Below are 144,179 nucleotides of genomic sequence, written 5' to 3'. Positions count from 1 at the left end.
TTGGAGGTATTTACGATTCTGAGTTGAAAAGGTCCCCAGACTTTGTCTCAGAAATCTGGTCACCTTACGTCACAGGAACTTCAAACTAAATCATTAGTATTGCACTCCTAAACTTTGTGTTAATGGCATCAATGTATTAGACTGATTTGGCTATGATTCCTCTGAAAAATAAACCTGTCACAGAGCTTTCCTCACGTAGAGACGGTTGCTAGGTGATAGCAACAAATACAGCATGGTCGGTCCCCGCACGTAGCTGCTCGTTCTATTCGCGTTGGAAAATATTTTTCTTCTTAATTTGCATGTGCCATTCTGGGGCTTTTTTATTCTATTATAGGCTACTTATTTTTGTAAAGAGAGATCTGGGGCTATTCATAAAACATTCGGGGCTGTAGCCCCGGCAAAATCGGCTGACACCGCCTCTGTGCCTCTCCAAACAAATCAAAAAAAGATTGCATTTTAGTGACCATCAACGTGATCTAAGCTTAGGCCATGGGCCCTTTAGAGGCCCTGGGCAACGGACCAGTTGTTCATATAGATAGATAGATAGATACTTTATTCATCCCGAGGGAAATTTTAGGCATCCAGTAACTTAGACAACCATAACACAACAAACACTCATACACACATCTCACAAACATAAAACTCACTCACAGAAATTTAAAGAGTTAACAATTTGTGAAGTGATTACAAAGGTCTGCTATGGACTGACCATGTGATGAAATGACCATGATAAGGTGCTATGGTAGAGTGTGTGCAATGGTGGTAGTGCAAAAGTGAACAGTGCAATAGCTTATTATTAAATCTGAACTATGACTATGAAAAGACAAGAATGTAAACATAATAGAATTGCTTGACAAACAAGAAAAGACATGATAAACCTTACAATATATAACAGGGAATAAGTTATAAGATGTAGATGTTATGACCACAGTCCAGATTGTGTAGGAGGGCTAATACAGCCTATAAGACAGTCAGGTGTATAGCAGGCAAAGTGATATAATGGTGGTAAGGGCTGAGAGAGACAGGCTCATGCTGAAAAGTTCATTTCTCCCCTCCCCCTTTGTGTGGTATTGAAGTGTTGGATGGCCCTGGGGACAAAGGACCTCCTCAACCTCTGTTGAGCATGACAGTGACAGAAGTCTGCCACTGAACTTGCTCCTCTGTTTAATGAATGTGCTGTGTAGTAGGTGGCGGTCGTTGTCCATGATCGGCAGCATCCTACTCATGGTCTGTTTCTCTGCAGTTGCTGTGAGTGACTCCAGCTCAGTGCCAACAACAGAGCCAGCTTTCCTTACCAGCCTGTTCAGTCACCCAGTGTCTCTCTTCTTAATGCTGCCTCCCCAGCACATCACAGCATAAAACAGGACACTGGCAATGACTGACTGGTAAAGCATCCAAAGGAGCTTACTGCAGACATTGAATGATTGCAGCCTCCTCAGGAAGTAAAGGAAGTAAAGCCAACTCTGCCCCTTCCGGTACAGCATTCGTTTTAGCAGACCAGTCCAGTTTATTATATGGGTAATTTGGCCCAGGGTGTGTCCCGTTCTTCCTGTTGGGAAATCAGCCTGTAACATCTAAGGCAGCTGAGGAAGTTTGGAGCCTCCCCAGCCATTTTAAGATGTTTTTACTCTGCCACTGTGGAGAGTATCCTGATGCAGAGTATGGCAGCGTGGTATGGCAACAGCTGTGAGAAGGACAGGAAGGCCCTCCAAAGAGTGATCCGTGCTGCTGAGCGTTGTTGCGGTTCAGCTCTCCCATCTTTGGACGAACTCCATTATATTTATGAGTAGGGGTAGTCTGGGTGGTATATTTTTATTTCTTAGCTTCTTATTTATTCATGTTTCTAACTTTACTTTTATTCTATAACTTAATTATGCTATTAATTATGTGATGGCACAGTTGGAGTGGAGTCAGGAATTCATTTCACTGCTTGTTGTAAGTGTATGACTATGCATGTGACAAATAAACTTGAAACTTGAAGTCACGATGTGAAGACAAACTTATTCACAGTCTACAGTAGACGTTGAGCCATGAAATCAGAGGGATTAGTGACTTGGTTTAATTTGAGTAAAACCTGAATTCGATTGAGCAGGTTCCTCTCAGCTTTCTGGTCTTTAATGACCTCTGAACTGAGAGCTTCAGGTACTTAGTTTGACCAGTTTGTGACAAATGACAGATGTCAATGCCTTCCAAAATGCTTTAAAGGTCCAGTGTGTAACGTGTTTAGTTGTTCATTATCAAAATCTGTGTTGCCCGTTCACAAACTTTTCAACAACTCCTTATTCATGAATATTTACCACCACCATCAATTCCAAGTATTCCTTTTGGCTTGAAATTTTATATTTGCATTCGCATGAACCGGGGTAGACGCTCCATATTCATGCTCCATCTTGAAATATGTTAGCCGATAAGGGACATACAGGACATACTGCTCCGCCTTTCGTGTTTTCTCTGTCACATGATAAACTCACAGGTGCTGCTTATGCTGCTAATGGGTATCGTAGCTTCCTGGTCACGGCAAGTTTGAAGAAGGAAACATGGAGGACCACACGTATTCAAAATCCAAATTTCAGGAACAGGAGTCTTCTTCTTCACCCAGAAAAAGAAAAAGGATATTGAAAAGAGCAAGAGAGCGGCTTTTTGAAGCGTGAAGGCTACCCTAGCTGTAATACGTACTTTGAACTGCGTGGCGCGAGAGAGTTGATTGCGATACATGATCTCAACGCTAGATGGGAAAAATTCCTACACGTTGGACCTTTAATGCAAAGCAGTCGGTTGTTTTTTTTTCGAACATTCTTTTCAGTGTGACCATTTTCAAAAGCCTTTTTAAATTTATTTTTTTTATTTTATATTTAGTTTTCAGCTCCTACTACGTGAGCCCCCGTCTCTGTGCGTAACGTAGAGATTTTCCTGCGTGACACTACAACATGTAACGGTCAACAGCCAATCATAAACATTATTAGATCTTGGTAGAAGCATGCTGCATGCCTATTGGCTCACTGACGCTGAAAGATTTACTCCTAAGGTATTGAAATTGGGTATTAAATGACGATGATTTTCGATACTCAATACTTTAGAGGCAATTCGGTCGTTGCCTTTCTTTTAATGATGTCTTCTTTATATCCTACAAGTGCAAATGCAGTACTGTACTTACAAACCATGTTGTTGAAACAAGTAAACTCATCATCCTCACCCTTTAACTGATCTGTTATAAATTTAGCTTGTCTTTTTATCTGCAGCTTTATGTACATAGGTATTCATACTAAGTACACCTTGTACAGCTGTTTCACAGGGAGCTATAGGAACACATATTTACCTAACATTTTCACAGTGCCAGGCCTTCTTAATTTGATTGTAAGTCATGGGCAAATGCTGAACATCTTACAGAGCCAAGTCGGGCTGTAGAAGTGGATGGCCTCTCTTTCTCGTACTCCTAATCCCCAGTGTTGCTCTGTTAAAGAAATAAGGTGTAAGTGTTATCGCGGTACACTATCAGTCATTTTTAAAGGTGTTAATCTCAATAGGCCTCTGTATCTTCCGTTGTGGCAGCTGACAGTGTGACCTCATCATCTTCTTGTAAGTAAATGTAAAAAGTTAATTTAAAACATTTTGTGTTCTAGTTCCTCATCCATTATGAACCAGCTGAGATGAAGATAAGTGCCCGCTATAGAAAATCAGTGTGTCAAGTTGTGTCTATGATGATAGGTGGGATAGTGAGCTAGCAGTGTTTTCCCTAGGTTTGTAAAAGACTTAGTAGGGGTCCTCGCTCCATATTTTCAACATTGAAAACAGTATAAAAATATCATATCATCATGAAGACTATTAATGAACTCTGTTGTGCGGGGCCAGGCGGGTATGTATGGTCCGAATCAGTATTAGAAGAAGTATTCAGATCTTTTACTCCAGAAGAAGTAACAATACTTCATCGTAAAAATACTCTGAGTAAAGTCCTGCATTCCAAATCGTATAGTCAAACAATTGAAGTGTCAGCATCAAAATGTACTTAAAGTACTAAAAGTATAAGTACTCGTTATGCAGAATAATATACATTACATTACTAAATTATGATTAGTGATGCATTCATGTGTTGTAGCTGGTAAAGATGGGACTTCATAATTATGTTATGTACTGCTCCTGGGTAGCTTAAACTATATAAATACATCGTTAATTATTTGATTATATGTTGTATGAATCTAAATCTGCAAAGTAACTAGAGCTGTCAAATAAAGTGGAGTGGAGTACAATATTTGCCTCTGAGATGTAGTAAACAGAAATGTAGAGTATCTCTGAAGCCGGCAGGTGGCAGTCGCGCTTGTTCCTTGCTGTGTTACTACCAGAGAACAGTCAATCCAGTAGTCCCGGAAGTATGGGTACGTAGCATTCAAAATAAAAGACCCCAAATTTGTATTTGCTTAAATTGGTTTAAAATGTGTTTTGTCACACCCGCTAAAAGATCAGATTAATTGGTGATATAATAAAGCTGAGAGTTCCATTATATGTCTATGTTTTATACTGTAGGGTATAGGTTGCATAACAACAGCAGCATACAAGTGGTTTACAGGCAATTTAGGTACTGTGTGATTTTTTATTGCTACTCCTGCAGGTGTGTGTCAAATCAACCAGTACACACTCTCTCAGCGCGTTAACATTTAGACCCAAGTAAATGTCACTTTTGTGCAACCATATTGAACTGAATTCCACAATGTATAGTCCCAGGCACGCAAAATAGGTTGTATTTATCTTTTTTTGGTATAACGGTATAAAGTCTGAGATGCATACCAGCCACATGTAGCAAGGTATTAAGACCATCACAGAAGAGGGTATAAAGATCTGCATCAATACTTCCAAACAAAATGTGGAACTTTTTTTCCCACACACCAGGAAAGCCCATCACTAAAGTTGCACCAAAAACAGATCAACAATTTCTTGGCTGGGTGCAGACTTGCTGGAGTTTCCTCTGGTTGCCTGGCAGTCAGGACAAGACTCCAATAAGTCACTGCTCCCTGCTTGATACTAAAAGCATAGGATAGCCCCAAACACAAAAAAACAAACAAAAGAACTCTTTTTAGACTTTAGATAACACTGGACCACAAACCATTATGCCCTTGTTAATGGAGACGAGGTGGAAAATGTCCATGTAGTTTAAAGTTCCTCAGTGCTCTCATTAGATTTCACATGGGCGGATTCATGAACTTCTATGTGGTATTTTAACACAGCTGCCTTGCAGCAAAGACTTCACTTCCTCAGAAGAATGAATGCAGGCTCCCTCGACAGCTCCTTTTACTAGTGTGCCGCTGAAAACTGAATGGTTCAAAACAACATGGTACTCATATTGCACCAGTGTGATCAAGACCACTCAACCACAACTTAAAACATTAGAGGACATCAACAGCAACCATTGCTCCTGGAAAACTCTCAAGGTTCCAACTTATTCCAGCAATTGCATGTTTGTTCCTCTGCCCTCTGCAGCAATACACAATGTTTTAAACAAGCTCTCACAGTCCTTGCACATCTATTGTTTGTAATTGTTATTTCACTTAATTAGTATATAAAATATAAGCTTCTCTGTCTGTGTGGGGAATGCCTCTTCCTCCTTGGCCCCCAGCACTGCGTGGGTATTATATGTAAATGTGATAAATGATGTTGTTGTATTCTGTTGACCTTTTAGTCTGCCTATAGTTGCAAAGCACTACACACAGTCAGCTAACATTGTTTTAAATGTGCTAGAAATACATTTCACTTGACTTATTTTCTTATTGTATATAAAAGTTCACAATTATCAATAGCTTGGTTAAAAAAATCCAGTCACAAGCTGTTTAAACTCAATCCATTTCAAGTAAAAAGTATGTTTTTCAGACGCTTTTATTCTGAAAACAGCCTTCCCGGAAGTCCTGGTCATGTTATTGCAGCGGATCAGAGCACAGCTGCTTTGGGTAGAACAGCCTGGTCTTAGGTCTCAAATACTGTATGTTAGCCTGACAGCTCAACGTTTCCTCCCTGTCTCTCGTCTCTCTAGCCTCATCTCTCTGCGGCTGGCGTTGCTTCTCTTCGGCGGGTGTCTCGTGCCGTTTGTGTGCTCACGAGAAGATGGTTTTGTCAACATCACAACAAATGGCCATGGCTTTCACGGCTGTGCTTTTCACGTTCGTCGTCCTGCCCAGGATGTTTGGCGTCGGCGGCGGGACCGGGGCGAAGGAAACTAGATTTGACCCTCGCTACACCAGAAAAGGTAGGACAGCTCCCTGTTGTCGCAGAAGGAGAGGACACAGCGAGGCTCCTGTGGACTTATTGCTATAGTGATTTAGCCTCGAGCGCACTAGGCTCTCCACTTTATAGCATTAGCTATTGCGTGCACTGACAAGGTTTTCCAAAATAAAGGTCATGCCAGAAGACTACATGCAGATTGTATTGGTCAAAACTGAAGGGATTTTGTACCACACCTCAACGTGTGATTGTGCACTGATATTCAGCGCCATAGAGTCCAATAAAGTAATTTAACGGCACAGTGTTTTTGTAAAGTGAAGTTTGTGTCCACACACATTCCCATCTGTGTCCATTATCGATATTGTGATATGTGACTAGATATCGCCTTAAATTTTTGGATATCGTATCGTAAATGGCTTAAGTGTTGTCTTTTCCTGATTTTAAAAGCTGCATTTCAGTAAAGTGATGTCATTTTCTGAACCCACCACACTGTTACAGCTGTTCTATTATTTGCCTTTACCCATTTAGTCATTATATCCACATTACTTTTGATTATTTATCACAAATCTCATTGTGTAAATATTTTGTGAAAGCAGAAATTGTCAACCCTACAATATCGATATCAAAGTATTTGGTAAAAAAAATCGTGATATTTGATTTTCTCCATATCGCCCAGCTGTAGTGTCCATAAGGTGTAAATCAGCATCAAGATGAGATGATTTTATCTTGGTTTGGACTGCTTTCACAATACTGACAGCTAACCAGAGGATGCATGCTTAACGTTTTGTATATTTTTATCTCGATACTCATGCTTGTTGATAACAATGCACCTTTTTGTAAGACAAAACAAGAATCTTTAAGTCATCTTTTTTATGGTTGTTAATTCTGTATTACATGTAAGGACTTTGACAATTTTATAATTTCTAAAACTACACACGCAATCACAGTTGAAGTTGCCATCACCTACTTTGAATGTGAAGATAGGAACTTGTGTACTATTGTAAATCTTTTTTATTTTATTAGGCAAGTTCCATATTCACAAAGCTAAATGTTCTAAGTCAATCCCATGTTTTAAATGTTCTTAATTGAAATGGATATGTACTTTGAGTCTCTTAAATTGGTAACGAATAAGGGGCATTCCAATAACTAATATCTACTCTGAATTATTAACTTAAGGAACACCTGCTGTCACCACTTTTAGAAGTGTTTTGTAAAGCTGACATTGAGTTCAGAGTTTAAAATCCTCCTCCATTCGAAAATGTGTTTAGTCCATTGTTCCGTCACCTGGAGCTTCACTTTGCGGAGTGATGTATGTGCAGAGTTTGATACTAGAAGTCTGTTTCCACATGAATCTGCTGTTTCTCTGAGCTCCCCTTAAATCTCAATTAAACACATTTACAACCAGCAGGATATAGTGACGTACTTCTGCTACTTGGGCGGAGTGATTTGCTCGCAGCACCTGAGAAGCCCTGTGGTGAGGAGCAGAGAGCTGGAGTTCTGCGAGCAAATCACTCCGCCTAAGTAGCCGAAGTAGCAGTGCTTCGCCTTTCTGAGAATATAGTTCCCAGTTTGTTTACGGTTAGAAGATGGCTGTGTCTCATGTGACCTTGTTATTTCTACACCCTGTGACTATACAAATCACAACATGTAAACAGGAACATGTTGGTGTTATTTTGTCACTTATTGGGAGCAGTAGGCTAGATGGAGCCGGTTACCTCCAGGATCTGTGCTAAGCTAGGCTAGCGGTGGGTGCGTCAGACAGAGTTACAACACGCACAGAGATGAGAAGGGTATGTATGGACTTATCTAACTCTGGGGGATACGGTGAATAAGACAGTCCCAATAAGTCGGCGTGTTCCTTTAAACCCCATTTAGAAAAGAAATCTCCTGAAAACAAGCCTGACTTACTGAAGTAAGCCTGGTTTAAATGTGTATGCTGTTTAATGAAACAACACACACACACACACACACACACACACACACACACACACACACACTGTCAGACCTAATTTCTTCCACAGAAGCCTCACCATCTGTCCCCCTTTTTGTCCTCCGGTTGTATGTGTAGCAGCAGGTCTGGGCCCGGGCGCAGCGAGAGGTCAGCCCATCGCCAACGCCCCCGGTACACCTCAGACCCCCGAGAACATGCTGCAGATGAAGAAGCTGATGGAGCAGGAGCTGAAGAGTGACAAGTTCAAAACCAACAGCAACAAGGGCTACGTGTTCACACTGATGCCTCTCTACGCCATCGGAGTTGGAGTGTTTGCAGCCTACAAGTTTCTGAAGGTAAGTAAAGACACCTGCAACTAGGGCTGGTTGTTAAGTTTGATCATTTTTAGGCACCGACCCAATTGCCCCCCTTAGATTCAGGTATCTGAAAATGCCTCGTCATTCAATACCAAATTTCAATACCTAAGGATAAATCCCATCACAGTCAGTGAGCCAATAAGCACGCAGCATGCTTCTACCAAGATCTAATAATGTCTGTGATTGGCTGTCTAACGTTACACGTTGTAAAGACACGCAGGAAAAACTCTGTTACACACAGAGACGGGGGCTCACGCATAGTAGGAGATAAAAAATAAAAAGATTTTTGCCGTAGTGTAATTTCCTTTTGTTAAAATTAATTTTATAAAATTAGTATTAAAAAAAAAAAAAAAAAAAAAAAAAAGAGTATTGTTCAGGAAGCGGTATTGAAGTCACGGTATTGGTATCGGTACCTGATTACCAGCCCTACCTGCAACACCAAATGCCACTGAGATTATTTCAAATCAAAAACAAAATCTGTATCGCATCATTCTTCTTTTCAACTTGCAGATCAAGTCTACAGATGACCAGGCACAGAAGGACAAATTTGCAAAAGGAGCCAAAAAATCAGTGGAAGCAGGTGTGTATTGTCTGCACTGGGGTTTCTGTTTGCATACCTTTGTTTTCTTTGGTCAAACATATATTTAGTTACCGTAAGTGAGCGGTGAATAACTCCGAGATAAGGTTTCCATTTTCTTGTGTGTATGCGTTTGTTTTTGTGCAGAGAACCAGTTGAACGAGCTGGAGCAAAGGCTAGCGCAGACAGAGAGGATGCTCAACTCCATCCTCACACAGCTGGACCCGCTCACTAACTGGTAAAGGGATGATCAGTGTTGGTTTCGATGCGCGTTGGTCTCCACCACGCCTTGTGCTCCGTTGTGGTTCTGAAACATGATCCCCACTTTACGTCCCCGTCCATTTCCTTTTAGCAGGCCTGCATTGTAAAGGAGGCCACTGGCACGCTTGAGAAATGATATTTTCTACTGTTTTCAGTGTTTGAGACGGTAGAAAAGTTGTCACTCTTTAAAAGTCTGAGTGTAGAAGAAATGGAGCATTGCACAGAATAGACAGATAAATAGTAGGCCAACACGGACTAAAGGGAATAAAAACGTCCGTGCTAAATAAAAGGGGGACGTAATTTAATGTCGGCTACTGGCGTACAACCACATTGCGCATTGTAAAGTTATTTTATGAATGAAATAGACATATTACATACCTGAGGGCCAGTTCGGGGACGTTTTTGAATCATTTACAATCCCGTAATTGTCTCCATCTGTTGAAAGCCCGACCGAGTGTGACTCGGGTTATCGCCTGTTGTCTTTCACTTTCCCTTTTAGCTTTTTAGTTGTTCTTCGTTTAATTTCCTTCTATGCTGTGATGGACCTGCCCCAATATCAGCCATAACCACAGCCGATAACTTCTAAAATAACATTAAAATACAATTAGGCCTATATAAAGAAATCTCCTGCTACCTTTTACCTGGCTGGATACAATAACACAGGCTTTTCCGTTGTTACGCCAAAATCTGTGACACATCAGAATGTGTGACTGCAGCTCAGTCTACCTACCTTTTTTATAAAGCACTTCCAATTGCCTATCGCTGAAATGGGCTATATATAAATCAACTTGTAACCCCCTATATTTAAAAAAAGAAAAGAAAAAGCAAAACGACGGCAAGATAACCTCGTTGTATGTCCGAACAGCGCATAACACAGACTACCGCGGCAAGCCTAGGGCTCCTGTGTCTCAAGAATGATATTCATTAAATGAGCTTGTTAATTTGATAAGATCATTACTTGGCATCAGATGGAAATGTTTGCAATGATGCAATGTTTTACTACATGCTCAGAGCAGCTCCTCTGAGATACATTTTGTTTTGTTTTCACTCCTGGTTTCTCTTCAGTGTGAAGTCGGTGGCCCAGGATCAAAAGAACGAGATCATGTCTCAACTCCAGACCATCCGGCACCTGATGAAGAAGAGAGGAATGGACTGTCCCCCCCTCAACATCAACGGTGGGCTGATCAACTCTCTTTGACTCGGTGTCGCAGGACTTTAGGAATTAGGACTCTGTTACTTGCCAGTAATCCGGTGGGACTAGTGAGCTCAGGCATCCATGATTTTGAAAAACAAATATATAAAAAATATAAACATTTTATTTACTGATATTGACACAAGGTGGGGATTACTATATGCATTTTAAACGGGGCTCATTTCACCAAAAAAAAGCAACTTTATACACTCATTACTACTTTTTAAAAGTGCCAACCAAATGTAAATGCCCCCAATTTATTAGACAGTGATTCTGAAAAGTTGCCCCCCCCCCCCCCCCCAAACATTTTTTTAAATTTCCTACACTGGTCAAAATGTTAGCATGTGTAATGCAGTATGTTAACTGATGGTGCATTTTTCCAAAAGACCCAAAGCAGCAAACTGCAGGCTAGATAGACTTTTCAAAATACAGCCGTGCATGCAAACTGTGTTGGTGTGCCATCAGCTGTGTGTGTTTTGTGGTGATAAACCAAAATTCAAATTCAAATTGAGCAGCCACATTGAGACACATCTCTTAAGAAAAAAAAAAAAAAGAAAAAATAAGTGCTTTGCATCTGATTTTACATTTACAAATGTGGTCGAAGTCTAATTTGCACAAAGATCAGAAAAAAAACCTTGTAGCAGTGTCTGATGACTGGTTGCATGCACGTTCTCATTCACTTTCTTTTTCTGACATTCTGGGTGATATTAATTAAATATAATATTTCTACACTTTCTATCTCAATATTGATGAACATAATAATGTGACAATATTATACAGCAGGGAGGGATATTGATACTTGCAAAAGACAGTAATTCAAAAGGGATTTTTGAAGCAGATGCAATAAAAAACATAAGACAAAGATATACTGTATGTTATAGCTTATATATGAAAAACGTTATTGAACATAGTTTTTTTTAAAGAACCGGCTATGCTGCACATTTTACACTTGCAATATGAACATGTCAGTGCTCTCTGGTGGACAAACCACAGTATGTGATGGTAACGCAGTTTCTAAATGACTGCCGCCACATCTTTGGCATTTCTGTGCAACTATTTCTTGTTACTAATAAGACAGGCATACCAATAGGGCTGAACGATTAATTGCATTTGCGATAATATCGCGATATGTTAAAACGCGATTTCCTAATCGCAAAGGCTGCGATTTGGTCACATGACTCGCGAGAGCAAATCAGTCTGCACTCCGCAGAGAAAGCATCAACTTAGCACGCTAACGCTACGTCGTACCTTGAGCTGATTTCTGTCATTCAAACAACTCTGAGTTGTAGTTTAAAACTTTTACAGCCATTTTAATAAAATGAAGGGTTTTATTCTGGTTCGAGTCCATACGTGCAGTTAATGGATACAGGAACGCAGAACTGAAGGCTCGGTTGGCAACTAGCTCCGGTTAGCGGTTAGCTCCGTTATAAAGATATGGAGTGGAGGAGCTGCCACTGAGAGGGGTAACAACCAGACTCTGATAAATGACGTTCGGGGAGCTTTCACAGCAGCGTGGCCGCGGAGTTTCAACGGTTTTATTAGTACAGTTAATCCCACGGCAAGAACACCAGCAACTAGCAGACGCAACGATAGCCTCTCTGCAATCGGCAGCACGCAACTTCACGAGGGGGAGGGGCTGGAGGCAGCTCCTCTCTGTGCACTGTAAAAAAAAATACACTGTTGTGTGTGTGTGTATATACTATATTTTTACTTTTTTAACTGTCTAGTGTGTAATTGTGTGTTGTTCATACTATAAAATGATTTATTGTTTGTCTTTGTTGAATAATACAAAAGACAAAGAGCTTAAAAAATAATCGAATCGAAATCGCAATATTTGGGAAAAAAATCGCAATTAGATTATTTTCAAAAATCGTTCAGCCCTACATACCAATCTGTTTGTGATACGCTTATATCAGCTGATTAAAAATCAGACGGGCGCTACTATTGTAGATACAACTTCTATTATACCAACAAGCTTTAGTTTGTTCGTATGACGTGTGCTGCGGTGCTTTTTTTTGCGGTTTCCTATCAGAATCTGCAGCTTTTCACTGCAACAAACACACCAGCTGCTAATTTTACTATCACACCTTCAGCCTCACAGCCAACTGCTGCTGAGTTTCAAAACCAACCATTAGAAACAGGCCTCCATTCCCCGGATCTATAAGTACATCTTACCATGTTTTAGTAAGAAGCCTCTCCTGTTTTAATTGGCTGTCAATTTGGTTTAATACAAGCTCCACATTTCCTCCATGTTTTCCTGTTGATACATTTAGTATTATGTACACAATGTTCCACTGCACTGATTTAATCATTACAGTAACCGAGTCCTCCCACTCCCACTCTGCTGCTTTGAGTTAATTTGAACAGAAATGCGGTGTCTTTCCATTTCCTGATTATTTCCTGTTTCTTCCATGTTGCCATTTTCCACTGCCATTAAGCTACCTCAATTAAACTTAACCCTGCCTGCATGATGTTTCACATTAGAAGCTGTCTAGCAGTTCATAGGACATTAGTCTCCCATTGCCAGCTCTATCTCCACAGCGCTGTGGAGTAAGGTCCAGCTACACCACACATATACAATCTGGGATAGGAGGAAAAAAACTCTGAGTTGTTTGCTTTTCTTTAAACCAATCACAATGCTCATGGGCGGCGCTAAGCTCCGGACGCAGCGACGGTGGCTCTGCTAAATAGTTTCAGGAAGGAACTTGTTTTGGTGGATCATTCGACGCCACAAAAAAAAGCCACATAAAATATTAAGTGAAGTTAACTATTCACACAATACAGTAATGTGAGCTATTTAAATTAGCTGATACATGGTTAAAACTCATTAGCTCTTACCAGTGTATGGCTGTGTGTACTTCGTCCACAGCAATCCCACCAATCTATCCCAAAACGTCCCAGTTAGAGAGGAAATACCATAAATATATTCTTTGTTAATCTTTTTTTCTTTTTTTTTTTTTTTTTTTTAAAGATTCTTTTTTGAGGCATTTTCCCTTTTATTGATAGTGGATAGACTGGAAAGGGGGGGAGAGATGGGGGATGACACACAGCAAAGGGCAGCGGGTCAGACTCGAACCTGCACCGCTGCAGGACTCAGCCAACATGGGGCGAACGCTCTTACTGGGTGAGCTAGAGGCCGCCCCATTCTTTGTTAATCTTTAAAATTATTCCCTGAAAGAACCAAGCAGGCCTGACTTGTTGCACGACCCAAATGTTCTTCCAAACGTGCCATTCACAGCGTGTAGTTTGATAGCTCAGATAGCTCACATGTTGTTGTTCCCCGTATTCCCATATTGAAGGGATTTTGAGAACGCCAACACACAGAGAGTGGAAGGTGAGGGGCAAAGCCTGACATCCGGCATGTGGATGTCAGGCTTTATCCTGGAAATGTACTTCCGTCGATCCAGACTAATAGGACACAGAATGCCCACGCCATTCCTGGTTTCCCCAAGGAAATGTTAAGTTGTATTGACGGTAACTGAAAGCTACAGTCGGTAACTTTGAGCAAATGTGACAAAAAGTTATTTCACTATATCCTGACAGTACTACATGAATCAGATCAATCTGTGAAAAGATCAAACTGTCAAACTAGGCAGGGCTCAAGGCTTGACATTAACTTTTTGTGGCACTTGTCCTTTGGACAAGTACATTTACGTTTCACATGTCCATGCACAAAAGTCACTTGTCCGGGTAAAGATTTATCATTTTATACTTTTTTTTGTGTGGATTTTGCCACTAAATGTTAGTGATAACTTTTTTTTTTCTCTCTACTATTTCACTTTCTGCCCGGCAGAGGCAGATTTACCAAGGGATCCTTTAAAAGGTGTAGCTACTTTACAGTTGAATATTAGCTGATTAAAAATGTACGTTTATACTGCGGCCGATTATTACTTGGACCGACTCCTGATTGGCCAATCAAAGCATTCTGAGTTGGACGCTGGTTCGACGGATTGCGGGGAAAAAAATGTATTCGTTTCAAATTGGTAAAATAAAATTAGTAAAACAGACGTAATGAGTGGCACTTAACGTGAAGTAACATGGCATTTTATTTTGTTTGAGTTTTAACTTACTAACTAAAAAATCCACTTGTCCCAGACAAGCGGACAAGCCATAATGTCGAGCCCTGAGGGCTGATCAAATATTAATCAAGATTCTGTGACTGCATCATTTATTTCTGTACTCCGATGTTTTCCGAAACATATTTTAGTTAGTGTTTAGCTGTAAAATGAGAATGTTTGCTTCAGCAGGTTGGCCGGTGGGCGGTGCTTTGTCATTTAACAGCTAAACATGTAGTTTGACATTTTAATTGCAGTTCACGAGTGACACTGTGTTAGAGACTCCTCTTCTCTGATTGGTTGTTAATCTTTGGCCCTGGTGGAAACTTTGAAACGCCATCAGGAGCACTAGGAGCAGATTATCTGTCTAATATTAGACAACATATTTTTTTTTTTTTTTTTTTACAAACGTTGGCTACTGACCCTTTAACAGCAGCGGAAAAACAGCAGAATAGAAGTGACTGAAAAGACTTGGTGAACGTTATTTCTGATAATAAAAGAGAATCCCATAGCAGAAGAGTATATCTTTATACCGTTGTGCTGACAGAATTAGTGATGTGGAAATTTATCATGTGAACTGTTATAAAGTGAACGACATATTCTGTTGATAATCAATAAGTGCGTAAATTCTCTAGTAAAAGCCGTTTTTTAGATACAGAAGAATCCCAGTCTCAAAGAATAGCCGGATACGGAAATGTAAGATAGAGGACGGCCAATTACTTCATGTCCTATGGTCCTGTGATAAGGTCCAGGATTTTTGGACCGGGATACATGATAAACTATGTCTGACTGCAGGGACCCAGGTTCTATTCAGCCCAAGATTATTTGTTCTGGGAGATGGGTCAATCCTAAACGGGATGGATAAACACATAAGAAGCTGGGTCCAGACTAGTTTGATAATAGCCAGACTGATTATTTTAAGAGGATGGAAGAATGAAGGTGTGCCGTCAATCCAGAAGTGGGCTTGTGAGATGGCTAGGGTGGCGCCGTTTGAAAACAAATGTCATATAAACGGTTTGCCAGATTGGATGTGTAAACTAGAAAATGGGTAAAGTACCTGAACTTTCTGGAGGGCTCATAGGAAGCTTTGTGCTGGGGAGAGACGTGAGAGGCTCATGGTGTTGTCATTTATGCATATGTTTATGGCTCATTGTCTATTTTGTTACTATTTTGTTGAATGGTCTTAAATATTGTGGTTACTGTGTCATCTTCATGTTGCAAGTCGTATGTTTTCGGACACAAACAAATTAAGGCCAGACGCTACAAAAGCCAGGCATCAAAAACTCTTGAGGATGGTTAGAATGACATGTACTCTATCACTTGTCTTCCAGAGGCATCCTGCGAGCGTAACCTCGAGGACCTCATAGAGAAACTCGAAGCCAACGACACCTCGGCAGCGGACGCTTCCCTGGTGGACAAGCAGGCCTCTCCAGGCGCAGCAGAGGCGTCAGAAAAAGTCTACCAGAAGCATTTGGAAGCTAAAGATGAAGCCGCAACGGAAGGTGAAGAGATGAAGCAGCTCATACCAGAGGAATCAGACGGGGGAACAGAGGGAGAAGGGAACGCGGGGGAAGCGGAGGAGGAGGACGGCAAAGAAGAAGAGGAAGAAGGGTTGGAGGGCTCTGAGCTCATGCCTTCACTAGAGGACTCGTATAAGACCAACATTGAGGTCGGAGCTGAACAGCGCGCGCCCGGCCTCAGGCGACGCAACAGGCCGGACTAAACTCACCGCAGGACTTCTGCACTTTACAGAAATGTGACAGATTATTATTATTATTATTAATATTTATTACCCGAAAAGGCTGTCTACATATTCACCAAAAACATATATTGTACTCATAAGAAACTATAACCTCCTAAGGAAAGTTCTCACAGCAAACACATACGTAGGGCTCTGTTTTCCTGTTGCACTCACAAGGACGGCGTATTCATGTGCTTCTGCTATTATTGCTCATATAGGTGCAGTGTGCTGTGTGCAAAAGGGTTAGGTGAAGTGGATTGGGTGATTATTCGTCCTCTCAGTCAGTCACATTACTTGTCTCATACCTTTTTTTTTTTTTTTTTTTTTTTTTAACAGCTGTGCTAATCACATTGGCGCATGAAAAGAACGACTCACTAAGCAGCAAATATGGCGCATTACAAATCTGCATCAGAAGTAAGCTGATCTGCCTTCTAAAGCTTAATGTACATTTGTGGTGAAGTATAAAAAACTTCCTTAGGGTCCACCACAAGCCTCCAGAGCAGTTCCAGTGCTCTGTGGTAGATTCTCCGAGTGTGTAGAACTCTACTGGAGAAATCAACAGCGTTCTTTAAAAGGATATTCTCATTTGGTGTTTTGATGATGGCGCAGGAGAACGCTGTCTAACAGTCACTCCAAAACCTCCCATAGAAGGCCATTAGTGATGGGGCGTTGAAGCACTGAGGCTTTTAAGCCAACCGCGGTTGAAAGTTCTCACCATAAACTCACTATGTAGAAAATGTCTCCCTAGGCTCCTCTATAGCTCAGCCGTGAACATTTCAAACATTTACGTACTGGGGAAAACAAGATCTTCCCCATCTCAATAGCTAACACATCACCAATACTCCTCAAACCATTCAGTGAGCTTTTGTTCCCTGTATGGAAGCATCTGTATTTATTATGTTTCTCACTGCATTCATTCATATTTTTCCTTTTTAATTTGTCACCCACCTTCATAATAAGGTGGTGCAGTCCTGACATAACTTGATTTGTAGCCGTGATGGATGCCAGATGCATAAAACGTGTTAAAATGTGTGTTAAGACTTGTGGGGGCGTTCACTCTGATTTTCACAGTTGGGAACTGATTTTTCCGATTATTTCGACACTACATGAATGCAGCACAGATGCCGTATCTCGCAATGCTATTGAAAATAATTTGTTTGTCTGCCATGTGATTCAGATCCGCTCCAAAATGTTATGGTTTTTCCTTAATGGGATCTGCTGCACCTTTCAACAAAGGTTTTGAAATCGAGCCAGAAGTTTTTCCGTAATCATGCTGACGGCGGATGGACAGAGCCAAAAAACGTGACCGCCTTGGCGGAGATAAGTGTAACAACCTAGACAAAATTAAAGTCTCTTATTTTTCATTTCCACCACCTTATCATATGACCCTCAGATCGGTACACAAAAACGTGCACATGGTCTAGTATGAATGATTGCTCACACATTCTCACCACACACACAGTGTTTTTATAAGTAGCAGTTTATGTGTGGGAAATGTTTTTTGTGCATACACCTTGTTTATGCATCTGGCCTCAGGTCCTCAGTCATCCATTCCCCGCATTATATCAAAAAAACATTTTCTTCCCCCCCAAAAAAGCAACACTTTGCCTTGCCATGCCTCATCTCCCTGGGACTCCCATCACGCTGCTCCGCTCACTTTTGCACCATGTGCACTGCACTGGGCACGAGAATACAAAAGAGATGGGCAAACTACAGGATAGTCGGGGTTGGGAAATTTCCATCATTGTATAGTGCTACTTGTTTTAGTCTTTGTGCTGGAAAATAGAGCCCATATGTCCTTTACTTTCCTGTTGTCAGTCATTTTATCCAACACCAATTATCACCTTTTTAAACGTGCCTGCTTTTGGATTGAAATGTCTATGCATATTGTGTTTTGTTAACTCTGTCCTTGGTTTAGGTTTGCACCTGTTCGAACGCCAAACATTGAAGTGTATAATCTACATGAAATAAGGTTGTGGCCAATGTCACGTGTTGCTTATTTGCCTTTACCTTTTACATTTTGCATGGTGCACAACTTTTCAAACAGATGTAACTAATAGCAAGGACTGACATGTCTTACTGGGACACTACAATAGAACAAAACCATAGTTAATATTAGTTCCACATGTGTGTTTCCTGCTATGACAAGTAGAAATGTCTGCAATAGAAAAAAAAAAGGTCTTTTGATGTGATTATTCCAACATGATAAATGCCACAGGACATGTACCTGGAAGTCTTTAAAGACCCAGCTTCTCTGTCTGTTAGTCTAGAGAAAATGTGCTTTCATTGTTGCATCTTAACCCTGCACCACCCTGTGCTGAAACCCTCTCCCCCTATCGGGTATGAGGAAATTGCAAAGACAATTGATTTCATGACAAAATCCATAGAAGTCTTACCATAAACAATGTTGCTTTCCTATTTTATTAAGTTTTTTGGGTTGTTTTTTTTATCATAAAGGGATGACACTAATGCTGGATGCGATGAGCCTACTTAAACAGCAGAATATTATAATATACACTGTAGAAGTGTGAACTTGGGATTGTGGAATGCTGTCTATGCATCAAAACATAACCATGTTTTTTTTTAAATAATTTTCTGTACATTGTAGTCTATATCCTCGACATTCCACTTCCGGGATTGCTCCGTCGCTGATGGAAATTCTGCTGGATTTCACTCATTTAGGCCAGATATCTGTTTCCTTGGGCTTCCTTTGTGTTGTAATTCTAAACTCTGGTGGATTTCTGAGGACTATGGTTAACTGCTCCTCAGATCTCTGCAGGGTAAATCCAGACAGCTAGCTAGACTATCTGTCCAATCTGAGTTCTCTGTTGCACGACTAAAACTACTTTTGAATGTACACGTTCCACCAAAACAAGTTTTTTCCTGAGGCTATTTTGCAGCGGCACCGTGGCTTCTCCTGGTGCTTAGCACCACCCAAGACGATTGTGGTTGGTTGGAAGAAATGCCATTAAACCAGAGCACATTTTCCTCCCATCCCGGAATGTTGTGTGGAATAGCCAGACCCTCCTCCGCAGCGCCTCGGTAGAGGAAGGTCTGGCAAAGCGAGACTAGTACATTGTGACTGCATGGTGTTTTAATTAATTTATTCAAGAGGAAAATGACAATCATTTGATCACCCAGAAAACACTTTAACTCACATTAAATGTTTCCACTGTTTTATTACTTTTTAAAATCAGCGTTATTTTGGATGTGTTTTATGTTTGTTGGATATTTGTTGGATACCACTATCATAGAAAAGAATCGGTTATCACTTAGCCTTATATTTCAATAATTTTTTGAAAATTTGATTTGAAATGCATGTGAGAGGTCACTGTGAGGGGGCTTTCCGGTTGTTCCCATGTTGTCTGTTGTTGGGTAACATACGTCCAGCTACTATTAGGGTGCTTCTCTAAATATCCAACTATAATGAAAAAATGAAGGTCCTAATTTTCTAAATTGAAAAGAAATTTTGTGATTTGTGCTGATATCAGTGAATACCCAGCAGTACATTCATGACTGAATTACATAACTGATGGCCACAAAGCACCAGATTAGTCATTCATCTCAGTATGTATGATCATTTTTGCATCATATGTCTGTCTGTTACAGAGTGTGACTGCACATGTGGGAATATACTGTCATGTTCATTTAACTTTGCAGTACATAATAGTTGCCCAAATATTGATGTAATAAAATTTGCTAAATGTTTGGGTTAAAAATCCCACTAAAATAGTAATTATATCTGCCAAAATGCAATGCCCCTGTAGTATAGCAATTGTATCATGATATAAGATGAAAGTATGAAATCTTATTGTGAAGCCCACAAATGCAGGATGTTTTGGTCAGCTTCATATTTTCGCTGTTTTCCTGAATTCTGACACTTGGAATTTATTGCCACGTCTTGTAACCCACAAATATTTGCCTTAATTTATTTTGTAAATGGTTTTTGTATCAGTCCTTCCCCTCTATGCATTGTCACAGTTCTGTGTTGAATTGTGTGTGATTCATGTGGGGGTTGAGTGAGGGAACTTAGCTTGCCTTAGAAGAAAATAAAACAAAAGAAGATGATGCTGTCTGGACTTTTGAACAGATGACGGTTATTTAAAGAGGCTGTACTCAACATTCAGAACATTTATGTAGCAACAAACACATATTTGCTATGTAAAGATATAGTGGAGTAATGCAATGGTGTCCTGAGCAGAGAATGAAGTCCCACTCCCTCTGTGTGTGCTGTATCCGAGATTCTCTGTTCTTTGTTTTGATAGCCGGTCCGGCCATGTGTGCCTCTTATCTTCATGTAGGTATTTCACATATCGGGTAACAGTCTGTGAGAGCCGTGTGGAGGCAATCCCAGCCGCTGTTTTTTTCTTAATTATTTTGTGTACAGCCCCTTTAAGCTCCAACCAATATGGATTTATGAAACTAAGGCCTGATCATGGATGTATTAAGAGAACTAGGCTAAGATACTTTATGTATGCCAGTAAATCTGAGCTTCTTCGTCCTGTAGCTATTTTTTATCAGGCTAGAGAAGCCTCCGAAGCCCCCAAATCTATTGAGTGGGAAAAATAGTATTACTATATGGAAAACAATACTTTCATAAACATTACGGAAGAATTAGTACAATTAAGATTTCAAGATTTCGTGATTTCAATTATTCTCAGGTTGACGGTAATGCTGCGTTCATGCCATATGGGAGTTTCCATAATTACCAGCTTCCAACAGCAACATCCACGTTGTAATGTTGTTGTAAAAAGTTGGCGCTCAAATAATATGGAAGTGGGTATACGTGCAGTTTAGTGTCACAAATTCCCCATACAATGTCCATAATTAATTATGAACCTACTAAACCACCTGTGCTACCCTAACCCTACCCCTAACCTTAACCCTAACGTTAACCTGTTTCAAATAAGACCCTCATCATTTGGGACACTCAGTTTTTGGAAAATAATTTGTGACATTAAACTGCACGTAAGCCCTGCAACATGTTAGCTATACATGGGGATGTTTCCTAGTTTGAATGCAATGCAGCATTAAGCAGAGCAGAGCCGGAAAGCATGTGAGGTCACTAAACTCAACATAGACCAAATGTTTAGATAGAAGAAGTTGGGGAGGTGGGGGCGTGCGCGCAGGGAAAACAAGCTCTCACCTTAAACATAACAAGTCATTATCACCTTTGTACTTGATATGGCATGGTAACGTTACATGGTAGCAACTGTTGCTTATTAACACATTCAGCAGACACTGAGCAACATTATCATTCATTTGGAGTCGTGTTTCTGGCCACCTGACAAATGTAAGTCTTTAAGTAAGTTCCTTTTTGCTCTATTTCGCTCTCCACCAACTTCTAAGGTTTAGCTAGCTAGCTGCTAACGCTCCAATAAATTCGCAAGCTAAGCTAGTTGCTAACTTGAATGTCTGTCTGATGTATAGTCGTTTTTAAACGACGCTATGAGAGTCACGTTAAACCAAAACTGTAAAAACTGAACTAGAAGATGCTAAAAACAAAACGCTCCATAGCGCAGAGGACCAGTTATCAGAGAAGTAACGTTACATAGTTAACACTCTCACTGCCAATAAGAATAGTTTGTTTCACAGCAGGAAAATCACAGTTTATAAATAATAAAAGTATTGATAGCTGAATTCCATTACAGGGTATTAACCTTTTTCACGGCAAATATGTTTGACTTAGCAGGGAAAGTACAGTTATATTTAATTGAATAACATGACTAGTGGCTGTATTCCACTAAGAGGAGGTTTATTGTGCTTGCTGGCTCATTATAGCTAGCTGACTGAGACATTTGATAATTTTATTTAACTGTAATGTCCCTGCTATGGCAAGTCAGGACGTCTGCTGTGAAAAGAAAAGGCCTATGATAAAGTTGTCCCGCCTTCACTTGTAACACAAGTAAAATGTTTTTACTTCCCAGAACGTTCTGGGAACGAAAAATTGTTACCTGGGAATGTGTTTTTACTTATTTCGCCTATTTAGACCTCTTCTCAGGACTGTGCTTTAATTGGCATGTCCCCCACTATCTCTGTTAAACAAGTGAAGGCGGGACAACTTTATCATAGGCCTTTTCTTTTCACAGCAGACGTCCTGACTTGCCATAGCAGGGACATTACAGTTAAATAAAATTATCAAATGTCTCAGTCAGCTAGCTATAGTGAGCCAGCAAGCACAATAAACCTCCTCTTAGTGGAATACAGCCACTAGTCATGTTATTCAATTAAATACAACTGTACTTTCCTTGCTAAGTCAAACATATTTGCCGTGAAAAAGGTTAATACCCTGAAATGGAATTCAGCTATCAATACTTTTATTATTTATAAACTGTGATTTTCCTGCTGTGAAACAAACTATTCTTATTGGCAGTGAGAGTGTTAACTATGTAACGTTACTTCTCTGATAACTGGTCCCCTGCGCTATTAGGGTTGGGCCTTTTTAAAATGAAGTTGCATGTTTGTCATGCTGCTTTCTGTTGACAACCGTAATGGCAAGTATCTGACCTCGGTGTATGTTCTCTGATTCTATTTTTAATATTCGAATGAATAACTGTCACCATTTTCCATCTGGATACTGTCACATCTCTTTATTTGCATTTGCAGATTCACAGCCGGCTGCACTGCAGTATTTGTGATCTCTACACTGGATTCAAATTAAGGAATGGTGCTGCTCCCTTTGTATCCTGCAGATGGCGCCACAGGTCCACAGTTACAGCAAAGGAAATAAGGTAAAAAGTCTAACACTCTGCACTGGCTGGCTAAGGCATATCGTTTATATTAGGGGTATTTAACGTTTTTTTTTTTAAGCAAAGGACCCCTTAACTGAAAGAGAGACGGATCAGGGACCCCCTACTACATATATTGTATAAAATGAAGTTGCATATAAAACTGGGCCTACAATGACGTGTAGGGCAGCCTAAAGCCTTTATTCATACTTTTTTAGTGCATACAATACTAAGCTATTCAAATAATTGTTGGCATGATTTTATAAATCGTGTTTTAATGTTAAACATACACGTAGCACAGTGAATCCTTAGGATGAACTGTATCTGTGGATGGCTACCATAGTGACTACCTTCTTACCTGTAGGCCAGTACGCCTATCAATGTTTTTTTCACAAATAGGCTGATTTGTATTTGCTAATAAAATGTAGGATTCATGTTAAGACATTTTAAATTTTGAAAAAAACGTAAATAACTAAATAAAAAGTTAATAATTTGGAGGCCCCCCCTGCAGTAACTCTGAGGACCCCCTAGGGGTCCCGGACCCCCTGTTGAAGATCTCAAGTTATGCATACTCTTTATTTATTATTTATTATTTAGATATGAAATAGATTTAAAAAAAATTAATAATTTGATTTAGGATTGGCTAGAAAACCATTAAAATGGTGTGCAATACACCTCAAACTGAAGTACAGGCTCCCTCATCAGTTCCAACAAAATATAAATATTTTTGAGAACTTGGTGAAATAAATCACCCCCTCTCTAATCATAACTTATAATTAGACATACAGAGTTTATTAATGACTTTCCCTCATGCAGCAGAGGAAAAAAGATCTGGGATTCATCGCAAATTAGCTTGGCTCTCTCTCAATTGTGAAAGCAACATTTAATCAGCTCAACTTCTTCCACTGGGACTTCTGCCTAATTCCATCCAAGGGCCTGTGCTTAGCAGCATAATGTGTGATTTTTTTTTTTTTATTTTTATTTTTTTTATACTACTGCATGGTTGGGACTGGAGCTAAAAGCGTTTGCAGCAGAGCCTGCATGGGCTGTAAAAAAAAGAATGTTATTCCCTCCACCCCTCCGCTCAGGGCTACACCGGACTTAATCACACCAAAACATTCTCAAAGTGTTTATTAAGTGTCTCATGTGTAAGGACTGCAATGTTTAAATAGTGCTCAGCAGTGCTTGATATGCTTATTGACACGGTTTCCATGCTCCTTGATTAATCCGATGACTTGGGTGTAATTGTTAACTGCAGTAATTGCTTATGCGATGGACTTATACGTACTGCTTTATTCCCCAACCGTTCTTGGTTATCTTGCCTCAGTCAGGGCAATGCAAATTTAAACATTTGGGGGAATGAAGCAGGGTAAATTGGAGAAGAATTGTCTGACTTGTTTGGCCTGATTTCATAGAAAATGTTCTCTTTTTGTCAATTTATCGTAAGACTTGTATAAGAAATGTGTCAGAAGATATGGACCTTCTGGGTACTCTCATTTAGTTTTTGACCACTGTTTGCGCTATGGGCCAATGTTTTTGCAAGTGTGTCGCTGTTTGCCTTGTATCTCGAGTATGCACACAAGTACTCCTGTAAATGATGACTGTTCTACTGACTGACACTTATTGGCGGTTATGGTAGTAAAAGCACGAGCAAAAGGCAGGGAAGAAGACGATAGTGCATGTTGCTTAATGTTTGTAAACGCACACCGTTCAAAGTTTATTTTTTTTATTTTATGCTATTGGATTTTCAACTTTCTGTCATTGTTTTGGCGTGGAGGGGTTTGAGGGGAGGGGGCAAGAAGAGCGTGATTTACATGTAATCTGGAGAAAAGGTCAGTCTTGGACCCACTTGGTTGTTTATTTTCACATAGAACCGATATGAGAGAGAGAGAGAGAGAGAGGGAGAGAGAGATTCGTCGACGTATTCAATGTCATCGATTACGTAAATGCGTCACTAAATAAATAAAATTTGCGTGCAAATTAATTAATGTAATGCGAAACTAATGTAATGCGGAACTGTTAGATACGCGGGTTCTAGGGACACCTAATCTGTAGCGCCGCCTTAGCTCTAAAGCTAGCCGAGCTCCTCCGCCTACATGCAGTTTTTTGTCGTCCGGTCGACGGTCCAGTGAGTGAGTCAGCGATAGCAGCACTAAAGGACGAGTATGGCGAGTAGTGGCGACCCCACAAGAGTTAGAGGACCCGCCGGCCTCTTTAAGATTGCAAGTTTGGGAAAACTTCTAGACTGTATGGCTGCAGCCTGGGGCCACCAGTCTCATGCCCTCTCATCTCATGCACTCCCACCTGGTGCCATCCCCGCCTCGAAAACTTTGGTCTTCGGGTCAGTTCCAGTAGCAGGCTACAGGCGAGAGAGCGGTGGATAAGACGAGGACTGTGTGTCGCCGTTGTTCAGCAGTTGTTCTGACATGCTAACACATATCCGACGCCATCACCCAGATGTGCCAATCACTGGAATGAGACAAAAAACTGTCCAACTTCTCCTCCCTACAGTGCCTAACCAGCCTTTAGATACAAATAATTAAAGTTAGATTAAAGGGAGAAGAGCTTGGATGTTAAATAAGAGCTTAATACAGGCTATTTTAGGCTTTTTGCACTTGCTCTGTTTACTTTAAGTTTTTATTTTTGTATTCCTCCTGAAAGTGACTTTATTTTGATATAAAGCCTATGAAGCCTACATCTGGCTTCAGGTTACACTACAAATTCATTTTACTTGGAACAGTGCAGTGTTAAACATTTTTAATAAATAGAGATTTGAACCTTATTGAAATTTGTTTTGTGTAAATTGTTAATAATTGAGCAATGGGAAAATAATTGCTAATTGAAAAAATAATCGCTAGATTAATCGTTTAAAACATAATCGTTTGGGACAGCCCTAAATGAAATAAGATTTTACTCATTTTAAATGGTTAAAAAAAAGAATCAATATGTGGTGGTCAATATTGAGATTGTGGTGGGCAGCCACACATAAACCATTGTATGGGTAACACTGGCGTTTTTGAAGCTCGCCCCATACTAGGGACTAAAAGTCAGGATGTCTCGACCCTCTGCTGCTTTGACAATTCTTTGTGTTATTGTCTCTTTTGAGTCTCCCAACTTTATGGAAGTGCAACACTAAAAACACTGGAGTTACCCCTTTTAAACACAGTTGTAGTTATGTGAAAGCGACCCTAACTGGAAATGATCATTCTTTTTTTCTTTACTTATTCGTCAGGATTCCCTAAAAGGAATTAAAGACGACACACGGCTCACTGCGCCTTTTGTGTGGTGCCACCACATGAATAGAAATAGCATCTCAACATTTTAAGCATTTTGTTTTTTGTCATTATTTGAAGGGGCATTTGAAGTAGCAGCGTTTTTTATTTAGGGATTCAGCCAGTGAACTGTCCTTTTGGTCCCTGGATGTCTTCCATGTCAGCTGGATTGTGTTGTCAGACCTCTGGGAGAGAGGCAGAGGTATTGTGCTTCATCAGATATAACCCCAGCAGACAGTCTGTGCAGGACGGTACGGAAAGTTCAGACTGGAAAGGGCAGAAAGCTCTCCCTGCCTCTCTCTGACACGGCCACTGCTCTGTAGTTCAGCGAAAGGAATATTTCAATAATACAAATCATCGTTCACTCAAACTAGGATACAATCATTTACTCATTGCTTTTATTCTATTGACTAAGATGTATTCTATCCCATTGCCTTTGTTATTTAATTTTTTTAATCAATTCCAGCTTCTTGTAATGAATATAGAGGCTCTGTCCTCTTCCCTAGATTATGTTTTTCTTTTTTCCTATTAATAAAATAAGACACTGGAACTGGCTTTCTATTCTCAAAATCCTCTACTTGGACAAAATTGAACATAATCTCATCATGCCCTGTTCTTGCATTTCTGATGTTATCGTGAACCTGAATTGAAAACCAGGCTGCTTGTCTAGCCTTCAGCCCCCTCTGGGACTGATCCTGTGTCTCTACTTGGGCAAATAGACTGGCCAAGGACCTTGGCTTTCCTACAGACTTTTTTTACTCTCCAGTTCCCGATAAAGATCAGCAATCTGGCTGCTCTATTTTTAGTAAAGATATTACAGGGGAAAAGAGACTCTGAATTTTGCTTCCTGTGACGGTCAGTGCAAGGATGGCTGTTTATAGGTAAGGACCGTCTTGACCCACTATAGTCCCTACTTCATCTTCTGTGATGAATGGCCTCATTAGTAAAACATTAAAAGGCCTCAACACCCTTATTTCAAAATTCACCAGCTGGTTCATTTTTAATTGAAATGGGAAGCATCAGCTTGTGGAAAGTGAGTAATGTTACCACAGTAGATGTTTTTCAAAGAGTAGTGTATGACCTGAATGGACCTCTGTTGGGGATCAGTAATAATTCCAGTAAGGTTGACCCTGTCCTGAAACTTCACTGAACATTTACTGTAGAATGGTTTATTTTCTTAAAGGTCCCATGACATGGTGTTCTTTGGATGCTTTTATATAGGCCTTAGTGGTCCCCTAATACTGTATCTGAAGTCTCTTTTATATAGACCTTAGTGGTCCCCTAATACTGTATCTGAAGTCTCTTTTATATAGACCTTAGTGGTCCCCTAATACTGTATCTGAAGTCTCTTTTATATAGACCTTAGTGGTCCCCTAATACTGTATCTGAAGTCTCTTTATATAGGCCTTAGTGGTCCCCTAATACTGTATCTGAAGTCTCTTTTATATAGACCTTAGTGGTCCCCTAATACTGTATCTGAAGTCTCTTTTATATAGGCCTTAGTGGTCCCCTAATACTGTATCTGAAGTCTCTTTTATATAGACCTTAGTGGTCCCCTAATACTGTATCTGAAGTCTCTTTTATATAGACCTTAGTGGTCCCCTAATACTGTATCTGAAGTCTCTTTTATATAGACCTTAGTGGTCCCCTAATACTGTATCTGAAGTCTCTTTTATATAGGCCTTAGTGGTCCCCTAATACTGTATCTGAAGTCTCTTTTATATAGACCTTAGTGGTCCCCTAATACTGTATCTGAAGTCTCTTTTATATAGGCCTTAGTGGTCCCCTAATACTGTATCTGAAGTCTCTTTTATATAGACCTTAGTGGTCCCCTAATACTGTATCTGAAGTCTCTTTTATATAGACCTTAGTGGTCCCCTAATACTGTATCTGAAGTCTCTTTTATATAGACCTTAGTGGTCCCCTAATACTGTATCTGAAGTCTCTTTTATATAGACCTTAGTGGTCCCCTAATACTGTATCTGAAGTCTCTTTTATATAGACCTTAGTGGTCCCCTAATACTGTATCTGAAGTCTTTTTCCCTAAATTCAGCCTTGGTGCAGAATTACAGCCACTAGAGCCAGTCCCACAATGAGCTTTCCTTAGTATGTGCCATTTCTGTGTCTGTAGCTATTGAGGAGGAGAGGGGGGGGGGGGGGGGCAAGGTGGAGAGTGGGGGTGTGGCCTTGACCAACTGCCACTTTGCTCGTTTGAAAGCCATGATGTCTCTCTCTCTCTCTTGGTTGGACCAAATTCTCTGGGCGGGCAAAGCAGAGAAAGGGGAGGTAACCTTCCTCCTTATGACCTCATAAGGAGAAGATTTCAGATCTGCCCATCTGAGCTTTGATTTTCTCAAAGGCAGAGCAGGATACCCAGGGCTCGGTTTACACCTATCTCCATTTCTAGCCACAGGGGGACCATAGGCAGGCTGGGGGAATGCATGTTAATGTTAAAAAAAAAAACCTCATAAAGTGAAATTTTCATGCCATGGGACCTTTAGGGGACTCTTCAGCAGGTCTGTCAGGTGCATTTCCCATCGCACTACTCTACTCCCTGATAGGCTACAGTCAAATCCACTTCAAGTAACTGCAGTTTTAATAAAGTACTGAACATTGTTGAATGACTGGAAAATGTTCTTTGTCACAGAAAAACACAAATAAGTTTTTAGTTTCTTTTATACATGTTCTTTTATACATTTGTTGTGAGTCTTCTGCAAATATGACTTAATCTAATGGGTCAAAAATAAACCTATAATATAGCAACACTTAGTACTACATATTATAAATACTGGTGGCATAAAGGTTCTAAAATGTCAATTCACTTTATGATTATGATTGCCTCCAAACTTCCTGTTAGTGATTATGATTTGCTCCAGTTGATAACTTTTCTGTGCCTGTAGACATAGAGCTTGTTTGTTTTACTGCATGCATTAGATTGTTCCTGTCACACTTTAAAAAACCCTGTTGTAGACCGACCTGCCCAGGCCATCCAACTCACCTGGTATTTTATCTGTCATGGCCTTGCTCAGCGGTGCATTCTATTTTGCAAGGTTATAAAAGCTTCACAACTACAAAAATTATGTTGGTGCATTTTCAGCATGTAGCTCTGCCTTAGCAATGCGTCAGGCAATTATTAGATGGACAAATGGATTCACTTTATTCCAACTGGCATTGTTGACCGGTTCCCTCTGCCAGTTTAGGCCCAAAACAAAAATTTACAATCCTGAAGAGCCATTACTATTTAGACCAAAATATGTCCGCATAGCTCAGCTCATACTAACCATAATTGTTTTTGATTTATTCAAATGAATCTTTAATCCCAGAATTTAAAACCAGGAAGAGATTTTTTTTCTAAACAGATTTGATCAAGATGAGTAATTAGGTTACTTAGAGGTTGCAGTTTTACAAATCAGCCTTACATCAGAGAATAATGATGCATGTAATTATAGGCGAGCTGCCTGCCGTGTCTCCTCGTTGATTGAGCTGTGCTTAGATTCCCTAAAGATTTCACTCTTTCCTCCTCGTACACGGTGGAGAGTGGAGGCTGTCAGATGACGGGCCTTATGGTAGACTGTGCAGAGATCTTTTAGCATCCCTCTCTCTCTCAGTCACATTTTCTTACTCGTATCAAGGCTTATTTATGTGTTGGGAGGATAAATAGAGCTAGATGATGTCTGAACCAACACTTTCATGATTTGTCAAAAGCCATGTGAACCTGCAAACAGACTGTGGACTTTATCTTCCCATGTAGCCGGTTCGCAACAAAATGGTCAATATGAAAACAAAATCTGGTTTTAATGCTATTATTTCAGTTGATATTATCATTTTCATTTTGCATGTTGTTAAAGACAAAGATTACTCAAATTACAAAAATCTAATGCATGCAGACCAGGAGTAGGATAGTATTCCAGCATAGACATACTGGCTGGTTTCTGGGGCCATAAGCAAAACATAATGAAGTCGTTATATACAGGGTTTCTGCAGGTCCTTTAAAAAGTCAAAACATTGAACTTGTTGAAACCTGGAGAAACCCTGTATAGCAGGGGTCATCAACTAAATTTTTCCAAGGTCCAGAATGTTTCTAAGCAGACACTCCGGGGGCCAGATTTTCAAATAAATAAAACAAAATGTATTTATACCTAATACGCCTATTCTTGTTTGATGTTTTCACTTTCTTACTAAATTAATGCTATATTTTATATAACATGTATTAGTGTGAACAGACTCCTAAAAACAGAAACATTGTTGTAGTATGCAGTGTCCTGATTGGTGGAAAAAGCTTGCAGGAAGAAAGGCCTGTTGTCAGGTGTAAATGTCACTGTCAAAGAGCCTGAAGCGAAACGTTGACGTGGGAAACCGCAGCTTTAATGAAGAATGGACTGATAAGTAGGCTACGCATTCGTTTTGCCAACTTTCAGTAACCCTAAACCTCATCTGCAATGAAACGATCGCTGTTGCAAAAGAATACAACCGGCATCATCATCATCAAGAATGAAGAACGCTAACATGACAATGACGTCATTCACGTGCATATGAAGTAGCCACATGGATTTGTTTTGGTCTTATAATACATTAATGGATTTACCGCTCCAGCGGAGAGGATGGTTTGTTTAGCCAGCAGCTAAGTTTACAAGAATTTGTCAAAATTTCAAGATTTGTGGCAAACTAAGAAACAGTTAGACTACAAACCGACAGCTTTCGTTTTAGCTTGTTTGCAGAGTAGCATGCCGTGTTTGTGTAAAACAGCGGTGGACGGGAGTGGACTACGCAGACAGAGCCGATATCACTTTTTACTTGTTTATGAATGTAGAACAGGTAAGTGGGTATTGACTTTAAACTTACAAAGGTTTTAAAGTCAACACAGTAACGAGCATAGCGTTAGTTGCGCCAGCGGTCGTTGATAATCCGCTCTGTATCGTTCCTACATGTGTTGCGTGTTGTAACGCACACACCTCTCGGCGCTGCTGTGTGTGTGTGTGACGCGCAGGCATTGCTGTTCAGAATCCCTACTATCTTCCAAAATGCAACACTTGTATCCAAATGAATTGTGTTTGAAGCTGCGTGACATTTTGTCTGGTTTACCTGGGTGTTGTCCAGTGTGACTTAGATCCACAATACCGAAACTAATCAGAATGTGAACAGTGATGCAAATACAGGGGGGGTGGGTTTGCACTGTCCCTGTGGAATGTTGCATGCTGTGAATGCTCGAAATGCTAAATACCAGACCGCAGTTTTTCCTTTTCCTCTCTTTTCCTGAATTCATTATTATTCTGCAGCCGGACTAAGAGCTTTGGCGGGCTGGTTGTGGCCTGTGGGCCGCCAGTTGACGATCTCTGCTGTATATAGTGAAGATGTCACACCGTGGGCACTGTGACATATGAAAGGCAACAGGACACACGCACACTTCAGTGGGAAGAATTGGGGGGGATCAATAAAGGACCAGAGCAAAGTTTTGCCCTGGGGCCCCTTAGCAGGTTAATCCGGCCCTGCATACCTCTACTGATGCGGCTGCTTGTACTACAACCTCTACTATTACTAGTGCTAGTACTACTGCTATTACTACAGTACTGTGTGCCTCTATATTATTAGCGATGCTATTACTTCTACATGTAATGTTATTAATGGGGGCATTGCGTTAGTGAAATCTCACTTGCATCAGCTGCTTTATTCCTGCTTCACCACCAGTGACTCATTCGGCCAGCTGACTTGTATCATTAGATGGTATTCATTCAGGTGTACAGCATGGCCTTTATAACTTGACACTTTTCACTGTTACTCTGCTGGTACCTACATGGCAACACCATTTGACTCGAGGCACACCAGCTCCCTCCACCACCCCTATCTCTATCTCTATGTATACGTTGTTTTTTGAGAGACCATTAAATATTAAAAATACTATTTTTACATTTTTTCTTAACTTACTCCTCTTGTACAACTAATGCTAATAGCTTTATATTAGGACTGCAACTCATGATTATATTCATTTACAATGATTCTGTCAATTATTTTCATGTTTAATCGTTTTGTCCATAAAATGTCAGAAAATAGTAAAACACGCTCATCACAATTTACCAAAGCCTAGTTGACTTATTCCTATTGTTTGTCCTCGCCAACAGTCACAAAAACCCAAAGATATTTAGCTTAATATCATCAAAGAATGAGATACCTGGCAAACGTTCACATTTGAGAAGCTGGGATCGGTCCATTTGTGGCATTTTTTATTTTAAAATTGAACCATAAAATGAATTATCAAAATGAATGCCGGAAAATTTAATTTCGACTGACAGATCGATAAATCGCGAGTTTCAGTTCACCATCACTGCTGTTGACCTGTAAAGTCAGGGGGGTCATAGGTCACATGTTTGCTGTCAGGGATAAAAGGGACTTGTTTAAGGCCAATCAGCGTGCTGCAACCCAAGGCATTAAACTGCAGTCTTAGCATATATGCACATTTTCACACACATGTTGAATGCTCAAAACACAAGGTAGTGATGTTTCCTCATTCTGTGATGCTCAGGGGAAAAACGTTGTCTCCTCTTAAACACATATAGGCTAGTGAAATCCCATGGGCCTAGATAAGAATAGCCTACATTAATCCAATTAAAGATGTAATGCCAGTCAGTAACCACAAAACACTGGAACAATTTAAGAATAAAAGCAGACAAATGCTGTAAGCATGTTTTAACATGACCTGTTGATGAAAGGCTTAAATCACAATAAAGGTTATTCTTGGAATCCCTGTTTTTAATTTCTAAAATAGTGCAGTTTGTTTATCATTATTTCATAATAAGTATCTGTTCAGATTAAAATGAACATTGTTTTCCGTTTTATAATTTCTCTGCACCCAAAGTTGGTTTCCTGCTGGGTTGTTGTAGGTAACTAAAGCAGCTTATAACGAGAAAAATATGATCCTCAGTATGCAAATGTTCCCTCTAGTTTGTTTCATCGAGCCAAGACAGTGACAGCAGCGCTGGAGATGAGCGCTGATTAATTTCTCTGAAGCCAACTTCTCCTTTCTAAGGCAATGAAACAACAGCATCGGAGCAACTGGAAGTACGTGTGATAAGTGACTTCTCCCGGGGAGTAATGAGTAAGAAGACGACGTTACTCTTTTTTAAATGAATCTGTGCTTTTACGTTACATATTTTTATAGAGTAACGAGCCCGACGCTGACGAGCTGTTGTGCGTCTTGGAGAGGGCAGGGACGCCGGAGACGCGCAACGGCAGCAGCGCAGTCTGGTTGGAGCCACCGTTTGAGATCATTCAACTCAACACAACTCTGAGCACTGACTGTCCGAACGAATTGTGGGATACATATCGACGACCTCCATTTACCCGAAATCTTACTTAACAAACGATGGCCATCCTCCCCGACCCCCTGAATAGCCACAAAAGCGTCGGATGAGTGAAATCGGTGATGCTGCGCACCACGGCCAAAATCCTGGAGTTTTTTTGAACAGGACTGTGGGTGTGTGCGCGTCGGGCTCGCCGTTACCTCCGGACTGCACTCGCCAACTTTCCCCGCTTTCCATCAAGTCATGTCTGATACAGAGCGATGGGCAAGTTTGACGACAACGAGAGGATAATCCTCAACGTCGGAGGCACCAGGCACGAAACCTACAAAACCACCCTGAAGACCCTGCCGGGGACGCGACTGGCCCTGCTCGCCTCCGACTCGGACATAGACTCCGTGCTGGATCAGCTGCAACAAGTCCCCGGCTTCATCGAGTACAACGCGCGGACGAACGAGTACTTCTTCGACCGCCACCCGGGTGTCTTCGCCTACGTGCTCAACTACTACCGCACCGGGAAACTCCACTGCCCGGCGGATGTGTGCGGACCGCTGTTCGAGGAGGAGCTCTCCTTCTGGGGAATCGATGAGACGGACGTGGAGCCCTGCTGCTGGATGACTTATCGGCAGCACCGGGACGCGGAGGAGGCTCTGGACGTGTTCGAGCTCAACGTGGACAACGGGGAGGATGACGACGAGATAGGGAAGAGGCTCGGCATTGAGGATGTGGCTGCCGACGTTAATGTCAGCCTGTGGAGGAAGTGGCAGCCAGTGATCTGGAATCTATTCGAGGATCCCTACTCCTCCAGGGCAGCGAGGGTAAGGGCGCACCGCTGCGTATGGGGCTCTCCAAACATCCCCAATAACCCCCACTTTACACCTCTTTCCCCACCTAATTTTCATTCACAGTTAATCACTCTATAACATGTCCATATAAACGAGTTGTTTTAACCCCAAATCTCCCAGGAAGGGTAAAGAAACTAATTTATAAGTTGGCATAAAGTCTCAGTAACTTGCTTTCATCTAAAAAAGTGAGATGTCTTGCAGTAGTGTGAGGTCATTATTTTTCAACCTCTCATGTTGTATGACTTTACTGAATAACCTTCCTTATTTAGATTTGTTTCAAGATAGAAACACTGTTTTAGAACCTGATTTGGGAACAGGTGCTATAACCACTTTTTTTTAAAAGAGGAGATTTTCCCAAGCAAACAAGGTGTTAACACTGTCAGAATAGATATTCATAGCAGCAGTGTATTTTAGGTGTGGAGGCCTGTGCCAAACAGAGGCTATAGCCTACATTTGTTGCACTCTGATGCTGTTTATTTTAGCCATGCATCCTATATCTGTGTCACTCTGTTGTTCCTGTTGCAAGGGTTTTGTTTTTTTTGTAAGTTCAACACCCACAGTGTGTTAGTTACCCGTTTAGATCTCATTCAGAAATGCTTGATTTCTGATAAACAGAACAAGAAATGTGTGGGACGTTTATCTATTCCAAAATTAGTGCAATGCCTCATGCTGGGAATAGGAGAGATGTTAACTTATAGGCCACACGTGGCATCTTTTGTCATTCCTTTTTGATCATCATAAGGTATTTTTTTTTACACTCGGGCGCAGTGGTAATATAAATAAGTGGTGTTATAAATAACAAGTTTGAATTTTGAGGTTTTACTTGACTTACTCTCAGATATTATAAATCAATACACCAGCTGTTAGAAGTCAGATGTTTTTGAATAGTTAAAATCCAGTGTGTTGGATTTCATGTCAGCCTATCGAAGAACGTCCGCTAAAGTTGTCTTTAAAGACCAATCCCCGTCATTTGAGACCCCCACTATATGTAAGGACAGGGGCTCTGCTAAGCTCGCTGGTGAATTCTAGGTAATGGACCGCAAATCGATCACTAATTGGCAGGCTGATGTGTTACAGGAGTGAATGACTGCTGGCTGTGATGTCATCTTGTGTGAATAGAAATGAATGCAAAACAGCCACACACGTCTTGATGATGTCACAGGCAGCATGCCATCGTATGCAAACACACAACTGTTGAAGCTAACGTGTTTAATTAGTTCAGGTCTGACTGATGAGTTTTTTTTTAATAATTAAAGTAGCTAAGCAACTAAAAAAAAAGGGGATTTTTTTAATTTATATATATATATATATATATATATATATATATATATAAATAAAATAATTGGAAATTTGGAAGTTTCAATCCCTAAAGGGCAGTGCTGCAGCAGTACATTATATATGTGTTTATGTAGTTTGACCCTTTGAGAGCCAATACACTAAAAGCAGTGTTTGGAATTATTTTTTTTTAAGCAAAGCATGTCTTCCTTTCCCAGTTGCAAAATCTAAAGCCTCCAAAACAGCATTTAAATGAATAATACTACATTTCAAGAAATAGGCTTACTGTATTCACTTTCTTGCTGAGAGTTGAAAAATCAACACCACTCTCATTTCTGTCCATTATATACGAAGCTACAACCAGGAGACGGTTAGCTTAGCCTAGCACAAGGGCTGGAAACCAGAGGAAACAAGGAGTCTCCACTGGTTGCCTGGCAACCTCAGGAATTCAACACAGCACAACACAACATGTCATTATTACACTTTGGCGTTTGTAAGGATTCAACAAATGTGTTAATTAGTGAGCTTTAGAGGTGCTGGTAGCGTGACTTTGTTACGATTGGACAGAGCAAGGCTAGCTGTTTGCCCCTGCTTCCACTTTTTGTGCTAAGCTAAGCTAACCAGCTGCTGGCTGTAACCTTATATTTACCGTACAGACATTGGAGTAGTGTCGATCCTCTCATGGAACTATGCAAAAAAGCAAATAAAAGTATTTCCCAAAATGTCGAGCTTTAAACCATCTTAGGGCACTAAAACTCTCGACTAAAGCAAGATTGATACAATTCTTCTGCAACTAGCACACTTTACAGCCGCCTCAACCTCGGTAAAACTGCTCTGTGCTGGCCGTTCCGTTGTTTTCCTATCAGAGAAGGCGTTCCGCCCAACTAGGTGCAGCGCTAACCTTTGCGTCGCTCAGTGCTCGGAATTGCCACCATGCGCTCAAAGTTCAAATTATTTCAACTTTGACCTAGTTGCCGCTGATCTTTCAAGGCGCAACCATTGGTGCAACCAATTCCAGAACGTTCCAGAACGCCTCGCTTTGCCTCTTTGCTCCGCGCCCTACTTCACGGATTTGCCACGGATCATGTGTATTCGGCTTAAGGGCCACGTCAGAGCAACAATGCGGCAAAAAAAGCTTAATTTTAGCTACAGCATAATGCAATGTGATTCTGTGTTAAATACGTGTTAGGATACTGTGTAGTGTGTGTCCCTTAGCGTTGTGCTAATACATTGTTAAGGAGAAAATTTTTACTGATGTGATGAGCTTTTCCAACATTGTACAGTCCTAATGTTTGACCACCTGTACCCTGTAACAACTTACACCAACGCAGCCCTTTGGCTTGTTTTGCCTAAATGCCTGACAGTCTGAAAGTATCCTAAATCAGATAGAAACCAATTTTTTTTTTATTACAACCAAAGCTTGACAGTAAAATTCTTATGAGCTGGTTTCTGAATTCCTCCTGGAAGCTGATATTAGCCATTTTATTGGTCTAACTTCGAGTTCAGGCTTCCCTTAAGCATTTCCTTTGAGGATCTAGCCTCTAACTACTTTGCGAAATGGGGTATTAAACTATGTAGCCGTGATTTGAATGTTATTTCAGAGATTTAACCTGGCAAAAATAACTCCGGGAAAGAACTGTGTTAAAGTTTTTTTTGTTTAACCATCAAATGGTCATATTTGTTTAAAGAATATCAGTAGAAATTTCAGATATTTTTTAATTAATTTTGTCTCCCCATTAGCTGCGTCCATGAAGTACTATTTCACGCAGTCATCATTCTGTACATCTATCCTGTTAAAGTGTTGTATACAGCTGTACACAATAATAAAGGCTGCCTTCATGCATTTATTTAGCATTTTTCCTGCACAATGAGGAACTTCTACTTAATACAAGTAGAAGTTCCTCATTGTTGAAATTCTCTTGTATCATACGAATATTGCCCAATAATACCTATAATACCCTATAATTATTTGATTAAGTAGAATCACACTTATTGTCAAATCAAACTCCAGTAGACCTTTCTTCATATCGCCAACGAGCATAGTATAATTGTCTACAGGTAGCTGTTTGAACAGGACAACATGGACTTTTATATGAGATGTGGATGTTTGAGAAAGGGAATCAGTGTTAGAGAGAAGATGGCGCTCCATCATAGTGTTTTATTTGTAGGGGTAGAGGGATGTAAGACACGTATGTGTACATCTTTGATATACTATATATTTCAGAAACAAGTGACTGACCTTTGAACTATCCCCTTTGTTAAAGATACAATCCAGATTGTGTGTTTTTGCCCCAATTTTTTTTTTAAACTCAAATACACTGAATGGAAATTTATCCTGGAGTTACAGCATTCCCAGAATTATTGCGATGAGTCATCGAGACTGGCATCAGTGATCAGTTTGGCCTCTTGATTCAATTGATATTTAATCGTTTCCTCCATTGTGTGCGTGCGTGTGTGCATTGACTTTACCCCGTGTCACTTGTCTTCCTCTCGCAATCCATCAGTAAACTTTCAGTAAGCACGAGGGCAAAGATTTGTCTTATGTGTAAAGAATACTGATACAGGATGTGTTCTTTGAAAGTATGTTCTAATTATAGAGTGTAATATTTCAACTAGATATCATTTCCAAAGCTAAATGTGGGGTTACTTTAATATTACGTTAGTGAGCTTGAAATAGTTAATTTTTAAAGGGAAACTGGAGATGACCACAACATTCTGTTGATCTATAGTTCCTTGTACTCGTCCACCAAATTGCATTGGTAATTTCTTGGAAATGTTTTTTGGCTATTACGCTGCCGACAGAGGAAATAGCAGCGATGTATCAGAGGTAAATATTGAGTTAGTCTCAGTGATGCTTCACTGGCAGAAAGGGAGTTGATGGAGCCGAATGCTTGTTTACAACACACGTACATCTGTCTCCCTGTACCAACAATCACCCAGTAGGCACACACAGAAATCAAGTCACGCCACATTTCCCTGCCACCAACACCACACAGAAGCATCTGTTTCTATAAGTGCCTTCAAACCTCTGTTGCCTGCATGTGAACCACGTTCCCTGATGGCGATGATGCTCCACCTGCAGCCATGTAAGGCCTCTGTTTGGTGTCACGGAGGCAGCATGCAGAGAGGTGCTGCTCCTCCCTGATGCATTGTTTTCTCTGTTATTAAAGGCCTGCTGGCTTTTAGTAAACCTTTTTAATACAACTTCAATACACAGAGAAAGGCTCTGTGTTTGTGAGTGAGAGAAAGAGAGCTGATGCGTAGTGTGAAAGTGAGCGTGTGTCTAAAAGAAGGCCCTCCGGGGCACTAGTCCGCCCCCTGACAAGGCGTTTGTAGGGAGTAATGTGGAATTATCCTTGATGGAAATGAAAGGTGTGATTTCAGCCTGGCAACCCGTGCCAGTGGAAAGCTCAGTGCTCTTACACAGTTCACCTGTCACCACAAAGGTGACAGTATTAACCAGAATGTGCTCTTTAACAGCAGACAGTCGCCACCATTTGCAGAAAGGCCCGGAGTCATTATATCATATTTATTTTGACACGTGCTAAAGACATCGTGAAGGTTTGTTATGTTGGCCAACTCTTCTCTGTCAGAAGTTGTGTTAACACTCTTGTGGACAGCCCTTTACTTTTCTTTTCCGCTTCAAAAACAAACACGCTTGTCTCTCTACCAGTCAACACAACGGACTGGAAGTGTTTTGTGGTGCGTTTTCTCTGGTCGGCCGCGGTAATTATTGATGGATGGAAATGGAAAAGGGTGTTGTTGTCCCAGAGTTTCTAATACTAGCTAAATGTACAGCTCCTAACCTGCTCTTTACTTAAACACACAGTACACTGTAAGGGAAAGAGGGCAAGCAAAAACGTGCTCTTTGCAACAGGGGCGACAGGGGTTTATGGGAAATGTGGTTACTAATTTTGGGAGGCAGTAGCACTAACATCATGGCAGAGCACCAGTCCTGTCCATCATGGTCTTATTTGTTTACAGTAATTACAATATATCCCAACTAATATGAACATTCATCAGCATAATAACTGACGTCAGACCATAACTCTGTCAGATCAGTTGTCTGTGGCAGTCAGACAGCCTTTCATTTGTTTCTCCAGGTAAGCTGAAAAACCCCAAAAGTCTGATCTGTCCCTTTAACCAACTCGTTCACCAGTGTTCATGTGCCAGCAGTCAGCAGGAGCAGGCGTGTTTCTCTGAGCTCCCCACGCTGTTTCTATTGTTGTAGCCATCCTGTTCTCTCTTCACTCTCGATGCTGCCTTTTTAATCTGCACGCAGTGTGTTTTTAACAGCGGCTGTCTGTCGGTGTGTTCACTTGTCTGTGTGAGATAGAAACAGTGAGAGCTTCTGGTTGATTTTCCTGTATGTTTATGATTGTGTTTTTCTGACTTGCGTTAATCTGTTTGTTTGTCCCTCTCATATCTCTGTAGTTGGCCATTTCTGGATCGGGATGGTAACAAAAATAACACCACCTTTTTCATTTCCCATGTCTGCACTCTGAGGAAGCGGTTTAACTGATGCCTGACTTTGTAGTTATCCCCCCACAAATCACCCTCACCCACCCACACAACCCCCCCATCCTCCCATGAACCCATATGAGACTGCAGCTTGCTTTCTTCCACTTAAGAGGTTAGAAACCCAAACTGTCTGGGTGCCGCCTGCCGCACGCCAGAAGATACCAAAGCCAGGCTGCACGCTCTGCCTGCCTGTTGTCATGGCAACATCATCGCTCATCACCACGGCCTGTTTTCATTCAGATCTGTCCGGTCTGTGAAACAGATTGATTTCAGAAACCTGCTCGACCATGAGCCCTTATTGCTCAGTAACCCCTTGCGTACTAGCTTGTTAGTTTTGAGACAGCGATGCAAAAAAAAAAAAAGGATGTTGGAGCATCACTAACACAACCGATCCATGTGTGCATGCCTCTTTAACTGCTTTCTTATTGCTGTCAGAGGTGATACATGGTAATGTGCTTTAGCATCTTCACTTTTTGTTTTTGTCTAACTAGAGCTAGAGGTGCACAAGGGCCGACCTGCCTCATCAGAAAGCCCTGTTGAATCATATTATGCAGAGTCTGATGTTGTAGGAGGCCAGGAAATGCAGCTGATCCACCGCAAACAGACGGCAAGGCCTTGCTGAGTAAATAGAGTCTGACGTGTAAACAACAGCAGACCTGACGCTGGGTAGGAGAGAAGGGCAAATGGCTGCCCGAGCGTGGGCGGTGACGGCTCGCCGCTGGGCATGTTTGTAGCCGCTGCCAGTCACGTTAATCTGCCCCGCCAATCATCGTCCTGTGCTGCTTTGGTTGACTATAATAGCTCAGTATGCAGGAGCAGTGTGGAGGGCTGCAGCTATGGTGATTAGGAGGTTAGTAAGAGAAAGACTTTCACATTAACACCTTTGATTCTGTTAAAGGTGTAATGTGAGATGTCTTTTTTTTTTTTTTTTTTTTTTTTTACATTTGGTGGTGTATTTGTTGCTAAGCACCCCATCCCTATGGTGATCATGCACTGTCGTTTGCGTTTATCACCCATCGGTAATGCAATGTGGTGTCTGTGATGTCTTCTGCCCTGGCAGCGTGCCTTGGTCTTGCTGGTTAGTTTCTCAGGCATACTGACTGTAGAAAAATGTTTATGTAACATCTGTGATATCACCTGCACATGTATGGGGAAGGGGGAAATTTTGAATGTTCTATATGGGGGCTCTTTGAAATTACTGTAGCTGCAAAGTCCAAATGTGAGTCAGAGGGGAGGAAGCCTGTGAGGAACTGAAGTGGTACAAGCAAGCAGCAACCACCATGGCTGACACACCTGTTAACCAAGCAAACAGTCGCCAACAACAAACTCTGCATCATATTTCCTTAATAGAACAATGATTATCCAAAATACCAATACATGCACATGCGACCTAGACACTGTAACAATGTTTGTTTACAATAACATCCGGGTAGAAAACTCCTGCGTCCCCTACATACAGTTTAACGGCGCTGAGCTAACGGGGACCAGGAACAACTGGCTATACTCTTCTCATTCACCTGAAATGCATCGTTGACGCTTTCATATGTCAACAATTAGGTTTGAGAGGTAATTTACCTGTTGGGCCACAGACTAAATAAAATGACACCATGTAAACTAGCAGTCAGTCTGGCCGGCGGTGAGATGTCGCTGTTTGTAACGTTAGATTTGGTTTATCAAAAACGCTAGCAAAGCAACACAGTACAGAAAATAAGCACTGCAGAGACGACGGATAGGTCAGACCACCGTGTTTACCTATATATTTTTAAATGTGAAAATGACAACATAAAAAACAAGTTTGCCGATTTCACACATCTCCGCAATTCAAATCAACTATAGTGATTCGGTTAATAAGGCCTTCACAGAATTTGCGCCCACAGAATTCTGACGATGCCTTCGCAGATTAAAGGTATAGTAAGTGATGTTAATCCAATACACTTTTTGTCAAATTCAGAAAATATCTCCTCACCGTCACCTAGCCCTGGCTGTGTAAATGGAAAACAAACCGAGCCACAAAACACTGTTCCAGCCAATCGGCAACAGGCAGCGACAGTTGATTGTTTGGGGGGGGCAGAATGTGAATGTGCCAGTAGTTATCTGTCTGTGAATCTGCGGGGCAGAGCTTCTGAAGGGGGGGGGGGCTTGTATTTGTTTGGCAGTTGAGTTCAAATATCAACAATCTTTGCGCAACATTGATTACTGCAACTTTTAATCGCAGATTGTAAACAAAAACTTAAATTAAATTGTCTATCACATCATCAATTTGGGTGCGCTTACTTTTGGTTTTACCTCCAAAGACGGTTAGCTGTTAGCTTGTTTTCAACCTCCAACGTCTGATCGTCTCTCCCTGTCAGACTTTGATGTCACCATTCTGGGATTGCAGCGAACTCCAAAAATAAGTAAGAGTCACACGTTGACTTGAACACTTGGCTGTTGTAGTTGCTGCCTGGTTGAGCCATTTTTTATGGTCTTTAATTGATGGGAAAGCTTGAAGACAGGAAAGGGGAGAGAGAACGACATGCAGCAAAGAGCTGCGGGTCAGATTCCAACCCGGGCCGCTGTCAAGGACGCTCTTCTGGGTGAGCTGTAGGTTGCCCCGTTCATGCTTACTTTTGTGAACGGAATATAATGTAGTGTCATCAAGATTGTACTTTTTCATTTCCTGAAAATAGACTAGCAGAGCAGATATTTATTCATATGATGATGTAGTGAGCATCCACCACCAACAAATGATGAAGTGCAGGAATGGGACTTGGTTTTGCGTACAAAAGAATAAGCGAGAGGCCTGTTAGGATAGTTAAAGGAGACTCGTTCTGTATGCATGATTGGACCCCTTGCTTCACAGTTTTTCACTATATACGGCATCCCATCAGGCCTTGCTCTCTGTCTGTCGGTCTCACCCCCCCTCTCTGTCACACACACACACACACACACACACACACACACACACACACACACACTCCAGCGGAATGAAGAACATGCTCACTCACTCTCTCTCCCAAAGAGACTTTTAAATTATTACGCAGTAGATTAAAGTGCCAGATTTGGCATATATGACGACTTTGTTTCTCAGAGGCCATAAACTGAGTCTGTATGATTCCTTACCTTTTGTGTGGCCTTTTTTCATCTTTATAATAGTTGTAGAATATTCATAGGTTGCTTTGAATTGTTCACTCTCAAAATCTTTGTCTTTGACGTCTATCCTACGTCTTTTGGCTATATATGCTGTATTTATACATACAAATCACTGTTTTTTTCTTTGGTTTAAGCATATAAAAATGAGAGAGGCAGGAGAGATGACGTACAGACACCTTTTAAGGATAAAAGAGTAATGGATTGTGGGTAACCATTGCTATGGAGATATTCTTGTCCTTGATAGAAGAGCTAGCGAAAGGCAGAAACAAAAAGCTTCTCTCTGCTCTCACAAAGGTCAGTTTTGCAAATTAGTGACGCGACCAGTCGGCATGATATGCATCTGATTATGAATGAAGCATTTTGAAGCATGAGTGCATGTATGACTTTCCATGACGGCAGTGCGCCTCTTTGTCTCTTTTAAGGTTTCTACAGGTGTTAATTCCACAGAGCATCTGACATGAGTCGTGCATTTGGTAACTTGCTCCCACCCACCTTCTTCCTACAATATCCAGGCAGACTTTCTACAGGTGCACGCCTGGAGGGGAAAAAAAAAAAACAGCACTAGGCTTAGCCATCGAATCATGTTAAGTGTTAAAATGTTGTGTGTGTAGTGGAAATGTGTGCGATGAGAGTTCTCGGTGTAACAGTCAACTCAAAATGGAAGACATGGTGGGTGGTTTTCACAAAATGCATATGACTCAATGTTAGCCAAATTGGATGAGCTTTATTGCCCAATTTGCAAACAGAAATTGATGTCACCCTGACTGAAGACTGTGAGGAGTGCTGTATAAACTGGAACGGATCAAAGAGATGGAGAGAGGTCCTGTTCTTTGACGTCCATCTCAGCAGGAGAACACCCTGCCATATACTGGATTATATAGAAGACAGACATGCTTCAGAGTCAGAAGTGCACTTAGGAATGGGTTAGATGAGCGTTAAGTATCATGCATTTATGAATGTGATGATGCATGTTAAAGGTGTGCTCCACCAGCAGGGGCCCTGATGTTGCCCCGAGCTCTGTGAGCTACAACAGACGTGCCTTTTGTTTGGGCTTAATTCTGAATAATTAATGTTCATCAATTTACTCTGAAAGATTGAGCTCTTCCCGAGGACAATGGATTTACTGAAAGTACTTTTCTCTGGCACCATTTGCACAACCCCCACCGTCATGCATTAAACGTAATTAATAAATCAGACTTTCAGGCTGATTTTTTTTTTTTTGAGTTTCTTGACTCTGTGTCCCAGTTGGCTGACTGAGGCTGAGTCGCTGTCTTACAGAGCACAATGTCAATTCAATGAGATGTTTGGGTTTGGCCATTTAAACCCCCAGGTTTCCTTTTATTTTCCTTAAATCTCTTACATGGCTCAGTGTGTTTCAGAATTCAATAATAGCTGCTGCAAAGTTCTTGTGTTTAAGCTTATTTGTTAATGGAAGGTATATTAATGACAAGATTTAAGGGAGCGCAAAACAAGTTTGAGCGCTTCTCAAAGAAGTTTTTTTTTTGGCATTTCGTTGTGCAACCCTTTGTTGTGGAATGACAATAAATGAACCTTGAATTTTGAGTCTGCAAGTCAACCTGTGAGAGCAATATTAAATTTGTGTGCGAGGGAGGATTAGATGGAATCATGAGCGTAACAGATGATTGGAACATGCAAGAGGAATTGAGTATTGACTACATTTGAGCTAGCAACAGGGATTAAGGTTTCTCACGCTCATAATGAAAAAAACATATGGTGCTTAAACAGTCTCAAGTATTTGCAACTCGTGAAACACAATGCACAAATAAATGCAGAGTGATTTGTATATCTGTGTCGTATCCGGTCTCTAATTTTAACTTTTGAAACACAATGCACAAATGAATGCAGAGTGATTTGTATCTGTAAAGACAATGCACAAATTAATGCAGAGCAATTTGTATCTGTAAAGACAATAGACAAATGAATGCAGAGTGATTCGTATCTGTAAAGGTTGATCTGTGTCCGTGCCTCTAATTTGTAACTTTGTGTTCTTATGGAGGCAGTCACAGTTTGCTTCTTTTTGGAGCGTGTTAACGTTCTTGTACAGCTTGAACAGCAGGGCTAACTTAGCTCGTTAAAGTCAGCTCTGTAACATAGGCTTTGCCTGGTCTTTGTATAGAATTGGCAGCCTGAAATGTTATTTAGCACTGCTTAAAGCCGTCGGCGATCTCGGACGATATTACTGTCTTCTAGTGGGCCCCGTTGTAAAGCTAGTGAATATATTTGGTATCATATGAAACTAGACGATCTAAGGAATCCATTTATACCAGCCATGTCATGCTTGTCGATAAGTGGGCTCAATAAAATAACGTTCTAGAGTTAGGCCATTTTCAAAGGAGTCTCTCTGACCTCAAGACATCAGGATGAAAATGAATTTGTTATCATGTTTTACACTGTAGCTGTTGCTATAACTACAGATTTTAAGATTTTGTAAGTTAAACTATAAAGAATACAAATTTAACATTTGCTCGACATACTGTTGGCCATTTTCCTGCAGACTTTTACTTTGAAAAAGAGATGACCATGACGTAGATGTGGGTCTATCCTGTTGCAGCTTGCTGATCAAAAATGGTTGGCAAGTGACTTCCTGCGTTCTTAAGTGCTGAAAAGCCAAAACAGCGGACTTAGAAACGAGCGTACGCATGACTGGTATTGCCCGCTCTAATCTGATTCTGCTCTTACTTATCTGTGCCTATGCATTGACAAATGTTGACTTGCAGTCTGGGTAGCATTTAGAATTCATGTTTAGTATGTTAGGGTCATGTACCAAAACATTGGTGTGGTACCGACACTAGAATAGAAAAATGTACTAAAGCTGTTGTTTCAATTCTTTGTCAAATAGATAGTCTGTTTGAAAATGTAACTCCAGTTTTGGAAAACATAATAAAATCCATTTCCATTAAGCTAATTCAAAATAATTGGTTAAATGATACAAAAATGCTTGATCATCGAGTTGAAGCCAAAAGTGAGCATTTTGTAGATGCTGAAGTTTTCACAGTGATATGCGCTTAGATTAAAAAAACATTCTTGTCCATCTACCTCCTCTGTCTAGGGTTTGAAATCCCGTCACTTAGCAACTGAAGGCTGATGCAATCTAATAAGCTGCACAGCCTTCAAACTTTTTTTTTTCTCCCTTTTAAGCCACAGAGTAAGTATTGAGGATCTCTTTCCCATTGCTAAGATAACTCACATTTGGTAGGAACGTACCCACAGAGCCTTGCAGACTTCACAGGCAAAGGTCAGGCCACATTTTTAGAGAGATGTTTAGTGTATCCTCAATGCCATCTTTTTTATCTGCCAGCGGTCACATTTATAGCATGGTAGACTATTGGGTGACAACACTCAGCCCAGCCATCAACTGCACTCCTAGATGAGGGTGGGACTGCAAACTGAAAATGTCACACCAGCAAGGCGACGACAGGACCTTGATGCTCACAAAAAGAGTTGTCATCTCTTAATAATGGTGACTAGTTGCCGGCTGACCTTTGACAGCTTTGGTTGGGATTGAAGCTGTAAAATGTGTCAATTTGTCTGTCCCTACAAAGCGAGGCATAGTAATGAACTGGATGCTGCTGTTTTCTTCTTCTGCCATCTTTGTGTGATGCTAATTGTGCGCCTGGGTACCCTGCTGGATCAACCCCTGGCTTTCAGCTCACTGCCCACTGATCATTTACACTGGTTCAAAGACCGAAGCTTTAAAGAGGATCCACTGTTTAATGCAGCCACATCTGAGCAAGCAGGGCTCAATTAGAGGATGTGCTGCCAAATCAACACACCAAGAAAGAGAGGTGGACAGAGCGAGCGACAGACAGAGGGAGGGAGTGTCATGGCTGCAATGTGAACTGTATTTGGCACTAAAAATGCTTCACAACCTGAAAAAGTGCAAGTAGTTTTACGTGCAAAAAGCATAAAAAATAAGGTGTACAAGAGAGTACTTACATTAGTATGTAAGCTACTAAGTTAAACATTTTGGTTCTTTCCTAATCTGAGCCAAACTCCATAAGTGTTCCGTTTGGATTTGGATATTTTTGATATTTGCTGAACTTGCATATTAATGATGTCATACTGCTAACCGTTTCCTCGATTTTAAAAGGATACTGTAAGTCTGGTGATGTTTTACATTTTTCTTATCAAGAAATCTCATGAAAAGTGACCAACAGTGAATGTATCTACTAGGTGTGTGTGTGTGTGTGTGTGTGTGTGTGTGTGTGTGTGTGTGTGTGTGTCCTGCTATATCTTCTTCCTCTGTGCCATAGAGCATCACTGTTGTCCATAAACTATTAAAAACGCATCAATGAGCCACGCTGTTGCACTGGCTGACATGTTCCTTTATTACCATGAACACACACACTGTAGTTTTTGACTCAATCCCACACACCATCCTGCTGCCAGAAATACTCACTACAGCACCAAATGTGGATTAATCTGCTGCTGAAAAAATTCACTGACAAATGCACTATTTCCTCCTGTTTGAAAAAGATTTGCTCGCTGATATCGCTAGCCTTATCTTGTAAGCTACAACCTGCTGTATTATGCTTCATGATGAAATTAGAGTAGGCGCGGCAACTTGTAACGTATGTTACAGGTCTTGGGTAGAACCGGGTGTAGCCGTTAGATGCAGTCGCAGAGCCCTGCTGCTGCCTAATGAAAATACAATATAATGTACAACATAACTGTGGATTGGTTTCAGTGGTAGCAGCTTGCGGTCTGGAAAACAAAAGCACCCAGGGACTTACTGTATCATGTCACTGGGCTCGTTTGAAATTACCAGTAAAGTTAGCAACTCCACGACAACACTCTGTCTTTTGACATAACTTGACAGCAGTGCCATTACATGTATCAACAATTAAATGCATTTACCTCTGAATGCATTTATCTGCTGTAATGCTCTTTGCTCTGTTTTTTATTTATATCTTTATTTTTAATTTAATACATACTGTGTACATATACTTATACTTATATTGTTTATACCTATACTTATATTGTTTAATATTCCATCTAGAGAATGTGTGACGTGCACCAACAACACCAAAACAAATTCCTTGTATGTGTTAAAATCGCTCTTGGCAATAAAACCCATTCTGATTCTGGGAATTTGTAGAATTTGTCCAACTCTAAAATACCAAGATCTCTATCAAATCCTCCAGTAAGACGTAGTGTCTTCTCTGCAATTATTTGTTCTTACTCAAATATGTTTTCATCATTGACTAATGCTATCTGCTGGCACGTCAAGGATAATGTGGCTCAGAGAGAAATGAGATACAACGTTCAAAGTTTGCCAAGGTACCTTGAGGACCAGGCTCAACTACTACCGCCTCTTTTCTATAGAACTGTTATTTTGTAATATTATTGTAAATACTGTGAATATAACCTATTTTAGAACTGTCAGAGGTGTCTCTGGCTGATGATGATGACATATAGTAATGCAAGCTCTACCAGCCTGATATAGACTGCAGTCCATAACAGAAATGTCTGACGTCAGTCAGGATTATGTCATATCTGGAGCGCGATAAAAAACATGCTCACAAGCAAATTTTTATAATTATCACCCACGTAGATATTACTCTTTGCGCACCAATTCAACAATCTAGAGTTGTACAGGCAGCTGCAAGTGTGAAACAAAACATAAGGAGAGGTAAAGAATGGCATCATGTGCACAAAGCAGCCAACACGCGCCCGCGAGTGTCTGCATTGTGAGCGCTGTAGGGCATACACTCTCTCGCAGGTAAACTCCGTAATGTCCGTAAATCCTTGCCGGTGTATGAACCCATCCCTCTAACATTATAGCTAACGTGAGCCTTAGCTAATATGGCTGTTGACCCTGGCCAGCCAGTCTGATTAATCCAGAAACAGAAATATTTTATGACGTGGTGTATGATGTAACATTAACTTCGCTGTGATCATGCTCTACTAATAAGTTAAACATGGCAAAAAGAATATATAGTAATAGTATTATAACAGAATTTGCTTAGTTGGCTCTAAATTTCTGTTCTGGATTAATAAGCAATAGCATTGTTAGCTCAGGCTAGCGCTGATGTAAGAGAAAGAGAGAACGGGGTACATTGCGTACATTGGCAAGGATTTACAGAGATTTCAAAAGCATAGCACATATCCCAACAACAGAACGGATGAGAGACACTTATACATTCCTTTATTTACAGTGTTTCTTGCACTACATCAATAATAAAGACAGAAAAACACTTCTTCGGACACCAACTCCGGGCTTCCTGAACGATAGCGGTCAATCAAAGTAAACTAAGAAGGTCTGTGTGTGGGATAGCCTTGAAAGTGAGCAATCATAGGAGGGTCAGTGCCTCATTGGTTTCCACCCCCTAAGTGTCAAAAGTCAGTTTCATTCAGGCAAGGAGAAATCAACTTTGTGAGCAGAGTTTACCTGTCCGAGCCTGTACTGTATGCCCTCCAGCGCTGGCAATGTTGGGTAGACTTCATGCTCTGCTGAACAGTCCTCCACTCCCTTCAAACTCCCATCACACAATGACGTGCAGTCGGTTGTGGTATACAGTATACTGTAATGAGAGTTTATTTTCTATATTCTACTGTATTCACTTTAAACAACATTGCACCAAATGGAAATACTCAGATCATGCAAATTATCCACTTTGTTGTCACTTTTTGAATAGGTCTTCATGTTAAAATGGTTTTATTGGTTTGTACTGGGGAAATGCTTTACAGCTGTGACAACATACTGTAGGTTCATAAAGACTTACTTTATTCATGCAAAACAATTTTGTGGGCACTAAATAAGCATGCAAAAATGGCCTGGCAATTACATTTAAAATGTCTTTTACGCACTTAAAATCATTGAACTTTTCCATTAAAATAAATGGAGATTCTTTTGGAATGCAGTCATTAATACACATGTTTTAACAAATCTATTTTTAAGCATTGTTTGTGTTATTCATGTGAATACCAACTGCCTGCTTGGGCTCCAGTGGAACTATGCCTTGTGGCTTTTTTGAACATTTTTAAAGCTGCGTTCATGATTTTCTATTTTCTTTTTACAAAGGGTCAAATGACTGTGTAATGGGATAGGGGTTATTTTTAGTGACAGATGACTTTGATGTATTATCACCATCTTTGCAGTTCCTTATTTTAACATCTTTCAGGTCAAAAAGTTGTGGGCCACATACCAAATTTTTTGAAGGTTTTGCTTAAGTCTCAGCACTCTCACACTGTACTCTACCTGCTTGGCAGCAAACAGCAGACAGACACAGTTAGACACTATCTGGTGAACATAGTGGAGCATTTAGCAGCTAAAGACTGTGATATTGGATTTATATTCGTTGTTGTTGTGGCCAGAGACACAACTTCAAATGAATGTTAATGTTACTCTGTGACTGCTGGATGTGTAAATAGGCAAATTTTTACTAACACAATTGCTATAAGGTTATAATGGGCAAATACAATCAATCAATTGATCAGTCATTCAGTCAATTAACAAGTCAATCTACTCTGACTTGAGGAAATTTGTTCTCCTTAGTCGCAACTTTGTAGCTAATTAAATAATATAAATATATATCTCAACCCTAACATGTCTCAATCTAGAAAGTGTATTTTAGCTTTTTTTTTTTTTTTTAAATAATGCAGCCAAGTGGGTGTCACAGTTTTTCAAAAGGTGGATATCTCATTCTGGCCTAAAGTTCTCATATAAGAAGTAAGTTTAAGTAAAGTAAAGAACGATCAGGGCCTGCAGACAAGGACAGTGTGTGCTGAACATATTAAATAAAAAATATACTTCAGATTTATTTTTAATACACACGTGACATGGTTCTCTCTCCCATACGGAAACCAAGCTGTGGTGTAAGTTCCGCAGTACAACTCTGCCTTTGGTTTATTATGTTGCATGTTTTAATGGCAGACAACCATTTGAAAACAAACTACAGCCAGTTTAAAAGCTCTACATGGTTATTTCAACTAAAAGTTTGATTTGTCTAAAGATGACTTTAATATGAATACAGGTGAAGCCTTTTGCTTCAATGCCAGCATTCATATTAGAGGACTAGGATTCACATTTCTAAATGGTTTGGAGAAAAACTATTAATTTCTTGTTCTGTTGAATTGGCATGGTGGACCGACTGACGTGAAAGCGTGCTGACCCCAACCCCGCAGTGCAGCGCAGCAATGTTTTTGTCTTCTTCTGTGGTTCACTGATACTGACCTGGCAGAACCAAAGCTATTAGTAATTCTCTACTGGATTCAGGCTCCTGCGGACCCAGAGGAGCCCTCTGCTCCTGCAGCCCCCTCCTCTTTCCCTTGCTTGCAGACATAAGGATATTCACGGTTGGGTGCTTTTGCTCCTCAGTAAGAACGACTAAGGGTTTGCTGGTACAAAGACAGAGTCCCTTCTCTTAAGGAAGAGGCTAAAGGGCCCATGCCTGAGGAAATCTCTCTCTTCTCACTCAACACCTCTCAAAGCTGTTGAAGGCAGACAGACATTTTACACATTTATCTTACATTGTTATCCACCGTGGTTGATGGAGAAGTCCCAGTGTGTCCAATTTCTCCTGCATGCTTTTCATGCTAGGAGTGAGAAATTTGCTTCATCGCACATAGGGATAGCCTGTAGTGTGAATCAAGCACCCAGTGTAGGAAAACGTGGGGGGCAAAAGTTGAATCCACTGAAATTCATGCAAATGTGTCCCCTGTTTGCCATAAAAGAACCAATCCAGTTAGCCAAAGAGGCTTTCACCCACTTTTTGCATTGCCAACAAATACACAAGCTGTCCATGTGTGTCTCTTCAGGGCAAGTAAATGCCAGGATTTCCAAAGTATAAGTTCTCCTCTCTTCACTTATTAAGACTCTGGCAGGGGAAATGAAATTGCCTCTGGTGGGTCAATAGAGAAGTCAACTTAAGTAGTGAGACCTCTGCCTCATTCAGGTCTCAAGGTCATGACATCACATGAAGAAAACGTGACGACGAGACCTTTGAAGATCCTGTTGGCAGTCATTCGATTACGAGTTTGAAATAACGGGGAAGCAGTCACTCTGTTTAGTTCTGTTTCACACAACTTGTCTGTAGTGTTATTCTCCTAAAGATTAGACAAAAAATAGAAACACCTCAAATTAATGTAGTACAACACCACCTATAATTGTCACTTCAATAATTATTATGCATGTAATTGAATTAACACATTTCTGACAATGTCAGCAAAAACTGAGGTAGAATGTATGGCAGAGTGGTTGTATTGAATTGCAATAGATTGTACAGGTGTACCTGATACAGTGGACACTGAGTGTATATTACTGGCATAAAGAGTAAACAGAAACAAGTTCTGTACGTGGGCTGTTGTGAATGTGTGAGGCTTGGCCTGGACTGCAGTTAGAATCCCTGCATGAATTATTATCCCAGTCCAGGCCTGGCTGCCTTGAATAAAAACACGACATAAATAACGCTGCGGACTGTTTAAAGTCACCTTCCTGAGATGTAATGTTAGCTAAACTAGCTAGCATTAGCAAACTTCATGGCATTTTTCAACTCTGGTACCAGTGCTGAAATGTTAAGTACATTTTCTCAAGCACTGTACTTCAGTACAAATTTGAGGTACTTGTATTTCTCATTTCTGCTACTTTATTCTCCTATTATGTACTTCTACTCCCCTACGTTTATCTGACAACTTTAGTTACTTTGCAGAGTCAGATTTACAATACAACATATAATCAATAAATAAATTATGACATTATATTCATAAGGCTTTTTTTTGGTACCCAGAGGGCAATTTACCAAGCAGTATGTAAAGTAAAATATTAAATATTTGAATCAAAAAGAGCTCCAAATTTACCAGCTGCAAAATTAGAGTGATAAACACATGCATCAATAATTATAATCCAGTAGAACTTATTTATCAAAACAAGATGTTTTCTCGTTCTAATCTCAAAATGCTCCAAAAGGCTTTATTTGCGTATTAAAATCAGTAAACCCTTCCACCCCCCATCTGATTCTATTTTCATATATTGTCAACTTTTAGACTACCCTTTGCAGCCAGCATGTAACTTCTCTCTCATGCTCCTGTTTACTTGTCTCATTTTTTTGTTTGAGTGCAACACCATGAAACTGTTTGAAAGTATGCAGCGTTATCCTCATTTTTAGGGTTGATCATAACTCCCCCCTCTCTGCGATGGTAGGGTTTTCAACCAGCTTTCAATTGTGGCCGCTCTGAACAGAACAGCTATAAACACATTTGCTTCCAGTCGAGGTCAGGTGTCACTTTGTGAAATCTAGTTTGTTTCAAATGTACCCTGGTCGTTAAATGACTTGATTAAAGATGGAGAAAGATTGTTGATTTCTTCTAACCATGGCATTCACTGTTGGTAGGAAATGAAAAGCAAACCATTGTCTGCGCTGCCAAAGTTGCACACTTTGTAAGCCCAAGAGATTTAGACTAATAGACAACAACGACAACGTCACGCTATTTGCATTCATTATTGACATAAGTCATTCACACGACTGCAAGAAGTACATTTTGAGGAAAATGTAAGCATAGGTTGTTTTTAAGCTTTTGACCAAATGACCAATTATAAATACCGCCATGGCATGGCAGTGTGGATGCTGTGAGAGCTAGACTAGGACTGTATAAACTTTACTCCAACTTCGCCCCAGGTGTGTTTCCATCTTCTGATACTTTAATGAATTATAGGACTTTCAGGTCTAAAGGACGCGCACACACACACACACACTCTCTGGGATGCACTCTTACTGTATGTGATCCCCGCTGATAGTCGGCCTTTTGTACAATGGAAGCACATAGTACGTTACATTTGTTTTAGCAGTCGGCTATAGGCCTGTTAGTCCATTCAACAAGAGGGGCTCCCAGATGGCCAAATACAAATATTTTATTTATTTTAAGTTAGGCTATATTGTGCATTGTTGACATACTGTCTGCTGGAATGTTAAAAAAATGTTCTGTGGCCCTTGCAGAAACATAAAATCAAATAGAGTTAGTAGAGAAATTTAGCGGTAGATGGAAAGGAATATTTTGTGCTTGATTTTATGGTGCCTTCAGTTTAAGGGCCCTGACACACCAACCCGTATTCTGAACAAGCCGACCATGACAGTCTGGCTGTGAATTTCCGGAGAAAAAAGACCCACGTGACGCGTTCGTCCTATCAGCTGCCAGTTTTCATTTTCTGGGAAACAGTACAGAGAAGCGCCGCCTGCTGCTATGGAGACGTATTACGTTTCACGCACGCGCAGAGCGTACGCTCAAGTCGGCATCGCCTCAGTGTGTTTTGAGGCATTTTTTGGACCTCGGGGACCCGACTGATCAGTCCGACTGCCTTTTCTGCCGACGGTCGGCCGTGGTTGGTGTGTAACAGCTCTAAGCTGAGAGTCTGTTGGAAATATATATCCTGCCACTAGGTATAAACGTGACAAATTACTTCACTTTCTCCCAGTTTAGCACGCTGATCAATCTCACACCCTGCTGCACATATTCATATCAATCAATGCAAATCGGCAATTCATTTCTTGAAGGGCTCCTCTGCAGGTTTCAAAGTGGACAGGTCATGTAAATTATTCTTGATCATTTGGCCCCAGTTGTCTTTTACAGGGATAAAAAAAACCTTTACGTTCCCACAGAACGAGTCAGTGCTGACAGGATATGATTATTCAGCTGCTCTTGACAGGATGTCAGGAAAGTTTTTTTTCTTGTAATAATCCCCAATTCCCTACACCTATCAATTCGTCACCATATTTAGCATTAATAAACTACCTCAGGAGAGAATAAGAGCTGCAAAGATTAATCAATTAATCAATTTGTTGTCAACTATTAAACTAATCACCAACTATTTTGATAATTGATTAGGTCTCAAGGTTTGAATTAATTTTTTATTTAGAAAAAAGGTAGAAATTCTCTGATGTCAGCTTGTTAAATGTGAATATGTTCTAGTTTCTTCTCTCCTCTGTGACAGTAAACTGAATATCTTTGAGTTGTGGACAAAACAAGACATTTGAGGACGTCATCTCGGGCTTTGGGAAACACTGATCAACATTTTTCACCATTTTCTGGCATTTTGTAGACCAAACAACTAATCAGTTAATTGAGAAAATAATAGACAGATTTATCGACTATGAAAATGAATGTTAGTTTTCTCTCTAGCCCTAGAGAGAATGAATGTATGGTGGTTTGGCTCCCTATTAGACACCATTCTAAGAATTAAAAAAACACATTTGTAGTGTTTTCAATTGCAAGAGGTTGTGGACATATTTACAATTTGTAAGTAGTTTTGTTTTTGTTGCAGAAGGTTTTTTGTCTTTGGATCATTGCAGTGTAAAATCTAAGTCAGCATAACAACTATATCCTGAATATTGTCAGTTAATTTATCCTTAAGAGCTTTCAAATTAACAAACACTATGCCAGTATTTACAAGTTTGCACCTATCAGTTGTTTCAACACCTTTTGGCCTACTGACTGTGCAGTCAGCACTTATCAACTCAAAGTGTCGCAAAAATTCAACACTTACTTACACTGGTGTTGGTGGGTATGATATCAGCTGATCTTAAGAAGCAAAGTTATGGCTGAATGATTCCCAGACCACTATGTTTTTATCTCCACGTCTCTCTGAAATGTTTTTTCCTCAGCTTACTCAGCAATGTCAAATCTCAAGTTTCCTGAATGCCAGAACAACTTTAGGAGTGTGTTCTTGTGGGCAAGTAAATTCAATAGGCTTTTTTAAAACGGATACTGAAATTTCATTTGTAAGTAAAGCAAACTCAGGATCAATGTAGCATTACAGAGTAACAGCCCATGCACTAGCTTTTAGGAGCTTTTAACAGCATCTTACAGCTCTGAAAAGCTAGTGAGTGCACCGTTCAGCTTAAATTATTATTTTTTTTACACTTGGATTATGAATATGTAAAAAAAAATGATCAAAGAAAATATTCCATTGGTTACGTTAAACCTCAGTGGGTGGAGCCAAACAAATTTCTTAACTCCATGCAGGTGTATTATCGTCAACTTGTGACCACGCTTTCCAAATTTACCAATTTACTTTCTTTGTTTGAGGCCTTAAAATATGTTAGGTAGCGGTTAGAAAAAGATGCTATACATATTGCTTTGTGTACTCAGAAATTACTTCCCAATTAGAATCTCTTCCAGTTTTAAAGTAACAAGGTTCTGAGTCTGCTGCTACGCTAGCAGCTCTGTGAGGCTGAACTGAGGCACAGTGGGGCTTTGAGCTAAATGCTAACATGCAGATGTTTAGCAGGTAAGGTATTCCATAGTTACCATCTTACATAGTTTAGCATGTTTGCATGCTAATATTAGCTAATTAGCACTAAATCCAATGTACAGCTGAGGCTGATGGGAATGTCATTATTAGTATTTGGTCATCAACCAAGTTTTTCAGAAATGGCGCTAGATGACAAGTTAGTGGATCAACAGAGTTTTTACATTTCAGTCTGGACCAAAATGGTAGAATGCAACTGACAGACGGACCAACCTTGCCATCCATAGATCTATGCTGCTAGTCTGGCTAGAAATGCTACGTGGCATGTTTGTTCAAGATTGACCTCTACCAAAACTAGACATTGGTTTTTCATATATCAAACAGGGATGGGATTTTTCGGATTAATCCCGAATTTCCTGCTTGAAAACACAACCTACATGAACAATTACATTTATTGTAAACAAGGCTAACTTTAAACATGCAAGCGATGACTTCCTTCTATTCATTCTTGTTTGTGATGGTGTAAAAAAACAAAAATGGACTATCCAATCAAACGTTGTTGTTGCGAACCATCAAACTTTCCAGCCAATCGGATTGTTTAGACAGTACAGTCCAGCACACGCCCATAACAGAGACCACTGCGGGATATCGAAACACTGACACTCGCTCAACTTCACCTGCAGTTGTTCCGAGTTACAGGTGATTCAAGGGTTTAAAAAAAAAACGTCCGGCAGGGTTCTCCCTGCCATTAGCCTAAGCATATGTGGGGCGTGCCTAAGCCGCATTATTGTAAAAGCAATGCGGAGAGCATCTGGACAGCCGACGCGCAGCATGGGGCGCGGATGGGTTGAAACCCAAGATGCTACAATTTATCGAGACACTGTTCAAATACTCCAAAAGCATTACATAATGTCGCTGTTGAGAGCTTCCATGGAATTGGAGATTCCATGGAATGCCAGGTCGGAACTGGTTGTTTACTAATGGGCGATGATAAAACAATGTTCATCCCACTAATTGAGTGCCAAATAGCTAGGTAGTTAGCGAATAAGTACAAGAAGACTGTCACTGAAGTACTATGCCTGTGTTAATTTTCTATACACTGTAAATTCATAACATGGAGTGTTTTCACAGCAGCCCATCGACTGTACACACTGCTGTCATGGTCATCAGTTTATTGGCCCTAAGCAGTGGAAAATAAATCAAATGCACAACAACAAGAGTAGTTATACATACTCATTGTGTTATGTTTTGTTAGGTGTGTTATATTAGGTGCTAGACAGTAGGGTTGCATGATATTTACAAAATGTGATATTGCGATATCGATTTGAATTTTGATATTTTTAAACATGTAAAATTACAAAAGTTACGGGAAAACGCATCAAAATAGATTCATAACAAATTAAACAAGTTTTCTTACAACACAAGGTTTATTTCAACAGACAGTCATATTGGACTGGTCCAACATGAATAAATAAATAAGGACCTTGTCTACAGAACAGGACATGTTTTACTGGTTGTAGAGTATAAAATAAATAAATAAAGAGAACAGGACACAACTTTTCTTTCTCTTCTCTGATTTGTTCCATTTTGTTGTCTCTATCAATTTCTTCACTTACACTGTCACTCTGTTGAAATATGCACACACGTGGTACGCTCCATAGGGTTTATCACGTAGTGGACCCGTGCACTGACGTGCACTAACATGTGCACGGTAACTGGCCAATGAAACATGATCATTATAGCGTTTCAAGTGGGCTCTAAATCAAACACAACTAAGCCACACAGCCAACGGACAGGACGCAGCGCTCCACAAAATAAACAAAATATTGCATACTTATTGCGACACTTTCGATATATTGCGATAACGATATTGAGTCGATATATCTTGCACCCCTACTAGACAGGTCGAATGATTGCTTTCTGCACGTTTCACCAGTTAAACACACGTGGTGGTATTTTGTGCGTGGGTGGATGCGGACGCTCCTTATATTTTCCTGCTTTCTGGACTTTTGCCAATCACAAGACTGATCAAAGTAATGCTTCTGCCTGAGCAAATCTCTAATTTCAGAGCATTCACAGTGCATGAATCCATGTGTGTCCATGTCCACATTTTAGGAACCAATACTGCACAAACGTGTGACTGAAGTAGCGCAAATTGACTGGGTCAGCAGCAGTTTATGTGTGATAAAAGTGACCTGCTTCTCCCCCAAAACCAGTGTTACTGGAGCAAGCCACCAAGCAAAAGTGATGAAAATGTGGCACTAATAAGAATTTATTTAAATATGTAACTGAAATCTAGTGTGGATTGGCATTCATATTGAGGTCAAGATTAAGTCAGGGATAGTGTGGGGAAAAATCAGCAAAATGTTGGATAGACCACTCAAACATCTTCTCTGTTATTAGATGAGTATCAACATTAAACTGTCCAAATAGTGATACTGTTCTTTATTATCTCTCACATCTGTTTATGTGCGGATATGACTCTTATCATCCTTAATATCATCTAGTGGGAACACCCATTCATTTCAAAACATGAGTGGGAGAAACACGTAGACTGAATAACTTACTTATCAAAACTGCTCTTTTAAGTCTACCTTAGTCTTAGTGTAAATACTTTTCAACACTAAAGTGATAGAAAGTAGAGGAGACAGGGGTTTTTGCATGTGTGTCATAGTCAGACATGTATAGTACTAGAGACCCATACTTGAGTAGAAGTACAAGTGCTCTATCAAAAAAGTGACTTGAGTAGAAGTTGAAGTGCTCTTTAAGCACCACACTTAAGTGGAAGTACTGAAGTATTCAACATGTTTTGTACTTAAGTATTGCAAGTAGTTTATTTTAAAATGTACTACTCAAGTACTGAAAGTAAAAGTACAAGTATTGTGTTATGTAGTTATTAAAGAAAGCAGTCAAAAGTTTGAATATCATATTGTTTATATTATTTCAAATGTTCAGCCTAAAGTAGGCCTGCACGATATTGGAAAAAACTTACATTGTGACCTTTTTTTCCTGCGAGATATATATATATATATATATATATAGCGATATGAAAAAAGATAAAATAATAAAAAAAAAAATAAAAAAAAATAAGTCATTCTCGACTACTGGGGGGATTTTGTAGGGGAGTGCATCTACATAGAAAATAAAAATGAAAAAGGAACTTTTCTAATGTGAACCATTCTTTGTTGAACTTTAATGCTTTACAACCATCAAAGCAAGTAAGCGCTGTGTCTACTCTTCTGAAGTGATTTTGGGGAGGGACATTAGGTAATACACTGGTTGACTGACATGACACCATTATAGCCTATTCATATAATGCTGTCAATCCAGGCTAAAGTCAATGATATTAATAATGCATGCATATTGCTTCCTCTAAATTTTAGGTTGTGGTCGACTAGCGGGGTCTGCTTTGGTTGTTTAATAAATTGATCAACAGTGACTGTGATTGGTGGTTGGCTGTGCATGCAGAGCCTGCATGTCACGCACTAGCAACAAACTCTGTGTATCCAAGAACACTTCAGTCAGTGTAAATGATGTTATATCAGACACAGAGACTTCTGTTGTAGATTAGTGTTACGGTTCCAGCATCGCGGCTCCGAACCGTAACGTTAGTTGGGACTTTTTCATACCGTACGTTTCTACACACAGAGAGCCTCACTTCCCATAACAACAAACCCCGTCGGACTAACGTTCCGTCACATACACACGTTGCCCATATGACCACCTGCCTTAAAGAGGAAGGCTCGGCCGGTTAACAATCATGTAAAAGGAGAACAGTGAAAGTTGACTTTTCTATCAAGCAGCAGAAAAGTTTTAACGTCAACATCGCAACATCCCATCGCTCATGCGCACATGGCGATGTAACAAAATATCGTGCAGCCCTAGTAACGAGTAATGATGCAGCACATAAAAAATGTATCGGAGTAAAAGTATTAAACTCATCGACAATATGTACTGAAGTAAAAGTGGAATTAGGAGAAAAAAAATAATACTCCAGTAGAGTACAGATACAGCCTTTTAGTACTTAAGTACAGTAGTGAAGTAGTTCTACTTCGTTACTATACATCTCTGGTCAAAGTACAATGCTGATTCACTCCCACACAAGCAATTTTGTCATTGACTCACACATCTTCAGTGTTGTAGGAATCTAGCTGGGATGACAACATTACCCCAGGCCTTTTCTATAAATGACTCCAAAAATGATAAGGCTGATAATAGTCTAAAAGTCATTTACGGTACAAATGCCTTCATCTAACCTAGTGACGTCTATCCATGTGCCACTGAGAGATCTAAGCTGCTGCAGGTCATTTCACTGATTGCTCCCAACAGTGAATCACTTTTCTACCAAAACAATGTTTGGCCATAGACTAGACACAAGTGTTTGCTAATTTATTGTTTTGTGGGGTGATTGTTGTCGGTAGTTATCCTGTTAATAACAGAAGTGAAGATGTGATTCGACTCGACATCTTCAGGGTTGCAGTCTGTACAAACTGGCAGTACAATCTTGCTGTTCTGTGATTAGCTAAGGAGGTTTTTTCCGCGCCGACAGCAGTGCAATAATGTAATGAAACGCTGCATTTTAATAAGGAGAGATTAGTTGGAAGTGTATAGGAATATTTATTGAGGTTTGCAGTAGAGTAAAACGTTGGTCCATCGGTTCAATAGAAGGTTTGAGAGACAGAATTGCAATGATATTTAAAGAACAGCATACAGGGACTGATTGGCTCCAGGACCTTGCGCAGAAAGATTGTTTGCCAGATACGGTGATGTCAGACTTGTGAATGTAGGGACTTTGACAGTGTGTGAAAGCAGAAGTGAAGAAGATTAGAATTGGAAATTCACCCATAGAACAATATGGGCAGAACGTGAGACCAAAAAAAGAATCCTTGTTGAACTTGTTGAGCTATCGAGGCTAAGGGTCTATGTTGGATGCGTAAATCAGCACATAATTAACATGAGAGTGTTCATATATGCACAGTATTATACATCTTTTAAGCATTGCAAAATGTTATAGCTGGAGTGCGGGACTGTCTGTGGCAACATTCCTTTTTATGCCAAGCTGCCAGAGCTAAAAGGGGCAGAAAGGGCGGAGAGACCGTAGCAACAGAGCAGCAGCTAGGGGTATGGTGGAAAATCCTAAAAAGCATCCAAGAAACATTTCTGGAGTGCATGCTCCAGATAGAAAATAAACTCAGTTTTCAGAGGAAGGATTAAAAAAACAGTCTGTTTTAGGGCTGCAAATAACGATTATTTTCATGATAGAAGAATCTGACAATTACTTCCTTAAAAAAAATGAATGGTTTTGTCAGATAATAGTGAAAAAGGCCTGTTATAATGTATTCATGTACTGTAGCTTGCTTTATTTGTACCCAACGATATTCAGTGAACCATCATATAAGACAAAGAAAAGCATTAAGATATTTAAACTTTTCATAAATACATTGCCCCACCACTCAATAAGTACATGAATTAATTGTTTTGAAATTAGCAGGAGCATCAGCAATTGGTGATTGTCTCTTTAATCGGCGATAGTCGATACGATCATCAATCCCAAAGACCAAAGTAAAAATTGGTCAAATTATTTTTCTACTTTTCTAACTTTCCTTATGCTATATTACAGCTTGCTTGTAATATAATAAAAGTGGTGATTCCAGAGTTCCAAGTCCAAGTGTTTAAGCCTAGGGCGACATACCCAGGTGATGTCACATAGGGCTGCTCCATTATGGAGCAAATCATAATCACGATTATCTTGACGATCGTCAATCCCAAAGACCGAAATAAAAATTGGTCTAATTATTTTCCTGGGGCCCCATGTACAAAGGCTCAGTCCTTAACGCAGTGGCCCGGGTTCGAATCCGACCCGCAGCCATTTGCTGCATGTCGTCCCACTCTCTCCCCCCTTTCCGGTCTTCAGCTGTCCTACAGAATAAAGGCCAAAAAAACCCCAAAAAAATCTAGATTCAGGAATCGAGGCTGATGTGAATGCGAACATATCATTTCTCATCACACACATCCGTGTGAAGCTGACTTAGAGTCTGAGCTCTCCTACCTGTTCCTTGAATGCTTCTCTGTGACAGTTAACCTATATTCTGTGGGAATCAGATCTGCTCGCGTAGAGGGTAACCAAGCATCTGCTCCCGCAGGCTGAGGAGCCATTTTAAGAGCTTGACTTCAGCGCTGCTCAGCAGTAAGCCTGCTCTTATCCAAGGACAACTGTGTCTCCCTCAGGCCCTGCTGGGCAGAGCGAGTATACTCTCCCATGTGTGCGAGTCTTCATCTAAGCAGATGCATGCCACTGTTTGCCAGCTGCTAATGCCTCCCAGCATGTGATATATCTTAAATTACCACTGCTGCTTGCTGTCAGAAGGGAAAGAGTGTTTTAAGCCAGCACGTGTCTCGGCTAAATGGCTGTTTAATCCACCACCAAGCTTCACAATTCAGCTCAGTGCAGCTTGACTGGCATTCCACCTAACACAGCTGTGGAAAGTACGTTCTTCTCATTTGAATTGTGAAAGCTCAATTCAAATGAAAGTAAGTAGGGATAAATCAAAATGACTCTTTGTAACAACACAGCATTATGCAGTGTTGAAATAGTAAGTCTAGTAGCTGACTCCTGCAGCAACCAGTTGAATCAAAGTATTTAATTACACGCACTGTTGCATCTTAACATAATTGAATTATGAGACGTTTGAAAAATTACCATAAACAACAAAGACCATCACTGAGAACATTGACAACCACATCATCGCATTTTATACTTGGTGGAAAATCTGCTGAATCACTTAAAGGGCTACTCCACCAATTTAGCTTTGCACTTTCATAGAGTTAGGGGACTTGCAAGAGACAGATTTACAAAAAGAATCAGATCAATACATAGGCATTAGTATGGATCAAGCTCCATAAACCCTGGATTCTACACTTTCCGTGATGCAACTGGATATTGTCTGACATTAGACTCTGCCTGCCGGGTAAATAGTTGTGTCTTTCATCTGTGTGCCCAGTGCGAACACTGTCTTCAAGCCTAGGCCGACATACCCTGGGGATGTCACATATAGGGCTGCTCCATTATAGAACAAATCATAATCACGATTATTTTGGTCAATATTGAAATCACGATTATTTAACACAATTCATTCACTTTTGGAAAGATGTTGCATTTATTGAACAGTGAAACAGTTAATCAAATCAACAGTGAAAACAACTAGAACTGTGAAATTTCCCTTAAGACATTACCTGTTTCAACTTAATTTTTACATGTATATATGTATTATTTTTTATTTTTTTTGTGTGCGTTTGCTTTGAGCATCACTGCTCCATAGGATGGAGGGTGGGGGCTGGGTGGGCATGGAAAGCATAACTGCAGAATTAACTTTCATCTGGGATTTCTTGTGAAATGCAATTTAAAAAAAAAAAAAAAAAAATAATAATAATAAATATATATATATATATATATATATATATATATAATTGCACAAGACAAAAGAAGAGTTTACTTGCAAAACGTAAAAATTCAATTGCACAGCCTTAATGTCACATGAGTAATTTTCTCAGACTTGGAAAAACAATTCTTCCAGAGTCCTAAATGTTGTCCAAGTGTTCTCACAGGCTGATTAGTACTCTCTGTGACTATAAACTGATGTGGGGAAATTCTTCTTAAAAGGCAGAAAGGGACGCTGTTTCATCAAGGCTCACTGACCTCAAGCTTTCTACATTTTTCACAAAAACGTGAAAATGTTTCCTTTCCTCAAAAACCCTTAGCTGAATTCAAATGTCTCAACCTCTCCACCCACCTACCCTTGTGGACATAACAAAGAGTAAAATGTGCCTCAAGGGCACTCTGTGCACATTTCCAGAGAGTGATCTTCACCAGAGTTTATCCATTCAGAAAAACACTCTGGGAAGGGGTAACAGGTTAAAAAAACCTGCATTGATATCCATGGAAAGAAGTGATGTTATCCCCTTACAGCCCAGCAACCTCACAGACTTGATATCATGACCTCACTGTATATATAGTCTATGTCCTTGACGTTCCACTTCTGGGATTGCTCCGTTGCTGCAGGAAATTCCGCCGGATGCATGTATTTTCCATTTCCTTCCGCTCTCTTTGTGTTGAAATTTTACATTCGGTGGATTAATGAGGACTATGGTTAACTGCTCCTCAGATCTCTGCAGGGTAAATCCAGACTGCTAGCTAGACTATCTGTCCAATCTGAGTTTTCTCTTGCACGACTATTTTGCAGCGACTCTGTGCAAAGTGTAGCGCCGTCCATGACAATTGTGATTGGTTTAAAGAAATGCCATTAAACCAGAGCACGTTTTCCTCCCATCTCTGAATGCTATGTGGAGTAGCCAGACCATCCTTCAGAGCGCATTGGAGGAGGGTCTGGCAAAGCGAGACTACTGTATGTATAACTGAAGGTCCACGTCTGGAGGGGGATGTCTGAATTCAGCCTTTGATGCTAGGGAATTTATTTTCTTTTTAAAATGGAAGTTACTAAGGTTTCTTAAGGTTTCTTTTTTTTTTGAAAAATCTGCACCAACAATATGAACTGTCATAATATTTTGACGATCACATAAAGGCTCATATTAAAATATGAGCAGCATTAACTCTAGTCGAAACAGTGTTTTTAACATTCAGCAATGCAAGCTTAAACAGAATTAATACCATAATTAACGTTTTTACCGTTAATTAAATGTCTGTCTGAGAAGTATTGATGCTAAGGTTTGACGTTGATGCAGAAATCTATTTTCTCTCGGACCAAAGTCTCCATCAGCCATAGCCATGTTCTTTATTTTAAACATATTTCATCAACAAAGTCGACTCGAGTGGGTTTAGTTTTCCAAAATACCACCCTTAAAAATACCTGCAGCCTCCTACTTACTTTATGAGCGCTGAGAAGGAGAAAAGAAAGGATGAGAAGAAGGGGGACTACAAAGATGTAGCAGGAAAGGGAGCTAATGTAAATAGAAAAAGGGCAAAGTCACTGCGTCTTGAGTTGTATCAAATGACCTCAGATATCACATTCACCCAGATGCTGAATTGGGTCTGATTTTGAGGGTAAGCAGCTAGACTTTGGGAGGATTACACTTAGAGCTTGTGGTAGCAAAAAGCCAGAACTCTTGCTAGACTAATCCTACTTGAGTGTCGGCCACTGCGACTAGAGTTCAAGGATGTTTGGATATTTAGACAGCTATTGCTTAGAAAAAAACATAGATCTATTATAAGACCTGGATGAAACGTTAATGGCGGAGCCCCGTTCATTCCTATGAGAGTTGCTCAGTGGCGCATCCGCCAAAAAGGTTTCTAAGCTTCCAGGTTTACTTCCGTGATAGTAGGCAAACAAAAATGTTTCCCACTATGGCCATGCCAAGACCCGCCCTTCAATAGGTGCACATTGGTTGGGGTTAGGCATTGACCTTGAGTGGTTAAGGTTAGGATAGCCGATTGGTCAGGGGATAGGACCTGAACAAATCAGGTTACTTTACCTTGCGTAAGCATGGACGCCTGGCCAATAGTAGCTATTGAAGGGCGGGTCTTGGCGTGGCCACAGTGGGGGAAAAAAATATTGCATGCAGCAGTGTTTCTCCCGTTGGCTCGCCCGCGAGTTCCTGCTTAGCCCATGTATCGTCACCACATTGTGGTCGGTGGAAAATGGTGGCCTATGGGGAAAATGCTTTCTGGGTCGCAGAGGGATTTTTCTTTGCAATACCGCCAGTGGCCACTTGACAAAATCAGCGGAAAGGCTGAGCGCTGTTCGTGGGGTCCAGGAAATGAAAGGTAACATGCTGCATTTATCACAGCTCCAGCTCACAGGGTTTACATCATTCAATTTATTGCGTAAAGTTGTACATTTTTACCACGGGGGTCATGGGGAATTGATTCCCTTTTGCAGTCAGCCTCAAGTGGCCACTCAATGAACTGCAGCGTGAAAAATAGACCTGGCTCGTATTTTTTAGCTTAGCGGAGCGGAGACCTGCTTCTCGCAAGCTTCTGGGACACGCTGTGTCCCGGCTGGTGGAATAACAACCCTTGTCTTGAATGGCTGTGATTGCTGGCTGCGATTGCAGGCGGCGTAGAATTTTACGTAGAAAAAAAGTTTTAGTTTGGTTTCGACCCGCAAAGAACCTAAACCTTTACTAGTTTGTTTCTCTCGTGTATTATAAGCGATTTTACACGGTAAACTTTGAAAGACCCAGAAAGTCGTTTCATTGTTCAAAAGGTATTCTCAGAATCCTTTTAACCATCTGGATAAAAAAAAATATATTCCACTGTTGCAAGATATAACAGATTTTTAACCCATTTCCCAAGTTGGGCCTCTTTTTCCTAATCCAAAAAATGTTTGTAGCCAGAGATGACATCTCTTAACTGAATGTGTACAATGTGAACCAAAAAATTAAAAAAAAAAATGTTATCGGTAGTATTGATGTAAACAGATATTATTTTTCAATGTTTTAGATTGAATCTATTCATCCAGAAGGTTAGATTCTGAATAACTTCAGAACAGTGGTATAAGTATTCATAATGACCTTCTGTATTTTCTTTTTAAAGGTCTGATGCTTAGCTCTGTAAGTCAAATCTAAAGGTAATACACAAACTGAGCTAAACCTTTACCTGCTCCCTCATCAGCTTAAAACATTAATGCCCTAAATTAGTGATATGAGACTCCACATGTTCTCTTTTATTCTAATGTGCTGACATTACATGCATACTATGTGCCATGCAGTGCAATATCATTCCACTATTTATGCAACAAGCGTTTATTGGAGTAAAAACAATCAGGCGCTACGTGAGATCTGCAGGTTTACCGGCTGCTATGTCAGATTTAAATGCCGTGGTGTGTCTGCTCGCGCTCACAACTCAGCATGTAAATATAACCCTCTCCTCTGTAGCACCCTCGTATTCCCGCCCTCCTCAGACACAGGCAATTATGCTATTCACTCTCTGCCAAGCTCTGCCTCGAACCATGACTCTCTTCCCATTAGAAGTCACTTAAGCAGTGTACTGGAGGAGGCTAGTGGAGTTGTGGAGAGGGTCTCTTTATCACAAGCAAGCGCACACACACACACACACACACACACACACACACACACACACACACACACACACACACACACACAAACATAGACAGACTTATTGTAGTGTGTATGTCTAAGTGGCTCTCCAAAAACTGAGAAATCTTAATGTGAGTGAGAGGAGAAGAAGCTCATCTTCATCATCTATCATTCACCTCCCCCACTTCAGCTCCCAGCACCTGCTCAGACTGCACACATGAAAGTTTTAGACCCTTCTGCTTCCTCCTGCTGTCAATTTCCTCTTTTCTCTTTATAGTACAGGCATCATGCAACATGACCCCACACAAATTGCAACAGAAACTCTTTCAACTAATCTAGTCTCATCTATATGGAGTCTGATGGGTTTGGTGATGGTGATTTTGGGGCTATTTTCTGTTAAACTAAAAGGATCTTATTCTTTAACTAAAAGGTCTATCTTTGTATGGATCCTTTTCATAATGTTGTCACTTAGAATAATAATCTGAGCCGGTCAGTGACAAAAACAGCCTCTTTTAGTGGACGGAAACTGACAGTGTGCATTTGACATTGCAGCCCGGTCCGCAGCTGTTGGTTACTCTTACTCTTCAAAAGATTTTGGTTCACATTAGTCACTTAGACAACAATGCATGGTAACATAGGGTCCAAGTTGAAAAATACTGAAACACCATTATTTAGTAGGGGTGGGGGAAAAAATCGATACAGCATAGTATCGCGATATTTTTCGTGGCAATACTGTATCGATACACAGACGCCGAGTATCGATCTTTTATGATATGTGTGTTGGTCAGTTTGTCTGCTTGACAATCCCATTTTGCAGCAATAAAATTGAAGTGAGATGAACAGACAGAGAAATGTATCTTTTTAGATAAAATAGATGTTGACAAAATTTTCCTTTGGGGACATAATTTGAAACTGGGAAAAATTTGAAGTTGGAAAAAAGGTAATAAATTGCAATATATCGCAGAATATTGCAATATGTTTAAAATCGCAATAATATCGTATCGTGACATAAGTATCGTGATGATATCGTATCGTGAGGCCTCTGGTGATTCCCACCCCTATTATTTAGTCATATTAGCACATATTTAATTAGACAATGCCTCATTTGCATAATTAAACATAAAAGTTCAGAAAACTTGTAATACCAAAAATGATTGTCTTAATGTAAGTAATCAACTGGGGAAGTTTCATGGTGATATCTGTTAGCTAATTCGCTCCTTGTACGGCACTCCCTCTCTTCATCAACTCTCTAGTTTGCTCGACTACCGCTGCTCTCTCTCTTTCTCTCTCTCACTCCCAACTTTGAACGCTGTGTGTTTATGAACAGTAAGCAATACTCACTACATATTATACCTTTAATGAGATGTAAGAAAGAAAACATGTTGATTTTAAAATTATTCAAAAATATATTTAATATTTCACATTGCTTCTTTGATACAATTTTGCAGACGCTAGTCTCAGCCATGACTCGTTTGTGATGAGTCATGACTCGTTTGTGATGAGTCAGACCTGTGCTGGTAGGTGGTGGGTTTTGTTTTAGTTTTAATCCAAGTGTATTGCAAATACCTATGTTGATAGTGATACTTCTCACTGGTAAGAATTGTACTGTATGAACCTTAATGGAAGAAGACTTTTTAAATATAATGTAAACTGAATAATCTGTTTCACAAAATGATCTTAACTCAAGGTCCACCTACTAGTTTCTTTTTGGAGCTTTGAGCTGCATCCCACAGTCTGCAAAGTTGTCATGGAGAAGATGTTTGCAGACATCACATAATGATTGTAAAATCGGACCGAAGCTTAACATACTTAGGTGACGTACGTAGCTTAAGATAAATAACATCACCTAGCAATAATTGACTTGTGTAAAGTACCATTTAGGAGTAGTAAAGTGAACAGATGTGCAGCCAAGTAAGAAAGGTCTGCTAAAGGTCTGGCACAAACGTGTTATTGAAATGCAGAAATGCATTTTATGTCTGCAAGGAACTGGGGACCATATTTTACTAAACAAAGGCTTTTGTTAAAAGCTTTTTATAATGTCTCCTCATCATTGGAAAGTGATTTCATTTGCAATAAGCTCCTATTAAATGATCCTTTAAACATTTGTACATTCATTAGGGAAGGAAAGCAAAATCATAAACGTTGAAGGATAAAATACAGAATTCTTCCAAATAGATCTACAATTCTTTTTCTTAAAGGCCTCCATAGTATAAGATGGATTGCATTTGGAAAGGATTGCATGAGGGCAATGCGGTTTATTGCCTCTTCTAGGCTTAATCTTAAAGAAGATTCAGTTTGCTTCTCACTTGAATTCAGGTGAACCAGAGCTTGAAAGTAACAAGGATCTGCCTTGTTGCATAAGCCTTCATTATCTATTTAGGTTTGCAACACAACGACCAGTTTGAAATCAGAGGATGGTATCTTTACCTACTACGATTGATTCTACATCACTGAGAATGTCAATGTGTGTTAGTCCAGTCATTGTCTCTATTATGCGAAGCGTCTCTGCTCCCACTTTTGATCTTTTGCTCCCTGTCTGTGAGCGCAGACGGCAGGGGGGCCGTGACACTGGAGGAGCCCTGCCTTGACACCATCTGTGCAGCTCTGGCTCTCCACGCTCACAATCACATGATCATACTAACGTCGCCGCAGCAGATTGGCATGCATATATACTACACACACACAATTTACAGTAGATATAAGCTACATTTACATGAACAACACGTGGCAGTCCCCCTTTAAAACTAAACTTTCAGAGTGACTGAGTATTAATGATTCCAAACAACGCTCCGTTAAAGTACAGATGCTGTATACTTTTGACTAAGTGTGAGTGTGCTACAACATAACAGCATTATCTCATATAAACCTCCATTTAAAAGTACATCAGAGCTACAAGCTTGCTCATACCAGGGCCCTGGCCCACCTAAATGGAACAGGGCCACAATTAATGTTATTAATTACACCTGTGTTTGCCCTGCAATGACATGTCAAAATGGCTGCTGTGAAAAAGGGCGCATGAGAGAAGCGCCGGATGTCCCTCCCTTTGTGCTATCTCTGCTACCTATTTTGCAAGGGCACCATTGCTGCATCCGGGGTTTAGCGCTGCACAGGATGGTTGTGATTGGTTTAAAGATATACAAACAAGTTAGAGCGTTTTTCCCCTATCATAGAATAGATCAGCGGTGTAGCCAGACCATACTCCAGCGCTGTGGAGATAGGTCTGGCAATGCGAGACTACACTGTGGGTAATGTAGCCCGCTAAGTTTTGAAGAGGGAAAAAACTGAGTGGAATAACTAAAAAGATATCTCTACCCGTCCATTGTGAGTCCAACAATGTTTTAGGAGTGCAATGCTAAATCAGTGGACCACTCTTTTAAGTCTGCATTTAAAGATTCCTAAACACTGCACCACATAAGTTTCTACTATTTTATGGCCATAGAGAATGTCTCCAATATTTCTACAACGACATTTTTCTGTTGAAAGGTGAAATCTATCTCAGAGTTCCCCTACCAGTCAGTGGGGTGAGTCATCATCCGTGCCTTACTAACTCTCAAAGTATGACTCATATTAAGTGTCCCATTAATAGTCAAAATACTGTCTTGGAGGTGTTTCCACCATAAAGTTCTGCTGGAAACACTTAATTCTTAAGCATGGAAATGACACCAACAACAACAATAAATTAAATCTAAAAATATCAATATTACCTCTTGAAGTCCCATGTTCCACACGCACACATCACACCCGTTAGTTGTTACACTCCCTTTAAGATAAAAAAGAAATAGTGTTGTTTTCCACCAAATGCTAAGACATGTCAGCAGAATCGGGAGGAGGTGTCCCCATTGTCGTGGTCTAACCATACAGGAGTTTGACTGACAGTGTTCAACAAACCAAACGCATGAAGTAGACTCATCAGAAGTCAACTCAATATGTTGCTGCCCAGTTGCCCCTTAAAAACCCTTAAAGCTTATTTGCTTATGTAAGCCACTTAGCCACAAAGGTTTCTCAGGACACTTTTCTCAGAAACTAGCACTGAGAGGTCCAAAGTTTTTTGAAATGTTTGCTTTATGGAGTTGTTCATAGGTTGTGACATGGGAAGTTACTCAGGAGAACGTGGGAACAGGGCGAGCAGCTAATGCTGCGTTCCAGACACAATTTTTAGCCCGTAAGTTACGACTTCAAGTCACGACTCACGACTTGGTAGCGTTCCAGGCAAAGTCACAAACAAACCCTTCTAGCTAGCGTTAGCTAGCAGCTACCTAACGTTGATGTTAGCCAGCGCTAGCTGATACTAGCGATTTCTAGTCGGCGACATATTTTGGGCTTCATTTAATAAACATAACCTGTAGTAGTACACAATCGTATGTGTGTTGTTTTGATTACACTGTGTGGAATTACTTTACGTTGCCTATTTATGTCTGTTTATTTCTATTTCTCACCGATAATCACCGGCGTCTGTACAGCATCAACAGGGGTCGCCATTGTTGTTTATGTGTGTGTGTGACGTCAGAAACTGTAACTGGGAATACACGGATCTGGTACGAGTTCACGGGTAGTAAGTTATGGGTTTGACTGCCGTTCCAGGTAGAAGGTAGAAGGTTGTGAAAACACAGGTTACGGGTTGCCTGGAACGCAGCATAAGTCTGACTTAGTGGTCACTTCAGTCCTGCAATTCATTGCCATTTACTGTTATTGTACATTCACATCAATTGGTGTGCACAGAAAAAAATAGTGGTTCAATTTAGGTCTTTCTCCCCAGATTCCGATAACCAAACCCGGGTTTTGACCAATAATAGTACATGTAAAATCTCACAACTTCTCTGATAATTAGACGAATAGACGTGATATAGCTAAAAAGTTGCTACGTCATTTTTAATTAGATGTAATGTCAGTATTTGTTCACTGAGCTGAGCTCCTTCGCTTTGTCAATCACAAAATTAAACATATTTTCTTTTGCAATAATTTTTAGAAAAACTACAGGCTAAATCTTTGCTACACACTAATGTCATTGTCAAAACATCTGGTTTCACAGTAAAGGCCTACCACTACCTAGACATTAAAATGACATTTATTGTGAAGCACATGCAGAAAGCGGTGTAGTAGCCGCTTAAATAGGTCAGTATCAGTGCTGATACCTATACGGTTCATTGGATCGGTGCATTCCTACTTTAGTTTCATTAATGGTTTCCATCTTAATTGATTGCTATGTTGTACGAGACTTCAGCTGACGCTCCAACCTGGGAATTTAAGTCTGATTTCTCAATAAACAATGGGCATCTAAGCATCCAAGCTCTCTGGTCCAGCTCAGCTAAAAACACAACACTGATCCATCAGCATGTTGGCATGTGTCACTACCGAGCCTGTTTGTAACCATTAGGCTACCAACATTAGGCTAACTTTATCTTCACTTCATCTGATCAACTGACTTAAGCAGTTTAGATAACAGACACTCGACTGTCCTGCTGTTACAGACATGAACTAACCAGACAGTTCATACACTCATGGCAGTGCGCCGCCACAGAATGAATACAGGGGAAACACAATTGATGTTTGGCGTTATTTTTGATGGGCTAATGTGTGTTTGGTCACAGGCGTGTGGTGGGGAACTATTTATAAAGAAGCTATTCTGGGAGGAGGTCTAAAAGGTTATGGTCAAGCCATTGCCAAATGAGTTGCCACAAAGCTAATTAAGACCATCAGCTCCACACAACTCTCTCTGTATTTCTCAGTAGGACTATGTTCAGAAGATTGTGGCGTCCAGCGACTTTCACGTGCAGAAACTCAAGTGAAGATAATTACCTCTTCTGAAGAGTCCATGTTTTTTTAATCCTCTGTGTCCTCCTTAGCTACTAGCATGGACATTTGCCTCATCATCTTCTCTTTTTCACTAAAGTAAAGGGTTTTGCGGCCTTTAACCATCTTTCTCTGATTTGTGGGTCTTACGGATATCAGTTGATCCCAGAATCAGAATCTCTTGCTGATCTATAAATCCGATCATAGAAAAAGACGACCCATCATGTTTAGATGTTTTCTTTAGTATCAAACATGTATTCCAGATGATTGCTGACTGTACATCCATAGTTACAGGGCCAAGGGGAATGCGTAAAGAAACATTAGCAGATAACAGATAAGCTAATTGTGCTCACTGTCTCCATGGCAACATTATACTTAGTGTTTACATCACCTAAAGCAGGATGGAAACCTTGATGGGAAGATAAAATATCATTCATCCAATAAAAAAATAAATAAAAGACAATACTGTGTTAGGGTCCGCTTACTTTGGTTTGTTTTTCTGGAGCTTTCTGGAACATTTGATAATCAGTGGATGACGTTTGCTCAGCTGTAATGGAGACAGGTTAGGAAAAACGAATTAAATAAGTGGACCTTTTTCATGGTCAATAATAAACCTTCCTGCTCAACAATTTGGCATGCATAGCTAAAGTTCCCAGTCTCACCAGCAAATATGTGGTTCTATAATCTTATTGACGTAGTGACTACGCACAGAGCCGCCTGCTAACATGCCTGCCTGTCAGGAACATGCCAGCGATAGTCAGCCACACTTAAATAAAATGTGTTTGCATGGTTTATTCAAGAAACATATTTGTACCATTGACCCTTACTCTGTCTCACACTCTGTCTACAAACATCCCTCTTGTGTGGAGCAGTCATACTCAGGCAGATGAGGTTTACATAAAATTGGATAGTGCAACATAGCTAATGAGCTACGATAGCTTCTCCTGTTTTGGATACATTTAGGTCTTAGTTTTCCAAGATGATGCAGGAAACAGCCATAAATTACCATATAAAGTATGTTTTTGGTGTTGGTGCAGGTTGTTCTTTCAACATCTGCTCAACCCAAATGCTCACTGCATGATTTATTTATTGATTAGATCTGAGCTAAAGCACACGGTTGATGCTTATCTGCGTCTTGTTCTCTCTGTCCTTCTTGATCTTCCAGTGACCATGTGCCACGACATCCTCTTCTCGCCCTTCATCCTTATCCCTCCTTTTGTCCCCTGGCTTTGCTAGTCTGTAGTTATGCATGTTTAGTGTCCCTGAACACAGGCGATGGTGTCAGAAGGGACTTGTAAAACTGTCACGTTGGGAATGGAAGGCGCCTGCCCCCAAGGAGAGCTATTAGAGCCACGGAAAAGGTCGTGTTTTATGGGCCCTTCTTTTAACCACTCCAAATAGAGGTGATTATGGAGGAGGGCGCAAATCCAGTGACCTACTATCCTGCCACAGTGCCTTGGATTCCCTATTCACCTGACGTTCCCGTTACAATAGTCACGCAGCCTTGTACTGCCATGACAGTAATGGCTCCCAAATTTATAACAGCGTCCATGACCCCCAGTCTTGAAATGTCCAAAAGATGTTTGCTAACAAGACTGAGTGACGCACCTGTTCTAATTCTGTTTGATTTTGTTATCAGATATGGGTGGAAGCAGGAATCGATATCAGTGCAATTAGCCTGTCTGGCGTGTTGGCCAGCTAGCAGAGATTACGTTTCAGATCTCTGCAGGAAATTTGAACCAGGGTTTTCTTTTACTTTCCCCAAGTTTGGAATTAATATATGTAACTGATTTGTACTCCAAAAATATAGATTTTCAATAACTGGGATTTATGTCCTATGGAGGGATCAAAAACAAAAACAAACAAATTGTCGTTTGGTGCTAAACAGATTTGTACTTCTGAATTTACCTGATATTTAAACTCCACTCCTGGAAATTGGATGCAAAATATGATCATTTTCTCACCTTCTTCATTCACTGAATATAAAAGAATATTCATTTATTGTAAAAAATCATTTTTCTCAAGTAGGGAATTGGATTACTTAAAATCTGTTAATATGCACATACCCTTGTATCGTGTTCTACCCTTAGATATCAGTTTTTTCAAGTATTGAATATACCACTTTGAAACCAAAGTCTGCTCTTCAAAGACAGCATTGTTTCAGAAGTCAGTTATGTTAGATTTTCTATTTAAAGAGGGTACAGTAGAAAGGATAAGTTTGGAATTTAAGCCTGGGTACGAGGGGTTCCTGTCAGGGACAGAGAAAGATAGCCCCAGGCCTCGGATCTGATCACATCTAAGCCACTGTGTACTTGTGCCAAGTACAAAATGTTACTTCAAAATAACATTTCTTTCTTCACCCCGATCTCATTCCCAGAATCCTCATCTGTCAGCAGCTTCTAAACCCGCCCTCTGGCCTTTCCATTTAATTCAGGGTCATTTTATATTTAATTCCCACATTGGCAGCATTTAGCCTGTGTTGGTACTGCAGACAATATTTTCCTAGACATCAAACAATAGAAGCAAATTAAGCCAGTTGTATTTATATCACATTTAAAGTGGCAATTAGTGGGTGATTTAGTGACCTGTGTTGGCAATAAGTAGTAAGTAAACAACACAACCAGATATGTGGTGGCCCGTCAGTGACAAAAAAAGTCACCAGTAATTTCAGCGGTATACAGTAAGGTAATAACAAAGAGAACAGCATTTAGTTTTTACACAGAATTTCAAGGTTTCCTAACCCGTTAATTACCACACCTGACAGAATTCTGTTGGCTGACAAACGCAAACCAGAGTCCTTTCGGTGATTGCATAAAAGTGCAGTAACGTTTAAACACACATAATGTAAAGAGTGGAAGCTGTTCGAACAAAAGACTTTAATCAATACCCGTTAAAGTGGAAAGTCTAATGTTCAAGTGCTTTGAAAGGCAACAGTCTCAAATGATTCCACCTTGTGTGGCGGCACCTTTCTGTGTAGCCAACTACAGGCCTGGAGCTGAGGAAGAACAAAAAGAAGATGGTGTCTATTTTTACCTCAATACAGTTTCCAGGGATGCTTCAACCTCAGTACATCAGGAGAAGGGTTGAGCGTTCACAAAGTAAAAGCCACAGGCCTAAGGTGATTACTTGTCAGTGGGATCAATTTTAATTGTACACGTAATGGTAGAATAATGTACGCTGCTGTGACAAGACGGATAATTCCGTCTGGAACGCGTTCCAAGTGTTCTGGGATGTCCTCTTCTTTTGTGTGTGTGTGTGTGTGTGTGTGTGTGTGTGTGTGTGTGTGTGTGTGTGTGTGTGTGTGTGTGTGTGTGTGTGTGTGTGTGTGTGTGTGTGTGTGTGTGTTAGTTAATAACTGGGGATGCCACTAGGGAATTCTGATGAATGTCTGATGGACAACATTCTGGGTCTCAACTTTGAAAAAAGCCCAGTCGTGTCTGTCTGTCATTGCCATCAAAAATGTCCGGTGCACATCATTCAGTTTATGGAAATCTTACGACTTCGTACAGGTTGTTTTGGAAGACATGGGATGACAATTGTCCCATTCAAACTCAGGTACCACCAATAAACGTCATTAAGACCCAAAACAATGAATCTGCCCTCTTCCAATGAAACCGTGGTGTAGTTAGTTATGATTAATAATGAATCCATGCCATCTACAGAAAACAACTTTGACCTGTTTGTTCTTGAATATGCATTTGATGGCCTCATACATAGGTAGGGCTGGGAACCGAATTCAGTACTTTTTAGGCAACAATCGAATTGCCTCTAAAGTATCGAGTATCAAAAAATGCCTCGTCATTCAATACCCAATTTCAATGCCTAAGGAGTAAATATCATCGGCGTCAGTGAGCCAATAAGCATGCAGCATGCTTCTACCAAGATGTAATAATGTCTGTGATTGGCTGTCTAACGTAACACGTTGTAGAGTCACGCAGGAAAATCTCTGTTAGGCACAGAGATGGGGCTCACGTAGTCCGACCTAAAAAATAAAGATTTGTGCCGTAATGTGTAATGTTGTCATTTTTGCTTTTGTTTTATTAAATTAGTATCGAAAAAAGTATAGTTTAGGAACCGGTATTGAAGTCACGGTATTGGTATCGGTACCAGTATTGACATTTTTTGAACGCTGCGTATTTAAGAGCATACAAACGGTCTCATCCATTCCTTATACTACTCTAGTGTTTTTGGTTTAGGAAAGGTGACAAAAAAAGGTTCAAAATACCGTTAGATACTGAGTAACATTCTACTGTAACTAAAATTGTTGTCTAATTTACAGTTAATTAACTAAAACCTGCAAAACCACCAGCATGGTCTTTTGATTAGTATGAACATTAAAGTAGGAAGTTGAAGCAAGATGTAAATAAATTATGTTAAGCAAGACATTAGTAGCTCTGTAGCAAAGTGATTGGTCAGAACTTTCAGGATGATGGGGCATTAAGGTTGTGCTCTGAATTTGGCTGGAGAAAGTACCTTTCTGGCTGTGGAAGTGTCCCATCTCTTTTAGTTCCACTAGTTTCATTCATGGCTGTGTGCAGAATTTCTCTCTAATACCCTGCTGTAGCCGTGTTGTCGGAGTTCCATTTCTCAGAGCTCGCTACACTCTCGAGCTCTCCAGTCGGCATGTATTCCCAACTCAGGTACCGGTAAGAGCAGCAGAGCAGGCAGTCTCACCTGTAGATGAAGCAGGGGTGAGCAGGAACAGGAAGAACTCTGATGAAAAACACAGGGACCAGCTCAAGCCTGGGCAAGTCTCCCGGTGTTCTCTCTACGCTCTGTGACTTTGGCCTACATTCATACATTTTTTCCATAGGCAGGATATTCTTAGATGTGAACTATCCTTGGAACATCAATCTTTGGGGGGTGATTGTGGTGCCTCTTTGGGCTAAAGTGGACTTAATTTATTATACTGGTATAATTACAGTTTCAACTTGTGTCCAGGGTTCAAATCCCACTTGTGAACTTTGTCGAACCTTCACGTCCATATCTTCCCGCTCTCTGTTAGCTGGACTCTTCTGCATTGTCTCAGGGAGCATTTGCTCAATGGGAAAAAGATCTTTGACTGCCAGAAAGCTGGACACTTGATGACATTAATCAGTGAATCACTGCTAATGATGGTGATTTGTGTAATGATACATTTGAATTTCTTTGCTCGGAAGATTAAAGGCAGTTTAGACAAGTCCTCCTTCTGCTAGCATCTGTAAGCACATTAGCTTCCTATGTAGCATATCTATCTAATAAAGCGAGACGTATCTGTATGTATGTATGTATGTATGTATGCATGCGTGTGTGTCCGTGTTTGGGGGCATGGTTGGTGGGAAGGTAACCTGCACATCACACGCAGACGGGGGGTGGGGGGGTGTTACCGCCTTTGACTCTTTTCCTGCTTCCAACGTTAGCTACAGTACATGATTGCTGGGTATACAAAACTAACTTCTCTTCACTTTCCTGGAGCACGAGCGGATAGCTGAAAGGAACATCGCGACTGTTGTGTGGAATAAGGTTGGCGAAAAAAAGGCCCCACGCTTTTCAATGTAAATTATTTTACGAAGAGGAAACTCAATAAAAAGCCATTTGCCAACACTACATAGTATTAAGTTGCTGTGAGCTGTAGCCTACATTCAACCCTTCTAAACAGAGGCAGAACATAATGTAATCTCTGAGATTATTCCTTCACAGCGCTGTGCAATGCAAGAAAATCTCAGAGCTGAACCGGGCAGACACAGCAGGGTGTTAGAGGAGAGTTATACTCAGTAAACGTAATACAACTTTTTTTCTGCCACATGGCATCGTTTTGTCATTGATTACATGCCACTTTGCAACACAGTAATACAACAGAGACCTTATTTATTGATATTGAATGATTTCATATCGATCGATCCAACACCAAAGATTCTTTTGTACCTTAAAATAATGTTTTATGCTTTGGTGCCTACTATAAAGGTGCTGGTTGACAAGTAGCTAATGCTAATGCTTTAGCCAGCTAGCACATCCCTGTCTGTCTGCCTTACTCTCCCGGCGCTGCAAGGCTTCAGTCGGGATGAGAGCTGACAACAAGCCCGGGGACACATCCACAGTCAGCCCCCAGCCAGCTAGCAGCCAGCCAGCAATCCAAACCCGGTTAGCACTTAACTCCGGTGATAAGGACGTTAACGGCAGTTTACTGAAAACAGACGGAAACAGACCCAGGCCCACACCCGAGTCAGAACAGCGGCCATTTGTAACATTACACCTCCGTCAGGGTTACTGGTTCTCCTCCCTGCCGAATTCCCCCCCCCCACTTTTCCACTCTGGAGGGTGGTTTCACATTTTTGCGTTTTTAAGCCCCAAAAACGCTGTCGCCATCTAAACGAAAGGCACATCTGATAAAATATTTTTACATTTTCACTCGCGAGCGTTCTCGTGTAAAAAGGGCCTAAGTGGTTTGGGGTCCTTCTGTAAGTAATTTTGGGGTACAATTTGGTTTTGAAGAATTCTACAAGCAGCAATACCACAGGCCAAGCAATCAGCCCGTTCCAAATAGGCCCATTTTCAACGGGCACTGTACTAGTTATTCAAAACCCATATTAACCCATAAACCTCTACTGAGCTGTTCTTTTGGCAGATGTGTAAATTCACTTTGTTTGTGCTCTCTCCTTTGCAGTTCCTTTTTTTCATGCTTATTCTTTCCCCGTGTTCTTTACCTCCCATATAATCCCCACTGAAATGCTACATATCCCCTCACAAGGCAGGGTAAGACGATACGTGTGGCCGTGTTGCTCCAAGTCTGCCTGGCATTGATCCTGCTGGCAGAGCCTGTTCTTTAGTCTCCTTTGAGGGAAAAGCTTTTGCACACTTTTTAACGAGACAGAGTGGCTCTGCATCCCCGACCACACAGATGCATAAAACACCAAAGATCCCTCTGAGAGTGCCTGTTTGGCTTTGTTTTCCTGCTACACACAGCATGAGTTCTGGATGTATATCCAGAAATCCTTTTTTCTTTCAGGTTTTTGTTGTGCAGCAAGGCTGTCCTGATCACGTGGCTTCTCTGTTGTCCTACCTTCACACCCCTGGACGTATGCTATTGTTTCAATGTGGGTATTTTTAGAACATTGATAAATTGAGTTAAGGTGTAAAATGGCTGCCACGAGAGGTCAGACGCTGGTCATTTATCATCAGGCTGCAGTAAGCGAGCTTGAAAGACGTAAATGGCTTTGGAGTGCCATGTCATCGCAAGCCAATCTACTGGAACCAGGGGGCCCACTATTTTGCAGGCCAGATTGGGGAGCCAGGCTTTCCATCTCTTCCAGGGTCTCCTTCATCTTTTCCTGTCACACATGGCCCTCAGGCATTGTCCGCCAAACACAGACATAAATATCCTCCACCATAAGAACACGTCTTTCCCAACTCTCTAATAGTGCCTGTGAGCATTGCACAATAGTGTATATAAAGTGCCTTTGCTCCCCACGGTGTATAAGGAGCCTCCGGCAAAACATGTTCTCCTTTATGTCCCACAATTTGCAAGTATTCCACCAGCTCCATTATCCTTCCTGTAACAATTTATTCCAATTCCACTGAAATCCTCACAGTTCTATAAAGGAAAGAAATTCCATTAAGAGGGATGTTCATCCAACTTACAAAAACTCTGGTGGTGCAGATAGATTTGGTTTTAAGGAAGTTGTATTTGTCCAGGTTATGAGGCATCAGTGGTCAGAAACGGTGTCCTTCTATATTGGATTATCCACAGAACACGGTGAGGTCGGATGACCCCATCATCAGAAATTTTCACAGGACTACATCCTCAGTAGCAAGTACATAATTTTAATGACATCAACTATCAAAGCTAAGCCACCAGTTTGGCATAAAGAATAAGCATAGCATAAAGACTCCAGGGAGTCACTGGCCTAGAAATAGTCGAGGACATAATCCCCTGAAAAACCTCAACGTGTGTTGTTTTTTTTATACGGATTAAACAAAAGATATAACGTGCGCTTTAGAGGTGCGGGTAGGTGGATTTTCTTACTTTTGGACAGAGCCAGGCCAGCTATTTACCCCTGCTTCTAGTCTTTATGCTAAGCTAAGATCTAAGTATCCTGGGCTCTAGCTACATATTTAACAGACCGATGTGAAAGGGTTGATACTAGAACGGATAGTCCGGAGGGAAGGGCAAAGGCATGACCGGCCCAACTTTGCCTCTGATTTGGCTTACCCTGATATTCTTACCGTAACCAATCTCATTCCTCTTGCTTAAACCTAACCAACCAGTGAAGGCAATGAGTGCTGACCAATCAGAGATGTGTTGTGCCTTTGCCCGTCCCTCCAGACCATCCATTCTAGCATCAACCATATGAGAGTAGCATCTTTACATTTCATTCTTGGCCAAAAAGCGAAGAAATATATTTCCAAAATGCTAAACTATTTCTTTAAGATGCAGTTGCTCTAATAGCTACAGATGGAAAATGCCAACTTCAAAAACATTCATAATCTAATAAAGTAAAGGGAAAAAAACTCAATGTACAAATGTAATTGCAGTGAGCATTAATAAGGCAGCAGCTCAACTGCCCTCTGAGGGTCAGAGCAGAACGTTTACCTTTCTCACTGAAAGCCCCTTATTGATTTTTAACTCACTGTACCTTTAAGCCTACTAACTGTACAGTGTGCCTATTTTCACCAAGCTCTGGTATAGAAACTGCAGCCGCAGAAACAATGTTCAATATTATTAACACATTGGTACTCTTTGATTGAAGGGATTGATGTCATTTAGAGTCTGAAAATGACATTTTACTTCTTTTATTCTACATGGGCTTCAAAGAGTTTCAGGCATGAATGTACAGTTGATTGCAGATAGACGAGGAATGTTTTGAAATGTTCTTAACTAGTCATAATTGAGCTCAGCATCATGACATGTATTGTGATAAAAATATCTGCATGCACGCCATCTGGAACACTTCTCACAGGAATGAAATACAGCTCTCCTCATTAACACAGGAGTGCATCATTAATTAAAATGTTCAAATTAAAATGTTTGTGAGGCATGTGCCTGCTAACTTAGCTCCTGGTTGCTATGGGTAACTGTGTAGTCACAGACCAATTCCCTGCCTCAGGAGATTCAGTCCTCCTGTGGGTCAGACGTTAAAGTGCAGAGCATGCATGCTACTCATTCAAAACAGTCTTTGTCTATTGAAAAGCCTTTCTCTTGTGTTTACCTGCCGCTGTGACAACAAGCCCTCAGTCTCCCAGAGGGCTTGCTTTAGAGGACTGACTGTGATTGGAGAAAACCAAGTGGAGGTGGAGGGGCACGATGTGTGAGGTGTTTTTCACTCCAGGAGCAGTAAAGCGTAGCGTCCGCTCTACACCAGCAGACAGCCTCATTGGTCACCATTTACACATGAAGAAGTCCATTGGTCACTGGTCATTTATCATGCTATGGACTCGTATAGAACCTGGTGCTAAATCAAAGAGACCTCTGATATCACTCTTGCTACTGCTACAAATACTACTAAGCACTATTAATTTAGTACTGTTACCACTACTAGTACAGAAACTAGTACTTCTACTATCACTACTGCAAATATTGCACCTACTGCAAGTACTACCACTTGTTATTATGACTACAACTACTACTGCTACCATTACTTTACCATTAGTAGTAATAGTTAGTTGTACTGCTACCACTTTTGTTACTGATCATTAACATCAACTATCATTAGTATAAGTACTGCTACTTAGGGCTGGGTTAAAGTAATCAATTCTCAATGTATGCCTTTTCATCATAGATGTTTCAGTAAAAAGTACTTTAAACAAACTTTCCTTGGGGTCAGTTCTTAATGTCAGCATTAACCTGGTGCATTCTAAAAAATATTTGAGGGTTGCTTCTTGCTTTTACAATTTTACAGCCTTTTAGAGAATTTCTTTTATATGCAAGCAAAATTGGTATTGTAGGGGCGCCCTGGTGGCTCACCTAGTTGAGCGTGGTCCCATGCGTGAAGCGCCGGGAAGCAGATCTGTTTTCATTTCGGCGCCCATGTTATCCAATCTGTCGGCCACACCGGCTGCCAGTTAGGTAATCAAATGCAGGAAGGCCACAGTGCAGCTGGATCCTTTACAAAATAAAACACATTTCTAAACAATACACCCAGGTTTATGGTGATTTTGGCTGTCTTGACTTTTCAGCTGTGTCTACAGCGAGACAGGCGATCTGCAGGCACACAGAGAGAGAGACCGACAGACAGAGAGCAACAGACAGACCGACAGACACACACACACACACACACACACACATACACACACAAACGAAGAGAGAGAGCCGTTCTGTAGAGAGAAGGATTGCTCCGGCGTGGAGAAATGCGCGTCTTGTATGAACAGCCAGGTGCACGATTGGGCATGAATCTACGTTTTGCGACGCTTCGCCGGCAGTGTGTAGGCCCTGTCAGTCTGGTGAAGACCGTCTGATGAATATGATGAGTAAGTGGACATTACATTAAGATTATTTTGTCAAATCATATTTTATATTATGTCCGTTTTTTATTACAGTTGGCTTGGAATCGATGTGTACAACAGAATTTTGTAATACAATAACACAATATATTTGGTACTTTTCCTGCTAGTACTACCAGAATTAGTGTGGTAAGGAGGGACAGTAGGAAGTGTGTACCATTGCATACCATTGGCGCAGCTTGTAATGTGCTATCTTTAGTTATAGAGCATCTTTCCCACAGATGTACAGCCTCACAGAGGTGCTAGCATGGGTGTACTCTCTGTTGTTCTATGAAGTCTGGGCACACACACACACACACACACACACAGACCTCTGTCTCTTCACCGTCTCTGTCTCTGGCCATTGATGGCAGTGACCTTGAGGCAGCGGAGAATTTGGAAATCACAAACCCGTTGGAGAGTCGAGGGAGGGATAGATGTCAATGGTTTTCTTGGCAGATCCCTGGCCTCATTTAGAAGGTGGGTAGTTGGAGCAGGGGAAGTGTGTGCTTTCATTAGAGAAGTTGATACCCAGACCCACTGGAGGAGAGAGAGTCAAAGGCAAAAGACATAAAAAGCTACAAGATCCCAGATGGTGGCTGGGTAATGTGAGAATACTCCTGCTCCTTCTGCCTTTCTCTTCCTGAATCTCTTTCACTTTTTCTTTTTCTACCTTCCTCCTTTCTGTCAATACTTTTCCTCCCCTGACTTTCACATAAATGCAGCAGTCATACATTCAGATACTACCATTAAACTGCTACGCGACAGCATGCCTCTCACTCTCCTAGCTTCTCATTCACAAACAATACATGTACCCACACACACGCTCAACCTCCATCTCTGCTTGATCTCTTATCATATCCCAAGACACTATACAGTTTCCCTCCCTCTGGCAATTCATTTCATGTTAACACAACATCAATCTGCAGGGCTGCCCTCTCGCTCCACACATCCATCCATCGCTGCTTATCTCCGTCACCTTCAGGGAAAAAAAACATTATGTTAATAATAATACACTTAGATCACCACCACTTCACTGTTTGTAGATCCCTACACACCGTGGTTAATTCATGCTGGAGTACAGCATGTGTAGGCAAGTGCTGTATCTGTCCTGCTCAAGTGTTTCTTAGCAACACACTTCCCTCATCCTGAACTCTAAACAGGCCAAATGGAAAAGGTCTACCATGTAGCATTTTAACTTCAATAGATTAGTTACCTCTAGGGCTGGGACAATGTGCTTTTGTCCCGATTCGATTCTTTTTTACAATACATGGGTTATCGATACACAGATTTGTATTGCGATTTTCATTTATTGCGATTCTAGTAGTATTGCGATTCTAGTAGTATTGCGATTCGATAGTATTGCGATTTTCTTTTCCTTCTTTAACAAAAACAGAACTTAAATAATACACTTCTAGAGATATATATGTCATGGGACATTTCTAAAAACTAGAACATCACATGTCATTCAGTCAGTCTGACATTGATTTCATTTGTAATATTTTCTGCTTGTAGTCTGTTTAGCTGGAAACGGATATGATGAAGTCGCCGTCGAGGGTACGGTATAAACAGAAAACATTTAGGTGAATCTATGGCTGTGACGGAATAGTTTTTCGCTTACCGGGGTGAAGAAGCAACGTATCACCGCAGTATGGCGGCTAATCGCAACCTCCTTATGAGAGTAGTAGTGAGTTAAAGCGAGAATGGCAGGTTGCCTTAAGTGAGTGACGTCAGTGGCCGTGTGGTCGGAGAGCAAGCGGTAACGGAGAGTAGCCGGTAAAGCGAATGGCATTACCCCCAAAAAAACATCGGCTTAACCCTTACCACATATGTTGCACCCATAGACCGTATAAAAAGATTGAAGCACAGTGTTTCCATTTCAGCTCAATGTGAGAGTCTTTACTGAGTTTTGCTGTCATTTACGGTCACGCCTCTTTTCTCTCCTCTCCCTTGATCTATTCCACAGACCGCTCAGAGCCAGTTCGGAAGGCTTTCTTAATAAAGTTAAAAACAAAACAAAATACAGTTTGCAGACAATGCCGAGGGCAGACCATGGGGCAGACGCTTCTCAGCACAGCGGTCTAGCAGCTGAGCAGAGGGGGCGACTCGATATCCACTAACTTGTTGCTCTCTCTACCAATATAAGCTGCTCTGTTTTAGGCTAAAAAATGTGCATGCAGGCTAAAATTTAACCGTGCGGTTTTGTCAGGATTATGCTATAAGCAGAAGGAACCTCTGCTAGCTGCTAGGCTAATGTGTGCAGTGTAAAGTGCATTGGTAAAACACTGCTGCGTTAACGTTAAAGTCCATCTCAGCTGAGACGGAGTAATGTCTTTGCCCTCCCTACCGTGTATTGGCCTATACCTACTAATACATTACGTTATTAACTGTCCATCCTCTGGTGCAAAGCTAAAGTGACGAGAAACTCAAGTTTCGATGAGGAGAACTACACAATGATTATTGCTTTCATTATATTTCATATACTATACTACTATATATATTCGTCACCCTATTCTTTTATTCATTTAGGTATGAGGACGTGTTGGTTAAAAATCATCAAAAAATGTATACTTATATCAGTGTTATATTTTTATTTGTTAGTGGTGCAGGAGTCTCTGTTCTAATCACTGCCATCGGGCTACGTCAGTCCTCTGTGTGCTGTTGTTCTCACCAGCTTCCTGTGCGATGGCTCCTCTCACTCGCTACAGGGTAATTGGCCCTAACTCGATCTCAAACGCCAGATAGGTTCACCCATAATGCTTAGCGTTGATATCCATCCGCTGGGGGCTGCTCTTCAGTGTTTAAGCTGAAACGGCTCACTGCCTGTGTGTGTGTGTGTGTGTGTGTGTGTGCGTGCGTGCGTGCGTGTGTGCGCCCCTACGGGGAGTTGTGATGTTGTGTGTGTCAGTCTAGATGTGCGTGCCAGACTGTCTGCATGGTACAGTGCTAACACACTGAATGCTGGCTGCTGGCTGCTCCCAAATGTCATTTTGTGCGGCGCAGGTTGCCTGGCAGCATGTTGAGGTTGAGCGAACATGCTAATTTGGTGAGAAGAAGATGCAGATTTGCTCACCCTTTTATTCAGATTAACATAATTCCAAACCTTACTACCGGTATTGTAAGATTAATATTGGAAATAATAAATCCCATTAGTGAAATCGCTGTAGTCAGGTAGCTGTCTCGGTCGGCTGTTTGGCACAACATCGCCATGAAGAAGTTCATGTCACTCACTGAGGCATTAAGTGTTGTCTTTTAAAGATTTTGTGGGCACAGCTGTGTTTTACTAGACACTACATTATGGCTGATAATTCTATATAACAGTAACTGTATGAGTATGAGATTTCTGAAGGTTTTGCTTTAACTCGGGTGATTTTTGTGGCGATATTTGGTGATGTATTAAATCATATTACAATCCACTTTACAATGTACGGTATGTAAAGGGGTGATCAAACATGACATACTGGACAACAACACTGTCATTTGTTGTAAACTCTGTATAATTGTAAATATATTATGCTTGGAACCGCTGTAACAATCCTGCTTTATTGATGCCTGTGGGGAAAGTCCCTTATTTCTTGCTCTAGTCCTCCATAGGGATTTCCAGACCAGCACTGTAGGAGTCAGCTGTGTCTGCTGTGGCGATATGAGGTGGCAGCAGTATTTTCTGGCAGAAAGACCAGTAGTGGATGTGCAACGTTGGGGTAGTTAAACATAATAAGCTGCATGGGTTGTCACCCAGTCATCTCAGCTACTGATATCATGAACCGCACCCAGCGCCACGAGGGGGCAGAAGGGGGCTTTGCCCCCTCAGTTGTATTTTCTGCTCCCTTGTTTCAACATCATACATCCATAAAACGTACAAACACAACAACACCATTACTATTAGGCTATAAGTTCTACTTGGTGGCTACATCACATCGCTTTCAACTACAAACAACAATGTAATCCCATCTGCGGCGATATTTGACACAGAGAGCGACCCCTCCAGCCGTCCTCTCATTTTATTAATAAGTCCAAAACCGCCGGTAGCCTAGCAACGCATATTGTTTATATGTCTTTTGACAAGGCAACTGCATTATCAGAAGTAGAGCAAGCTAGATTTGGACATGAGTGATGGAGAATCGGATCGGGGAGAGATCAATGACTCAATGTCAATCAATCAATCAACCAATGAGGAGCGTCCACCTACCCGTATCATCGCAGCGCAGCCGCCCTCAGACCCTGATGTGACAGGTGCCTCAGTTACAGTCAAGCGATAGCCTACACATCCTTGTTAGACGTAACTCGTGTAACGTTAGCTGTTTCTAACGTTAGCTTAACGTTACTGCACGAGCTAAACTTTTTATAAATATTTTATTTTTAAGTGTCGGCTCAACCATTACTGGACGGAAATGTCTACAACCGGGAGCACGCACTGGGAAAGCACAGTCACAGCCGTGTGTGTGTGTGTGTGTGTGTGTGTGTGTGTGTGTAAAAAATAGATAAAAATTGACAACTTAACTGCTTCAAGAAATGCCATATTTGCGAGTGTTGACCCTGTTGCTGCATCGCTGGTAAAGCCTGGGTAAATTAGTTAATTTTATCCTACTTTATGAAAAAGAAAAAGATCCATCAGCCTCCAGATGAACTAATATAATTTACCCAGTTTCATATTTGTGTGCATAGAAATAACAAGCCCAAATGTTATACTAGAAAAGGCTACATTTTAGTTTGCACGTGAAATATTGCATAGTTGAAGTTGAAGCATTTAAATAGCTTGAAAGGTAAATATTAAAAGAAGCTTCAGTTTAAGCGCTGTCGGAAGTTTGTTAGTTTGTATTTAATGTGGATGAACGGAAGTACATGCACCGGATGCCAGGATTTACCCCGCATCTTCTGCTCTCTGTGTGTTGCCGTTCTAAAAAACCCTTCACAACATGAAGTTGTGAAGGGTAGCAAATGTTCCACCAAAACAAGTTCCTTCCCGACAATGCAAGACTGGTTTGTATTTAAATGCTGAAAGTAATTAAAACAAAGTTGAAGAGTAAGAACAGAAAGCAGTTTAACTGTCAGCTGAAGAGTCAAAGATGAAAACCGTTTATTTGCTTGAACAGGGGAAACCAGTGTTGCCTTCAACCCAGGCCCACCATGATAAAATGTTCATCCTAAACAGAAGCAATGGCGGTAATGTAGACTGTATAAAGTAGACGTAGCCACAGTGGCGTCACTCATTGGTTTGTGGACTTTTTGAAGCTTTGAGTGTGGCATTTTGGCCGTTGCCATCTTTCTTTGGAGCCAGAAGTATGAAGGTAAATAGCTTAGAGCTTCTAGACCTGACGTGAGCACTTGTAGAATATGATGTGAGAACTTGTAGAATAACAATCTGAACTTGTATGTTCCCTTTCTAAAAGTATTCACACATGTGAATTTAAAGTCACAGAAAGAAAGAAAAAGGCGAAGCTCTGCTCCTGGCTGGAGGCCAGACCCCACTGGTTACGTTCGACACCACGCTGAATTCAACTTTACTCATTTAGCAGCTGGCTGGCTAGTTATCTAACGCTAGCTTGCTAATTCCACCGTGCTTTCATGCTACACCGGTAGTTACAGCAAATGAGCCAGACAAAGTTGTCACTCATCTCTTTTGGCGATAGCAACCCTGCTCCCCCCCTCCCCCTGCTCTGCTCAGCCTATGTCTACAGCTACAAGTGCAAGTTTGTTTTGCACCACGTTTTGCAATGTTTTGTTACTTAGTGATGCACAAATTGAAGTTTCAGTGACCGATTCGAGAGGTTGTGGTTGTACTGAAAAATGGACTTAAGTTACTTAACACATCTACACATTTGTGAATATTTTAGACATTATACATAATCATATATAATTTTTCTACAAGCTCCCATGTGTTTTATATTTCTTTCTGTGACTTTAAATTTAGCTCATATGTGTTTGGATGTTTTATACAAGTAAAAAATGTTGTTATACAAGTTTTAACATCTTATTCTAACCTAAGCTACATCAAGCTACAAGCTCTCACATTTCGACCATATTTGCCTTCATACAGAAGTGGCCATGCAGCATTTGGACCAGCTGGGGAGCAGCGAGGGGTCTGACGGCCAACCCGAGTACACTATGTACAGCGCTGTGGTAGCCACTTATCAATCACAAGGTAGCCACGTCCTAAAGCATGCCCTGCTTTATCGTCTATTTTACTCTAAGTGGCTTCACTTTTCAGGCCCAGAGATTGCAGCTTGGGTGGTCCAAGTTGGGACTTTTTTATGTGAAGGTGCTGTTTTTTTTCGTCATCATGTCCACAAAGCAACCAAATCTCAAAGGCTGTTGTCAAATCTTGCACACTATCAGAGGTAGGGATAGCCGTTTTTTGGTAGTTTGCAGATGATCTGTATTGGCGTTTTATTTGCCTGATAACCGATAAAGTGAATGAATTAAAAAGTGTTCTACTTTGTCTGTCCCTCTGCTTCGGTTTCACTCCCTACTGAAGCTGGTTGTGCGGAGGTTCCACGCAGAGCTTTAGCTGTAGCCTACGTAAGTGGCCTGAAGTTTATACTTGTGCGTTAGTGTGAGTGCGTTGAGCTGGTGTGTGTGTGTGGGGAGTGGGGAGTGGGTGATAGAGCGAGGGAGAAAGTGAGAGATTGATGGTGATTAGCTTCGGAGCGCGTAGTGACTCTAGAGTCATAGTGAGAGAAACAAAGTGTCTCCCCTGTTCTTTCTGACCGCGGTGTGAAATCTGGAGCAGGAAAAGTTAACCCTCTCATTGATTTCATGTTGTTTATGGAGAAGGAAAACCAGGAAATGAGTCGGGGGGGGGGGGGAATGCAACGCTACCAAGCCATGGCCGAGTAACGTACGTCGCCGCGACGTGTAGTTAAATTTTTCGAGAGGTGCACGTCCGGCGTAGGTTCGTGTCTCCACGTACCTACGTACGTAGCCATGGCGTAGATTTTACGCAGAAGTAAAGAAGTAAATTCCTCGTATGTGCAACGTACTTGGCAATAAAATCCCTTTCTGAAGTATAAATCAAGCTTGAGTCTGACCTAATGTCCCGCCCACAACACTATCTGACTGTCTTTTACTGGCTCTTTTACTTCGGTTTTATTAACTACTAATAATCGGTATCGGCCTTGAAAAACCAGTATCGGTCTATCCCTAATCAGAAGGAACGTTTTCGTGTAAAGCACTATCTTTTACAGTTGAGCTGCTGCCACCATGCTGCACTCCTGACCTCTGCCCTTTAAAGCACAGCAATGGTGGCCACTGCTGTGTCTGCGTTGGACAGTACAACAGAGAAGGTCAAACATTTGATTCAAGTCCATGACCTGGCACATACATGGTTTCCATGTGTCCACCTGTTCGCCAGGATTACAGACTCGTTCCTTTTTCGGGGGTTTTCTACAGTTCAGCTCCTCCTGTGTCTCCGCTCCATGTGCTGTATCGCTCACAGTTTCTCTGAAGGTTGGTGTGATAGTAATGGGAGCTGCTTCATGAATCATTAAGCACATTTTTTTCTCCACAATAGAGTGCGATTTGGCTAAATGGATGTGGATGATGAGAGCCTTTCCATCTTATCTGTATTATTTAACGAGGAATGATGGTTGGACGATGGATGGCCCGGATCGTAGTGTGTGAGCCACAGCGACCAACCACATTTATCATCACTCCCTCTCTCTCTCTCTCCCCTCCCCCCCCCCCCTTTCCATTCTTCATGCCTCCCTTTTAGCATCACTAGTTATTCCTTCCTGCTCTCGCTGTCTCGTTATCTCTGCCTCATTCTGTCTCTTTCTCCCTGAGGGTTTGTATCCAATCAGTTTTCTGACAGAAATGTAATTGTTGTACTAATCGTATTTTTGATTCCAGAGAGCTTTTTGGCACACTGCCATGACACCTTGGCATAAATAAGTTTTTACCATAGAGTGTTATTCCAAATTTAGATCCACCATGCAAAAAACTAACTGGGGATTTCCACCGAATGTAGAACATCTGCGGATTGGCTCCGCAGCGTGTCGGCTCCGGGATCCGCGGCATTGCGGCACGGCTGTGGCCATGACTGACAGCTGTAGTCACGAAGACCCACGAGATCTCGCGAATTCACATAGAATAGAACCACAAAACCAACAACAGTTAGTTTCCATCCAGAGGAGTAGAGGGGAAACAACTCTGTGCTGTGTTTTCAAGGTGTAGTGCAGGGAAATATGATCCGCCGTGAGCACGATGTATTTTATTTTGAAAATTAACCGGATGTTTTATTTTGTTTCTGTGCTCGACTTCCTGTCCCGCACTATCTGCCGTATGCTGAATTGCTGCGGAGCTCTCCGGCGTCCGGCAAAAATAGAAGCTCTGCGTATCTGCTCCGGAGGGCTGCGGACCGCCGGAGCTGGGACGCAGTCGGAACGCAGCCGTTCTGCAGTCAGTGGAAATACACACATTGACTTTAATGGAAACCTAATGACTCCGGAGCGGATCCGCAGACGTTCCGCAGCTGGTGGAAATTGGGGGTGAGGGCCCTGTTTTAATTGTGCAACGACAAGTGCTAAGTAAAGGTTCTTGTGCGCAGGGACTCTGTGAGCATGTCCACCTGCTATTTTGGTTCATGTAGGTGCAGCATGATTAATAAACACACTGTATATTGGTCTAAAGCCTGAATATTGGACATTTTATCTTGAGGATGGTGCTTTAGAAAGCTAATTGAGGGACCAAAGTGGAAAGGGTTCATCCTCTGAAAAGCATAAATATGCTCTGAAACTTTTATGGCAGTCTGCTCAATAGATGTTATTAGGATTCAGTTGTGTACACACAAAGACAGAAATGTGCATACACTATCTTTTGGTCAGATTTATAAAGACGCACATACTGTACATCAGATTCTGCTTTATAAATCTAAAGCCTTGTTTCTACTCCTTACTAATTCATATGTTTCTGCAAACCATCATCGCGGTAAAATCTGAATCATCATTATTATTGAATGTCAGAAGGATGAAGAATGATTCATTCATAGTGCTAATGTTGAAACTGACTTTACAAAGTGCTTCACAATTCAGGATCAAAAGAAAACAATGGTTGACAGGGAGATGATGGCTCAAATGTAAATAAGCGTTTGTAAGCCTGGTCTGAAGTATGCGTCAGGTGCGCGCATTCTCACCGCACATTCTACCTTTAGAAGTACCAGTTTGTGTCGGAGAAGCTGGGGTTTTTCTGCGTACACATCATTTATGCGTCTGGCTCCTTGCCCCTAGACCCATGGAAAAACTCACTGAAACATGTAACCAGATTTCCTGTTAACAGACAACCAATTTGGCAGAGGTAGCCTAATAAAGTTTATTATGGCCTCCTAATAGGCAACTTGAAATCAAACCACCTTAACAGTAATGGGTAATAAATGGGTGTAAATAATTCCACTTAATTACAAAGTGAGATACTGCCTATCATCATTAGAAGGAAAATATGAAATAATAAAAGAGTAAAACAAATGATCATTTGAGAATAAAAAGTTTTTGCACAAATGCTGCATTGAAATATGTTTCAAAAGACATTAAGTGATGGCGTTTGTTATATTTGACTGTATAGTGAATTTGAAATAAAGCGTGAAATTCATCTCTACAATCCAGTGAGGGCTGCGACATGACACTCTTACCTCAATGATCAGTCAGGACCAGAATACACATCTGATATGAATAATTCAGCAGGCAAGCCACAAATAGATTTACTGTAGTGGCAACAGACGTAAAGCTTTGATCCGCTGAAGAATAAACGGCAGCAAAAACCTCCTGGGTGTTGCATCAGACACCCAACAGTTTTACAGATTAGCAGCACAGTCGGGTAGAGGTCATCTCACCAGAATAAACTGTTGTGAATTGTGTCTGAAGTGTTGTCAATGTTTTTCCACCAAATATGTATTAACAGTAATATATTCAGATGATTGCTGGCTGAAAGTCATCCATATTCAAAGATTTTGTTGCACTTAAATGGACACAAGCAGGACCGGCCGCTGGCATAAACACTCTATGCAGTTGTTTAGGGCCACGACCGCTATGGGGACCACGTGATCAGTGTGACTTTCTGTGTCACTCGCTCATCACACTTTGTTTGTTAACGTGTTGGTCGACGTTCTCAACAGATTATTTCCTTAAATCCTCTGCAGTCAGCAGTGAATTATGTCTGTTATATTGTATGATTGTTGCTAGCTCCTGCTAGCATAGCGTTTTGCGTGATCTGCTGGCGCTGCTTCAATTGCTTCACGGTGAGCTGCTTTGCAGAACTCCTATAGGAAAACTGTCAATTTAAGGCAACTAGCAGTACCACTAGCTTTGCAGTAGGCCGCAATGCAGAACTTCTATAGGGAAACTGACAATTTAAAGGTCCCATGACATGGTGCTCTTTGGATGCTTTTATATAGACCTTAGTGGTCCCCTAATACTGTATCTGAAGTCTCTTTTATATAGACCTTAGTGGTCACCTAATACTGTATCTGAAGTCTCTTTATATAGACCTTAGTGGTCCCCTAATACTGTATCTGAAGTCTCTTTTATATAGACCTTAGTGGTCCCCTAATACTGTATCTGAAGTCTCTTTTATATAGACCTTAGTGGTCCCCTAATACTGTATCTGAAGTCTCTTTTATATAGACCTTAGTGGTCCCCTAATACTGTATCTGAAGTCTCTTTCCCGAAATTCAGCCTTGGTGCAGAATTACAGCCACTAGAGCCAGTCCCACAATGAGCTTTACTTAGTATGTGCCATTTCTGTGTCTGTAGCTTTAAATGCTATTGAGGAGGAGAGAGGGGGGGGGCAAGGTGGAGGGTGGGGGTGTGGCCTTGACCAACTGTCACTTTGCTCGTTTGAAAGCCATGATGCCTCTCTCTTATGGGCAGGCCAAATTCTCTGGGCGGGCAAAGCAGAGAAAGGGGAGCTAACGACAGAGTGACAGTGTAAGTGAAGAAATGGATAGAGACAAAAAAAACTGAACGAATCAGAGAAGAGAAAGAAAAGCAAAGGACCTAAAGAGAGAGCGAAGAGAGTGAGTGGAGCAAAAGAAAATGAGTGTTGCTCAGGGAGAAGATGAAATAACAGAGATTTGAAGAGGAAACTTGAGGGCCAAAAGTAATCCCATTCCGCATTTATTTCTCACCGGTAGCTATCCTGCAACTTTATACACAGGCAGAGTTTGCAGTCGGAAATATTGAATATTTTTCATCCACGACCGACCTGTGGTCCAGGCGCACTACGGAGCCATACATAAGTCTGTGTGAGCTATATTGTTGTGAATCTATTTTGATGTGTTTTCCCATAACTTTTGTAATTTTACATGCTTAAAAATATTGAAATGAATATCGATATCGCAATATTCATAATCGATATCGCAATATCACATTTTGTCAATATCGTGCAACCCTAGGCTGTAAACATGTTTATTTCTGCTGTAAAGTTGTGCATTTTAACCATAGACTGTTAATATTTACAGTCTTTACAGTCCACATAGGGGTCTATGGGGATTGACTTCCTTTTGGCGCCAGCCTCAAGTGGCCACTCGATGAACTGCAGTTTATAACACTAATGCATTATCTTCATTTTTCAGCACCGGAGGTTGCTGCTTAACTAAAAGGTGTCTTTAATCTGAACTATAATTTGGACTTTTACCAATGAGATTCATGAGAACATTTAATTTTGTACAACAAAGAACTTAGACATAAGTTTTAATTATTTTTCATTTTTTATGTTTTATTTATTTTGTATATTTTGCCACCTTATATTGATTGTTAGTTACTATTTGTCATCATTTTTTTGTTTTTATTGGTGTGTTTGTGTGTCTGTGTGTGAGAGTGTTTGAGTGAGTGTCAGAGGTATTTCAAGCCTGCTGTGTCTAGAACGTCTAATTTATCAGTGTGATTTGGTTTTTGCGTTGGGAGAGCCACAAACTAAATCTTGTTTAGAGCCACCAAAGTCCAAGGGCTGACACCCTGGGCACAAGGTGGTAAACTGGTAAATACTGTAAAAATCTACCTTAAAATAATTACCATCAGTACAAGGCCTTTAGATGCCACAGCAGATACATAATTCATCTCCTGGCCAATTATTTTGCACACAGCTCCCATGGGTGGAAACAAACTGAATGCTGTATTTCCCTGTGACACAGGAAACGAGGTGTGTCAGACTGAAAAGGTAGTGTTTCACATTTAGCTGCGGGACACTCATCAGTCACAAGGCCCAGATCCTGGACTAGCACAGGCCTGATTTAAAAAAATAAAAATAAAAAACACTGCCTTGAAGTGTCCATTTGCTTTCTAAGCTTCCTGTCTGCCTCTGTGTGTCCCCTGAGCTGGTAGAGGTGAGAGGGGAGTGTGGCTACGGCTATGTCAAAAATGAATTTATTCATTGTTAAAGTTGTCAAGCCTAAGAGACTTGTAGAATCTGCTCCATTTGGCAGAGACATCAAATTCCAATTTAGAGGAAATGTGATTCATGGTGGTCGTGGATGTTACTAATGGTTCTCCGACTCCGGCAGTGGCCATAGTGTCTAGAAAAGTGCAGCTGCAGGCTACCAGTAAGCTAATGTTACCCTGTGTCTTTAGCTGCATGCTACCTGCTGGTAAGCTACACTGTGTCGTTTGTCGACTCTTCTGTTTGTTGTTTTTTCTTCGGACGCATTAGAGTAGGCAAGGGTGGGGAGAAAAAAAAATTAGAAACATGAATTAAATAGATCGGCTCCATTGTCACCAATACCCGATCCAGCTATTTGGGTCAGTATCGGCCCGTGATTAGTATCGGATCAGTGCATCCCTAGTACTACATTGCATATGTTAAAGTCTTTGTACTATATGTGGTATGAATAATTGGGACACTTCATTTGTAGAGCAAATTGCTTCCTTGTGATTTCTCTCTTGGGACAAAACACAGAAAGGGACCTTTTAGACACCAGTGAAATATCAGTTATGGAAAGAAAGTGTTTGATTTGAAGTTTATGGGAGAGGCTCACGGGGCAGGGCTGTTACCAGTGTGGTGTTTTTATTAGTTAGTGATTTCTAACAAAAAAAAAGGAAAAATCTGTTTTCAGGGCAGTGTAACAGTTGGGTTTGATGTGTGTTTTTGTTATCTTGGCTTATGAATGGTGGTCTAATTTTATCATGTTACTGAGTGTAACTCAAGGACTTAGGCATATCAAACAACAAAATCACACGCATGTTGGAAGTTGTTTAAACCACTATTTTCACCCAGGCATCAATATTGAAACTCAAGCCTGTCATGCCACTCTGTAGCCGGCCTGTATTACATTCTCTGTGACCTTTAGTGGGTCAACAGTGAATCCCACGAGGGATTATATCACTGGCCGGACTACTTTATATGGCATGCTGCTCACTCACAGTTTGGCCGTGGGCGTCCATCTTGTGTGAGCATAATAGCAGAGTGGGACCTGCAATTTCAAGTTGCCTGAGGGGGGAGAGAGGGTTACACAGGAGCCAGCTCTGCCCTGCAATCAGACTTCAGCAGGGGCCTCCCTGCTGTCCAGCTGGGGACAGATCCAGGTCCTAAAAGAACAAAGTGAACAGAATTCCTGCTGTGAGTGGTTTCATCAGACTGATTGGTAAAGGACACTAATTGGAGGAACATTTTCATTTAGCTTGTTTCACTTGACCACATGAGAAAACAAATACACACAAATGCAACTCTCATTTTAAAACATGCCACATCTCAGAAAGTAAGTTTCTGTGTGTAGAGTAATCCACTCGGCACATTTATATGTTGTGCTCGCTTGCGACGCTGTCATCACTGTAGTGGCAGAGTCGAACTGAGTACATTTTCACTCATAATGAAAACATGGATCTTTAGGTCTTGTTGACAGGTGCCCTCTCCAACAGATGCAGGTAGCATATGTTAAAGTGGAAATTATTCAAATTGATTATGACACAAGCTGAAGAAGGATGAGAAAAACTGACATTAAAATGAATGCTTTTGTCCGACCTCTACAGTACAAATCTAGTAAATAAACCCTAGCTGGCATTACTTGCTAGATTGTGATTACCGGCATTAATAACCAAATGAAACGCCCCATTTTCCATTCATTTGAATGGAGCCACAAAAAAGAAAGAAAAAAGCACAGCGGACTGCGGTGAAAAGTTCAAACAGATTCAACTTTTGAAGAAATGCAACCCAGTGCACCGGTTTAAAACTCACCACAGTTGACGTCCCCTCACACAAACAGCCAGTGAGGGTTTATTTTAACCATGACCAAAACTTTAACCAAGTAGTTTAGACAATAGAGGTGGAAGATGGTCATAATGTAATGCATAAGTCATAAAAATGGTCATATGAATATTTTTTGATGCAGACGTATGGGTCCTTTTTTAAGGCTGTGGCAAATGACCTATTATGTTGTTAAACTGTTGTTTACAGCCAATTAAAAGTCAGTAGATGTAGAGCTGAAAGGCATATAAAGTGTCAATTACACTGAGCAATGAAGGCAGCACCAACGGACTGCCACGTTTTATTTTGGTGAAGGCTGTAATGTCACAGTGTATTGAGTGTGTGAATGTTTAATGCTTGCTGCTGTCAGTAGGTATAATGGGCACTGAGTGCTGGCAGACATAATGAGAGTAAAGAGTCTCAGGTACGAGTCTCTGGTTGAATGTTGGTTAGGAGAACGTCCATGTTATATACATGTCAAAGCACATCAGCATTCAGCTCAGGGCCCATCAGTGCAGCCGTTGTCGGATCTGGCCTTGTCTTTTGTCACAGCGCTCCTCGCCCGCCACTTACACGTACCTCATCGTCATAGCAACTGTGGCTTTCCCTACCTCGTCTCTCACTGAGAGCCACGGCCCTGAAGATGTTGAATAATGCTTATCTGCTGTGAGAATCAGTGAATGGGACATACTCGCTGTGATGAATTTGTCAAGCACAACGAGAGATCCACCATTCAACATGTTTCATTTCAATTCATCAGACTTCTTTTATGCTCAAGAGTTAATGGCTTGAGCCTTTTGTTTTCACATAAGATCTCTGGGATGCAAAATGCTACAGTTCACATTATGGATTTTCACTGACATAACTAAGGAACCTGACTATCCTCCACAGGAAAAAAAGGTTCATGTGCATGTAGAAATCTTTTTTCTCTGATTTATCTTGAAAAACATTGCTTCCAGCAGCTTCCGTGTGGAAATGAGGCCGTCAGAACGGATACGCCACTCATTGCAGATTGGTTAGGGCAAAATAACAACTCTTCCCAAACAGCAAATTGGCTCATGTTGTCAGACTAAATAATGAAGTGAACCAAGACAGCAAGTCAGTCTGAGAAGGTGGCTTGAAAACGTCCACTTTGTGCACAATTTTTTTAGCACCGGTACAAAGTCACATAGAAAAACTCTACCATTGTTAAAATTCTTTGTATAAATCAGAAATGAAATGGTCAGAGTTCTTGGTATCGGTCTTGGCCCACATGTTATACCCCCCTCCTGACCTCAACACTCCTTACATTCCTCCGTCATGCCCCCTACATGTAAATTCTTATTTTGGGTAATGCATCTGTCTCACATTTCCCACACAGGAAAGACTACTTGACTCTGAAAACTGCACCCCCATTCCAGAGCCATCAGTTTAGACCTTGAACCATTGTGCAAGACGTCACACCCAATGGTTTATTTATCAGAGCCTGGAGGTGAGCATTACCTTCTCTCCCACTGACTTGGTACATGGCAAACTGGCATTATTTTTATCTGCAGCTCACATTAGGTTTGAATTTCAATAGTCTGGCACTACCTGTACCACGTCGAGGGAGAAGAACTTTTTGCCCAGACTACTGTTTCGGACCCTGCCAGCCCAGATATTTGTGTGTGTCCCACTTTGCTGCAGCTTTTGGCTAAATTAAGCCCATGCTATCTGGAGCAAGAAGCTCGTCAGAACACAAATAATAGCAAAATGATCGATGACAGGCTCTTTTATTGGAGAAGATACATGTTGTTTATAGCAGGGTGTGATTGAAGGGAAGGGCTGCAGAAGGAGATGGTGATTTGTTCACAGTCTCCATGCGTGGACTCGGTCACACACAAAGGGGGGTGTGTATAGCAGTTTGACTAGGCTTGCTTCTCTCTTTTATTCCTACTCTCCGTATAATTGCAGGTTTGTTTCTTTTAAATGACAATAATATATTCATGTATTCAGGAAATCTTGGGAGGGCTGAGCAAATGCCTGCCAACTAGGCTTTTAATCACAACAGAAAAAAGCCCAGATACTGACATCAATTTTTACACTAGTAAGGAGACAAATACACACATGGACACGCACACATTCACAGGCACACACACAAATCATATGTTCCTCTCCACTTATCTACAAATGCATGACAGGAGGAAGTAGCGCTCCAATCTGTGTTTTACAAAGCTCTACTATGTAGTGAGCTCTTTTCTCATGTAAAAACACAGCACACTTTCTAGTGTGTGAAATATTGGCCTGAAAAGGACCTTACCAGGGTTTTAGCATGTTTTCGTCTGTGACTGTTCTCATTGGTCAAAGTTGTCTTGGTCCAAGTCATATATCAAGTCAAGCCTTCTGTGCAGGCCTTAAACTAAGGCTAAATCCACACTACTTAGCACTGTTTCATAACTAATCTCTGACAAATATCCTTACCAAAATGCCTGAAAACACATATAGATCATTTACATACACTGGGCATGCGCTTGTTGGTGTAAACGCTATTTAATGCTGATAATGCTGCTGCACACAGGAATTGTCGCAAATCGCTTAAATAATAGCTTTCCATCTGCGCATTTAGGCAGTCTTTGTATTTGTTATCCATGTTGAATTAAACACTGGTAGTCAAGGCTGATGTTGTTTGTTTTCTTCCGGAAAAGGGTCATGTGATATAGGCGTGACAAATCGGGGAAGGATAGTTTTGCTTTTATGAGGTAGTCAAAGTAGGGAGAGATGGGATTTAATGCCCTTGGATGTCTGATTTTCAGTGTGTGTCTGAGCCTCCTGGATGTTGAACTTGTCAATATTCTTCCTCACAGAAGCAGTTGGTGTTTAATCAACCTAGATTGAGATGCATTAGACAAATATGAAACACCTGAACCATTCTGCTCCACACACTTCTGGCAAAGAAACAGCTTGCGTGTCCACCATTCTCCACCTCGAACCGACCCAACAGCTCCTGATCCTGTTGTCAAACTGTGCTTCCTCAACCTAAGAGACAGCTGAGCCTAGAGTGCTTTGTGCCACACAGAATCAAACATGTCTCGGGCCACTGAAATATCAACGCTGTAGAGTCAAACGAGGCTACTCGTCGTCCATTTGAGTCTTGTCTTTTTGACCCTCCTCTGTTTCAGATTATCATGTCGGACTCTCAGATGTGTCCCAGCTTTGAAATGTGATTAATGTCACATTTAGTCTCTGAGGATTTGGGAGCCGGAATCAAGGAAAGCGCCTTTTATTGGGAACACGGGCAGTCAGTGTTCTCGGTTGGAAATGGGCGTATGTAATGGCATCTTTTGAGCTATTAAGATTAACCATGATTTGTATAGCTGCAAATTTCTTTAGAGATTGGGGTGGCTTGGTGTTTTAGAAAAAGAAGGGATAAAAGCTGTCTGTCTTTCTGACGTCAAAGTTTCAAATGTTAGTAGAATCCAACAGAAAATATATTCAACATTAATAGTAATTGGATTTTTTTCATTCAAGTGTTTCTACAAGCTGTAAGTAGAATGCTATTCCAAAAATAATTCTCTAGATCTCAAACACTTCCTACAAATCTATGGAGCCCTGAAACTGACAAGTCATTGCTAATATTTATGCTGCTAATCTGTAGACGTGCTCACATGAACATCAGCTTTCATGAGTCAATGGCACGTCTGAGCTATAGGCAGAGTGCCGAAATATTGATGGGCAGATGAAAGGGAGAGGCAGTGAGACAGAGGCGTGTGGGTTATATTTAGTATCAGTCTCCCTGGGATCTTCAAGCAGGAGTATTTCTGTCTGACTGGAGAGGTTGAATACAGCTTTTGTTTTATTTTGAGTGATGTTACGATAAGCTCTCACATGCTGTCCTCCCGCTGCTCACTTCACTGATTGACTTTGTTTTCTACCAGGCATGTTTTTGGGGCAACTTTGACAGGCTACGATATTTTTGAATTTAATGATACACGACTACAAAGGTGACAGGAAACAGATATTTTAGACCCACTTTCTGGATTGTTATTGGGAATGTTACCCAAAACATTGCTCACCCAAGGGACCGGATCAGAAGATGTAAAAGCTTTCAGGATCTGGTTTAGTCTTGATAACCATTTTTCTTCTATCCCTCAAAAGGATGGAGTGATGTCCATGTTACATGTGAATACTAAGTGATACCTTGTTCTCAATAGTACTGTCTGAGCATTTGCTCTTGGGAACTTTATACATTCGTACATATAAAGGCCCTTTTACCACAGGTACCGGGAATGCAATTATTCCGGACCTAATGGAAGCAGCATATACTCTACTCTAAAATTATTCTAGTCTGCCGTTAAATGCCGAAAAAGAACGCCTACCTGCACAGAAAAACAGTGAATAGATCCTCATCTCTGTGCACACTGTAACGGCTTGACCTTAGTAAAGGCTGATTTAAAGTTGTACGTAGGTTCTATACAGATGTGTAGTTACATTTCTGGGGGCGGTGCACGTCAGTCTACGGCGTGGGGTACATATCTACGTGTTCCTGTGGCGTAGATTCAACCCAGAACTATAAATCATGCTTAAGACTCGGGCTTGACTGTACGTCCACGGCAACCGCCCGAGTTTACCTGGAACTCCCAAACCGCAAGTAAGTCAGCCCGATTCAAGGTGTAAAAACGGCAGAGAGAAATGGACTTAACTTACCATACTTGCTGTCTGGGAGTTCCAGGTGAACTCATGGAAGACATTACCTTGTGCTAGCTGTGTGGGGATGCCAGGCTTCGGAGCAGCAAGCTGTGGGTCCGGATGACCCCTCTCCCATCAAACCCCTCCCCTCCACACCAAAACAGTGACAGAAAGTTGAAACTGAAAAAAAAAAAAAAACAGATTGAAAGAAATGACAATGGAAAAAAAGGGATATGACACAACAGTATATATGTTGAACTACATGGAATGTATTGTTTTGTTTTTCACCGTTGGGTTATATAAGTTCTTCTCCTTTTTCATGACCCAATACGTGTCATGATAATGTCGCAGATACAGCATTTGACATACATATACAATAATATTTCATTGTAAGATTATGAAAAATGGGACCCCCTCTCTTTTTGGGAGATATTATATATTGTGTGTCTAAGTCCACATTGATTGGCTATTTATGTAGTCTCGGATTGCCAGACCTTCCTCCACAGCGCTGTGGAGGAGGGTCTGGCTAGTCCACACAGCATTCCGGGATGGGAGAGAAACGGGCTCTGGTTTATTGGCATTTCTTTAAACCAATCACAATCGTCGTGGGAGGTGCTAAGTGGCGGACGGAGCAACGGTGCCGCTGCAAAATAGCCTCGGGAAGGAACTTGTTTTGGTGGAACATGTGTACGTTCAAAAGTTGTTTAAGTTGTGCGAGAGAAAACTCAGATTGGACAGATAGTCTAGCTAGCTGTCTGGATTTACCCTGCAGAGATCTGAGGAGCAGCTAACCATAGTCCTCAGAAATCCACCGGAGTTTAGAACACCAACACAAAGAAAGAAAGTGGAAGGTGAGGGACATTCGGCCGAAAAGAGGGACATGAGCAATCCCGGAAAGGGGAACGTCCTGGATATAGACTACTATTTATGCAGCTACACTGGTAAACAACCCCCCCTTCCCCTTTCAACACAGGCTTTACTGACTTACTTACAATGCATAATTCAAATTAGAACACCTGCAAATGTTTGATAGGCTATTTTCAGGCCAGGCATCTGGTTGGTTGCCAAGAGCTATGGGTGTAGAAGGGATCCCCCAGCGAGCTGGCTGTCATGTCACAGCGATCTGTACAATGAGGACGGGGAGGAAGCATGTGTGTGAGCTGGGGAGACAGTGACGGAGAGAATGAGGGGAACAGCAAATCCTCATGTCATGTGGAAACGCTGCTGTGTTTTTGTTCTCTCTGTGGTTAGGAGTCGGGGATCTGTTTTCGGCGACGCCCACTCCTCTGTCTGTCTAAATTAGCAGCGAAAACAAAGTATTGAAACCCGTCCTTTTTAGTTGAGTGAGTGACAGCAAACCCCGCTCTTGTTTTGTCCTACTAAAAACAACCAAAAACTCATTCTTTCATCGCGTTCATGGAAAAGGAGACAGGGAGAGAGAAAGAGGGGAAACCCTTTTCCCTGCCAAGGATCACAATCGTTAATTTTCTCCTCCGCTGCCTCCTCTGCCTACCATTTTTCTTCCACATTGCGATTCAACATCTTGAGCTGTCAAAAAAAAGAAAAGAAAGGGAAAGGTGCCGTTACCATGGCAGCAGCTGATCAAGGAAAAAAGTGCAGCCCTGTGTACAACAAAAACATGCTTTGGTTGGGGAATTGATTGTAATGTAGGGCAGTTAATTACTGACCTCCCATTCTTCCCTGTCTCTGATATTCCCTGGGACTCATCACTGTCCTCCCAGGCACTTGCTTTATTTTTATCCTGCTTTATTTAATAATGAACAAATATCATTCAGCTTTGTCTCTATAGAATAAGGCTAAGATGGAAATCAATTACTTGGCGGTTTAATTATGTATGCGCAGCGATGGTCTTTAAATGAGCCCTTCAGCTAACTACACTGCATAATGTTGATTTAACCACTGTTTAATTTTAGAATGGGGAACTCCATGTGACAGAATTTGCAAATACAGACATTGTGTCTGTTTCCCAGCATGCATTGTTCTCCTCCTACGGGCTGGCTCAGTTATCATACAGCATGTCTAAGCAGATCTGTGAATAGCTAGTGGCCTGGACTCTGAAGAAGACAGTAATCTAAAGGTTGTGTAACCCCACAGGACCTGTTGGAGGTCCATCATTTCAAACACACAAACTTAAAACCCACAGAACTTAGGTTTCATTTTCTAGCCAGATAACATAAACTGTATGTTATGATGACACACTAAGGGTGCTTTCACACCTGACTCGTTTACTTTGGTTGAATCGCACTAGAGTTTGTTTGCTCCGCTGGTGCGGTTCGTTTGGGCAGGTGAGAACGCTGCAATCGCACTCGGTTGCGCACCAAAAGCGGACCAAACAAGTGTACCGAGACCTGCTTGAAGAGGTGGTCTCTGTACTCTTTCAATCAAACTCTGGAATGGTTCCTTTGTGGTGAGAACGTGATCCGACCTCGAACTGCACCAACTAGGCTACTGTATGTATACTCCGCAAATCTGAGCTAATGTCTCCGGTAGTCAAGTGTTCTTAGCAATCTGCGATGCGGTCAAACCATCTGCCGCTAAAGTTGGAGACAGACGCCGGCAGAGCAGAGCGAAGTCTCGGTGACCAGAGCAGACCTAGTAACGAAACAATGTCTGATTATTTAAATGAAATGAGCTGGTCTGACCATGGAGATGCAAGAAATATACACTAGTCCAGAACACAGGACCTTCTTCCTGTATTCACTTTCTTGCTCCGGCCCCAGACACATCCGACCAATAAGAGGAGTGAACGTTCTTGTGTGATTTGTAATGACGCATTTTGGTGCGCTTGGATTTTTCTATGTGTGAAATCAAACCAAACCAAGGGGAAATCGCTCCAAGTTTACAAACTCATCAACTGATTCGGACCAGAGCAAACAAACCCGATGCCCTTAGTTTGTATTGTGTGCATTTAGCAGACTGTCCTATCCAGAGTAATGGCGTGTTCACACCAAGGCGTTTCACGTGAATTCCGTGGCGCGATTCCATACAAAGTCATTATAAAGGCGCAAATAGACACAAAGTCGCGGCACGAATAGACACAAAGTCGCGGCGCGAATGAGGCGAGGCCGCGGAATTCGCTTCATTCGTGCTGCACGGCGAATTTGCACGAGTTAAAATATTTGAACTCCAGCAAGAAATTTGCGTGAAGATCGGGAAGTTTGACTACCTGGTAAGTTCTGAAAATGATATGTATGTTGTAGTATTTATGGAGAACTGTTGATGGAGAAAATTATGTTTTTCTGAATGACTGACATCAAGGCTTGATGTACATAGTGGTGATGTACTAGTGGTTGCCTCAGGGATTTAAACCTAAATCATCTTTTCTCCCCAGAGTCTAACAAGCATGCAGGTGCAACTGCATGCATACATGTGACCACATTCTGCTTCTTTGTGATTGTGAGTGGGAGGACAGTACGTTTATTCAAGTTCTATCCCCTAAAACTTACATTCATCAGCGGTGGAATACTTGTACTTTACTTGAGTCTTTTCTTCTCATGCCACTTTGTACTTCTACTTTGCTACATTTCAGAGAGAATTATTTCACTTTTTACTTAAATTAAACTACCCAACAATATAACAGCCTCCAAGTCAATCTGAAATGATTAGCTGATTAAATACTTAATTGACAGAACTGTTTGGATCGTTACCAGTTTCTAAAGTGTGAAGATTTTTCTGCATTGAGTACTTTTACTTCTTCCTGATGATACTTTTACTTAAGTAACATTTTTAATGCAGGACTTTTACAGTGTGGTATTAGTAGGCCTACTTTTACTTAAGTAAAAGATCTCAATACTTCTTCCACCACTAACATTCATATACCACTATTTAGGGTAATTTAACGTTATTGGCCAATTGTATAAATAAACAGTAAGTTTATCATCTTAAAATACACTTCATTCAAATGTCGACAGAAACAAAATAAAACTATTAAAAGCCGTTTTGGTTCGTCTTTCTACTGTTCTAACAGTCACCATCCTGGTTTGGTTAAAATAAACTATTAATTCGCCCATTTACAAGTGGAAATATGCCGGCTCTATACACACTAGAAGTATTGAATAGAATAGAATGCTTTTATTGTCATTGCATACAACAATGAAATTTCAATTGCACTCCCCCTGGTGGTGACACATAGTATGACAAGACAACATAGTAAAACATGAATTAAGACATAATAAAAAAGAGACCTAAGCAATATGAACACAGTAATAAATAAATAAGTAAATACATTTTAAGAATTGATAAGTAACTAAAAGAAGACATAATCCATAAAGAGCAGTGCAGTCCATATGGGTCATGAGTTCAGGTGTTTTATGGCACTTGGATAAAAACTAAAGTCTAGTCTGGAAGTTAAATGGAGTCTGGTGAGTTTGGTGATTTCTGGGCTATTTCTGGTTAAACAAAAAAGATTCTTACTCTTTAACAAAAAGGTCTATCTCTGTAGGGATCCTTTTCATAATGTTGTCAGACACTTAGAATAATAATCTGTCAGCCTGTCAGTGGCAAAAACAGCACTTTTAGTGGACACAAATTGACGATGCCCATTTGCACTATAGCATTACAGTGTAGCCCGGTTTGCGGCTGCCGGTTACAGAGCTATCGCTCAATGCAGGACCAATTTCAAAGATTTTTTGGTCACCTAACCACCAATGCATAAGAAAATAGGGTCCAGCTTGAAAAACACCAAAATTACCATTCAAGAGGCTCAGATTATTCTGAGCAGCAAGCCGCTAAGAATAGTCTGGGACTATCCATAAAACATTTGGGGCCGTAGCCTTGGACGCTGCTGGGCTGCATATCTGTATCTACATTGACATTGAAAGATGATGTGTAGATCCACATACTGTAGCTAGATAGAAGTTGTACTGGCATGAAGCTGCTTTTCATGCTGGGAAAGCTGAGCACAACTGTGTTAGGTCAGGGTAAAATGCTTAGCTAAAGTTAGCAAAGCTGGCTGGAATCTGTTTGTTTTTTTCCCCCGACTCCATCCAGCTGCCAAAACCTCTAACATGGTGGGATCACAGGTTGCCAACACTAATAAACAATCAGCTGTGGAGTCTATTTGACTTTTGTTTACAAGCCCTGGTTCACTGGTTACTAGGCAGCATGAAGAGAGGGAGGGAGAGAGGAAAGGGATAGATTCAGAAAGAGAGAGAGCGAGAGAGATGCTCCTGTCATGAAGTAGGTGATCAGTGTCGCTCCCTGGTGTGTTGTCAGTAACGTGTGTTGGTGGTGGTGTAGAGGAAAGCAGGGGGGTCGCTTTGAAGAGACACAACATTGCTGAGTGACAGACACCGCAGCAGACGGAGGTATATCTCTTGCCCGGGGGCGGTCTCTGCTTCCAGCTGGAGTCGAGATCTGTGTCTTTTGGGAGACAGAGACACAGAGATAGAGAGGACAGCCTTATATCTGCACACACATCCACTCATGTTGTAGTCATTTAATGTAAAATAAGGCTTCACTGTCCCCTTTACCAACATTAAACAACTCATCTTTACATGGTGAAGAATGGTTTTGTTGTTTGATTCCTCTTAGAAGACATATCTTGATGTAGTTTACATATGTTTGATATTAGCTGACAAGGATGCGGATGAGGAGTTTATCATGAGTATAAGATTGGTACTACTTTGTTCAGACAGCCTTTATAAAAGGTTTATAAGTTGTAATTAATGGCTCTCTGATGTTCCTCATTCATTGATTATACTTTATTTCACCCACAACCCCATCCTCTATTAATCAGAATGTTGTTTTTTATGACTTGATCCGGGGATAAACTGATAGTGGTTGCTATGGATGCTGCTATTGCTGAACCCACAGAGCTAACGTAAGCATGTGTGTGTGAATTAGGGATGATAATGATTAATCCGCGATCAAATAATTGCTCATTAGGAATTGAATCGATACTATCTAGATCTGAAATAGGCTACACACAACGTGTAGTCTCCGATTTGTAAACAGACAAAACGGTGAGCTGAAAGATGCTAACACGCTCCCTATAGATCTGGACAGCTGCAGTCTGGTGAGAATTCTCTGTGGGGTTCATCACTACAAGCATATCTTTCACATTACACACATAAATATTGATAAATGCAGCTTTAATTATTTGGTTAATAAATCAGTTTGAAACCATAATTAAGAACAACTTTAGGTTGAAAACTCTTTCCTATGTGGCAATAATGCAGTTTTAAGCGTTGGTAAACCATTACTGCTTACGATAAGTCTCTCACTTTCTAATAGGTCTGCAGTTGTATTTGTTAGCAAAACTGCAGATTATTAAAGGCTCCCTGGTTCCTTACGCTTTAAGAAACCAACGGCAAAAGTGAATCCGTCTGCAATTATAAAGCTTAATAAATGTATCGATAAAGGGTCTTTATGATATTCCACCCAGTGTGCAGTTATTCTGTTAATTGTAAGTATGAATACATAGTTTTTAAACTGTATTCAAAAGAGGTATTGTCATATCCACATTAGCTAAAAATATGGGTAAACAGGCTCCAGGTGGGTTTATTTTATTTTATTTATTTATTTATTTATTTATTTATTCGGGACAGTGCACATTAATGAACAATCTAACATTTCTGTAAAGACTGTAAATGAGCCCGGTTATAGCATAAATGCTAATTTTCACCTGTAGTCTCGAGGCAGGAAGACAACAACATACAAAATAATACAACACAAAATAATATGACAATATACAATATCAAACAAGAAACACATTAGCTCACATTCAGGCAGATTACATTACATCAATAAAATTAGTCAAAATGATGACATAACTGGGAACATTTTTTTGCATTGTGAACAGCGATGGCAACGTTCACGTGCAGTTGAGCCCTACGGACTTCATGTGTGTACACGGAGGGAAAAGCCTTAAATCCAGATTGAAATTATAACGAGGCAATCATGCAGAAACAGAAGACACACCACATACAAGCTCAAACCCCATAGGTTTAATTATGTCAGGGTGTAGACGTGTGTGTGAGTGTTTTTGATCCTCTTGGACTGTGTTAGCACCTCCGGGGTCTACTTGGTTTGATGATGTCACGGCGGCTTACCGAGGACCAAAGCAGCATGGCGGTGGATGGTGGGCTCAGGCCAGGATCGGAGCGCGCAGCCTCCACTCATAGTGTCAAACAGATGGTGGCATTCCCAAGGAAGTGGGAGCAGCGAGCACTCCGATTGGCCGAGCCAGCACGACAGTTTCAGAAACAGAGAAACAGAGCCTGAGCTAAGCGGTGGGTTGCCTGGTTGTGTGTGTGTGTGTGTGTGTGGGGGGGGGTTAAGTGGGAAGACGCCAAGGTTTGCCCGTCCAACGTGTTGCTGTGCCAACAGATGAAAGGACGCACGAAAAGAATGAGTGATCCATGAGGGTTGTTTTTCTAGCTTTCTGAGTGCTGGAGCTACCAGGGTTTACCACAGATTATTTCAAATCCTAGTAGGGTTCAATTTAAAATTAATTTTGGCAAATCTTAGTCACAAGATGACAAATCACTGTCAAGCTTGGTAGCTAGTTTCCCTTACTATAATATACAACCCCTTATAATTGAAAAACTCAATAGCTCTGGTGCCAAATCCTGTTCCCCAAATACATACTGTCTAGAAAGACCTTACAGCTTAAAACCTCAGAGCATAAATCAAGATTCAATAATATATTGCTATGTCAACCTTACCTTGCACGGCAGCTGGATTCTCGGGATATAACGAGCACAAAAATGCGTATCCGAACAGCAGCGGGCTGAGCCAATTAGCGTCCTGTGAGGAGCTACTGGCAGCTATGGCCGTGGTTTAAGTGTGTGTGACGGCCGAGATTGTATGTTCAAAACAACAATGGTGAACATGATGACAGATGGTTCATCCAATCACCTGCCAGGTATTTTTTTAAAGTGCCTGCCCTTTTCCAAACAGTTTCCAATGACGGCTTCTCAGATGGATCTGTGTACCAAACCATCCACCAAAAACATAGATTATTACATAAAGAACAATCTGATGCCTGTATCACAGTGTTTATAGCCATGGCTAATTCGCAACACCTGTCCCTAGAAGGGCTTTTAACAGTTAAAATAATAAAGGAGTCAAATTTTTACAGTGAATACAATAAAATGTCCAGAAACCAGTTAGCAGCAATAAATAATAATAAGCATATGACTTATGCCTCACACAGATGCACACCTCACATACACACAGCTATACATTTCATATGGCATGTGATCACGCTGTTGCTGCTGTATGAACCATGCTTTTGATAGTTTTTTAAAGGTGGACATTTTAGTAAGAGTCTTTATATTTGTAGGAAGCCAGTTCCACAGATTGGCTCCTTTCACAGAAAAAACATTTTGGGCAAAAGATGTTTTACAAAATGGAACTTTACAGTCTCCACATGCAGCACCTCTTGTGGATCTGGAGGATTCCAGCCTGTTCACAAATTTACAAAGTGGCTCAGGTGCAAGTCCAATCAAACATTTAAAAAACAACTTTATGTATTTAAGATTAACAAAATTAACTAAGTTTAAGATTTTATGTTTATTTAAAATGTAACAGTAATGGAATTGAATGGGCTTTTTATCTAAAATTTTTAGGGCACGGTTATAAAGCCTCTCAATAGGCTTTAGGGTAGTTTGGTTAGCCTGGGACCAAACAGTGGTGCAGTACGACAGGTGGGACAGGATCATAGTATTCAGAAAGACATGAGCACATTCAAATGTTAAACTGCTCCTGATCAAACCGAAACAGTTCATACTGACCTTCATTTTTCTTGAGATGTTTTTAATGACTTTTAAAATTTAGCTGAGAATCTAAAATCACTCCTAAATATTTTTCTTCTTCTACCTGATCGATAAGTTCACCATTCATTTTAATGTTAAGATCATTTATTATCCGCTTTCTTGTTATAGAAAAACACATAGATTTAATTTTCCTCAGATTAAGTGTTAAACATGATTTGTTTAGCCAATCAAACACTTTCTCAAGACTTTTAGTCAATGTACTGCCGATAACAACAGGGCTTTTGCCGGACACATAAACCACAGTGTCATCGGCATACATCTGAATGCCAACTTGAGGACATACTTCAGCCAACTCATTCACATACAGGCTGAAGAGAACAGGCCCCAGTATGGTTCCCTGTGGGATTCCGGTCTTAATTTCACATGGGGCAGATTTTGCATGATCAATAACTACACATTGTTCTCGACCCTGTAAGTATGATCACAGTCGATTTGAAATGAGTCTTCTGTGCACTCAAACACACAATTAACATACAGTATAATCAGTTAGTAAACACAAAAGCACACAGTAACATTGCAATATATACAATAGGGCAACCATATGACTTATGCCCTTAAAGTGACAAGTCAGAGTGCCTGTGCTAATTTATACAACAAGTGAAGCATTTGGATGGGGATTGCTTCAGGATAAGTGCTATTGTGGAAGTAAGATGTCTTAATAGTGCGTAGTCTGAAGACTGAAGAGAACGGGCTTTTCCCAATTCGCAAATTTGTACCTCCTTGACTCCTCGATCCTCGATTCTCCGGCTTGTAACCCAGAAATCATTGCCAGCGCGGCATGTTGAAGGACGTCCCAATTCCTAAAATGCACATCGAGGAGTGAGGATCGAGCATCGAGGAGGCTCCTCGGAAGAGTCAAAATCGACTCGTGGAAGACTTTTCACCCGCCGCATGTAAACATAGAGGCGTGACACAGCGAGAGGAGGAGAGAGAGAGAGAAAACCAGAGAGAGAGATAATATTCGCGGCTCCGTGGTTAATCTAAAGTTACGGATCGGACCGGTCAGATCTTACAAATTTACATTCTGATTAATAGCGGGTGGGTGAAATAATACACAATCAACCAGGAAAATATTATTAACGTTCTCTAAAAGGTGAACATAGCAGAGCTGCGGTCGGACAGACAGCTTCATTTGTAAGATCATCTGAGAGACGCTCAAGAAACAGCAATTTAACTTCATTAGGATTATTTCAGAATCTAAAGGTCTAGTTCTGTTCACTCTGTCCAGTTTATAACTACAGTTAGTTTTGCTGCTTAAATATCCGACCATATCAGCTGCAGTGGCATTTCTGCGCGTTTATAAGCAGCATCTCTAATCATTAAAGTAAATTGTTATAGAAAACACTTAAACATGTGTGTGTGTGTGTGTGTGTGTGTGTGTGTGTGTGTGTGTGTGTGTGTTAAATACAACAAATAAAAATGTACGACCCCCGTACATTCTTATCCACGTTGTGAATTGAATTCAAAGTAAATACAGAAGTTGTCATGAACACTTCTGCTCCTCTGACAGAGATCATAAAATGCAGCGTATGACATAACGATAGACAGCTGATGTAGTGGTGCTGCTCGTCATTTAATTGACGTCGCTTTTAATGACGGCTGGGAAGCAGAGATGTCTCGTCTTTGTTAAATGGCTGTTGCCTCGACTCCTCTCCTCGGGGCTCTTCCTCGACTCCTCGGCTCGAATCTTCTGTGGGCGGGACTAAGACGCGAGGAGGGGAATCGAGGAGAGGAATCGGTGATGCACAAACTGGGAAATGGGAAAGGCCCAAGGTTTCCAGGAGGCGAGGAGGCGTTTAAAATTTTCAAACATTTCCGCTGAAAGCGGATGTGCTGTAGTTGACAGATGGTGGGGAGTACACGGCCAATTATTTTGAAGCTGTGCACACGACCCTGTCCATTATTTCTTTCTCATGGGCTGTAGAATTGCTATTCCATACAGTTTTTATTACCGTTCCGTAGAACTGTAACATTGCAACCTTTGACACATAGTAGTCCATGGTTATCTTTCTTCTTGATGATAGTGAAGTTGTCTTCCCATTTCAGAGAAGAGGAGATTATAGTCCTGAGTCTTTATCAAAGCTGTCTGCATGGGTAGATACCATTAGGGGTTAAGTGAGAAATTAGTTTTGGGTGAATTGACACGGATTATTTCTGGAAAATTTGCTAACCCATTTAAACCTGGCCACTTCATGTGTGTTGAGCAGATCAGCCATCTGATATATATAAAAAAAAAAAAGTGCAAATGCATCCAAAAACCCAGCTCAGGAGGTGCTTTGAGACCCGTTCCAGTTTAGACCATCGTCCTGTAACTTAATTGAAAACAAGATGCGTCAGGATTAGGGGTGTCACAATTTTGATTTTTTATTTGAAAATTGAACGAAATGAGCTCTCATCTTTGACTATCAAAAACATTATCAGCGATTTCCCCAGTATTTTTTCCTCTCTCCACCCCGGCCTACTCGCGCATGTCGGAAGAAAGAAACAACAGACACAGTGTAGCTTAGGGTAACGTTAGCTTACCGGTCTGCCGCTTGACTTTTTCAGACACCATGACCACTGCCGGAGTCGGCGATGACGGAAAAACAACAGAACTGGAAAATCCTCCTGCTTCCATAAAGTCACCGGTGTGGCAACATTTTTGACTAGTTAAACTAATGGTGCATTCAATTGCACCTCGTAAACTCTGAGAAACTGTTGTTGTACGGTACCCTTCTGCCATCTAGTGGCTCTTATTGTGGCATTGCTGTCCATTGACACTTGAACTGAATCATGGCTTTAAAATCGAAAGTCAAATCAAAACGTGGACTTGGAGAATGGTGACACTCTTACTCAGCTCAGCAGGTGACACAGACTGGATCACATTTTACATTTGCTTTGCAGTGATTATTTAGAGCAGCACATTGCAACTCTGGGTGGGATAAAAGGAGAGTTTTTACAAGAGGGAAAAGTAGACAAAAAGTCAGTCAGTCACAATCCGGTCAGTGCTACACTGCCGGTCAGACACTAGGCTGAAATTAGTTTGATTATTAGTTTGTTCCATCTTAATTTATGGAATACATTGTATAATCCACTGTAGGCTCTATAAAATAAAGCATACATGAACAGAGCAGAGGTTGCAGCCAGGTTAATCCGAGTTGATTTATCACTAATCGTTGACAGGCCTATTCGTCCACTGTGACCTGCAGACCACAAAGTTTTTCCTTTCCATTAGCGTGCTAATGTGACGCCCATGCCGATGTATCAGTTACTGTTTACAAGCCGAGGTTGCAAAGTTCCAGTGTCAGCGTCCTGGCATGCCGGCTCCAGCAGCTCCAGGCCAAGTGGCAGATGTAATCCACTGGGGGGGTCGCATAATCGAAGCTGTTTGATCTGGCATTTTCCCATGTCTCTTCTATTGGCCGCCGACAGGCAGAGTTCCAGGGAGTGGCAGAGGCATCTTGTGAAAAATAATGTGATTATGAGGAAGTTCTCCTTGCTTCAGGACTGTGACAGCAATCCCATCTCATCAGTGTTTAGGGTGAGGATCATGCCGCTGGCTGAATCTGTTAAGTCCTAATAAATCTCTCAGTTTGTACAGCATATGTAAAAAGATACACAGAGCCAAGCTTTTAAAGGCTGTCATTTATCACTCTGCCCAGTTTTTCCACACTAGCGATGTCTATGGCAGCAGAGATGTGATTGTAACGTGTGTGAGGAAACATGCTTATGATTGATTCTTTCCTGGAGGAGACGTCCAGCTGTTCCTGTGGGTGTTGAGTGACTGATAGGAGTCTGAGCTTAATGTGATGCAGCACTGATATGAAAACATTCTGCTCAGGCACAATGAAATAATGCTGAAACAGAACCTGGCAAAACAAAGGTTTTACGTTTACTGCGAATCATCTCGCCAGTTGTTGTTTATACTGAAGAAGAATGAACCAATACAAATGGCTTCTTGTAAGAGGAGAAAACAAGATCCTTTATATTTCAGTCACACTTAAAGTTAAATCATAATGACTTGCTGCTGGCCCATGGAGACTGAAATGTTCATTACAGTGTGCTGAACAAACCTGTTCTCACAATCTTGTATTTGGTATTAGGTTTTTATGCCAGGGCTTTCACACAACACCTGACAAGAACAGACAATCAGTGACATAATCAGTAAAAATCTGCTTCTATAATGATTGTTCATGATGAAACCCTGCATACACTTTTCAAAATCTGTGCAAGGACATATTTTTACCTCCTAAATAAATCTTTGGTGAGATCTCATCTTGAATTTGCTACCTCAGTCTGGTGTCCATATAAATTAAAATATGTAGAAAAGATTGAAAAGGTCACGAGAAGATTAACTAAATTAATCCCAGGAATGAAACATATGTCATATGAAGAAGACTGAGAAAATTACGTTTACTGACTCTTGTATACAGAAGATACAGAGGAGACATGATTGAGGTTTATACGTTTGTCCAGGGAATATATGATGCAACTGTTGAGCCTATCTTTAATTCTTTGAAGCCACACCTCAGGCAGCACGGTGGCTCAGTGGTTAGCACTTCAGCAAGAAGGTTCTGGGTTCGAATCCAGGTCGTTCCGGGCCTTTCTGTAAGGGAGTTTGCATGTTCTCCCTGTGTTTTGCGTTGGTTTCCTCCGGGTGCTCCGGTTTCTTCCCACCATAAAGACATGCATACTAGGACTACAGTTGAAAATTCGCCGACTGGCTAACACTAGCGCATTTACAGAAATGTTGATTAATGTGCATTGTCCTAATCAAATAAACTTAGAAACAGAATAAGCTTGTCTGAAAATAGAAAAAAATGTCTCCACAATTAGTGCAGTAAACACATGCAACAAGCTTCCAGAAGAAGTCGTGAGGTCCCCTTCAGTTAATTCTTTCAGGCATAGGTTGGATACATGTCATTTGTCAAAAGATGTCACGTACAATTAACAACAATAAAGCTTGTTTATAATTTATTTATGAAATGTAAGTAATTTGTAATCATGAAATGAATGTGATTTATGAAATTAGTGTGATTCCAAATTTGTTTATTACAATCATTTCTTTTTGTTGTTTTCAGTGTTAGAGTCTGGACTAGAAAATGTTATATCCTGTACCAAACATTTTCAATAAAAAGACACGCGGCCACATGTTGAGAGTCAGGCGTGATGGTCACAGGTCTGCCCTCTGCAAACCGCCACCTTGGCCATTATCAGCTGTGTGTGTGTGTGTGTGTGTGTGTGTGTGTGCTGGAAATCAGCATGTCGAGAAGCATGTGCCTGTTGCAATCACATGGTAGAGTAGCACCTTTGCATTTTTAATGTCTATCATAAATAACCTCGTGAGGCTGCATGTGTGAGTGTACAAACAGGTGTGTGTGTGTGTGTGTGTGCGCGCACCATGGCAGTGTCATGTGTATGCATGTGCGTTGGGTGTCTGGCTTGTTTAATGTGACATGATTCAGCTGTTACCGGCCGGTGTGCACTGGGGGAGATGATATATCTTCACCACGCAGATGCGAAAGCGACAAAATTACAGCCCAGCACGAGACGGCAGTTGTCATTAGTTGGCGCAGCATCCGAGCAGCCAAAGGAAAACAGCTCAGGTAGTCCCGCTGCTTGTTTCAGCCAAAGTCGTGATAGGAGGCAGACAGAGATAAAGACACATGACAGATGAGTGAGATAGGGAGAATTGAGCAGCAGGAGGAGAATTGCTGTATTAGGAGGAAAAACACTTTAATTAAAGCTGGTAACAATGTGCCTTGTATTTCTGGGATTATTTATCTGTATTTAAATAGACAAACGGTCCAATTTTGGTCTTATTCTGCATGCAGGTCATATAGAATCCATGCTAGAGATGGGAAAGGGTAAGTAAGTAAGTAAAGTTTATTTGTAAAGCCCTTATCACAGACAGAGTCACAAAGTGCTTCAATGGCTAAATTAATACATACATTAAAACAGATCAATAGTCATAAAAAGCACAATAAATCATAGTAAACACAAAATCATAAATACAAAATAATACAGTCAACAATGTGGCTAAATAAACGCCTGACTAAAAAGATGCGTCTTTAGTTGTTTTTTTAAAGATTTCAACAGATGCAGTCACTCTTAAAACGTGGCAAAGCGTTGCACAGTCTAGGAGCAACCGTTTCAAAAGCTCTGTCACCTTTTGTTTTCAGCTTAGTATGAGGAACCTTAAAGATCTGCTGACAACATAATGGTGCAGTAGATCACTTAAGTAAGCCGGTGCCTGTGAGTCACATGTTTACAACTACCAATACCAGTACCCTTAAAGTTATTCCAATACCAATAGAGACCTGATACCTTTTTTTTCTAATTCAATCAATCCCATCATGTGAATGGAAAAATTCAGTTATGTAAAATGTCTCCACCAGTCGTCTTTACAAATACATTTTGAAGGTGTTCAAATGCACTCGACTTCACCACACCACAGACTATGTGGCTGTGAGCAAACCCATACAAATTGTCTTTTTTTTTTTTTTTTTTGGATCTGGGTACAAAAAGGATCAATGCAGGTACTGTTTGACTGGAGATGTTTTGATACTACTCGGTACTGGGTTATTTTGGTCGATACCCTAAAGGTATGGAGTACTGATACCCAGCCCTTTTCACGTCATAGGACAACTCAAGATGGTTGTCCTAGAGTTGGTTATGTTGGTTGTAAAGGTTAAAAACCATGCATTGACAATATAGCACTATATCCATTAAACATGGGTTTCCTGGATGACAGACCTTGGCTCTGAGGCATCCATATTTGTTTGACTTTTGAGGCATTTTTATATTAGTAAGCACCAAATCCTTCTTATCGGTTATTGGCTGGAACACGGTTTGTTATGTTTGGTGGTGCAGGTTGGCCAGATTGTTTTTGTTGCCGTTTGTGGAGCCTGGGCTGTCTACAGAGACCGTGTTTTTTTACAGTGTGTTCAGTGGACAGGCAGCTAGCGGATAGTGAGGAGATGTTTGCTGTATGTGACAAAAAATGTTGTAGCCTAAAAAACGCGTGACATCGCTTAGAGCACCTTTTAAAAGGAAACCACATCTCTTTAATAAATGCTGGTCTGGTATTAAGAGCTAGGTGGGAAATATTTCAAGTTTGCGGGTTGACGAGGAGAGACTATGTTTGACATATGCACACGTCTGTGTGTGTAGTAAAATGTGTGTAAATTTGTTTATTTTACGAAATATACCCCACTTTTATTTTTGTTTGTTTGATCTTTTTATATATAGATATTTTTTATTTGATTAAGAAAAAATGAAATTCCTTATGATTGCTTTACAAAGGAGAAATGGTGTCTTGTTTACTTCCGCCTCCAGCCAAGATCAGTCTACGGAAGAGGAAAAAGACAATTTCTGTATCAGCAGCTGCCTCGAACCACCAAATGCAGGGCGGCCACAAGCCATGTTAGAGCTGGGAACATGAAAGCCTGGGTCTCGTACTCTTGTGATGCTCTAGCTTTCAGTACAGCACTACTGTATGTTGCTTAAGTGCAACTTAGTACTGCAGACATTATAAGGCTTAGGGAAAATGGTTAAAACATACACAAAGTTACAAGGTCAGTGAATATTAAAGATGTGCAAAGTAAGACAAAACTTTGCTAAAAGCAGAGATGTCTGTGGACATTTTGTAAATAGGATTATGGCTTATAGTGATGCAAAGATAGAAAAACATATTCAGCATCATAGGCGCCGATACCGTGGGTGCTCCGGAGCTCGAGCACCCACGGAAAATACTGAGCACCCACGTGTACCAGACTGGCAGTAGCCTACATTCATTTAAAATTAAACATTGTAGTTGGTGCTAAGTGGAGCGTCTGTCATAGTTTGATTGATGTCGCTGTCAGTCCCATGCTCCATATCCTATCCACCAATCACAGCGTCTCTCGGATGAAAACGCCTCTTAGTGACCCCCCCTCCATCTAGACAGGTGGCATTGATTCTTAATTTCCCACAAAGCTGATCGCGGTTACGTGTCAGTTAAACTTTTCATCTCCAATCCTATCTGTATTTGTGAGAAGTGGCGCTGTCCTGAGTTGAAAGTTAGCCTACTTTACGGCTTTATTATCGAGTTAATAGGCGTGTGTGTTCATGTCGGCCGCTGTCCATTTCCTAAGGTTCTGAAATGCAAAGATTTTTTGACTACTTTTTTTTTTTAAAGGGCGTGCGCCCATGAGCACCCACGGAGGAAAACATAAATTGGCGCCTATGTTCAGCATTATCATATACTGTATATTTTATTAAATGTAGAAAGTGTATGATGCTGAGTAACCTCAACAAATCATTTAGCAGCATGCTGTGGCTTTAAAAAAGGTGCCAGTGAATGAGCAGGGCAAACAAACGCACTTATAGGACAATAAATATAGAGAGAGAGAGAGAGAGAGAGAGAGAGAATGCTAACAGCACTAGAGTGAATGCACGCACACAGTTCAGGAGCAGGGTGACCCAAATAGTGGCAATGATATTTTGAGAGTGTGTGAGTCATGCAATCCAAAAACAAGGCAGGGTGTGAAACGACTTCTTCAGGGCTCAGTAGGCAGAGCGCCATCAGTGGATAGGTAGTGGGAGGAAAGTGGAGAAGGAGCATAGTAGGCTGCCTGTGTGGAAATCTGCTCCGTCTAGCTCTCGGAGAAAGCTGTGTGGATGTTTGCACATTCAGACTGAGCTTCCTCCAGGGCGGCTGAAAAGATGGATGTGAGCTCTGCATCTTGACAGGTGGTTCCATAACAATTTGCAGAAAAAGACCAAAACAAAATAAGAACAAATATGTATGTGACTCATCATTTAATTCTGTTGCAATACAGATTCATCCGTCGTTGGTATCTCTGCCTGACTTTGCCTTGTTACCCAGACACAATGGACAAACAAAATGTTTTCCTATGAAGCCAAATTAAAGGGCAACTATTATATAGCATTTTCAGGATTATACTTGCATTTTGTGTTTGTACTAGAACATGTTTACATGCTTTAATATTCAAAAAACACTTTATTTTTCTCATACTGCCCATGGCTACTGCACCTGTATTCACCCTCTGTATGAGATGCTCTGTAGGAGTGCCTGTCTCTTTAAGCCCTCCTCCCGAAATAGCCCAGTCTGCTCTGATTGGCCATCGCGCTTCCTGGAAACTCTGTGCTTCACTAGTTGAAGCTGGAGCTACAGCAACGGAGTATATAGCAGGACTTTGTACCGTGACAAATCACCAATAAAGGCTTCTAAACCAAATATTACACAACCGGACATGTCCCAGTAGTAAAGTGACCAGAATTTGGGGAGAAATGACCAGCATTGGCCACCAAGATTACAGCTATGTAAAAAATGTAATTAGCGGTAGGCTAACGTTGGATTGTACCGTCAAAAAACGCAGATAAAGGCTTCTGAACCAAACACTACCCAATCAGACATGTTTCAGCGGTAATGCGGCCCAGAATTGGGGAGAATTCGACAACATTGTACAATAAAATGACATGGAGGTGTGGCATGACTTAATATGCTATAAGAGACAACAAGACATTTAAATAACAGCACAAAATGCAAAAGAACAATTCTTTTTTTTAAATCAATTTATTGAATATGTTAAAAAAAACAAGAAAACTAAAACCAAACTCAAAGTAAAACTTATAAGCAAAAAAAAAACAAAAAAAAAACAAGATCCTCAGCAACATATAGGCAACTCAAATAATATTGTTCATGTTCAAAAGGTGTAGGAAGAAGTTGAGAACTTTTCTAGTACTACCCCCTCTTCATTTTTATTATTCATAAATAATAGAAATTCAATTCACATCCATCAGTGTCCATGTATACACCGCACAAAAATAAGCACCTTTTTTGCAATTCTCCACTGCTGTTTGCTTGGTTAGTTTAACCACTTTTCTCCTTGCTTTACTGCCAATTGCCCAACATACCAAAAAGAGACAAAGCCCGTACAGAGCCTGTACGAGCAAGCAGTCAGGAAACAAGTGGAAAAAATCACTGCAGACTCTACACCCTCTCTTTCCTGAATATGAACTGTGTGCCGAGATGTAAAACAAACAGACTTAAGTTATCGTTTATCCCAACCTCTATTAAGCTGCTGAACTTTAATAGTAAATCTTAACACAACAGATCAAAGTGCTATGAATACACCAGCACTTTTTTGCACTTTTTAAGATGTCATATTGTCTGTACAGTCATGTGTGTCCTTCCTTCATGTCCTAAGATGTTTTGTTGATCTTATGTTGTTTTTATGTTGTATTAGAATGGTTAGTCTGTTACATGTTTGTGTTGTGAAGCAACCGATTGTAGCACTATGCCCAAGACAAATTTCCCCTCAGGGACAATACAGTGTATTCTATTCTAATCTAACATATGTTTTTCTCTTTTCCTCTCCTGTAGTTTATAGCCTTTGCATCGTTGTTCTTCATCCTGGTCTCCATCACCACCTTCTGCTTGGAGACTCATGAGGCTTTCAACACCATCATCAACAAGACCGGGCTGAACGGTAGCGTGCCCGACTCAGGCCCACCGTACGAGATTGAAACTGACCCTGCGCTCACCTATGTGGAGGGCGTTTGCGTCTTCTGGTTCACCATTGAGTTCCTGGTGCGTGTGACCTTCTGCCCAGTGAAGTTGGAGTTTATCAAGAGCGTTCTCAACATCATTGACTTTGTGGCCATCCTGCCTTTCTACTTGGAGGTAGGGCTGAGTGGCCTTTCTTCAAAGGCTGCCAAGGATGTGTTGGGTTTCCTCAGGGTGGTGCGCTTTGTTCGTATCCTGCGTATCTTCAAGTTAACGCGTCATTTTGTGGGACTAAGGGTGCTGGGCCACACATTACGGGCCAGCACTAATGAATTTCTGCTGCTCATCATCTTCCTGGCATTGGGAGTGTTAATTTTTGCCACCATGATCTACTACGCCGAACGAATCGGCGCTATGCCTAATGACCCCACTGGTAGCCGCCACACCGATTTCAAGAACATCCCCATTGGCTTCTGGTGGGCCGTGGTAACCATGACAACACTGGGCTATGGTGACATGTATCCAAAGACCTGGTCAGGCATGGTTGTGGGCGCATTGTGTGCCTTGGCAGGCGTGCTGACAATAGCTATGCCTGTCCCCGTCATCGTCAATAACTTTGGGATGTACTACTCCCTCGCCATGGCCAAGCAGAAGCTGCCCAAGAAGAGGAAGAAACACATCCCTCAGGCGGTGCTGGGTGGGTCCCCCATCTACTGCAAAGTCGATCTCAACACCACCTGCAACAGCACTCAAGGTGACCTGTGCCATGTCAAAGGAAGTAGGGTACTAGAACGCAACCGCTCAGGTAAGACCATATGGCCAGGCCACATGGGAGATAAAATTGGGAGTCAAGACTACAGGTTTCCCTGGCGTTAGCACGCCAGCTACTATACTTAGCAGTGGGCAGTGATAGAACTTTCTACATTAAAAAATCGCAGATAAAGGCTTCTGAACCAAATACTACCCAGCGGGACATGTTTCAGCAGTAATGCGACCCAAAATTGGGGAGAAATGAACAACATTGTCAGCCGAGATAACAGGTTTCCCTGGCGTTAGCACGCAGCTACTAGCTACTATTAGTTATCAGTACATAACATTACATTACATGTCATTTAGCTGACGCTTTTATCCAAAGCGACTTACAATTAAGTGCTTTCAACTGTGAAGGTTCAAACTCCAGACAACAAGTAGTAAGTGCAAATACAGTAGCTTTAAATAGGCAAAGCTACAAAGAGACAAATGAAAGTGCAGGTTCGAAAGTGCAAGTTCAAGAGTTCAAGTTTTTTTTTTTTATTATCCGAGGTGTAGTCGGAAGAGATGCGTTTTTAGCCTTCGGCGGAAGATGTGTAGGCTTTCGGCCATCCTGATATCGACGGGGAACTCGTTCCACCATTTGGGAGCCAGGACAGTGAACAGTCGGGATTTCGTTGAGTGATTAGTTCTCCCTCGCTGTGAGGGAGCAGCCAGCAGTTTGGCTGATGCAGAACGAAGTGGGCGGGTTGGGGTATATGGTTTGACCATGTTCTGGATGTAAGCGGATGCTGATCCGTTCGTGGCCCTGTACGTAAGTACTAGTGTCTTGAAGCGGATGCGGGCCGCAATTGGTAACCAGTGAAGAGAGCGGAGGAGAGGTGTAGTGTGAGAGAACTTGGGGAGGTTGAAGACAAGTCGAGCCGCTGCATTCTGAATGAGCTGCAGGGGTTGGATGGCACATGCAGGCAGGCCAATCAGGAGGGAGTTGCAGTAGTCTAGACGTGAGATGACTAGAGCCTGAACCAGAACCTGAGCCGCCTTCTGCGTTAGAAGAGGACGTATCCTTCTGATGTTATGCAGCATGTATCTACACGATCGGGTGGTTGCAGCAATGTTAGCAGTGAAGGAGAGTTGGTCGTCAAGTGTTACACCCAGGTTTCTAGCAGTCTTGGTGGGGACTACTATAGAGTTGTCAATTGTTATAGTCAGGTCTTGGGTAGGAGAGCCCTTCCCTGGAAGGAAAAGGAGCTCAGTCTTGTCGAGGTTGAGTTTCAGATGGTGTGTGGACATCCAAGAAGAGATGTCAGACAGGCCGAGATACGTGCTGCTACCTGAGTTTCAGACTCAGGAAAGGAGAGAATTAGTTGGGTGTCATCTGCGTAGCTGTGATAAGAAAAGCCATGCGACTGAATGACAGACCCGAGAGAGTTGGACAATAGTAGACAATAATAGAATATAGCAGCACTTTCTACAGTCAAGAATCACAGATAAAGGCTTCTAAAACCAATACTACATAACTGGAAATGTTTCAGGAGTAATGTGACCCAGAATTGGGGAGAATTTAACAACATTGGCAGCCAAGATTACATCTTTTACTGCCATTAGCATGTAGCTACATGTGACAATGTTAACACTGCAGTAGCTTAACAAAACATTCCAGTAGTTCCTGCCTGGAGCAGATGATCAATCATAGAAGGCCGTCTAGGTCGCTACATGACACGGAGCCGAAAGTAGAAGAAACTGTTGAAACCAGAGCTTTCAGAACAGTTGGAAATCTGAACGTTTTAGCTCACAGGAATTTCTCTGAAATATGTTTACCTCATTATTTGATTGTTTTGGCCACGTTTAACAAGAAAAACCAACATTACAACATTATAGATATGAAAGACAATACGGGAAGGCATAATAGGTCACCTTTAAGGGACCTTGTCTCAGGTTGAAAGAAGTGTCCATTTGACAGATTCCCACTTGAGACTAGAAATGGTTTTCCCCCTAGAGACTCACTGGCACCACAGCAGCTCCCTCACAGAAGACTGAGCTCTTTAGCCTCGCAGCCTTCATATCTGGTTGCCACAGTGATAAGGAAGGCAATGCTCAAGGTATTGAGAGTAGGAGATGGTTGTGTGAAAAAGCTTATGCAGACAACAATTCAGAGTCCTTCTGTCCAAGTCTTTCTTCCAGTAGGGATTGTTCATTTGTTGTTAACTTTAGACCATAGGTGGCTGTTTTTAATCAGTAATTTACTCTTACACACCTCCAAATTCTAGAGCAGACATTCCTGAGGGTAGGTGCACCCTATGGACTCTTCACAGTTTATTTGTTTATTAGGTCTCAGAACCTTAGGTTTAATAAGCATAGAATAATTCATACCTCAACTGAATGCACAAACAGAACCAATCTGCTTTAGTCACCTGTGCGGTTTCCTTAAGAGGTCATTTCAAATACACAGTTCTCTTCACTGTCCTTCAGATTGCCTCATGCGTTACATGTCAATGCCTAAAAGTTCCATTTAACATGTACTGTATGCTCATTTCAGTCACATGTGACAAGGCATGCCAGGATTCACTCTGGGATTAAATGATGTGAGACTAATATTAAACCTTTGATTTAAAACCTTTATAGTAACCAAAAGAAATAAACTTTTGGGCTAGAAATTCATTGACATTAAAGTATGATTATTGCTGCATTATGCAGATAATTTTTATACTTAGCAGTATTAGATTACTATCTGTTATAGTAAAATAATTAATATAAAAAAAAAAAAAAATTGCTTGGGGACGCCGGTCCATTGCAAAAGCAGATAAGAATATGTTACACTGGCTTCTTCATTTTAATGGAGACTGTCCTCCCCCGAAAAACACTCTTAGAGGTTGTTTGTTCAAGCAGCAATTACAACCTATATTAATGTTTATAGTGCCACCATCTTTTTCTAAACTTAACTAAGCAGTTTTTCTGCCTAAACATAACCAAACTGCAACGGTTTCACAATGTTAAAGACTTTCGTGACCTTTACGTTCAAAATAGCAACCAGTTTAGATATGTGGTTGTATTTCCTGCCACCGCTAGGGGCGCTAATTTATGAAACACTCCTGTGGGTCGTATTAGAGGTTAGGAACCAAATGACCTTTATCGTTGTATGGTTTGGAGGACTTGTTGTAATGATGGGGTATGTCATCCAAATGCTTTTATATGCTTTCAACATTTTTTGGACACAGGCAAAAGCTATTAGGTCAATGACTCCCAAAACATCAAATATGAGCGTTCAATTTAACGCCGTGAAACTGTCGCACGGTGGCTGTTTTAATCACATGACCATTCTATTTAACGTAACGCTTGCAGTTTTAAACATATAGTTAACATTGTGGAACAGAATAAGTTAAGTTTAGGCAACAAAAATACCTAATTTCCACCAGGCGCGTCTGTGCTGCGTTCCGGGCATGCCGCGAACAATCACAGCCATTCAAGTCAATGCTTGATAATCCACCAGCTGCGCCACGGCAAATATTACACTATAGAAGAGCAAAAGCAAACTCCCACCAAAGAAAGGTTGCAGTTACCGTAAGTGTTACTGACATTAAAGGTAGAGTCTGCGTTTTTGGAGAAAGATTGCTGATTTTGAACTCAACACCCAAACAAATACACCCATCCGGTCAGTGCTCCTTCAGAATATTAGCATGTGCCAGATTTACCGTCCCTCTCGCTCCCGCTGCCTTTCTCTTTATACATCCATGGCCTTACCCCTGTCCTGTGCACGAGCATCAAAGTGTTGTGTGGCCACTTTGGTTATTTCCCATTTACAGAGCCAGGGCTGTGTATTTAACACTGGATTTTCTTTCAGCGTGCACACAGAACTCACAGCTAGTTGAAGAGATATTAGAAGATATTTGCCAAATTTCACAAAAAGGTTATTGGATTAAAAATGCAGACTATACCTTTTAAAGTTTAAAGTTATAAGCCAGACTTTAGTTCCCCAGCAACTTGTATCTAAGAAAGGGGGGATATGATTAAACCAATTTATAACTATCATATTATCTAATTATTTAGTATCTCTGCTAAAAATCTGTAAATTATTGATGCCACTAATGGAGCTTTAACTGTATGGTAAGTTCTTTGCTTAGGGCTTTTTTAAAATTGCTCTCATAAACTCAGGATTTAAATCTTAAAGCCCTTTATGTCAGAATAAAATTAATTGTATGAATTGAGGAAACTGGATGTTGGATTTATTAGACAATACAGATATATTTCCGATCTCCAACCTGGCCTGTTTCCTTTCCCACAGTTCTGTCAGCAGACTGCAGCGGGGGCAGTGACCTGACCATGTCTTCAGAGGAGAGGGTCCCCATGCGAAGGTCCAGTACCCGGGAACAGGACGGCCGCAGCGGGGGCACATGCTTCCTGCTCGCTGCTAGTGACTACACCTGCCCTGCAGACGGAGGGATGCGGAAAACAGGTAACTGCATGTGGAGTTCAATTGCTTTTCAATATGATTTGTTTCATTGGACTTTAAATGGACCTTTTAAAGTATGGATGAATTTATAGTTTTGTAAAACCCATACAATATTTTCTTGTCTTAGGGAATCATTCTGAAATCCATGCTTGCTATTGTGCATTAATACTGATTCATTTTTTCATGCATTAGTCATCACTTATAGGTCTCGGTTAGCTTTCATCTCACAGGGATTTCCTGTGACCACTATTTTCATTTTCACTATGTGTGGAATATTCTTTGAATAAGTTCATATTTCAAATAAAAAATACAGATATCAGAGCTCAACATGTTTTAAGAAAATTGGCCAAATCCTCATCAACTGATTGGTGTCCTTAGTGACCGGGACATCAACATCCCTGGAGGGGGGAAGGCCGTTTGTTCAGGCCTAGTTAGCTCAGGTAATGTAAGCTGTGGATCTGCTGCTGCGGCTCTCAGCTGTGACACTTTTTTGGCATTTCTGAGGGGCAATAGTGTCCATGCAGCTGACTCAGAACTGTTGCTGTCTTCTCAAATATTCATGTTTCCTTGTTGCCTGGAAACACTTGAATACATTTCTGACCCAGTGTCTCACTTATTTGGCTGTTGCCAGGTTCATTGCCCATCTGCAGCTCCTAAAGAAATTGCCCAGTGTACCATCTGCCCCTAATGGTGATGATACACCAGCAGATGTTTCAAAAAGCTCACAATCTGAGGAATTAAAACGGTTAAAGTAATAGATTTTAATCCCATCAATTTATAATTCATTTGTAACATTGGAAAAGATTTGCTGCTAATCACCAGGTAATGCAACAGATTCATACGGTACATACATTCAGATCAAATAACATAGCCTACTGATTTAACTTTTTTATTATTATGTCAGACATGTTGTATATATCTGATCTTTTATGGAATTAACTAGGGCTGCAACTAACAATTATTTTCATTGTCAATCTGTCTATTATTTTCTGGATTAACAGATTAGTTGTTTGGTCTATAAAATGTCAGGAAATGGTGAAACGTGTAGATCAGTGGTTCCCAAAGTCAAAGATGACGTCCTCAAATGTCTTGTTTTGTCCACAACTCAAAGATCTTCAGTTTACTGTCACAGAGGAGTGAAGAGACTATAACATATTCACATTTAACAAGCTGGAATCAGAGAATTTTGACTCAAACCGATTATTCGATTATCAAAATAGTTGGCGATTAATTTAATAGTTGATAGTCGACTAACACTCGTATGATTCTTTTGGACTGATGAGTTGATTTATTCGACAGATCTGTAAACCTAATTCTCCACAAAGAATTGTGCAAAAACACCACTTTAAATCTTGTGATTAGCAGATATGTGCTCATACATTCTTGGAAATAATGCAAAGCTAGATTAATCTTTGCAGCTTTAGTATTAACCCTAATAGTTTCCTAAAGAGAAAGAAAAGGAGCCACGGTCAATTCCAAGCCCTTTATATACAGTAATGTTGTTACTGAGAATTAAAAATTTTTATATTAATGAAGTCATTTTGCCAGAGTCAAACATACTGAGTGAATGAGTTGACCCAGGCTCTGGTTGCACCACCAGAATGACCTGATTCTTATTTCTGAGTGGACAATATTGAAACTTTGCTGGCAAACTACCACTAACCACTTCACTAACCGTTAAGCTTAACTATATATTGAAACTGTATGAACAGTTTCCGTTGAGAAAAATCACTGGACAATGTCAAATTTGCTGGTGGATTTCTGAGGACTATGGTTAACTGCTCCTCAGATCTCTGCAGGGTAAATCCAGACAGCTAGCTAGACTATCTGTCCAATCTGAGTTTTCTCTCGCACGACTAAAACTACTTTTGAACGTACACGTTCCACCAAAACAAGTTCCTTCCCGAGGCTATTTAGCCGAGGCTCCATCAATTTGCTGGCACTTAGCGCCGCCCAAGACTATTGTGATTGGTTTAAAGAAATGCCAATAAACCAGAGCACGTTTTTCTCATATCCCGGAATGCTGTGTGGACTAGCCAGACTATGCAGCAGCTCATTCGCTAGGTGCTCACTGCAGCAGAATCACCAAAGACAATATTTCTATGAAATACTTTTGCCTCTATTCGATCACACTAAAATAATATTCAGACACCACGTGAGGCCTAAAGTATGTTTGTCAGATCACTTCCTCCATTTTATCTCAAGCATCTTGAGGCATTAATGCGGTGTTGATGTGCACTGTAATGCGGAAGCAGTAAACCATGGCTAATTGCCTTCTGTCAGAAGTTAACTGCCTTTCCAGGAGGATCTAAACATCCTGCTCTCAGTGTTGTTGTTCTATAGCCCCATACTCTACTCACTCTGTAGCAGGCAAATCAGTGCTATCATACCATGAGAGTGCCGCTCTCTAAACTGAAGATTTGGTTTAATTCAATTTCAGACCCTATTTAGTGAGAATTCTAATGAGATCATACATCGTTATTCAAAATTAAAATAACTTGTTGATGGTGTCCAAGTTGGGTATTGAGATAAATCATTGAGAATGTGGTCCAGATCCTCTAGGGCACTGATTCCCAAACAGGGGTACGTGTGCCCCAGGGGGTGCTTCTGCAGTGCAAGTTTAAACAGGTAGCCAAAAGTAATGACTAAACAGTTGACTAGCTAAAAGTACTGACGATGACGATAAAAAAACGATATATTGTGCAGCCCTAGGCTAGACCCTCAATTTATACGTCTGTTATATTTGATACATAATGAGCACGGAGTCTCAATATATATGACTGTTATACATACATATATTTTTGAACTATATGCCTTAATATGAATAAGCAGTTTATAAGCATTCCTAAAGTTATTGCCATTTTTTTAGACAAAAAAACAAAAAGTAAATTAGCTCTATGTTCTTGTGCTCTCTTTGCTATTTTAAATTAGACCATTTTCCTTTAAATTAGCTGTGTCCGAGATTCTAACTTATGGTGGAATGTATATTGTCTCATCAGATAGGGTTTCCAGTGTACATGGAAAACTGGTTCTTTGGCTCCACCCACTGAAGATTAACTTAGCCAGTTAGGTTATTCCTCCCTGTAGAGCAGCTCCAGCTCAAAACATTCACCTATCTAAGACGCCAATCTGCCTCAGTCATTGTCTAGAAATGTGCTGCGCATGCACTCACCATACAGTACGTTACTGTTGCTCTGTCTCACTCCTGTCTCCTGTCTTGTCTCGGTTGACTCGGCTGGCTCGGACTCGGATCGTTGCCTGCCTGCCTGCCTGCCTGCCTGCCTGCCTGCCTGTGTGTGTTCATGTCCCGTTCCTGCACCACCACCACCACCACCACCACCACCACCACCACCTCTCTGTCGCCCCCTCATCTGAAGGCTATGAGAAATCCCGGAGCTTAAACAACATAGCGGGCATGGCTGGTAACGCCCTGAGGTTGTCTCCTGCGACCTCGCCCTACGGATCGCCCTGCCCGCTGCGGCGCTCTCGCTCCCCTATCCCCTCCATCCTGTGAGACGTCCAGCCCCGGGCCACTTTGGCCTAAAGCATCCCAAAACAAACCACCTCCCTTTTGGTATTAAATCTGAACTCTGTTCTAGATGTTGTGACTAGTGGATGAGTACATAACTTTGTAGCTAAGACTAATGTTCGAGGCTTGGGCATCCTGAGCAACTCCTCACTTTCCCCTTTTTCCTTGAAGATAGATGTGCTAAGCTAACATCCTGAAGTCAGTTATCCTGTGTCACTTGGGGTTCGATATGGTCGTACTTTGAGACTTGCAATAAAAGAACTCCGACCGCTGGCTTCAGAAGTAGCAGCCATACACTTTAATAAAAGGACACATGAATAATCAGGGATATTAGATGTTGCTATATTTAGATACCTTGAAAAAGACGTGCTTCCAAAAAAGCAAGAAAGCAAGATGTCACTTCATTTTAACCTCATACAACTGTGACTTTGTCTTTGGTTTGCTACTTTGTTTTTTGGGGATGGAGACGGGAGGATTTGTCTTTCAGGACGATGTTTCGACTCACAAGCACACGTTACAGTCTGTCACTCTTCACCTGCTGCTGGGCCTGCTCATGTTTTTGCATGGATCATCCTGTAACCATCGTCTGCAAGCAATGTGGCACGGGGAGAAGGGACCAGGCAGACAGTGAGGAGAACTTATGGAAATATATGTATATATATTTGAAGAAGTATGTTTTTATGTTATTTTGTTGGGGTTTAGTACACTCAACTTGTATTGTGTCTCATTTTGCTATTGGGCTTCACCACCAATCCACCGAGGAGACTAAAAACTCTGAACGCCAGCTGGGTGTTTAGTTCTCTCTGCATGTTTTTTTTTTTTTTGTTTTTTTTGCTTGTCTGCTGCTATTTCCGATTAACTTTCTCCCCACCTCCTTCATGTTTCGTTTTCTTTGACGGAGCACCACCAAAGCTGTTGTGTCTCTGGTTGTTTACTCACAGATAACTGCAAAGAGGTTGTCTTTACTGGTTTCACACAAGCAGAGAGCAGCGTTCTATCTTAATGGCTTGGGGGGAAGACACCGCCACCATGGCGGAAAGGTACTGTAACCTTTCCGACTGGGTGTGAGGGTCAGACTGCAGTGCGGAACCCTCTCACCCTTTTGGTCATCAATTAAGATGTGTGTTTTTGTGTATGCGTACTAAAAACGGGGGTTATTCAGTAATCGTAGAGTAGAGATACTTGCGATGTTAATGGCACAATTAAGGGTGCTGCTTGTAGCATTTTAGTCCGTGGATAATTAACACATAATATTGAAACATATGTATAATTAGTGGAAACAAATGACACCATTATTGAGGAGAAAACTGCATTTTGCATCACGTGCCACCAGATTTGGTTGAAAATTTGCACAATTTACACCCCATGAACAGATTTTGTTGGTTGCGACAATGAAAAAAAACTTTTTTCCATTTCTGCTCTTTTAACTGCACAGTTTCACTTTGTCAGTCATCACTAAGGGCTATTATCTGCTCTCGAATCCCCGAACCAGACAGACTTACCTGAGTTCTCATATCAAATCTCATATTAAAACCGACACAGCCTTTTGCTTTGTCATTTAGTCATTCACTAGATTTCATAAATTGCTTCTGTGCACCAACAGGTGTGGGAGAGCAGACATAAGCATGCAGCGATGTGCCTCACCCATCCCTACAGTATGTCTATACCAGTAGCAGATAGTTGCTTAGCAACTGGCTCACAGCTAGATGCATCTTACACGTAGCTTGGCAAAAAGTCAAACAATTAGAAAAGAAGAGCTCTTGCAAACATTTCGCTTCGTCTGCACACCAAATTATTAAATCACCCCCACTTAAACCACTGCAATATACAATAGAGCTTTTATAATTCTCAATATAAGCTGAAAGTGCACCATAGATTTGTACTATGTTCTCATTTTTTTTGTGCATATATTGACACATTTTGTGCATGGCAAGTTCTTCTGAAATGATGCTCAACAAAGACAGATTATGCATTTCTGGTATTTAGAGATGTGTTTATGTTTCATTTAGATGATTCTTTTCCTATTTGAATGACGGTGGGATAAGTCGTCAGTATGAGGACCTATTGCAGTGGGAGGAGCCTATTTGGAGCCACAAGGCCACTCCTGCAGGACAATATGGACGAGAGGGCACGCAGAAACTATTGACAGACCGCCGTCCAGCGCCAGGAAGGAACTTAAAGAACAAAAGGAAATCCTGGGAGGACTTTGAGAGGCATTCACCTTTTCCTGATTTCTCTTTTTCTGTTTTTCCTGTTGTGGAATTGTGGAAGTAAAAAAAGCAAACTGGACACGTCCTTAAAAGAGACTATCGACTGTATAGATATTGCTCCTGTAAAAAAGACAACAACACAGCACATCTGGGCCAAGCGGTTCCATCCACACATCTGTCTTTTGATGGCGAGTCAGGTAACGAGGTGGTTGGTTGCTAAGTTGCACCCGTGACACTCAACGTCAATCACTTTTCTTGCTGTGGTATCCCTCCTCGCAATAAGTGTATTAAGATGTATCAGTTTGAGGCACTTTGTGTTCTAAAAATGGAGTGTATTCATATATGAAATTCTACATACAGTATATACAGTATAGAGAGGCAAACATGCTAAGTCGAATAAGTGTGACATTATTGTCATCTCTGCTTTTTGTTTCCCTTGATAATTTTCAGTAGGCCTGTGTGTGTTAATGTGTGTGTGTGTGTGTGTATCCTAAAGCGCCAGGGTAAGATTGCAGTTTGAAAGGCCAGGTCAGTGGAGACCAATGAGTGGACTTGATGCGTCACTCTTCCAGTTAGTTTTAGCACAAACATGAATGAGACAGAGTTCCCCTGTGATGCAGTCGCCGTTGTAGAAGTCCCCCCTGCCGAGCATTGAACATGCAACTACCCTGAGTTTGTGCTGCAGATGTTTGTCTCTTCGCAAACCAAATGATTCCTCATTACTCCTGGTGGCTAAAACAAAACAAACTGCAAAACTTGATTCTTCCAAACTTTTCCCCCTTGTGCGGGGTGGAGCAAAAGTGTAGCAGAAGTTTACCAAGTTATAGAGTGGGACTTCTAGAATGGCTACATCTGCACAGTAGCAATCCTATGTACCCCAAACAATCAGATCGGATTTGCAATAAGCACCCGAAAAAAAAACAAGAAGCGCCGATCCACACTGTGATTTCAGCAGCCCGTTAAAACAAGAAGGCTAAAGGAAAGCGGAGTGCAAATGCAGCTCTGAAAGCTGATAGAAAGGACACACAACTCTTGTGTCATGTTAGTTGCGACCTGCACAGTTGTTGGCTAGCTGTCAAGTGTCACCCTGTACCCACAATCCTCCTCGTGTAGTACACATGCTGCTTCTCTCGTTGAATTGACAAAAGGGTACTGTTCTTTTATGTATTTTTAGGATGAAGTATCTTGGGGGGGGGGAGAGGTATTTATTTTTTTTGAATCCCGAACACGTATTTTTGTGTCTTACATTGCTCTTACCTGTAAAATTCATGGTAGTCTGATGCTGTGCTTCTCCATTGTGTTCTCAAACTGTCAGGCTTTTGATCCGAGTTCATGTTTTGTATGTTTTACTGTGAGGAGAATTCTAGTTTGAAGTCTGTATTTGTGGAACCTTTTGTTGGCATTCTAAAGTGCATGCTGAAAAAACCATTATGTCAAAAAAAAAAAAATACTGACATACTGTATATCACGTTCAAACAATGTGTATAGAGTAAAGGTAAATGCTATGTGAGAGATTCACATAAACTGTTTATCTTTTAACTGATGGTTTTTTTCTTTGCTTCGTCTGACCAGTTTTCTTCCTGACTGACAAAATATGGCTTCACCTGTATTCAAACATGTCGTTAACACTTCTGTTTTACAAATACCAGATTGTAGTAAATCATGTCAAGCTTCATAAAAAGGATCTTAACACAAGTTTCACCTCTGAGCTGATTCCGCAGATTTCAGCCCCGTCTCAAAGTCTTCATCAGTGGATGGAGTTTGGAGTCATCGTGGGACTGAAGCTCCATACTTAGGACAAGCTGAACCATCACCATGACAACTGAGCAAATGCTATTCTCCGTTGAAGGCCATGGCACGACAAACCTCTCGAATAAGCTAGTATGTATGTTTTTGTCGCACAACTGTTTCCAAACTCAAGGCTGAACTTTCACGCGTAATCTTGACTTTCATCCATAGAAATAGAATGAAAGTAGAACGGATATTACTGTTCAGAAATTGTTAGATGTGACATTTGTAGCTTGAATACTGCGTTGCGTGGTCACGGTTTACACTTATGGGTCCAACATTTTTTAATAATTTCGCAAGAACTATGTAATTTGGTACAAATTTTAGGGAACATAGAGGAAAAACTTCTGAGACAGATATTTAGTGTACTTTGTCACTAAAGGCTGTCTTGTTTTGGTTCCGCTTTTTCATTTCCGACAATGGCGAGCGAAAGAGAGAGAGCCAGTTTATGTTATGTTAGCAAGCAAACTTTAGCACAACTGCCCACAAAATACTGCGTGCTGGCGAAGTGCTAATTTCAAAACGGTTCTGACATATAGACACTTTACAAACGGATAACCCCGTCATTGTAACCAAAATATGTCTGAGTTTATTTGCAAAGCTTGTGTCAGTGAACTAGCATGTTGCTACTCCCCACAGTAGGCTGCTTGAAACACCGACTATCAACACACAGGACGACTTGACCAATCGCAGTCCTTGCGGTCTGAGTCAAAGTTACGTCGACGCAGAGGGTTCTGCGGGAGTACGCCGTTGTTTCGACGCAGAAGCATAAATCAGCCTTAAGTATCACACGTACACAGGTATTTTTTTTAAACGTAGCTTTTTCTATGCGTTTTGGCCTTTTGTCCACACGCACACTGTGTTTTATGTCACTGAAAAAGGATCTTTTGGAAACCTTAATTTTGAGCGACCGATGCTCCATAGCAGCCAGGTAGCCTTTAGGTAATAGCTTTTATTTTAAAGCATCGTTTCAGCCAACATAGCTTTAGGGTTATATCGCCGCCTGTTGGTTCGGGCTTGACAGCGTTTGAAATTGATTTTTTACGTTTTAATTTGGTTAGAGTTTTTTAAACTTGTGTGGACGGGATTTTTTTTTTTTTTTTTTTAGAACAAAGGAGGGGAAAAAAGCCTGTTCTCAAAAATACCCATGTACGTGTTCAAGTATAAAACCTCCTGTTTGGTGGTTTGAAATGCGACTTGGTGCTTTGATATATGTTGAATTGAAAGCTTGTCTGTCCAGCAGAGTTGTGTTGGATTTAGTAAAAGGGGAAAAAAAGGTTACGCTAGCAATTAATACAAATGAATGTTCCTCAGTCCTTTCCAGATAAACACTGTCTTTATTTTCCCCATAACTGCCATGCCATAGAATCAAGGACGTTATAGGAAACTGCCTGTTTGTTGAACCAGCAGGAAGAAGAGAATCCATCTTTATCTCGACAATATTTGGATTAGTCATCTTCCTTTAATGAGACATGAACAGGTGTTAGTTTAACCCTGCACCTACCCACCACCCTCCTGCAAGATTATTTTTTGGGGCATTTTAGACCTTTATTTGATAGGAAAGCTTTAGACATGGAAGGGGAGAGAGAGGGGGAATTACATGCAGCAAAGGGCGGCAGGTCAGAATGGAACCCGCAGCCGCTGAGGCGAGGACTGAGACATGGGGCGCACACTCAACCAGGTGAGCTACCCAGGTACCCCCCCGTAGGATTTCTGACCATTGCGTCTTGCTACAATTCTTAAACACTCCCTGTGATCTTTAAAACAAAACAAAAACTTTCTTGCTCGTCCTGCAGGGCAAACGAGACAGGAAGCCATTACAGAGTCTGCTATTTATTTAAAGTAGTGCCAATTCAGGTACTAGATCTGTTATCCAGTTATGGGTGGTGTCGTTACCCATAGCAACAGATACAAACCAGATACTGGAACATCAGGTTTCAGAGCAACAGAGGTTTTCTTATCGTTTAGAAATGCGATTAAGATTAGTTAGTAGATGAACAATTCAAATTGTCATTCAGTAAAAATTGCAGTTCGTGGGGAGGTGGTTGTTCCTCTAATGACACAGGTGTGTTTTAACCCTAGCATCATGCCTAGTGCAGCTGTAAATGTCATCTCCCAGAGAGAGTAAAAGGCAAACCGAGCAGCCGGTGCCTAAAAACAAGCTGCGTTAGTTTGGCGGCCAGCTGAGATAATGTTGAGCCACTTCCTGTGTCTCCCTGTTCATTCTTCAACTCAAGTCCAGCAATCAGCACCACTCGGCACACTGTATCTCTGACACATCCCAACTATCTTTACTCTCATCGCCATGGAAACAGCCACAGACGTGCCAGAGAGATGTTAACAGCCAGAGCTGGGAGTGTGTTTTTCAGGACAGGACACCCCCCCCCTCTCTCTCTCTCTCTTCCCTCTCCCCCCTCCTCCACCCATCTGCCCTCCTCATCATTGCCTGGGTAGGGGGAGAGGCAGGTTGGGTGTACCGTACCAGCTGCTGAAAATCCAAAATACCAAATTCCTGGCATGAATATTGCATCACAAGCTGTTTTAAACCTATTGGTTCTTGCTCTGTGAAACCCATACTTCACCCAGACCAACCTTAGCTGAGTCTTGTTACTGGGATGGTCGTGGTAATGTCAGGACGGTCAACAAGTACTCTAGAGCTCTCTCCCTGTTCTACACACTATTTTATATGTTGTGTTCACACTTATAAAGTGACAAAACTAACTATATTATATGAAATCAGTATGTCAGGGGGGTGCCCTTGTAGCTCGCCTGGTTGAGTGTGTGCCCCATATACTAACTCATACTAAGGTTCAGTCCTTACCGCAATGGCCAGGGGTTTGAGTCCGACCTGTGGACTTTTGCTGCATGTTTGCTTCTGTACGAACTTCAAAAACCGTATACTGTAAAGATTAGTATATAGTGTGTATAATTACTACGTGGTATGGAATTAAGACACAACGTACTGTATGATTCATTCACCAGGGGCCATGAATATCCACAGGAAGTATCGTGTTAACCTGCTTAGTAGTTTTAAGACGCCTTGATTAATGTTGGATGACTAGATGACATCCCACCAACCAACTGTACTATCCTTAGCTCCCAGCATGCAACAGTAGTATTCCACACACATTGATGAAAAATAAATAAATAATGAATTTATGAATAAAAAGTATTTAAAGGAACCCATTATTTGCTGTTAACCATAAACACATACTTTCTGCAACTAAATACAAAATGCTACCTGGAGTACTGAACTTGCCATATAGTTCCATTATATTAGAGCGAAGGCAGACTTATCTACGGCTGATATCTCCAACACTGGGCACCTCACACCAAAAGTAATAAAGTAAGAGGGAAAATATGTATTTTTAATTTAGGGATGAACTGCCCTTTTAAGAAATGCCAGTGTTACCAAAGACACAAAAACTCCCCAAACCCATAAAGTCACAAAAAGTAAACAGACACACGACATTGGGCATTTTACAAAAAAAAGCCAGCCTAGAGAAAACACAGGGATTATTAATATTAAACTGACAGAGTTAAAGGTCCATTTCTGAATGGAGACACGATACGATATGATAGACATGTATCCTCACACAGTGATGATGTTTTAATAAAAGCACACCTGACATGACACAGACAATTATCAGCCTCTGTATATTTATACACACTGTGTAAATGTAAGCAAGATGCTGTGCTCTGAAGCTGTCATACACGCGGTGTCACATTTAAATCCTGATTAGTGCCATGTAATGAGACTGGCGTGGTTGACGAGGGCGGAGTGAGTCAGCCGGTAGAGTGGGGGCTCCGTTTACAGGCTTTGTTCCAGGTGCGTGCTCAAAAACGCTTTAAATTACTCACACGCTGACATGGAGCCCCTTATTGACAACTACAGGGGCAGCGTGTAGTGGCGTTCGCTAAGTGCTGGGACACACAAGGGCAGTATATACCAGTGTCAGCTCTGGGAGACAACAAAAAGATAATAATACAACAAATACAGCAGAGATGAGATGAGGATTGTACTCTGTATTGACACTCCAACTGCAGCAGGAAGTGAGTTCATATATCTGCTGCGCAGGAAACGGGCCATCCTGTCCACCACTTCAATACTGTAAGTATGTGGGATACTGATGTGGACTCCTCCATTTGAGTTTTCATCCTTTATTTAGCAGCAGTAAAGAGGGATGGATGGATGCACTTGCTATGCAAATGTTCTCTTCAGCTACATTAAAGATGTTTCGTAATATTTTTTTACTGGTTTCTGAAGGTCCGTAAGATTCTAATGATCCCTGGCAATTTGTGAAAAAAAGTCTAAGTGCAGCTATATAACAGTATTTTAGATGACAGTGTTTTTCACAGCAGTTTAGCTAATGACATGGGAATTGCACACCGTGTCCACTGTAGACGAAAATGAGTTTTGTATCCAGATATATATTGATCTGCAAAACAAAAAGAACGGTTTCTTTATAGCAGCCCACACAGGGGGGTCAGAGGTCACCCACAGAGCACCACTGATGGAGCTGGCCAATTACTCAAGGACACATCAGACAGCAGGCTGGTAGCAACTGCAGTCAAGTGTGATAGGCTTAAAGCAAATGTGCCCAATGATTTTGTCAACCACATTAGCAGAAATTAAGAAATATATATTTTGATACTCTAGGGCTATTGCGTGGTGGGTCCAAGGTGGGATGGCTGGTGTCTCCTTCCACTAAAATGCACTATAATTTTCTGTCAGGTGGAAACATTCAATAATTTTATTTCTCATATAACCGTCACATTTCTCTTTCAACATTTTTAAATGGGTTTCTTAAAGCCCATGTTGCAGGTTAACCACCACTGTTGATTAATGGGTACATAAAGTACTCAACATATGTATATCATTGTTAAAAATGTCACCAAATAATGTTAAAGGCCAGTTTTCGCCGTTTTAGTCGTTTAGTGGGTTTTTTAACGCAATTCGGTGATGACGTCATGTTGGGGAGACGTGCCTCAGCCTAGTACTAGAACTATGGTGACCGACTAGGATGAGGAAGAGGTGTTTTTACTGTCAGTGAATAGCACCGAGTGAAAGTCAATGTTTTCTTTATAATTAGTGACAGTGATCATGTCGTTAGCTAGTTCAGATAAGTACTGGTAATCTAGCTAGAAATAGAAGGCATCATGCTAGCTATGGGCTAACTTGCCAGTCAGTCCTACCTGTGAAATCCCCCGACGTTGTAAACACATTTTTGATTAGATATCTCACGTTTTGATGGACCATACTAGCTCCAGTAACAACATATTTGCCTAGTGTTCATTTATTACTTGGATGGGGATGCTGTTCGGCTTTTCACAAGTTTAGACAGCTAGCTAAAGCTACGCCGACGTTTTGCTAATGTTAGCGCAACAGCGTTAGCCTAGACGGCTAGGTAAATATTACGACTGCCTTCGTTGTTTCCTATATCTGCGTCCACGTTGTCAACATAAGACATGTGGCGTTAGTGCTCCTTTTGTACCATAATTGTATTGAAAGAAATGTTAAGCTTCGCTCCTACGAGATGGGTGGGTTTTTGTTAGCTACGTTACACACAAAGTTAACTGGCTATAGTTAGCCTGTGCTAGCGGAATTAGCTAACGTTGCGTAGCCAGCCAGCAGCTTCGGCAGTAGTTCCAGCGAGCTAACCACGACAGCTAACACATCCACAAGCGTCTCTATTTCAAACATCACTGCAGATTGACTGCTTTTAGCAGCAGAGGTTGATTGTGGGCGACAATACTGTCGTGGTTAGCTTACCGAAACTACTACCGATTGCCGAAGTTGCTGGCTGGTTACGCAACGTTAGCTAATTCCGCTAGCATACAGGCTAACTATAGCCAGTTAGCTTTGTATGTAGCTAACAAAAACCCACCCATCTCGTAGGAGCGAAGCTTAACATTTCATTCAATAAAATTATGGTACAAAAGGAGCACTAACGCCACATGTCTTATGTTGACAACGTGGACGAAACTCCGAAGGCAGTCGTAATATTTACCTAGCTAGCAGTCTAGGCTAACGCTGTTGCGCTAACGTTAGCAAACGTCGGCGTAGCTAGCTGTCTAAACTTGTGAAAAGCCGAACAGTATCACCGTACCAGTACCGTTCAAGCTGTGTTTCACTTTCCCTCCAATATTATTATACACATAATAAAGAAACATGGACTTGGTCGAGACCAAAAGCCATATTTTGCAACACCAGTGGCACATAGACAGTGAACAGAGACGGGGCTTTCACATAGACTTTCGTCTGTCATCTCCCCAATGTGACGTAGTGCAATGCATTGTGGGGGAAAAGAGAATCATTGCAAACCGCTGTAAAATAGTACTACTTTTTCGTATTTTATTCCGTTTTGTGATATCCATTGTATTTGATGTTGTTGGGTAACAGTTTAAATGTTTATTACCAATAAGCAAATTGCACAAATTCATTAGAAAATAAACCCTGCAACATGGGCTTTAATATTAGTGCCCCCTGGTTACGGCTGTCTAAGGAAGAGGATTAGGATGACATGGGGAATTTTTTTTTTAATTTAAGTTCTGACTTTAAAGTCATAAATCTGGGAAAATGTCAGTCTATTTTTACCCTGCAAAATAGTCAGAAATCTGAATTTAATGTCAGAGTTTTGAGGAAAATAGTCAGAATTTGGAGTTTAAAGTCAGATTTTGGAAAAGTTAAAAGTTAGAATTCTGAGAGAAAAAATGATCCGCATTATCAGAATTATGAGCTCAAAGTCAGAATTTTGAGTTCATTCTTAGAATTCTGAGTTGAAAATCCGAATTCTGACTTTATACTCGGACCTGAATGCATATTTCATATGTGGCCCTAATCATCTTCCGTACTTATCCGTCAATCAGTGTGGTGAAAAAATGGCGCCCTGATGAAAAACTAAAAAGGCCAGGTAAAGTAAGTCAATATTAGACTACAGTATCAGATAATACTCCGGGAACTATTAAATAAACCTGAAACCAGTCAAATTTGCCACACTTAGCTAAGTTAACATAAACAACGAAGACAATTAACGTTAGCTTGTGTTCCAGACAGGTGTTGCTAATGGTTTTACAAAACGACCGTACCAAGCAGCAAATACAGAGGGAATTACAGTATATCATGGACGTGGATAATGACCACTTTACTGCATGAAGAAAAAGAGAGGCTTCAGGGTCGAATAACGTGAGTCAAATACATAATACGGTTTGTCTGTCTGTTTCTTTGCTTTCTGGTGTTTTTTTCTGATACTGTAATGACCCGCCATGGCTGTGTGTTTACTATAATTCTAGCTGTGCAGTTAACGTTAATGCTAATGTTGTCATGGAGGATACTGTTCCTTGTCTGCGTGGACACTCAAGCTGTTCAGTTATTACTGCTGTCTACATACACAAGCACGAGCCTTCTGGTTCTTTGTGTGTGCTTTAGCTTTTTTGGTATGCCAAGTACAGCAGATAGATAAGTGGTGTGTAAGTCATGTATTTGATACACGCATTGATAGTCTTTGAAAGAATGTCTCTTAGTATTCAATATGGCCCTGTATGAGACTAAAAGCTTTAGAGTTTATATAAGAAAACGAATAAGATCTGCATTGTTTATTTCTGATGTAAATGTAAATCTCTTGTCTAAGTGTCAGCCTGTGGTTTGCTGGTTTATACCACAATGCAACAGTACCATAAATCAAACCTGTGTTGCTAGAACAACTCAGTCTTACCCATAGACTGTACAAATAAGGTCATACTGTATATCTTAGATTTTTTTAGATGTCTGACTTTGCTTTCCATCAATTTGTCCCTGTACTGCGCCACCTCTTAAATCAGTGCTTTACTTCTGGGTCATTTTAATTTTCTCCTCTAAAAGAACAGCTGGCCCCAGTGTGGCCCCTGAGGTTAACATGGGCCAAAACATCCACTGACTGTATTGTCTAGTGGAAAAAATGTAGGCCTACTGACTTTGTATTTGAAGGAAAAAGGTGACACTTTTTTTGAATGGATCCGTATTCTGTAGCAGGCTATATGCAGTAGGATATTTTTGAGACTGTCCCTGTTTGTATATGTCTCATACGAAGCCAATGCAAGCCATAGCAACTCTATTCCCTTGGAAATATATCCAGTTTCAAACATTTTCACACCGTTGTACGATACCTTAAAATAGGTTTGCTTTTGTGCTGACAGCAGGCCCTGACCAATGTGTTACTGTGACTGTAAACACAGATGAGAAATAAATTCACAGAGACAGAATGAGACCATTGTGATCAGGGAAATGTCTGTTTAATGAAGATGGGTGTGTTGACTGTCATTACCTATCTCTGTACTTCCTCTCTCTGTTTTAGTGAATTTGCATACTGTAGCGCTGCCAAAATCACTTTCAAATGCCTCTAATAAACCGCAAGTCAGGTTAGAGCTGGGCGATATGGAGAAAATCAAATATCAGAATATATTTTTGACCAAATACTTCGATATCGCTATTGCGGCGATAATATAGGGTTGACAATTGGTGCTTTCTCAAAATATGTACACAATGAGATTTTTGATAAATAATCATCATTAATGTGGACATAATGACTAAGTGGGTAAAGGCAAATAATAGAACAGCTAGAACAGTCAAGAAAATCACTTTACTGTAACGTAGCCTTTAAAACCAGGAAAAGACAACAGATGCAGAACACAATTTAAGACGATATCTAGCCTCATATATCGATATATTACCCAGCCCTAAATCAGGTCATTGGCTGACCATATGGTATGTGATTTACAGATTGTTGAGTAGAAGGGTTGCAGGTTTGCGATGTACTGAAGAAGAGAAACACCCTGCTGATCCATAAAGTCCTGATGATAAGCAGGGGTAGAGGGGAGTATTAAATATTTCACGTCAGACATTTCCATTGATCCGCTGAAGCTTCTTATCAAGCTCAGCTGCCTCGGTGTCATTACACAGAGAGAGATCAGGGGGGTACAATCAAGTATCAAAAACTGAGGAGGACGCGCTGTTGGATGCCGTCCTCCTCTCCTACTCTTTCTTCAATGCCTAATGAATCTATCTCTTTCTCTCCCAGCGACCCTGCCTTTCTGCTTGAGCAGCACTGGTTGAAGCCTAAAAATATTGTAAACAAATTAATAACATAACTAATTCCACTAGTCGGAGTGTTCAGCTCTGTTTCAGACTGATACCTCCGGTTCAGGCTAGGACTTTGACTCCGAGCTTCGATATTCGAATATAATTCGAATATTAAAAAAAATATTGATATTCGAACGAATATTAGGCAGCCCTTAATATTCGAATTTCGAACCTGTTATGGGCATTATTTTTTTGTAAATGTGTTTGCTTGTAAACCTTGTTTTCAATTCAGATTCCGAGGCTTTTTCACGCATTTCAAAATGTAACTACACGTCGCGGCGACGCACGTCGCTCGGCCGTCATTTCCCCCGACTCATTTCCTGGTTCT

At 41.0% G+C, this 144,179-nt stretch overlaps 2 protein-coding genes across 8 annotated transcripts; both read left to right on the top strand.

Annotated features, from left to right (window-relative positions):
- The first annotated feature begins 5,872 nt into the window (after positions 1-5,872).
- On the top strand, positions 5,873-16,806 carry ccdc107 (coiled-coil domain containing 107). 2 transcript variants are annotated; one of them, XM_035996198.1, is made up of 6 exons: positions 5,873-6,229; positions 8,276-8,490; positions 9,022-9,091; positions 9,236-9,326; positions 10,415-10,524; positions 15,928-16,806. In XM_035996198.1, exons 1-6 carry the CDS (start codon positions 6,088-6,090, stop codon positions 16,317-16,319), a joined length of 1,020 nt encoding a protein of 339 aa, XP_035852091.1. In that variant the 5' UTR covers positions 5,873-6,087; the 3' UTR covers positions 16,320-16,806. The 2 variants fall into 2 exon arrangements, with proteins under 2 accessions (XP_035852091.1, XP_035852090.1); XM_035996197.1 differs by having other exon boundaries at positions 5,874-6,229; positions 8,273-8,490.
- Positions 16,807-33,375: 16,569 nt separating this feature from the next.
- kcnc2 (potassium voltage-gated channel, Shaw-related subfamily, member 2) lies at positions 33,376-134,391 on the top strand. 6 transcript variants are annotated; one of them, XR_004896056.1, is made up of 5 exons: positions 33,893-34,447; positions 121,884-122,811; positions 127,039-127,209; positions 130,584-131,362; positions 132,745-134,391. XR_004896056.1 is itself a non-coding variant. In XM_031306164.2 (5 exons), exons 1-4 carry the CDS (start codon positions 33,893-33,895, stop codon positions 131,736-131,738), a joined length of 1,716 nt encoding a protein of 571 aa, XP_031162024.1. In that variant the 3' UTR covers positions 131,739-131,775; positions 132,745-134,391. The 6 variants fall into 6 exon arrangements, 4 of the variants coding, with proteins under 4 accessions (XP_031162022.1, XP_031162024.1, XP_031162025.1 ...); XR_004106098.2 differs by lacking the exon at positions 132,745-134,391 and adding an exon at positions 131,677-131,750; XM_031306164.2 differs by lacking the exon at positions 130,584-131,362 and adding an exon at positions 131,677-131,775.
- The last annotated feature ends 9,788 nt before the right edge of the window (positions 134,392-144,179 follow it).

This window comes from Sander lucioperca, chromosome 20 (assembly GCF_008315115.2).
Source record: "Sander lucioperca isolate FBNREF2018 chromosome 20, SLUC_FBN_1.2, whole genome shotgun sequence".
Lineage (NCBI taxonomy): Eukaryota > Metazoa > Chordata > Actinopteri > Perciformes > Percidae > Sander > Sander lucioperca.
Note: the sequence above shows the minus strand (reverse complement) of the source record. Positions and strands in the feature narration are given on the sequence as shown.

Coding starts and splice junctions, on each gene's coding strand:
- ccdc107 (XM_035996197.1), top strand. CDS start 6,088: ATGGTTTTGTCAACATCACAACAAATGGCCATGGCTTTCACGGCTGTG. Junction 6,230..8,272: donor CCCTCGCTACACCAGAAAAG/GTAGGACAGCTC, acceptor TTGTATGTGTAG/CAGCAGGTCTGGGCCCGGGC. Junction 8,491..9,021: donor CAGCCTACAAGTTTCTGAAG/GTAAGTAAAGAC, acceptor TTCAACTTGCAG/ATCAAGTCTACAGATGACCA.
- kcnc2 (XM_031306162.2), top strand. CDS start 33,893: ATGGGCAAGTTTGACGACAACGAGAGGATAATCCTCAACGTCGGAGGC. Junction 34,448..121,883: donor ACTCCTCCAGGGCAGCGAGG/GTAAGGGCGCAC, acceptor CCTCTCCTGTAG/TTTATAGCCTTTGCATCGTT. Junction 127,210..130,583: donor CGGAGGGATGCGGAAAACAG/GTAACTGCATGT, acceptor CCTCATCTGAAG/GCTATGAGAAATCCCGGAGC.